At 38.9% G+C, this 144179-nt stretch overlaps 2 protein-coding genes and 3 pseudogenes across 2 annotated transcripts; 3 read left to right on the forward strand and 2 right to left on the reverse strand.

Moving 5' to 3' along the window:
• The first annotated feature begins 9590 nt into the window (after positions 1-9590).
• FCER1A (Fc epsilon receptor Ia) lies at positions 9591-20522 on the forward strand. Its single transcript, XM_060088310.1, has 5 exons — positions 9591-9645; positions 10061-10081; positions 16842-17096; positions 18606-18863; positions 20335-20522. The coding sequence occupies exons 1-5, from the start codon at positions 9591-9593 to the stop codon at positions 20520-20522; spliced, it is 777 nt and encodes a 258-aa protein (XP_059944293.1).
• A 4710-nt stretch (positions 20523-25232) lies between these two features.
• Positions 25233-43697, reverse strand: LOC132503751 (olfactory receptor 10J3-like). Its single transcript, XM_060120512.1, is given in 2 exon segments — positions 25233-26247; positions 43567-43697. Coding segments are annotated over 2 exon segments (1146 nt in total).
• A 7779-nt stretch (positions 43698-51476) lies between these two features.
• On the forward strand, positions 51477-84929 carry LOC132483067 (olfactory receptor 10J1-like; annotated as a pseudogene).
• Positions 84930-110520: 25591 nt separating this feature from the next.
• LOC132503757 (olfactory receptor 10J3-like) lies at positions 110521-112118 on the reverse strand (annotated as a pseudogene).
• A 25105-nt stretch (positions 112119-137223) lies between these two features.
• On the forward strand, positions 137224-138158 carry LOC132483072 (olfactory receptor 10J1-like; annotated as a pseudogene).
• Positions 138159-144179: the final 6021 nt, after the last annotated feature.

The raw sequence follows: 144179 nt of genomic DNA on the forward strand, positions 1-144179 counted from the left end.
TTTTCTCTTAAATATAAGATTAGCACTCCGACATTACTGAAAATATATAGTAAATTGGTATAAATCCAAGTTAGAAATTGGAAATATTAAAATTATTTATTTCATATTTACCATTATACTTTCCTTCTAATTAACTGTTGCCCCATGTGTCTTATGAAGAGAGGATTTTCTTCATGTGTATTTCTGTGATGTGACTATGGTATTAGCTGTGATAAAGAGGACTGTTTTGTGTTCTGCAGCCTATTCTGTTGTGGGCCTTATGTTGATTCACTCTTCTCTCCACTTTTCTCTAATTGAACCCATTTTCATGGGTACAGCATGAATTAATTTGAGAGTCACTTGATGTAGTTTTAAATTGTAAAAAAAAAAAATAGTGTAAACGTAGGTCCTGAAATCAAGTAACAATTTCTGGTTATGAAACGGTCATGTGGATGATCCATAACATAGTTATATTAATTTGATTAGATTGTCAGTAATGAAAAATGTACATATTTTCTTGTTTAAAAAAATTTCAAATCTCTGATTGTGAGAAACACTGGCCTATAGGAATGGTCACTAGAAGGTACTAAATTTTCTGACATTGCACCTATTTCCAGTATTTAGTCCAATGTTCACATCACATGTTAGACTATACATTTTAATTTTTGGTCAGACACTCAATGTTCATATGTTTTCTTGAACTTCTATGATAATCTTGCTTGTTTTGAAGGAAAGGAGAAGCTCACTGGGAACTGTCTATGTTTAAGTCCCCTATTTCACCTTCTGGCCCTTTTCTCTTCTTCAAAATCTAGACCAGTGGTATTCAAATCCTACCAGACCCCATTTTATGGTCTATATTTTCTAACACTTTCTTTGCTATGCTGATAAGAAATTATGAACTCACCTAGCAGAGTTGGAGTTATGGTGAAGCTAACGAAAGTTAAACTTCATGACCCCTCTTTTGCATGGGCCCCTCCAAGATCCTGGAAGAGGTCATATATTTTTATAAAATTTGCAAAAGTAAGATATTTTAGCCACGTTTGGATAAGACCACTGTCTTTTCCCCATCAGACTTCCCTCTGTCATGCTTCCTTTTTAACTGGCAGCATGAGAGTAGCTGCAGAAAGATTTTGGGATCCAGCCAAGATGAACTTGAGTTAAGGATTTGTTTAGTTCTGGTTTAGTGTAATAGATGTACAGGTTCACAGTCACTTCCAGGTATGGGAAGGTATTGCAAGTCACCCTGGTGTAGAAATGGCTTCCAAGAAAATGCCACCAAGAGCCAGCTTTCCTGACTTTAGGACACAAAGATGGAGGGGCAAAGGTCACACTGAAGCATGAATGTATCCCCCAGTACTCAGCACTGGAAATTTGTGGGCAGTGAAGGAAGACAAGGTTGAAATATCTGGAGTCAGTTCTCCTGGGTTCTTCCCATGTATACACGATATTAAACTTTTATCTGATTTTCTCCTGTTAATTTGTCTCATGTCAATTTAATTCTTACACCAGCCTGAAGAATCTAGAAAGGTAGAGGAAAGTTTTTTCCTTCCCAACATTCTATAAAAAGTGATATTACAATATAACTGTCTAATGAAGAAGAGATCAGTGTATGTAGTAAAGATATATAGGAAAAGAAAATTATTTCTGGATTTTATACTGTTCATGTCATTTTCCAGCTTTTACATTTTACAGTTTGTTGTAGTTTGTTTTCTTTTTCTAAATAAGTCGTCATTCTAATACCTAATATTGTATTCATAATTTTCTATTCAACTTTTTAAGGAAGACACCCCAAATTGCGGAATTTTCAGGCACCTGAAACTGGATTCATCACTCCTAACTACACACACGTATAGATTTTAAAATCAGTATAGGGGCTTCCCTGGTGGTGCAGTGTTGAGAGTCCACCTGCCGATGCAGGGGACACGGGTTCGTGCCCTGGTCTGGGAGGATCCCACATACCACAGAGCAGCTGGGCCCATGAGCCATGGCTGCTGAGCCTGCGCATCCAGAGCCTGTGCTCTACAATGGGAGAGGCTGCAGCAGTGAGAGGCCCGCGTACCGAAAAAAAAAAAAATCAATATAATTCCTAGTCTTAATATAAAAAAGAAATAAAATGAATTGACTTTATAGTAAGAAAATATATCCATGATGAATATGACAGCTATAAATGTAGCCTAACATGATAGTGAGCTATTGATACTGATACCAAGGCTCTTACCCCAGAGTCATACCCCTGTCCCTCCCTCCAAGAAACCAATTACTCTTATCTAAGTTTCAGGAGGAAGCTGTAAAGAGAAAAACAAGAACTGGTTAGAACTAACTAGGCCCAAGATGGCAGAAGATTTGACTTCTAGTAGTCCTTAAGCCTCATTATATGCTCATATTAGTACATTAGCATATGCTAAATGATACACCCACAGGGGCCATGACAGTTGACAAATGCCATGACAGTTGACAATTGCCATGACAACAACTGGAAAAGCCCATACAAGGACTGAACAGGAGTGTTGCATCAGTTCCAGGTCCCAACCAAACCCCTGTGCTTGTATAACTCATGAATATTCCTCTCACTCTTTCCAATTTCCCCCCCTTTACCTCGACCCTCCTATATATTTGGTGTCTCTGCCAGAACTGGCTTGAAAAGTTGATTTGCAAAAAGTTCCTGCTTCTTCATTCTTTGGCCATTGAATAAAGTTTGTGTTGTTCCAGCCTCAGCATCAGTTTTCTTGTTGGCTGCACAAGTCCAAGCAGAAAAAGAACTTCCCTGGCTGAGACAAGGGGTCTTGGCCCAGACCAGGACCCTGCTGGGGTCTAGCTGACTAATTTGGTAACAATACAATGATCAGGAACAGTGTAGCTATTGGTGATCTGATTTTGGCAAACAGTGAAAAATTCAAGGATGCTGTTCCAGTAAAAGCAAATGTGAGCAGATAGGGTAGGGGTTCCCCAGAGAAAGAGAACTGGGCATGGCTTTCTTGACACAAGAGAAGCCATTTTTGGCCTTAGTCATCTTGTGAACTAAGCTTGGCCACAATGCTTGCCCATGAACAGATCTCAGTAATCAGGAAGTGAGGGAATGAAGAAACAAAGGAAACACAGTCAAGAAACAATAGTACAGCTATAAAACAGAGTCCTAGCTCCTCCTCAAGGGATATACATGACACTCTGATACAGTCTTTGAGTTCTGCAGGAACTAATGTCCCCACCAAGGTGGAGGATGGAATGATGATGTTGACCCTTGTGACTTCAATCAACTAAAGCTTGGACTTGACCTTGACCCCAATTCTATGCTGATTCTCCTCTGCTCGAGCCCCTTCATGAATATGCATGTACCCTTAGCTTATAACTTCCCAATTTTTGCTGTTCCGGGAGACACTGCTTTGGGAAATATCCACCGTGTTCTCCGTTTTGCTGCAAGTAATAATAAATCCTTCCTTCTCCCAATCTTTTGGCTTGGTTGTATCTTTTGGCTCAACATCCACCAAGAGGCAAACCCAGTTTTCAAGTAACACAAAGAATAATCTTCCACCAGTGTACACAATAGTTTCTTTCCTGTAAAATCCAGTATATATGAAAAAATGTAAAAATAATTTGCATTATTTGTCAGTCAGTCAGATGCAAGGCTCAAATAATTATAAAATATCTGGCTGGACATTCAAAAGCATTGCAAAGGCAGAACAAGTTCTTTATTATGCAAGCCTGTCCTGGGTATTACAGGACACTGGGCTGCCTTCTAAATGCTAAAAATGTATCCTGCACACCCATCACTGAGACAAGCAACAAGCAACTCCTCCCAGGTTCCAAAAGCTACTTACTAAAATGCAAATATCCTTGGCTGAGCTAAGACCTCTTGTCCTTATCTGCTAACAGCCTAAAAGGGATTCCTTTAAGAATCCCTTTAAGAGAAAGTTGTTTCAATTTTTAACTGTGTAATTTTGTAAGGAAGCATAAAATAAATCTAGCCTGCACCGCACATGGTTTGAGGGCTGACTCGGCAAGACTGGGGTTTCTCTGTCTAGAACCACACATGGGAATGATCTCAGGACCCCCACAGAGCAACTCGTCCCCTCCAGCCCCCCAGCCTGTGAGTGCAGATAGGGTCTGCTTGAAGCACAATTGCTCCTGTGTGATCTGGGCTGCACCCTCTGAGGACAGTTTTTGCCTTCTGGACCAGTAGCCTTTCCAATTATTTTTCCTATGGACAGGAGTCTCTTTCTCTGCTGCTCTCAAGTCCAAAGGCTGCTAACAAAATGATCATAATAACAGTAATAACAATCATATACAGCATTTACTATCTGCCAGCCTCTCTTCTAAATCTTTCACTATATTAACTCATTTAATACTCTCAACAAGTGCTGTTACTATCTCCATTTTACCAGAGAGGATGCTGAGTCACAGAAAGACTGAGTAACTTGATGAGAGCCACAAAGCCGATACGTGATCTTAGCTGAGAATCAAACTCCAACGCCCGCTCAGAGCCTGGACGTCTAATCAGTCTTACACTTAATCTCTTTAAAATATACCTGGATAATATTTTTTTTCTTTTAATTTTTAAAATTTAATATAATAGTCCAGCATTAAAAAAACAAAAAAATTTTAAACGCCATCATTTTCCCTAGGAATCTTCCTCAGCAGGCTTATAATTCTGTTCTCTCTAATCTGAAGGAAAGATCAGCTCACTTAACATCTGTTATCTGTTGGAAGGCAGGAAGGCAAGCCAGAGGCCCTCTGGGTCCCTTGGCTGGAACATAGTATTTATAAGGCAAAGGTCCCGGTCAATCTGCCTGAGTGCACCTTATGGTTCAGACTGTTTCCTAACTACAAGGCGCTGCAGAGAAGGTGAATAGCTGGTTTCACATCTCAAAGACAGGCAGCTTGATACCCCAGCTGCCCACAATATATTCTATAAAACAGTAGGAATTAGGCTCAGTCAGTGGTCCAGCCGGGAGGAATTTTATTTAGGAGACCTACTCAAGGATTTTCTCTGTATTTTATAGGTTTAGGGGATACCTCAGAATTGTATCACTAGTTAGGAAATCTTCTCCCAGTCTATTGTATTTTTATGTTCACTCAGTGCATGACCATGAACCTGACCCAGGCCATTTGACCTCTAGTCTTCCACTGACGACCTTTAATTGGTTATCTCGTAGACCTGTCTATAACCAATCTGTAGAATATTGTCTATAAGTAGTCTGTAAGATATTAGCTCTATCTATATCAATTTGTAATATCCAAATAGTATGATCACTTTTGAATTTGAGCTATAGCATATTTTGTTATTAAAAATCAGGTGTCAGGGGATTTCCCTGGTGGTCCAGTGGTTATGAATCTGCCTTCCAATGCAGGGGACGTGGGTTCGATCCGTGGTCGGGGAACTGAGATACCACATACCGCGGGGAAACTAAGGCCACATGCCACAACTAGAGAGAAGCCCACGTGCCACATCGAAAGGTCCTACGTGCCACAACTAAGACCCGAAGCAGCCAAAAATAAATAAATAAATATTTAAAAAAATAAAAATATAAAATAAAATAAAATCAGGTGTCAGAAGTATATTTTACAACTAGTCTACATTCAAATCCTTATTTCTGTGGAAAATTCCACCGATTCTCCCTTCCATGATAGATAGAAGTTAGTCTCTAAAAATAGAAGGGAAAGTATCAACCTTGGGATTATTTCCTGAAGTCTCATTTTTCTTTTTCTGGGGGAAGAAACTCTGTCCACACCTAAAGTTTTAGCTTGCATAACCCCTGTCTCCATCTCTTCCTGAGTGAATTTACTTTGGGAGTCCTAGGAGCTTCTATTTATTTCTTGATGACCCACCCAAAGCAGGTAACTATTCAAATCAAGACATTTTAAAAGTATTAAAGCCACTGACGTTATTGTGAAAATTCACCAGGCAGTCAGCACCAGCTATTCAGAGCTCTTTCCTGAGCAGACTCCTGTTCAAGGTGGTAGGAGCTGGTGTCCTCCTTGCCCTAAGAATCTAGAGTAAAAAGGCAAGAATCTGTCTCTCTTCTCTCTTCTTTTTTAGGTACATCAATGAAATATACATAACTAGTATGTCAACAGTGCTCATAGCATTGTGGCTGTGGATTGAAATGTCATTTCCAAAAACAAGAAAAAATCGTAGGACTGCATTTTCTACAATTTCTAGAGGTGGGATTAGATCAATGATTTTCCATTTGTGGGTAGGTTATGGATCCTTGGAATCCATGAAATTTTTGCATGGGGACTATGAACCCATGTCGACTTTAAGGACAATGTGTAGATTGGATGAATAAGGATACATATTATATAGAAGCGGTCATGAGTGTAGACTCTTCAGCCAGATTCCCATTGTAACTTTTCGACTTAGCAGTTGCATGTTCTTGGACAAGTCACTTAACCTCTCTGTGGTTTAGTTTCCTCATTCTTTAACCACATAACGTTGGTGGGAGGAGCCAAGTAGATAAGGCATGTTCCGTACTTAGCCTTGTACCCAGTCCTCTGAAAGAAATCAGTATTTATCGGGTACATACACACCGTGAGCAGAGAGCTGTTTTGCTGTTTCATCATTTCATATCCAATTTTATATCGACCTTGCCTGATATTGGAAAACACAGAGAGAAAAAAGCCAGTAGATTAGCTTTTCTTCTGCTTCCCAGTTTTGGAAGGCACAAAGGCTCAGACACACTATGGACTGATCCCTCCTTTGCCATCATGTCCCAAATCATCAAAGTTTCTGGCAAAAGCCTTTTACTCTGGACACCTCACAGTGGATAGGCCCTATAGTTCATGCATGTCCAACTGAGTTTCATTTCCCCACTGCTACAAGGTGAAGAATAGATTAAGGTTTCTGAGAACCAGTAACAGGTCAAAATTTGGGGATAGAGATGCTGTTTACGAGTGTTGAACACATGAGTACCCGGGTTCAAAGCTTGTAGTAAGAAGTGAGGTTAAGACACAATCTATTGATCCCAGTGAGCACATGTTCCTGACATTGACAGGCAGGATACAAGAATCAACAGCACATTCCACCCAGAGAGTGGATATAAAATTTGGAGAACTTTTTCTTTTTTTTTTTTTAATAAGATAAAGGATGTGTGGAATTCAACTGGTACATCAACCAGTTATGGCAGAGTGGAGTAGAACTATGGTTTAATCTTAAGTGTTGTCCTTTCTGAATTCTCATTTTGTTCCTTTGGGTACCTGGGCTTGTACACTATGGGAATTATGGTATAGTTTATTTTTTCTGAGGTTGATGTTGTTGATTTTGTTGTTGTTGTTGTTGTTGTTGTAGAGGTTGATGAATGCATGGCTTGTTTTGTTTTTTGAGCTTTAATGAACTACTTTTGTTGAATCTGCTGATGTTTGCCATTACTGATACCAAAATACTACCTTCATTTCACTGCTGGACACTGAAGCAAAAAAGTCTTTAGGATGGTGGAGGAAATGAAAGTAGTGTCTCAACTCTAAAGTTTATACTCTCCAAACTAGGAAATAGTATGTCTTAATGAATTTCAGTCTACCTCCCATTCAAGCAGGGAATAAATGAAGGAGGAAGGTTTAAAATAGATTATTTGAGTCACAGTAAAGTGATCATCTCTGAAGGACAATTTTATTGTAGAATTGCTGTCCTAGGGAAAAAGAATATCTGATAACTCCCCTGGACAAACTCAACAAAGTGGTGAAATAGCTTCTGTATTTTTCTCTTCCAGGATCTTGATATATTCAAATACGTATTGCCCTCTGACAGGGCCTCAAAAATTGCATATTCCCTATTTCTTTCTCCTCCCCCCTCCCCCCCCCACACCGGCAAACAACTTTTTCCATTCTCTTCTCTCTTATCATGCTCCCTTCTTCGTGACTATGGAGAGGAGTGAGATTGCTTACATAAATTATACTGGCGTTAAGATATTGGTTATCAAGTCAAGCATCCTGTGTTTTTGTTGATTGCCTTAACCCTGTTGAAATGCATATTTCTCCTGAGTCTTTAATAAATAATAGTAATAAAGGAGGGCAAGGTAGATTTACTGAGCAACTTTTACATACCAGATGCTGTGTAATGTACTTTACACATTTATTATCTTATTAAACCTCATAATAAAGACATGACCTGGATACCATTATTGTCCTTATTTTACAGGTAAACCTTAATCACATAAATACTAGGAGTATTTGAATTCAGATCTTTAAATACTTATACTTTCTAAAATAAATTGCTGCTTTTTTTAAAGATCTGTCACTAAAACATCGCATGACCTGGGAGCAGTCACAATCTTTCTTATATGAAACTTTCTATTTATGAATCTGTAGCCCCATATTTTCTAATTTCATAGAAGCTGGAAGCTTTGGTTAGATCTTTACATGCAGTGACTTTATGTTTAATTCATTAGACTTAATTCAAGAGTCTGTGAGGAAAAGCATGGCATGATAGAATGGGACCTTGCTTACTTTGTACTGCCTCTGCCTACTTCAGAGTTTTGACAAGGATCAAATAATAATACGCCATATGAAAAAGCTTTGTAAAGGGCAAACCATTGTAGATATTTATGAGGTTATTATCTCCAGTATCACTATCAATACCAAATCCTGGAAGAATGTGACCAACTCTGACCTAGATCTAAAAAAGAGAAGAATTAGGCAAAGGGGTCCTGGAGGGAGGAGAACAGTTGCGGATTTCTAGGAGAAAGGGTGATCTTGATGGAGATTAGAAAGATAAAAAGGGAAAAATGGTGGGAAATAAAATAAAATAAATTATATGACCAAGATCCCTGTAAGTTAAGGCTTAACATCTGCTTTCCTGTGTTGTGAGCCCCATCAGGACCCCATGGGAGAGAAGGAATCTCTGAAAATATCTCTAATTTGGCTGGTTGGATAGTGATCATCAGGGAAGCAGATGAAAATTTGTGGCTTTGTGAACTAATGGATCAGCAGAAAATTAGGTAACAAGAGGGTTGGTAGCTCTGCAGAACCACAACAGAATTTCAGCAACTGCTGGCCATACTTGGAGACATGCATAAACAACATATCATCATGATTAAGAGTTTTACTCTGGGGTTAGATTTTTAAAATATTGAGTCCCAAATTAGCCATTTACTAGGGAATACACTAAGACAAGCTACTTCACCTCTCTAAATTCCAATTTTCTTATCTATAAAATGTCGATAACGATGGTACCTCCTTCATAGGGTTATTGTGAGAAATGAATGAAACACAAGATGTATTTATCATACTGCTGGCATATATTAGGTGCTGAATAGTTACCTGTTGTTTTATTCTGCTCTCCCTGGCACCCCACTTTGCTAAGTTGCAAATGACATAGCTGTACATTGACAGACAGTTTAAGAAAGCTCTGTGCCTGTGTGCCTAGCTCTATGCCTCTTTACCACTAGATTCCAGACGTGTACACGGAGGTGGGATGGAGAGTGCAGTATGGGGGTAAATACAAAATTGCCCTATTAGGCACCACCCTGAATATTATCTCCACAGAAGGAAGCAAACCTAGGTGCAGCTGATGAGTTAATGAGATATGAAACAGAGAACATTTCCTTCTCCTTTTAAGTTTCAAGCTTACTCTAAGGCCCTAGGTCACTCCAGGCCAGTTGGCACTGGCAGCCACAGAGGAAATGCCTACTGCCATGGGAACCCTTGCCCTGCTGTGGATAGCTCTGCTGCTCTTCTGTAAGTAGAGATCAGTTACTGGCCCCTTCAGGGGCCAAAATGGATTGGGGAAGCAGCTGGAGTGGGAAAGTTGATCATTTTACTGGTGACTTTTTCTAGGCTATGTGCAAACCGTGGGGAATTTCCCAGGGATTCTGTAGGGAAGGCAAGCTGGATAGCAGAGGAAGTGGGGCTGAACACCACCTAAGGGGGAAGCTGGACTGAAAGTCTCATCCTTGCTATCATGCTGGCAGCTTCCAGAGGGCAAGGGAGGAAAGACAGAAGCTCCTTCCTTCCCTGAGTCAAATTCCTGGAAAGATGGTTGGCCCTTAAAACTTCGTGGATGTAAACCTCATCACCATTTCCAGATCCCAGTCTTTAGGTGTCCAGAAGGCTGGGGATAGACACTAACATATCCTCTCTGGACGTTTTGCAGCTCCAGATGGCACATCAGCAGGTGAGTCCTCTGTCCTTGTTCCCTCAGCATTTCAATGTGTCTGGGACTTGCCCTCCCTTCACTCTTTCCCTTCATCCCATCATCTATTTTCTAATGATTATTAATCTGCTCTTCCCTGTCCAACCCGCTTCCACCTTGCATAATCTTCCTTTTTTCCCCCATTCAAAAGTTTCCCACATGCCACTTCATTCTCTCAAGTCACCCTTTCCTCTTTAATGCCAACAATCATGTCTGTTGAGCATCTAAGTGTCTCAGTGACTCCTCCAGCCACTATCAGGTAAACTCGTTCTTTTTTTTTAATTTATTTTTTTATACAGCAGTTTCTTATTAGTTACCTATTTTATACATATTAGTGTATATATGTCAATCCCAATCTCTCAATTCATCCTACAACCCCCCACCCCCGCTTTCCCCCCTTTGTGTCCATACGTTTGTTCTCTACATCTGTGATTCTATTTCTGCCTTGCAAACTAGTTCATCTGTACCAATTTTCTAGATTCCATATATATGCGTTAATATACGATATTTGTTTTTCTCTTTCTGACTTACTCTGTATGACAGTCTCTAGGTCCATCCGCATCTCTACAAATGGCCCAACTTCACTCCTTTTTATGGCTGAGTAATATTCCATTGTATATGTGTACCACATCTTCATTATCCATTCATCTGTCGATGGGCATTTAGGCTGCTTCCATGACCTGGCTATTGCAAATAGTGCTGCAATGAACATTGGGGTGCATGTGTTTTTTGTTTGTTTGTTTGTTTTTGTGGTACACGGGCATTTCACTGTTGTGGCCTCTCCCGTTGTGGAGCACAGGCTCCAGATGTGCAGGCTCTGGATGCACAGGCTCAGTAGTCATGGCTCACGGGCCTAGCCACTCAGCGGCATGTGGGATCTTCCTGGACCAGGGCATGAACCCATGTCCCCTGCATCGGCAGGCAGACTCTCAACCACTGTGCCACCAGGGAAGCCCCCATGTGTCTTTTTGAATTATGGTTTTCTCTGGGTATATGCCCAGTAGTGGGATTGCTGTGTCATATGGTAATTCTATTTTTAGTTTATTAAGGAACCTCCATACTGTTCCCTATAGTGGCTGTATCAATTTACATTCCCACCAACAGTGCAAGAGGGTTCCCTTTATTCCGCACCCATTCCAGCATTTGTTGTTTGTAGATTTTCTGATGATGCTCCTTCTAACTGGGGTGAGTTGATACCTCATTGTAGTTTTGATTTGCATTTCTCTAATAATTAGTGATGTTGATCAGCTTTTCATGTGCCTCTTGGCCATCTGTATGTCTTCTTTGGAGAAATGTCTATTTAGGTCTTCTGCCCATTTTTTGATTGTTTTTTTTTTATTATTATTCAGATGCATGAGCTGTTTGTATATATTGGAGATTAATCCTTTGTCCGTTGATTCATTGGCAAATATTTACTCCCATTCTGAGGGTTGTCTTTTTGTCTTGTTTATAGTTTCCTTTGCTGTGCAAAAGCTTTTAAGTTTAATTAGGTCCCATTTATTCATTTTTGTTTTTATTTCCATTACTCTAGGATGTGGATAAAAAAGATCTTACTATGATTTATGTCGAAGAGTGTCCTTCCTATGCTTTCCTCTAAGAGTTTTATGGTGTCCGGTCTTACATGTAGGTCTTTAATCCACTTTGAATTTATTTTTCTGTATGGTGTTAGGGAGTGTTCTAATTTCATTCTTTTACATTTAGCTGTCCAGTTCTCCCAACACCACTTATTGAAGAGACTGTCTTTTCACCATTGTATATTCTTGCCTCCTTTGTCATAGATTAGTTGACCATAGGTGCGTGGGTTTATCTCAGGACTTTCTATCCTGTTCCATTGATCTATATTTCTGTTTGGTGCCAGTACCATATTGTCTCAATTACTGTAGTTTTGTAGTATAGTCCGAAGTCAGGGAGCCTGATTCCTCCAGCTCTGTTTTTATTTCTCAAGATTGCTTTGGCTATTCAGGGTCTTTTGTGTCTCCATACAAATTTTAAGACTTTCTTGGTTTAGTTCTGTAAAAAATGCCATTGGTAATTTGATACGGATTGCATTGGATCTGTAGATTGCTTTGGGTAGTATAGTCATGTTCACAATATTTATTCTTCCAATCCAAGAACATAGTATATCTCTCCATCTGTTTTTATCATCTATGATTTCTTTCATCTGTGTCTTATAGTTTTCTGCATACAGGTATTTTGTCTCCTTAGGAAGGTTTATTCCTAGGTATTTTATTCTTTTTGTTGTAATGGTGAATGGGATTTTTTCCTTAATTTCTCTTTCTGATCCTTCATTGTTATTGTATAGGACTGTAAGAGATTTCTGCCCATTAATTTTGTATTCTGCAACTTTACCAAATTCATTGATTAGTTCTAGTTGTTTTCTGGTGGCATCTTTAGGGTTATCTATGTATAGTATCATGTTATCCACAAACAATGACAGCTTTACTTCTTTTCCAATTTGGATTCCTTTTACTTCTTCTTCTTCTCTGATTGCCATGGCTAGGACTTCCAAAACTATGTTGAATAAGAGTGGCGAGAGTGGATATCCTTGTCTCATTCCTGATCTTAGAGGAAATGCTGTCACTTTTTTCAACATTGAGAATGATGTTTGCTGTGAGTTTGTTGTATATGGCCTTTATTATGTTGAGGTTGTTTCCCCCTATCCCACTTTCTGGAGAGTTTTTATCATACTTCGGTGTTGAATTATGTCAAAAGCTTTTTCTGCATCTATTGAGATGATCATATGTTTTTTATTCTTCAATTTGTTAATATGGTGTATCACGTTGATTGATTTGCATATATTGAAGAATCCTTGCATCCCTGGGGTAAGTCCCACTTGATCATGGTGTATGATCTTTTTAATGTGTTGTTGGATTCTGTTACTAGTATTTTGTTGAGGATTTTTGCATCTATATTCATCAGTGATATGAGTCTGTAATTTTCTTTATTTGTAGTATCTTGTCTGGTTTTGGTATCAGGGTGATGGTGGCCTCATAAAATGAGTTTGGGAGTGTTCCTTCCTCTGCAATGTTTTGGAAGAGTTTGAGGAGGATGGGAGTTAGCTCTTCTCTAAACGTTTGATCAAATTCATCTGTGAGTCCATCTGGTCCTGGACTTTTGTTTGTTGGAAGATTTATTTTATTTATTTATTTATTTTCGGTACGCGGGCCTCTCACTGTTGTGGCCTCTCCCATTGCGGAGCACAGGCTCTGGACACGCAGGCTCAGTGGCCATGGCTCATAGGCCCAGCCACTCTGCGGCATGTGGGATCTTCCTGGACTGGGGCATGAACCCGTGTCCCCTGCAACGGCAGGCAGACTCTCAACCACTGCGCCACCAGGGAAGCCTTGTTGGAAGATTTTAAATCACAGTTTCAATTTTATTACTTGTGATTGGTCTGTTCATATTTTCTATTTCTTCCTGGTTCAACCTTGGAAGGTTATAGCTTTCTAAGAATTGTCCATTTCTTCTAGGTTGTCCATTTTTTTGGCATAGAGTTTCTTGTAGTAGTATCTTATGATGCTTCATATTTCTGCAGTGTCTGTTGTAACTTCTCCTTTTCATTTCTAATTTTATTGATTTGATTCCTCTCCCTCTTTTATTTGATGAGTCTGGCTAAAGGTTTATCAATTTTGTTTGTCTTCTCAAAGAATCAGCTTTTAGTTTTATTGATCTTTGCTATTGTTTTCTTTCCATTCCATTTATTTCTGCTCTGATATTTATGATTTCTTTCCTTCTGCTGACTTTGGGGTTTTGTTTTTTCTTTCCTTAGATCCTTTAGGTGTAAGGTTAGATTGTTTATTTGAGATTTTTCTTGTTTCTTGAGGTAGGATTGTATTGCTATAAACTTCCCACTTAGAACTGCTTTTGCTGCATCCCATAGGTTTTGGATCATCATGTTTTCATTTTCATTTCTCTCTAGGTATTTTTTGATTTCCTCTTTCATTTCTTCAGTGATCTCTTGGTTATTTAGTAACATATTGTTTAGCCTCCATGTGTTTGTGTTTTTTACGTTTTTTCCCCTGTAATTCATTTCTAATCTCATAGCATTGTGGTTGGAAAAGATGCTTGATATGATTCCAGCTTTCTTAAGGTTACCAAGGCTTGATTTGTTACCCAAGAGGTGATCTATCCTGGAGAATGTGTTGTGTGAACTTGAGAAGAAAGTGTAATCTGCTCTTTTAGGATGGAGTGTCCTATAAATGTCAATTAAATCTATCTGGCCTATTGTGTCATTTTAAGCTTGTGTTTCCTTATTACATTTCTGTTTGGATAATCTGTTCATTGGTGTGAGGTGTTAAAATCCTCCACTATTTCTGTGTTACTGTTGATTTCCTCTTTTATAGCTGTTAGAATTTGCCTTATTTATTGAGGTGCTCCTATGTTGGGTGCATATGTAATTGTTATATCTTCTTCTTGGATTGATCCCTTGATCATTATTTAGTGTCCTTCCTTGTCTCTTGTAATATTCTTTATGTTAAAGTCTACTTTATCTGATATGAATATTGCTACTCCAGCTTTCTTATGACTTCCATTTGCTTGGAGTATCTTTTTCCATCTCCTCACTTTCAGTCTGTATGTGTCCCTAGGTCTGAAGTGGGTCTCTTTTAGACAGCATATATATGTATCTTGTTTTTGTATCCATTCAGCAAGCCTGTGTCTTTTGGTTGGAGCATTTAATCCATTCACATTTAAGGTAATTATTGATATGTATGCTCCTATGACCATTTTCTTATTTGTTTTGGGTTTGTTTTTGTAAGTCCTTTTCTTCTCTTGTGTTTCCCACTTAGAGAACTTCCCTTAGCATTTTTATAAAGCTGGTTTGGTGGTGCTGAATGATCTTAGCTTTTGCTTGTCTGAAAAGCTTTTGATTTCTCCATCGGATCTGAATGAGATCCTTGCCAGGTAGAGTAATCTTGGTTATAGATTCTTCCCTTTCATCACTTTAAATATATCATGCCACTCGCTTCTGGCTTGTAGAGTTTCTGCTGAGAAATCAGCTGTTAACCTTATGAGAGTTCTCTTGTATTTTTTTTCCCTTGTTGCTTTTAATAATTTTTCCTTTTCTTAATTTTTGTCAATTTGATTACTATATGTCTTGGTGTGTTTCTCCTTGGCTTTATCCTGCCTGGGACTCTCTGCACTTCCTGGACTTAGGTGACTATTTCCTTTCCCATGTTAGGGAATTTTTCAACTATAATCTCTTCAAATATTTTCTCGGGTCTTTTTCTCCCTCTTCGCCTTCTGGGACCCCTATAGTGAGGATGTTGGTGCATTTAATGTTGTCACAGAAGTCTCTTAAGCTGTCTTCACTTCTTTTCATTCTTTTTTCTTTATTCTGTTCCAAAGCAGTGAATTCCACCATTCTGTCTTCAGGTCACTTATCCGTTCTTCTGCCTCAGTTATTCTGCTATTGATTCTTTCTAGTGCATTTTTCATTTCAGTTATTATATTGTTGATCTCTGTTTGGTTGTTCTTTCATTCTTCTAGGTCTTTGTTAAACATTTCTTGTATGTTCTCGATCTTTGCCTCCATTCTTTTTCTGAGGTCCTGGATCATCTTCACCATCATAATTCTGAATTCTTTTTCTGGAAGGTTGCCTACCTCCACTTCATTTAGTTGTTTTTCTGGGGTTTTATCTTGTTCCTTCATCTAGTAAATAGTCCTCTGCCTTTTCATTTTGTCTATCTTTCTGTGAATGTGGTTTTTGTTCCACAGGCTTCAGTATTGTAGTTCTTCTTGCTTCTGCTCTGCTTGTGTTGGAGGGTCTCCTGCAGGGGGCTTGGTGGCGGTGGGGTGGATGGTGGCTGTGGCTTACCACAGGGACAAGGACACTAGCAGCAGAAGTTCTGGGATGCACTCCTTAGCGTGAGCCCTCCCAGCCTCCACTATTAACCCCACCAAAGAGCCTGTAGTCCTCGTTCAATTCTTACACCAACATCACTATTATTATTATTGCCATTTTATAATTGAGGATGCTGAAACTCATATTAAGTCATTTGCTGGAGGTTACACAGCTAACAAAGGACTGGATTGTAACATAAGTCCCTTGAATCCAAGTCTTTCAGCAGCATGATCTCTTCCTCATCACCACCTGGCTGCTTCCGAAGTTTCTGTTCAAATTTGTACCACATCTCTTTGTCCCTGAAAGCCTTTTAAGACTGATCCTCTTGGTGCTTCTCACTACCATCCAGAATTGACATATATTTTTAATTCCATATTCACTCACAATTAAATAGTCATAAAAATTTAGAGCTGAGAGAGATCATGTATTTCATCTAGTCCAATACCTTAATTCATCCATTATTCACTCATTCATCAACTCAATAAATATTTAATGAACACTTACTCTGTAATAGTCACTGTGCTGAGTTATGGTTGAACATCACAGACATAATCTCTGCCTGAAGAGACTGCAGTCCTCATTTACAGATATTGGAACTGAAATTTAGAGAATTAGAGGGAGCTATCCTACAGCACATAGTAAATTTGTTTGTTTTTGAATATCCTGCATTTGTGTCTTATGTTTCTCCCTATGTTGGGAGCTCTGTGAGGCCACAACACCCTTTTCTCCTTCCTTTAATCCTAGGAATCAGGACAGTTTCTTATCACCAACGGTATAAGTAAGGGTAGACTGACCATTGATTGTCTTACTATTGGTATGTCTGTACTTTGGAGGCTATACAGTTTTCAATGATATTTTTCCCCCTTCTATATCTCTTTCCACAATCTGCTCTTCTCAAAGCCATCTGGAAACCTAAGATATCCTTGAATCCCCCATGGAACAGAATATTTAGAGGAGAGAATGTGACTCTTACATGTAGAGGGAACAATGCCCTTGAAGATAACTCCACTTTGTGGACCCACAACAATAACTCTTTGGAAGTAAAAACTTCACGTTTCAACATCATGAATGCAAGCATCCAGGACAGTGGGGAATATAGATGTCAAAGCAAAGGAGTTTTCATGAGTGAACCTGTGTACCTAGATGTCATCAGTGGTAAGTTCCAGGGTTATGGAAATATCAGTTCTCTCATGTGAGGAATGGCCCATCTGAGGATGGGGAGAAAGTTATTCCAAGGCTTAGGGCACCAAGCTGGGACTCAGGGTCTCTAACCAGACCTGTCCATCTCTCTTCTTCTACCTCTACTCCTTCTGTCAGCCATTCTGTCTTCTTTCAAGATTCTGGCAATCTCCCAGTGTTACTCCTCTACTCAATTTCACTTCTGACTCTCTTTTCTACATAGGTGCACATGCATGTTTTATGGTCAAATGGCACGTTGGATATGTGAACATTGCAAAGAGATGTATATGTTAAATAGGATCAAAAGATTGATTTAAAGATTTGCTCTGCAATTTCCATGTATCACAACCTCAGTATTAAGTGGCACTCTTCATTTTGAAAGATATCTCTGTACATTCCTCATGTCCTCTGCTTTTACTTAAGAACAAATCTTATGTTTGCTTCATCTTTATCACTCTCCTACTGTCAACAATTAGTTCAGCATGCCCAGGCACATGTGGGTTAGTCCGTAAATGTTGAATGAACAAAGCAATGATTTCATTTGCATGGCTAGCTCATTGCTATATTTTGCTTTATATTTTTAAATAAAAAATATTTTAAAGCATAAACATACTTTGAATTTTTCTCGAGTAAAAAGAGATGTTTCAACAGTTGTGTACAAATTCCAAATAGAAACTAAAGCAGTGTAAAATATCTTCTTTATTTCTTTGGAGTAGATTCTAGAAAAGTCCTCAAGGATTGCTCCTAAATAAAATATGCTTGTGCAACCTAACCACATTTCCATTGAAAAGTCTCCCTTGGTGAATGCTTTTCAATTCTTAAAATGACATTAGCCATGCAATCTGACTCTTATATTTTACTGAATCATTATTGACCAACGATTGTTAAGAACCTACCAACTCCTAGGTATTATGTTAGGCACTGGAAATATGATGTAAGGAACAGACATGCCTCAGACCTCTGAAGTATAGAGCCCAATGAGGAAAAGGACATCCATTCAGTAATTACACAAATAACTAATTAAAAGTGTGATACATGTTCTGAAGAAGTCAGGGGCTAACTGTGACTAATAGAACTGAGAAGCACCTATAAGGTTAGAGAGGACAAAACAGACACTCTCCTAGGCTAAGACTCCCCAGGCAGAGTGGGTTTATTTCCCCCTTAGTGACTAAATGCAACAATGGAGCTGAGTGGGATAATGGGTTTCAGACCTTCTATGTGTGGGCTCATTAGAAAGGTCAGCGATGTTGTGGTCCCAGAATTACTTTTCAGGAGGAGAGAGGATTTATCAATAGAGGAGACAGTCTGTAAGCATTATTTTGTGTTTCCTTTTTATTGACCTTATGAGCCAAGAAATGGGTTAATGATAAAGGTTTCTGACACACACTCTCTGCATGACCTCTTTTATCTATTTTTATTTTATTTTTATTTATTATTAATTTTATCTATCATTGTTGAATAAATGACATAACAAATGCTCTTCAGACTGGCTGCTCCTTCAGGCCTCTGCTGAGATGGTGTTGGAGGGTGAGCCCCTCTTCCTCAGGTGCCATGGCTGGAGGAATCTGAATGTCTACAAGGTGACTTACTTCAAGAATGACAAAGCCCTTAAGTACTGGTATGAGAACCACAACATCTCCATTACCAACGCCACAACAGGGGACAATGGCACATATTACTGCGTGGGCACAATTCAGCAGATATACTATACTTCTAATCACCTCAGCATTAAAATAATAAAAGGTAAGTTGGTGAAGGAAAAGGAAGGAGTCCATAGCAGGGGAAAGGAGAAAGAACATTTGAGCCTAAAGTGATAGCAGCTGTAGAATGGGGGCAGCTGTGATTCCTTGGAAAGTCTATTAGACTTGCAATGAGGGGACCAGGGGTAGAGTGTATCCCTCAGTCTGTCTTAGATTCCTTACTTGTTCAATGGCAACAGTGATACCTGCTTACATGGAATTTTTATAAATATTAAATGTAATATTTGTGAAATGAATTGTTAAATACTAGCCAAGCAAAGTCATCTGTTGCTCCTGGGGAGAAACTTATATTCATCAAATTGAAAGAGAGTTTCAAAGTTGAAGGAACAAAAGCTATAAAGAGCTTGAAGAGTTTATTCTAGCCTAGGAGGGATGGGAAAGGAAACCAACAAGTCAAGAGGCTGTGTGCCTGTGAATTAGGAGATGAGAGAGAGGGCTTGATGAGGAAAGAATAGGCAAGTGGGCTGCCTCTCTAGCCAATGAAAAAGGCTGCTCTTTCCAAACTTCATATGAAAAAGTGAGCCTTTGAAATATTTACCTTGCAATGAAGAAATCAGACTTTTGCTTGGTGGAATTTGCTCATGCTAATATCTTAAAAAGCATGAGACCAGAAGCCAGAATTAAGCTCTAATGGTTGCTCTCTGTAAACTAATTTGAGACCTGTTATTTTATTGTTGCTGGGCTTCTAGTACCCTTATCTGTAAAATAAAGGATTTGGACTAGACTCCACTAGAATCACTTGGGGAATTAAAAAAAAATGGTGTCTGTATATCATCCCTTGAGATTCTGATTTAATTGGTTTGGAATGAGGCCTGGGCACCAGTATTTAAAATCTCTTTCAGGTAATGGTAATATGCAGCCAGTGTTGAGAGCCATCAGTATAAGTGATTTGTAAGTAATTTCTGGCTGTAATATTCTAGGGTTCTATAATTCTAGAGCAATCACAAAAAATCAGTACTTTGCAAATAGAGTAATGGAATCACAAAACAGTGGAATTGGAAGGCAACTTAAATATGATCTAGTCCAATATTTTCATTTCACCCAACAGACATGCAATAAATGCTGACTGATTGATTGATTGAGAAATAAGGCACTGGTGACCCGCTGCCCTCATTCTGTCTCCTTTCCACCTCTGAATCATATGTGGATGTTGGTCTTGTCAGCTCCAAGGAAGTGGCCATCTTTCCTATGACCTTTCCCCTTGGGCATACTGGCTAGACAAACCATTAGAGAGGGGCTGTGGGGGAAATACTCAGGACTCCCTAGGGTTCCAGGGAGCATAGACTGAGGAACCCAAACTCATGAGTGTTTTCTCTTTGCTCCTGGATGGCATATCATGCTAGAAAATGGAAGACCATGTTGGGTCCTTCTCTTAGGGAGGATGACACCCTTAAACTCATTTTTCAGTTTCTAATATGAGTTATGTTTCTTGTTGCATCTCGATTCCACTCCAGCTCCCCAAAGCAAATATTTCTGGCTACAATTTCTTATCCCATTGTTGGTGAAGATTCTGTTTGTTGTGGACACAGGGTTGTTTATCTCGACCCAGCAGCAGTTCACATTTCTCTTGAAGATTAAGAGAACCAGGAAACGCAACAAACTTATGGACCCACAGCCCAGACCAGAACCCCCAAATAACTGATGTTACTGCTCAAGAAACATCTGCAATAGCAATTTCTTTCTGGCATTAGCAATTGCTTCTTAATTGTTAAACACAGCTCACAAGGTACCAAGTGCTCAAAGCTTTACAGAACTGCTTCATTAAGCCAATCAAAACTGGTCAAGTGGCATGTAATAGTAAGTGCTCAATAAACATCATTTAAATAAGTAAAAGAATGAATAGATTCATTTATTAGTATTAAAAGAGATGTACAACTTGAATAAAAGAAGTATGAAACCACGTAACATGACGTTCATAAGTATTTGAGGCTTGCTAATTTCTTTTCTGTTTCTAGAGGCAAGAACCATGAAGTTCTAGATTAGAAATGTTCTCTTTTCTAATGTTTTCTCCATTGTAAGTCTGAGCTAGAAATGAGAAGACATGGTAGGATGCTGATGAAGTTGATCATTTTTATGCTCTCTCTTCAACTTACTATCATATGAACTTCTAGTTCTTGGCAGAACCTGGGGCAGGCTTGAGCCATAGGTCTCTGGGGATGGGGCTCAGTCTAAGATTTCCCTGTGATTGTTTCACTCCTCTAATATCTCCCCAATTTAAATCTTCTATACCCTCTTACAGCACCTGTTAAACATCTTAGCGAAATTCTAGCAAATAATAATCATAACTCTCACTCTGAAAACAGTCCAGGACTGAATAAGATCTCAGTCAAAGACACAATCTTTGCTCTCCCACCCACACCCCACCTCTGCTTATGGAGACAGTTATAGTGGGGGCCTGGGGTAAGCATTAGGGAGGAGAGGCAAGTGCTGACCAAGAGTTCACAACAGGCAACAGAGGATCAGAGCACCTTTAGTTTACCTGTGTTTTCGAACAATTAATAACATAACATAAGGAAGAAGTGAATTAGGGGGAAAATTTGTAAATATCCATGAGACTGACAAGGCCCATTTTCTCTGAAGGATGTTTGGGGCCATAAAGCAGAGAATAATTATTAAAGCTTTTAAAAATATATATATAGGTATTTGATGTTGAGGTGGGGGAAATTTTCCCCTTGACCTCTCTTGAGTTTTTGTGGCTGAACTAATAATAAAATTTACACAAGACAAATTAGCAAGAGAAAAATAAATACTTTTTAATTAATGTCTCATAGAAATGGGATCTAAAAAGTCGTCAAAGCAGGCAGCTTTTATACTTTTTAGATAAAGAAGTGATACATTTGAGAGGAATTGACAGGACAAAGAAGGTTAGGATTGGTGTGCTCAATTCGTGAAGAATCTAAACAGAGTTTGGGCTGGAGGTGGTAAATAAAATAAGTAACAAGTTTGTTTATATAGGCTTCTAAGCCCCGAATTCCCTCTCTCTGGCAATAAGGGCGTCCTTCTACCTCCAGATGCAAGGAGTATACCTCTTATGTGTGAGATTTATTTCCTACTTTCAGGAAGACAGAAATATACATGGAAAAGAATATGAAAAAATATGAGGATATATCCTTTTTCATATGCTTTTCCATTATGGTTTATCACAGGATATTGAATATAGTTCCCTGTGCTACACAGCAGGACCTCCATTCTATATATGAGTTTGCATCTGCTAATGCCAAACTCCCAATCCATCCATCCCTGATTCTTAAGTAACTTTAACTCAAAATAATCAATATGTCATTGTGGCATATTTAGGGGCAGCCCACCCTGAGCCCCAAGACTGGTATGAAACTCCTTAACACTGTGCCTTTTTAAAAAATCATTTCAGAGAGATAGGAAATGACCAGATTCTCAGGGAAAGGCCTTGGCACTTGGCTTTGTGTAAAGAAGCCTGGTGAGTGTAGAAGAGATTTTTCCTGCAACCATAGGCCAGGAAAAGTCCCTACAGGAAGCTCCTTGGTGTTGTTCCTGGACACTTCCCTACCTTTAAAGAAAGACAGGAGGTCTGTTAGAAGTTATAGCCTTGAGACCACAGTCTTACAGAACATTCATTAACAACATCTTGTCTCAAAGTGTTTAACACACAGCTATGCATCAGGCTAGAGAGCAAGTTACTTCCTCCTTTATTTGGGCTGAGGCCAAGTGACCCAGAGTTAAGAATTGAGAGAGACTGAACATGGATAGAAAGTCGAGGCTTTATAAGCTTCAGATACATCTTCTGAGGGATTTTCTGAGTCTCTGAGTGACTTTTACCTCTATTTTCACTTTTTCACTTTACCTCCAATTCACTTTCACCTCCATTTTCATCCTCACTCCCAGCTTGCAAGGGCTATGGACAGAGCACAAACCTGGAAATTCAAGCTGTTGTTAACCAGCTGTGTGACTGGGGCAAGTTCTTTCCAGTCTCTGAGATTCCATTTCTTCTTTGTAACAAGGGGCGTTTGGACTAGGTGGTCTCTAAGCTCCCTTTGAGCCCATTTTGTCCTTCATTATGTGGGAACCCAGTTCTACGTGGTGACTCTCCAGCACAAAGGCTCAGAACACATTCCCAAAAAAGCTCCGGTGTGAATTTCTCCTTCATCCTCTACACACTGGTCTCTCCCTTCATTGTGCTCTCCCATGTATCTAAATTTCAGGTTCATATCAGACTTATGTCTACCATTTATTTCCACATATTTTCTTCCTGATATTCATACATCTGTTCCATAAGGAATATGGAACACACAGTGAGGTCTTGAGTATTTTGTGGACCCCCAAAATATGGCATTTATAAAGGTGCTTTTCATTTTAATATACATAAAGTCTGTCTGTACCAGAGAGGAAGTATGGATGTTATACAAATGATTAGAATAGAAATAATTCACCCCAGCTCCACCCTTGGGGCTTCCTCTGTTACCTCCAATATCTTACCAGATTGGTCTAGGCCAGTCCATAGAGCAAATTTCTTTCCCATGATTGCTGTTCCAAATTGTCTGCTACAAAATGTCACAAACTCCCAATAATTAGGATTGGTTTTTGAAAATCAAGTTGGTAGCTCCCTACTAATGGCCAATGGAAGACAAATTTCCTTGGCTACCTCAAGAGTGGAAACTCAGACAAAAGATACACCTTGTATTTTGGGAAATTGAGTACCTGAAGAAAAGCTCTGTTCTTTCTCTCTTCTCATTAAATGGGAAATGGGACAACAAGAGCATCTCCTTGAAGTCAGAGATGGGAGATTTATGATGAGAATGGCAGAGGTACTCGCCAGCCTGGGTGCCCAGAGAAACTCAGAGAGTAGTATTGTCTCCTTGCCTTAAGTTGTCTACCCAGCCCTGGACAGTTAGTTACCAAGCCCAAGTCCCTATCTTGTGCCTTATCAGAAACTGACACTGGTCATCAGACCTTTACCTAACAGTTTTATCTAGACTAAGCAGAACACAACGCAAAAAAAAATTTTTTTTTAACTGTTTTTTGGCTATCCTAACAGAAATAAACTGACCTATCATTTCTAGAAATCTGGTCACAAAGGCAAAGATATCTTTTATCTCTGGTCAGATAGCACATGCCAGTGTTTCTTGGCAAAGCAAGACATGTTAACTTGACTTAGAAGATTTGTTAATTTCCACTGGCTTATCCTATCTTCAGCACCCAGCTAACTTCATGACACTCTTACAAGTGATATCTTGCCTCTGCAGCATCATCCCATGGGATCAGCTGTATTCTGAAGACTTCAAGAACTGGGTTTGAAATTCAGGTTATACCTGCTCTTCAGTATAGAAGGCCAGAGTGAAGTGGAAGGATGAGGGAGAGAGGACCAGGGCATATACCTTCACCTTCTGTGATGCTCAAACATGAAATGCTGTTTTTTACCTCAGGTTTTAAGTTGGGAGTATCTAAGAAGAAATTTCTGAAGATTAACTTCTGACAGCTTAGGAACTTACTGGAAATTTTTTTCATTAAGTCAAGCTTCAGATTTCTGCTCATTAATAAATAATTTCAGAAGTTGTAGTTAAAGTGCTTACATTTATAACACTATTTCAAAGATTTAGGTCTACCCTGCAAAAGGAACTATGATTTTGCTTGGCTTCCTCCAGCCTCCATCCTCTTTCACTCCTGCATTGGAGATGTGAAAAGCACTGAACTGTTCAGCATGCTCTCCTTTCCAAATTGGAGTTTTCTCACCTAGGCATCTTGGGACTATGGACAACCCACCTCTGTGTTCTAGTAGCTGATGATTTTTTGCTTTCCCACATTTGTACTCCTCATTTCCAGGAATGGTCAGTTAGGGCAGTTCTATCCACTTGGAGAGTGGTTTTGTGTTTTTTTTTGGCCTTCTGAAGAGTCCTCAGCTGTGATGAGATATTAGTAAACAGCAAAAGCAGATTACAAGAAAGCCTTCAACATCCACAGAAAATGACATGCATGTGTTTCCACACATTTTTGTTAAAATTTTTCATAAATTACTCATACACCCTTAACAACAACAACAGAGGTTTTTCTGAGGTGGTTTCCAAACACTTTGTTCATTAGCCTTCTAGAACCTTGCTGGATTTTGTGCTTTACTGGAGTTGTATAACCCAATATATTCTCAGGGCATATGTGGATGTGTTCATGGGTGTGTAACAGAACATAGGTATGAGTGACCCAGGCAGGTAAATCTTTCCCCTATATTCTTAAGTGTATGCCAAGTCATTTTCTATCCTCTCTAAAGGAGGGCACAGAGAACCATGACTAGCTCAAATGGAAGTCTCCAGTTTTAGCACCCAATTCAATTTAGTCTATTCTTCTTGATCCCATACTTAAAGGTGTTATTGATACAGCATTAAAATTAATACATATTTACAAAATGAAAGACAAGGCCTTCAACGACCTCCTCACTGAAAGGAGAGGGGCTTTTGCCCCTGGCTCTGCACAGAGCATCTTTGAACTCCTTGTTCCTCAGGCTGTACACGATGGGGTTCAGCAGAGGAGTGATGACAGTGTACGTCACTGAGATGAGTCTGTCCTGCCCCAGGAAACTCTGGGACTTAGGCTTCAGGTAAATGATGGAGGCACAGCCACAGTGGATGATGACCACTGTGAGGTGGGAGGCACAGGTGGCAAAGGCCTTCTTCTGACCCTCAGCTGAAGCAATCTTGAGGATGGTGGAGATGATAAGGACACAGGAGATGAAGACCAGGCCCATGGGTAGAACAAGGACAAAAACACGGACAACAAAGTTGATGATCTTGTTGACAGTGGTGTCTGTGCAGACCAGCTTCAGCAGGGGTCTGATGTCACAGAAGAAGTGAGAGATGACAAGGCCATCACAGAAGGGCAGGCCAAAAACAGATGTTACCTGTACAATGGCCATACCCAGGCCAATTCCCAGGGACCCAGATGCCAACTGGATACAGGATTCTTTACCCATGGTGACTGAATACTATAGTGGGTTGCAGATGTCCACATAGCAATCATACCCCATGGATGTGAGCAGGAAGCAGTTATTGATACTAAACATGAGACAGAAGAAGAGCTGAGTGGCACAGCCTTGGATAGAAATGGGCTGATGAGGACTCAGGAGTCTAGAAAGCATACAGGGAATGATGGCCACAGTGTAGCAGGTCTCAGAGATGGACAGCATGCTCAGGAAAAAGTACATAGGAGTATAGAGGGGATGGTCCAGGTGAATAACAGTCACAATAATGACATTGCCAAAGAGAGTCAGCAGGTACAAAGTTAGAAAGACAACAAAGAAACCAAGCCTGTGCTGTCACCCAAAGCTCGGGAAACCTTCAAAAAGGAACTCAGTCACAGCAGTGGAGTTTGGCTTTAGCACTGAGGGAGGTCTAGGTCTAACATAGCTGGACAAAGGAAAGAAAGGTGTGATGAGTTAAGCATGAAAGACAGTAGGCTGGACCAAGGCCTTCAGTAAAGGGTATGTCCATCCTCTGAGCAATGCCCAAGACCTCAAGGGTCATCAGTGTTCAGCAGTTGGTCACTTGCTCAGAGCCATCACCTTCCCCCTACCCTCTTCTTTGTTACTATGGAAGTGTTATCCCAGGACCCTGGGGTTGATGGCAGAGATAGCTCTGAGAAGGAAAGTACAGACACATAAAAAGGCAGATTTGTAGAAATAATTACCTAGCCATTGAAGAGGTGAGTCCAGGTCCAGGAAGAAGCCCAGCTCTATAGTTCCTCCTCCAACACTCTTGATTTAACCCTCTAAGCATCCAGTGAGGAACAGTGAACTAAGTGAAAGACAAACGATACCTGAGGCTGATAACCTTTCAACACTGTCTCAATGCACTGCCAATATCAAGTGTCCCATGAAGGTCCTAGAGTGGCTTCTCCCCCCCAGAACCCTAGGTCCTAGGCTTCACTTCCCTAAGCCCTGCACTAAAGTTTACTATGATCATGAAAGACTCAAAAAGGCAGCACTTCTAGATATTCTAAGGCCATGCAGGTATTTAGCTTATTTCCTTGAATTCTAGGCAAAGGCAGAAGAGAGGCTGAAATAAATCTGAGGATATCCCTTCAAGTCGCTTCAAGTAGGGAATGATTTTCCTAGTGTGAGAGCAAAGATAAAGCTCATTTAATCAGTGAAGGGCCAGATGTTCTATTTTTCACTTTAATTGTGCATATTCCAAGTTGTGATGAGGATAGAATTGAGCCTATTCCACGTGAGCTCAGAATTGGAGACTATACTGGAATAGAGTTAATCTTGTCCTTAAACCCATATCTACTCCTGATTACCCACCATGTTTAACCATTACCTCCATTCAGGAAGCTGAGAACCATTCTAACTATCTCCCTTCCCTTTTCCATCCTGAAGACAGTGCCTCCTGAAATTCTCTCCACTCTGTCCCCTCCTCTCCATGCTTTCTACCAACACCCAACTTTCGACCACCATCATCATTCTCTATGATGACTGCAATGGTCTCCTAAGTAATCCCCCCCCATTTCAGTTGACCTTAGTCCAAGTCTTCCCTCCGAATGTTGTCATAACATTTTTTTTCTTTTTTCCTTTAACATCTTTATTGGACTATAATTGCTTTACAATGCTCTGTTAGTTTCTGCTGTATAACAAAGTGAATCAGCTATATTCATACGTATATCCCCATATCCCCTCCCTCTTGCGTCTCCCTCCCACCCTCCTTGGTGGTTGCAAAGCACTGAGTTGATCTCCCTGTGCTATGCAGCTGCTTCCCACTAGCTATCTATTTTACATTTGGTCAATGTTACTCTCTCACTTTGTCCCAGCTTCCCCTTCCCCTTCCCTGTGTCCTCAAGTCCATTCTCTACATCTGTGTCTTTATTCCTGTCCTGCCCCTAGGTCCATCAGTCAGAAAGAGAAAAACAAATACCGTATGCTAACATAAGATTCTTTAAAAAAACAAAAAGTCTGCTAATGAGACTTCTTGCATAAATTCCTTCAGTAGCCCCTCTAAATTTTAAGCATAATATTTAAACTCATTTATAAATTGAATATAGTAATACTCCACAGAGTTGCCATAAGTATTACATGGGTTAATGTATTTGAAGAGTTTGACAGGCACTTGATACATAGGAAGCCCTTAATAAATAGTAGTTTTATTTGTTGTTGTTGTTGTTGTTCTTCTTCTTCTTCTTCTTTTGGTCACGCTGCACAGATCTTAGTTCCCCAACCAGGGATTGAACCTGGGCCCCTGGCAGTGAAAGTGCTGAGTCCTAACCACTGGACCACCAGGGAATTCCCTAGTACTTCTTTTTGTTTTCCACATATGAACTAGTTTAAATATTTAAGAGAAGCAGGAGGAGATAGACAGGCTTTAGCCTAGCATTCTAGGATGTGTAAAGAAGCCTGTGATTATCCTAGCCTTGATCTTATAAATTTTATCATTTCCCTTCCAATTGTTCATATGAACTTTTTCATACATACTCTAAAAATCTTTCCTAAGGTACATTGATCAGAACAATGCACTGCTATATGTACTATATCAACACGGGTATGAATCAGGTAAAATAAGACTTTCATTTTTACTTCTAATCCCCTTCTCGAAGATGCCCAACATTTTACTTCTCCCTTAGATCACAGTGGCCCACCCAGCTAACATATCTAAGACTAATCTTCAGTGACTTCTACATTGCATTTCTAGATTATAAGTAATAGTTTGGAATCCACCACTATAAAATCATAGTTTCCATTATACTTGCACACTTGATTTGAAAGTCATCCAGGTTATTATTTTTTCTTTTTTTAAATGGAGTTAGAATAATCTCCTCAGTCCCTTCTAGTCCTATGACTGATTTTTTTTCTTTTTTTAACTTATTTATTTTCGGCTGTGTTGGGCCTTTGTCGCTGCATGCAGGCTCTCTCTAGTGTCAAGTGGGGGCCACTCTTCGTTGTGGTGCACGGGCTTGTCATTGCAGTGGCTTCTCTTGTTGTGGAGCACGGGCACTAGGCACGTGGGTTTCAGCAGTTGTGGCACGCGGTCTCAGTAGCTGTGGCACGTGGGCCCTAGAGCGCAGTCTCAATAGTTGTGGTGCATGTGTTTAGTTGCTCCGCAGCATGTGGGATCTTCTCGGACCAGAGCTTGAACCCGTGTCCCCTGCATTGGTAGGCGGATCCTCAACCACTGCGCCACCAGAGAAGCCCCCATCCAAGTTATTCTTATAACTTAATTCCATTTTCTTGACCAGAAGATCTTGCTCATGCTGGTAGCCTACAATATTTCTGTTTCCCTCCTCCTCCAGAACATTAATCAGCTCTAACTGTTGACACCTTAAAAAACTGTACCCCAGCACCATCATGTGGAGACTCTAACAAATAGGACAATCAGTAAAGGGGTGCAGAGTGGGATGGGGAAATGAAAAACATTGGCAAGGTTAGGATTACTCATCTAGAGTGTACGAAGGAAACATGAGAGACCAAAAAATGGGGAGAGTACAAGTGGACAGAAACCTCAAAATTCAGATAATGTCTGACTTTGGAATTTTTACTACCTTTTATTTCTTTCAAATAAATGACTAGCTCCCCCACCCCCAAAAAAGTGAAACAAAGCCTGCCCCTGACTTAATCATGGATGAATATACTATTTACATTTTTCCCACAGTGAAGAGAGCTTATTTATCTCATCATTCTCCGGGTTTTTGTTTGTTTGTTTATTTGTTTCCTGTGAATAGTAAAATTTTGCTTCAAATCCAAACAAAACCATTTTTTCAATAGTTCAATGTGTTGAATAGTCACAAAGTATAGTACTGTGCTAATACTAGGACAACAAAGATGACCAAGGAATGGTCCTTGTTCTCATGGAGATTAGATTTTTGAACAGCCTTTTGTAAAGGACCCAATTACACTCTTTGAAGTCTTATGTCCCTCTTTTCTACGTTAGTTTACGCATCCGCATTTCCAAAATCATAGAAATCACAATATTCTCTAGGAGATATCATTTTCCTCCTTGTATAGACTTATCACTGGCTGTGTGATAACTGAATATATACTATAATAAACATTCTGGCATATCAGGAAGTGAAACTCACCAAGTGGTCTATTTCTTGGGTCTTCTGGAGAGTTGTATTCATTCCTGAGAGTCATACCCCCCACTCTGGGAATTTGACTGCCTGCAAATTAGATATAGATTTTTACAAATAGTTATAAAATGTTTCCCAGATCATTATCAGTGTCTTTCCTGATAATTATTTAAAACCTATCAGTTATTTAAATTTAGACCACATTGTAAAAATTTGCTATTTTAGCAAACAGTCTACTTTTTTTTTTACATCTTTATTGGAGTATAATTGCTTTACAATGGTGTGTTACTTTCTGCTTTAGAACAAAGTGAATCATTTATACATATACATATGTTCCCATATCTCTTCCCTCTTGTGTCTCCCTCCCTCCCACCCCTTTTTTTTAAATATGAAGGTCATTAATGTCTAACTGATCAGAGCTATGGTTTAATAGGAATTTCCCCTTCACTGGCAAATCTTTAGATACCTCTTGGGTGCAATATATAAAAGAACTGGACAGGAAGGAAAGAATGCCTATCCCAGTCTTCTAGTGTCTGAGATTAGAAGTGAAGGACAAAGTCACATTAATTTCCTCTAGATTCTCACAGCCCCTCCTCCTGGAAGAAGGTCCTCATTGAGTCACAAAGCAGTAACTCCAGCTTGAGGTTTCTTTATAATGTGCGAATTGTCTGTTCCAGACTCCTGGGTCTCTTTCCCAAAACAGCACAGACTGCTCCCAAGTGATCAATATCAGAAGACACAATCCAAACAGCAGAATACTTGGAGACCTTATTACTCAGGCAGCTCACTTCCTAATCCTGAGATTAATGTTTTGGAGGGAAGAGTTGCCCTGACCATTACCAGGGCTCCTTCCACCCTGCTACCCTTCCTATTCCTATAAAGTTGAAGGAAAGAACTAGTTCTCCTCCATCCCTAGAATGATGTTATAAAGACTGTAAGATGTAGATACAGCTTCTAAGTAAGAGAAGAGTTGAAGGGCAAAGATTCCAGAAAGAAAGAAAGAAAAGATATGTGGAAATGCTAGCCTGACACCCAATTCTTTGTAGTTTCCTTGAGGAACTGTAACTTGTTTTCTGTATTCTTTGGTCAAAAGACTGAAAAAATGGCAGTCCTCATGTGCTTAAGGGCTATACCCTAGGCAAAAGGGTAAAGTGGAAATAAGTTAACCCTCACAAAGACTGAATCCAGCTCAATTTTACTTAATACCTATTTGTATTAATTTGCTCTTGCCTTTAGACTAACTACCCAACAGAAGATAAAATAAAACCTTCTCTAGAGGAAGATAATATAATGTACAGCCTCAATTTATTTTTACAATTTACTTTTTTTTTCATTTCTAACAGAGGTAGGCAAACTACAGCTTACTGGCCCATGAGCCCACCAGTGGTTTTTGCACAGCCTGCAAGCTGTATAATGGTTTTTACATCTATAAATGATATAGAGTGTCCAGGATGTGATAAAAATACAACAAACATACCAGGAGAAAAGACCAAAAGGCTAAAGATCAAGAAGAAGAAGAAGAAGAAAAAAGGCACTCAACAGAAACAGACCCATAAAAAAATCACTGTATTAAAATTATCAGATACAACTTTAAGATAAATAGATGTAGCAAATGCATCTAAGGTGACCCTCAATGAATCACACCTATGTATAATACAATCCTCTCCTCTGGACTGTGGGCAGAACTGTGACTTGCCTCTACTCAAGAGAATAAAGCAAAGGTGATGGAAGTCACACCCATGCTTATAATACATCTATAAAAATTCACCTCAGCAAACAGGAACAAGAGATAGTTCCTTGCTGGCTCTGAAGAAATAAGCTACCAAGTTTTGAGAGGGCTTATAAGAAGGCCATTTGGCAAAGAATGTGGACAGCCTCTAAGAACAGAGCAATCTCAGTTGGCAGCTGGTAAGAAAACACAACCTCTGTCCTATAACCACAAGGAACTAATTCTGCCAACAACCGTGTAAGCTTGGAAGAATACCTGAGGCATATGAAACCCAGTTAAAAGGTCTAGTATATGTGTAATTGGAGTTGCACATAGATAGGAGAGAGATAATATATCAGACGCAATATATGAAGAAATCATAGCCATATGTTTTCCAAACCTGAGGAAAACATCAGATACAGATTCGAGAATCACTCTGAATTACACACAGTATATATACACATACACCTACACACAAAAGGCATGTAGGCATATCATGTAAAATAACTAAAAAAATAAAGATAAAAAGTCTTTACAGTAGCTAGAGGAAAAAAGATACATTATTTTCAAGGAATAACAATAAGACTATTAAATGACTTCTTGTTAGCAATAATGGAAAACACAGGTCAGTGGAATGGCATCTTCAGGGTGCTGAAAGAAAATAACTGCCAAACTAGAATTCTATATTCAGGGAAAGTCTCCCTCACTAAAAAAGAAAAACAAAGACATTTTTAGAAATGGAAAAAAATGAGAGAATTCACCATCAGACCTGCATTAAGGAAATATCAAAAGGAGTTCTTCAGGTAGAAGGAAAATCCATCCTAGATGGAAACAAAAATCTAAAAAAATGAATTTAAAAATAACAGAAAAGATAAATGCATGGGCAAGTATAAATTAGTATTATACTTAATATTATACAATAATAAATTAATGTATTATGAATTTTTAAATATTTATAGAGTTAAAATATACAATAACATGAAAATGGTAGTAAATTAAATTAAGGCTTCCTATAGTCTTTGCATTGTCCTTGAAATGTAATTCTAAAATAACCATTAAAATGATGTAAAGGGGGGCTTCTGTGGTGGCGCAGTGGTTGAGAGTCCATCTGCCAATGCAGGGGACACGTGTTCATGCCCCAGTCCGGGAAGATCCCACATGCCGTGGAGCAGCTAGGCCCGTGAGCCATGGCCACTGAGCTTGTGTGTCCGGAGCCTGTGCTCCACAACGGGAGAGGCCACAAAAGTGGGAGGCCCACATACCACACACACACACACACACACACACACACACACACACAAAGATGTAAAGGTAACAAGTGAAAAAGGCAAGAAATAATAAAAATGCTTGATTACTCCAAAATAAACAAAAAGATGAGAGGAAAGGTAGTCACAAAAAAACTGGGAAAAAAGAATATGAATCCTAACATGGTATATTTAAACCCAAATATATCAGTAATTTCATTAAATTTAAAATGTAAATTTCATTAAATGTAAAGTAATAATCCAATAGTTAGACATAGATTGTCAGATGCATAAGAAAACAGTTTTGTTAAAAAGAGGTATACCTTAATTATCAGGATACAGAACGATTGAAAACAAAAGAATAAAAAAAGTACGATATAAACAACTAAAAGAAAGTAATTGTTTTATGTTAATATCAGTCAAAGGAGATTTCAATTTTAAAAAAATTTTTGAGGTCTTTTGTGGCCTGATATACAGTCTAGTCTGGAGAATGTTCTATATACTCTTGAAAAGAAGATGTATTCTGATCTTTTTTTAGGGAGTTTTACATAAATGTCTGTTAGGTCAAGCTGGTTAATGACTGTTGTTCAAGTATTCTATATCTTTACAGATCCTCTGTCTAGTTGTTCTATAAAGTACTGAAATTGAATTATTGAGTTCTCCAACTATAATTGTTGAATTACCTATCTCTCCTTTTCATTCTGTCATTTTTCTTCATGGATTTTGGGGCTCTGTTGTCAGGTATACATTTATAATTTCATATCTTCCCAACACATTGACCTTTTATCATAATTAAATATATTTCTCTGTCACTTGCAATATTCCTTATCTGAAAGTGTATGTTGTTTGAAATCAACAAAGCCACTTTAGCTCTCTTATGGCTACTGTTTGCATGACAGGTCCATTTACAAGCTTTTACTTTCAAGTATTTGTGTCTTTGATTCTAAAGTGTATCTCCTATAGACAGCACATAGTTGGATCTTGCTTTTTTAAATACAATATGACAATTTTCCCCTTTAATCAGAGGATTTAATGCATTCACTTTTTTTTTTTTTTTTTTTTTTTTTTTTTTTTTTTTTTTGCGGTACGCAGGCCTCTCACTGTTGTGGCCTCTCCCGTTGCGGAGCACAGGCTCCGGACACGCAGGCTCAGCAGCCATGGCTCATGGGCCCAGCCGCTCTGCAGCATGTGGGATCTTCCTGGACTGGGGCACGAACCCATGTCCCCTACATCGGCAGGCAGACTCTCAAACACTGAATCACCAGGGAAGCCCTGCCTTCACTTTTAATGTAATTAATGATATGACTGAATTAATATCTTCCATTTTGCTATTGGTTTTCTATGTTTCATGTCTTTTTCATTCTTGTTTCCTTTTACTGCCTTTTCAGTTAAAATATTTTTATTGTACAATATTAATCCTCTGTTGATGTTATAGTTAAATATTTTAGCGACTGTTCTATGCATATTTAAATTATCACAATCTAGTTCAGGTTAATACTGATTTGATTTCAGAGACATATAGCAATTTAACTTCAGTATGACTCCATTTCCTCCTCTCTCTCCTTTGTGCTATTATTGTCATATGCATTGCATCTGTTTTTTATTTTTTACTTTTTTTTTTTTGCTTTATAACAAATTTAATCAGTTATACATATACATATGTTTCCATATACCCTCCCTTTTGTGTCTCCCTCCCAACCTCCCGATCCCACCCCTCCAGGTGGTCACAAAGCACTGAACTGATCTCCCTGTGCTATGCGGCTGCTTCCCACTAGCTATCTACCTTACGTTTGGTAGTGTACATATGTCCATGCCGTTCTTTCACTTTGTCACAGCTTACCCTTCCCCCTCCCCATATCCTCAAGTCCATTCTCTAGTAGGTCTGTGTCTTTATTCCTGTCTTAACCCTATGTTCTTCATGACATTTTTTTCTTAAATTCCATACATATGTGTCAGCATACAGTATTTGTCTTTCTCTTTCTGACTTACTTCACTCTGTATGACAGACTCTAGGTCTATCCACCTCATTACAAATAGCTCAATTTCATTTCTTTTTATGGCTGAGTAATATTCCATTGTATATATGTGTCACATCTTCTTTATCCATTCATCCGATGATGGACACTTAGGTTGTTTCCATCTCCGGGCTATTGTAAATAGGGCTTCTATGAACATTTTGGTACATGTCTCTTTTTGAATTATGGTTTTCTCAGGGTATATGCCCAGTAGTGCGATTGCTGGGTCATATGGTAGTTCTATTTGTAGTTTTTTAAGGAACCTCCATACCGTTCTCCATAGCGGCTGTACCAATTCACATTCCCACCAGCAGTGCAAGAGTGTTCCCTTTTTTCCGCACCCTCTCCAGCATTTATTGTTTCTAGATTTTTTGATGATGGTCATTCTGACTGGTGTGAGATGATATCTCATTGTAGTTTTGATTTGCATTTCTCTAATGAGTAAAGATGTTGAGCATCCTTTCATGTGTTTGTTGGCAGTCTGTATTTCTTCTGTGGAGAAATGTCTATTTAGGTCTTCTGCCCATTTTTGGATTGGGTTGTTTGTTTTTTTGTTATTGAGCTGCATGAGCTGCTTATAAATTTTGGAGATTAATCCTTTGTCAGTTGCTTCATTTGCAAATATTTTCTCCCATTCTGAGGGTTGTTTCTTGGTCTTGTTTATGGTTTCCTTTGCTGTGCAAAAGCTTTGAAGTTTCATTAGGTCCCATGTGTTTATTTTTGTCTTTATTTCCATTTCTCTAGGAGGTGGGTCAAAAAGGATCTTGCTGTGATTTATGTCATAGAGTGTTCTGCCTATGTTTTCCTCTAAGAGTTTGATAGTGTCTGGCCTTACATTTAGGTCTTTAATCCATTTTGAGCTTCTTTTTGTGTATGGTGTTAGGGAGTGATCTAATCTCATACTTTTACATGTCCCTATCCAGTTTTCCCAGCACCACTTATTGAAGAGACTGTCCTTTCTCCACTGTACATTCCTGCCTCCTTTATCAAAGATAAGGTGACCATATGTCCGTGGGTTTAACTCTGGGCTTTCTATCCTGTTCCATTGATCTATCTTTCTGTTTTTGTGCCAGTACCATACTGTCTTGATTACTGTAGCTTTGTAGTATAGTCTGAAGTCAGGGAGCCTGATTCCTCCAGCTCCATTTTTCGTTCTCAAGATTGCTTTGGCTATTTGGGGTCTTTTGTGTTTCCATACAAATTATGAAATGTTTTGTTCTAGTTCTGTGAAAAATGCCAGTGGTAGTTTGATAGGGATTGCATCGAATCTGTAGATTGCTTTGGGTAGTAGAGTCATTTTCACAATGTTGATTCTTCCAATCCAAGAACATGGTACATCTCTCCATCTATTTGTATCATCTTTAATTTCTTTCATCAGTGTCTTATAATTTTCTGCATACAGGTCTTTTGTCTCCTTAGGTAGGTTTATTCCTAGATATTTTATTCTTTTTGTTGCAATGGTAAATGGGAGTGTTTCCTTGATTTCACTTTCAGATTTTTCATCATTAGTGTATAGGAATGCCAGAGATTTCTGTGCATTAATTTTGTATCCGGCAACTTTACCAAATTCATTGATTAACTCTAGTAGTTTTCTGGTAGCATCTTTAGGATTCTCTATGTATAGTATCATGTCATCTGCAAACAGTGACAGCTTTACTTCTTCTTTTCCAATTTGGATTCCATTTATTTCCTTTTCTTCTCTGATTGCTGTGGCTAAAATTTCCAAAACTATGTTGAATAAGAGTGGTGATAGTGGGCAACCTTGTCTTGTTCCTGATCTTAGTGGAAATGGTTTCAGTTTTTCACCATTGAGGACGATGCTGGCTGTGGGTTTGTCATATATGGCCTTTATTATGTTGAGGAAAGTTCCCTCTATGCCTACTTTCTGCAGGGTTTTTATCATAAATGGGTGTTGAATTTTGTCAAAAGCTTTCTCTGCATCTATTGAGATGATCATATGGTTTTTCTCCTTCAGTTTGTTAATATGGTGTATCACGTTGATTGATTTGCGTATATTGAAGAATCCTTGCATTCCTGGAATAAACCCCACTTGATCATGGTGTATGATCCTTTTAATGTGCTGTTGGATTCTGTTTGATAGTATTTTGTTGAGGATTTTTGCATCTATGTTCATCAGTGATATTGGCCTGTAGTTTTCTTTCTTTGTGACATCCTTGTCTGGTTTTGGTATCAAGGTGATGGTGGCCTCGTAGAATGAATTTGGGAGTGTTCCTCCCTCTGATATATTTTGGAAGAGTTTCAGAAGGATAGGTGTTAGCTCTTTTCTAAATGCTTGATAGAATTCACCTGTGAAGCCATCTGGTCCTGGGCTTTTGTTTGTTGGAAGAGTTTTTATCACAGTTTCAATTTCAGTGCTTGTGATTGGTCTGTTCATATTTTCTATTTCTTCCTGATTCAGTCTTGGCAGGTTGTGCATTTCTAAGAATTTGTCCATTTCTTCCAGGTTGTCCATTTTATTCGCATAGAGTTGCTTATAGTAATCTCTCATGATCTTTTGTATTTCTGAAGTGTCAGTTGTTACTTCTCCTTTTTCATTTCTAATTCTATTGATTTGAGTCTTCTCCCTTTTTTTCTTGCTGAGTCTGGCTAATGGTTTATCAATTTTGTTTATCTTCTAAAAGAACCAGCTTTTAGTTTTATTGATATTTGCTATCGTTTCCTTCATTTCTTTTTCATTTATTTCTGATCTGATTTTTATGATTTCTCTCCTTCTGCTAACTTTGGGATGTTTTTGTTCTTCTTTCTCTAATTGCTTTCGGTGCAAGGTTAGGTTGTTTATTCGAGATGTTTCCTGTTTCTTAAGGTGGGATTGTATTGCTATAAACTTCCCTCTTAGAACTGCTTTTGCTGCATCCAATAGGTTTGGGTTGCCGTGTCTCCATTGTCATTTGTTTCTAGGTATTTTTTAATTTCCTCTTTGATTTCCTCAGTGATCACTTGGTTATTAAGTAGTGTATTGTTTAGCCTCCATGTGTTTGTATGTTTTACAGCTCTTTTCCTGTAATTGATATCTAGTCTCATAGCACTGTGGTCGGAAAAGATACTTGATACAATTTCAATTTTCTTAAATTTACCGAGGCTTGATTTGTGACCCAAGATATGATCTATCCTGGAGAATGTTCCATAAGCACTTGAGAAAAATGTGTATTCTGTTGTTTTTGGATGGAATGTCCTATAAATATCAATTAAGTCCATATTGTTTAATGTATCATTTAAAGCTTGTGTTTCCTTATTTATTTTCATTTTGGATGATCTGTCCATTGGTGAAAGTGGGGTGTTAAAGTCCCCTACTATGAGTGTGTTACTGTCGATTTCTCCTTTTATGGCTGTTAGTATTTGCCTTATGTATTGAGGTGCTCCTATGTTTGGTGCATAAATATTTACAATTGTTATATCTTCTTCTTGGATCGATCCCTTGATCATTATGTAGTGTCCTTCTTTGTCTCTTCTAGTAATCTTTATATTATTTATTATTATTTTTTGTGTGTGTGTCGTATGCGGGCCTCTCACTGTTGTGGCCTGTCCCGTTGCGGAGCACAGGCTCCGGACGCGCAGGCTCAGCGGCCATGGCCCCCCGGCCCAGCCTCTCCGCGGCACGTGGGATCTTCCCGGACCAGGGCACGAACCCGTGTCCCCTGCATCTGCAGGCGGACTCTCAACCACTGCAGCCACCAGGGGAGCCCAGTAATCTTATTTTAAAGTCTATTTTGTCTGATATGAGAATCGCTACTCCAGCTTTCTTTTGGTTTCCATTTGCATGGAATATCTTCTTCCATCCCCTTACTTTCAGTCTATATGTGTCTCTAGGTCTGAAGTGGGTCTCTTGTAGACAGCATATATATGGGTCTTGTTTTTGTATCCATTCAGCCAATCTGTATCTTCTGGTGGGAGCATTTAGTCCATTTACATTTAAGGTAATTATCGATATGTATGTTCCTATTCCCATTTTCTTAATTGTTTTGGGTTCGTTATTGTAGGTATTTTCCTTCTGTTGTGTTTCTTGCCTAGAGAAGTTCCTTTAGCATTTGTTGTAAAGCTGGTTTGGTGGTGCTGAACTCTCTCAGCTTTTGCTTGTCTGTAAACGTTTTAATTACTCCATCAAATCTGAATGAGATCCTTGCTGGGTAGAGTAATCTTGGTTGCAGGTTTTTCTCTTTCATCACTTTAATTATGTCCTGCCACTACCTTCTGGCTTGTAGAGTTTCTGCTGAGAGATCAGCTGTTAACTTGACGGGGATTCCCTTGTGTGTTGTTTGTTGTTTTTCCCTTGCTGCTTTTAATATGATTTCTTTGTGTTTAATTTTTGACAGTTTGATTAATATGTGTCGTGGCGTATTTCTCCTTGGATTTATTCTGTATGGGACTCTCTGTGCCTCCTGGACTTGATTAACTATTTCCTTTCCCATATTAGGGAAGTTTTCAACTATAATCTCTTCAAATATTTTCTCAGTCCCTTTCTTTTTCTCTTCTTCTTCTGGAACCCCTATAATTCGAATGTTGGTGCGTTTAATGTTGTCCCAGAGGTCTCTGAGACTGTCCTCTGTTCTTTCCATTCTTTTTTCTTTATTTTGCTCTGCAGCAGTTATTTCCACTATTTTATCTTCCACCTCACTTATCCGTTCTTCTGCCTCAGTTATTCTGCTATTGATCCCATCTAGAGTATTTTTCATTTCATGTATTGTGTTTTTAATCGATGCTTGATTCATCTTTAGTTCTTCTAGGTCCTTGTTAACTGTTTCTTGCATTTTGTCTATTCTATTTCCAAGATTTTGGATCTGGGAAATAGAATCTTGGATCATGTTTACCATCATTATTCTGAATTCTTTTTCAGGTAGACTGCCTATTACCTCTTCATTTGTTAGATCTGGTGGGTTTTTATCTTGCTCCTTCTCCTGCTGTGTGTTTTTCTGTCTTCTCATTTTGCTTATGTTACTGTGTTTGTGGTCTCCTTTTTGCAGGCTGCAGGTTCGTAGTTCCCGTTGTTTTTGGTGTCTGTTCCCATTGGCTAAGGTTGGTTTAGTGGGTTGTGTAGGCTTCTTGGTGGAGGGGACTAGTGCCTGTGTTCTGGTGGATGAGGCTGGATCTTGTCTTTCTGGTGGGCAGGTCCACGTCTGGTGGTGTGTTTTGGGGTGTCTGTGGACTTTTTATGATTTTAGGCCACCTCTCTGCTAATGGGTGGCGTTGTGTTCCTGTCTTGCTAGTTGTTTGGCATAGGGTGTCCAGCACTGTAGCTTGCTGGTCGTTGAGTGAAGCTGGGTGCTGGTGTTGAGATGGAGATGTCTGGAAGATTTTTGCCGTTTGATATTATGTGGAGCTGGGAGGTCTCTTGTGGACCAGTGTCCTGAAGTTGGCTCTCCCACCTCAGAGGCACAGCACTGACTCCTGGCTCCTCAATTTGGGATGATTTGTTGTCTATTCCTGTATTCCAGAGATGCAGGGTACATCAAGTTGATTGTGGAGCTTTAATCCACTGCTTCTGAGGCTGCTGGGAGAGATTTCCCTTTCTCTTCTTTGTTCTCACAGCTCCTGGGTCTCAGCTTTGGATTTGGCCCCGCCTCTGCGTGTAGGTCGCCGGAGGGCGTCTGTTCTTCGCTCAGACAGGACAGGGTTAAAGGAGCAGCCTCTTTGGGGACTCTGGCTCACTCAGGCTGGGCGGGAGGGAGGGGCACGGAGTGCGGGGTGAGCCTGCAGCGGCAGAGGTCGGTGTGACGTTGCACCAGCCCGAGGCACGCCGTGCGTTCTCCCAGCTAAGCCGCCCCTGGATCCCGGGACACCGGCAGTGGCGGGCTGCACAGGCTCCCCGAAGGGCGGTGTGGGCAGTGACCTGCGCTCACACACAGGCTTCTTGGCGGCGGCAGCAGCAGCCCCAGCGTCCCACGCCCGTCACTGGGCTCCGCGCTTTCAGTCGCGACTCGCGCCCGTCTGTGGAGCCCCTTTAAGCAGCGCTCTTAATCCCCTCTCCTCGCGCACCAGGAAACCAAGAGGGAAGAAAAAGTCTCTTGCCTCTTCGGCAGCTCCAGAGTTTTCCCGGACTCCCTCCCGGCTAGCTGTGGCACATTAGCCCCCTTCAGGCTGAGTTCTCGCCGCCAGCCCCAGTCCTCTCCCTGCGCTCTGACCGAACCCCGAGCCTCAGCTTCCAGCGCTGCGCGCCCCGGCGGTTGAGCAGACAAGCCTCTCGGGCTGGTGAGTGCCGCTCGGCACCGATCCTCTGTGTGGGGATCTCTCCGCTTTGCCCTACCCAGGTATGTGGGGAGTTTCTTGCCTTTTGGGAGGTCTGGGGTCTTCTGCCAGCTTTCAGTAGGTGTTCTGTAGGAGTTGTTCCACGTGTAGCTCTATTTCTTGCATTACATCTTTATTTTTTATAAATCCAAAAATACAGTATTATAATTATATAACTATTTTAAACAATGTTATGTTTTTTAAAAAGAAACTAAAAGAAGAAAATAGAAATGCAGATATATAAACAGACACACACATATATACCGTCCTTTATAATTACCTACATATGTTACATAGGTAGCATTTCCAGTTTTCTTCATTCTTCCCTGTGGATATGAGTTATTGTCAATTGTCATTTCCTTTCAGCTTGAAGAACTTCCTCTTGTATTTCTTGTATAATAAGTCTGCTAGCAACAAATAATGTCAATCTTTGTTTACCTGAGTTCACCTTTATTTTGCCTTCATTTTTTTTTTTTTTTTTTTTTTTTTGCGGTATGTGGGCCTCTCACTGTTGTGGCCTCTCCCGTTGCGGAGCACAGGCTCCGGATGCGCAGGCCCAGCGGCCATGGCTCACGGGCCCAGCCGCTCCGCGGCATATGGGATCCTCCCAGACCGGGGCACGAACCCGTATCCCCTGCATCGGCAGGCGGACTCTTAACCACTTGCGCCACCAGGGAGGCCCTGCCTTCATTTTTGAAGGATATTGTTGCTAGATAGAATTTTTTGTTAAAAATGTGTATGATGAGTCACTTTTCTTTGGTTGTTTTCAAGATTTTATTTTTGTATTTGGCTTTCAGCAGTTTGAAGTGTCTACATATAATTCTCTTTGCATTTACCTTAAGATTTCTTGAGATTACTGAGTCTATTAAGTTAACATTTTTAATAAAATTTGAGTTTTTAGTCTTACATTCAAATTTTTTCTGCTCTTTTACTCCTCTTTTTCTGAGAATCCTACTACACCTGTGTTGAAATGTTTATTTTTTTTAACAGGTCTCTGATGTTCTTCAATTTTCTTCATTCTTCTGTTTTTCTGTTCTTCAGATTGGATAATTTCTATTGATTGATTTTCAAGTTCACTGATCCTGCTTCTGCCATCTCAAATCTGCTGTTTATATCACCATTTCAGTTATTATAGTCTTCATCTCTCAAATTTGCAGTTGCTTCTTTTCAATGGCTTCTACTTCCTTTTTGAGATTTACTACTTGTGGACTCACTACCATATTTTTCTTTTAATTCTTTGAACATAGTTTCCTTTAATTCTTTGAATGTATTTTAAAATAAGTTTTCATCACTCTGTAGCCTTCCCTAAAGGAACCTGTATCTATTTGCCAGGATGACTGAATATAAGGGATATATTTTGGGGAGAATACTGGCCACTATCTCTGAACTGATGTTATCCCCTCGATAGCAAACACAGTTTAGCATGGAAAGTCATGAAGGTCAAGTAAAAAATGGACTTCAGGCCTGAATTCATTTCACAGTAGGGCCATTGATTCCCAAACACAATCTGGTTTATTTCCCCATTTCCAAATATATTATTAAATAGACAGGCTTGGCAAAATATTGCACATCTGCTACTTCAACCCATTTTCTGAGTAAGCCATGATGCTGTCAATTTTGAGCGGGCCTAGAACAAGAGAAGTTTCCAAAGGTGGTCCAAGATATAGTGCAAGCAACTCTATCACTAAAGCATTATGACCCCAAGGATACAATGTACTCAAAGAGAGTCAATGTTTTTTTTTTTTTTTTTTTGCAGTACACGGGCCTCTCACTGTTGTGGCCTATCCCGTTGTGGAGCACAGGCTCCAGGCGTGCAGGCTCAGTGGCCATGGCTCACGGGCCCAGCCGCTCCGCGGCATGTGGGATCTTCCCGGACTGGGGCACAAACCCGTGTCCCCTGCCTCGGCAGGCGGACTCTCAACCACTGCGCCACCAGGGAAGCCCCTGAGAGTCAATTTTTTATAGAGATTGAGATATATGTGTTTACAATATTTATTTGTGGCAGTACCACAGGGTCTGTCCTCAAGGGGACATGGCTACACCTTCATTCAAGGGTTCTAGTTAGAGAACCAGATGAGAGGCTGTGATGATTCTCCATGATGGTGAACTAAGTCAAGATTCTGTCAGACTCCAACAGGAGGATCACAGTTCAGATTCCTCAGACTTCTATAAAAAGCCATACTTTTTTTTCTCTAGATTAGCATTCTTCTGCGAAATGACTCCTGAATCACTTCTGAGTCCTGGTAAAGGAAGGTCACTGGACCATGGGACCTAGGATGCCTATCATGAATTGGTCTTGTGTGTCTCAGCAAGCTAAAGCATCTCCACATCTGCCTCCCAAGTTCTAGCTCCTATGTTTCCACTAGAAAACCTCAGCAGCCTCCTAATTGACCTTTTCACTTCCAAACTTACTCTTCTCTAATTTATTTTCTATATTTCAACCAGACATTTGGAAATGCACACCTGAGGTGTGCATTTAAGGAGGTGCTATTCACCTCCTTAAAAGCGTTGCCTGGCTCCACATCAGCCTCACAATAAGCTTGAAGTGGTACAAAACCCTGCACAATCTCCTCCCCGTTACCTTCTAACTTCATCTCTCCCTCAGATTCTCTGTGCACAATTTGTCTTTCTTTCAGTTCTTTGAATGAGTTATTATCATGAATCTATCAAGTCCTTCACTCATGTTTTTCTCTCTGCCTTAAATTATCTTCCTTAACTTCACCTAGTTGACCCATACTCATCTTAAAGATTCCAGCTCAAACATCAGTCCTCTGAAAAATACTGCAAGACTCCCCAGACTAGCAAAACTTGCCCTTCTTTATTATATGCTTTCATAAGACCACACATTTTTCCTTATAGCATTGAGTTTTTTTATAATAATGTATTTATTCTGAGACTATTTGTTTGAAACCTGCCTAGTATGGCTTCAAACTAAGCACTGCACAGGGATACCTAATCAAGAAGGAGAGTGAAGGATAAAATGCAGCCCACAGTCCACTTGACAAGTCATATATCCTGGTATGGAGCTCCATCCATCCATTGAAGAGATGCTCTTTTACAAATTACAAAAATATACTGTCTACTCACCAAGTAGTGTGCACATGGGCTGCATCTTCCCAAAAGAGGCTTTTTTTTTTTCTAATTTGCACAAAGATACCCAATGGATTAGCTACAGCTCTATATGCCTCCCTCCTTGATAAGCTCCATGAGAGCAAACACCATGACTGTTTTTGTCATGCTTCTACCTCCAATATTCAGCATACTACATGGAACACAAGTAGATGTTCATTAATATTTGCTGCTTCATTAAAAGAAGGAATAATCCTCAGGCACAGAATAATTGACATGTATTTTATTTTGCATGTTCCTTCTGAGTTCAATGGTTTTTTAACAAAACATATTTCAGTTTCTACAATGCAAGCTGCTCTTGTGAGTCAGTAACCAAAGGCAGAATTTTGTTCTACTAGTTGCCCAAGTTCCTAATCAGGCCCCTGGGATAGAGTCTCAAACTCTTTTTCTGCTGTCCCTTGTGCCCTGGACTGATTCTCAAGGGGGAAGTCCCTAGAGTCCTAGATCAGATGGATCTGGTCCTCTTTTGGGAATAAACAGAGTTCCTGGATGTGGGGTTTCAAGAGGCTTCAAATCTGTAGGAAGATCCTCTCAGGCCAGAGGATGCAATGCTCTGGACTTTAAGTTGGTCCCCACACCCTGAGCTTCCTTCTGACACTCAGGAAGTGCTGTACTTCTAAGGCTTTGGGTTTTCAATTTCTCCCTTATAAGCCTCTTGGAGAGAGTCCTACCTTTGTTCTTTTTTTTTTTTTTTTTTTTTGTAAGTTCAGATGCACAGCAATTACAAGAACTTCTCTCATCTCCTTTGCCAACTTTGCAAGAAGTGGTTGATGGTAGAAAAAAAAGGAGAGAAGAGCTGTTTTAAAATTTTCTAAGTTTCTTCCTTTTCTCCTCCTGGTTTTCTGATGATTTTCTTGAACGTTAGAGTTTCATATTTTTCCTGTGTTTTGCATGATGACTTTTTGAGACCCGGTGCCTATAAAGTGAATAAGAATATCCTCACAAATTTCATTTTAATTAATGGAAGAATCTGTTTAAAATCATGGAGGAAAGATACTAAATTAAAAAACCTTTACAATCCCAGAGTTTTCATCTACCAGTGAGGTCCCTGTTATCTTTTCAGTGAATAAGGCTGAGGGTCAGGCATTTTTCATACAGCTGTTGTCTTCTTCCCCTCTAACCGGAACCTCATTCATGAATATTCATTCAGTAGAGTTTTGACTCAACGAAAGCATGTAGAATTTGGAGTCATACATACTGTGTTTCACAGCTGGTCTTGTCAATTACTAGATATGTGAGTCTGACAAGTAGTTTATCCTTCCCAACTTCAAATTATCCATCTATAAAATGGGAGTATGTATTTTATTTCCTTGTAGGGTAATTCTAAATTGTAAGTTATGCAGAGTGTCTTAATAGGGCAGCATATAGTATATTTTAATCAAATGTTCATTAGTAAATGTAAATGCAAAAACTAACTCAGACATTCAGAGTGTAAAGACCAACTTTATTGTTCCATCAGTTTTTGAGGTCTATATGTTGCTTTGACTCCCCTTACTTATTATGCTCAATCCTGGGTAAGATTCTTTGCCCAGCTCTCATCCAGCAATGTTACATGGGGGCATCCAGATCACTACTTCCAGAGAAATATGCTTGACATAATCTGTGTGTGTGTGTGTTTGTGGGATGTGGGATGTGGATATGAATGGGGCTGACGTTGGAGTTTCTAGACAGATAGATGCTAGCCTTGCAGAAGAAGAAAACAAATAAAGGAAGTACTGTGTTTTTCTGAACTTTGCTCTTCCACCAGACAGTAGTAACGATGTGAAGAACTAAAAGGAAATTAGGTAATACGTATCAAACCCATGCCCCTGTCTCTTCACAGACACATCAAAACAACCCAGAACAAGATAAAGTGATTTCCTTTTTTTTTTTTTTTTTTTTTTTTTTTTTGCAGTACGCATGCCTCTCACTGTTGTGGCCTCTCCCGTTTAGGAGCACAGGCTCTGGACACACAGGCTCAGCGGCCATGGCTCATGGGCCCAGCCACTCCCTGGCATGTGGGATCTTCCTGGACCGGGGCACGAACCCGGTCCCCTGCATCGGCAGGTGGACTCTCAACCACTGTGCCACCAGGGAAGCCCCGATTTCCTCTTTTTTAAAATGTCTTCCTAGAGAAGGCTCATCAAATTCTGTGTATCAGTGTTACATGTATCAGTATCTCATCTGAGACAAAAAAGACATCTTCCCTCCAGTATTGAGATCTTTCAAGAGCAGAGGACTCAGAGTACAAGGTAAAGAGAGCTAGGTTCCCAAATTCTCTCTGCCATGAACTAAATATGTGATATTAGGCAACATTTTCATTCTTTTTGGAATTAAGCATCCTCACATTTCTACCACATAGTTATTTTTGGGTAGTAGATGTATTATTACTTTGAAGAATAAAGGAAACTGTAAAATGCCAAAATTTTGTATAATTTTCTACCATCTTTTTGGAGAAAAGAGCTGTTCACCAAAAGTCAGATTAAGGATTGGAAAACTACTCCAGATGCATTATCTATGTCCTTTCTTAATGATAATCGTTTTTCATGTTTTCCTATATTGTTCTTTCATATCTTTTTTCTCTAGAAGTCTCTCAATTTCTGCAACTTAATGAGGTTAAGTCAAGATTCTGACTTCAATACTTTGTCCTGGTTTCCATGTGCCCAAGGCAGCACTGCTGTACATACCTGGCAGAGGTATTGGTCTCCTCCTCCAGACTAGAAGTACCTCGAGAGTATTACTTCATTTATTGGTGCACATAGTTATCAAAAGCTTAAGAAATGGCAAATACTGGGCTAGGTTCTGGGTATGTGGAAAGGACTAAGTATGATCTCTGTCATCAAAAAGCTTACAATGTAGTTGAAAAGTTAGATAATAAATAATTTCAACTGAATATGATGTGCCATCATATGAGAATGAAAAATGCCAATAGAACCAAAACTGGAGGGATACTTAGATAGAAAGAAGGTGATAAGAATGACCTCAAGGGAGGCTTAAAAAAATTAAACCTATCCTCCACCCCACTGCCTAAGTAGTACATATTCATCATGGACACTTTGAAAAAAATCAGGAGATAGTAGACATTCACCCAGAGTTATACCATGCAGAATCATGCACTACTAATATTTTGATGATTTCTATTTAGCTTTCTCTGTATTCATACTTTCAATTCGTTTAGATATTCTCTGCATATACCATACCATATCCTGCTTTTTAACCTATTATTTTCCATTGTTAAAAATTTTTCATATGCATCATTTAAAAGCTGAACAATATATTAAAAAATATTACATTAGTATTAGTCTCTGTTTACAAATGGTACATATATTCATTTCTATATTCTTAGTCTTTTTCCTGTACATACATATCCACATTTATGTGGGTATATATCTTTGCTTTTCATTACAATATTGGGATCATATGACCTTTACTATTTTGCAACATTTCTTCCATTTAACAATATCATGAACAATTTTCTTGATTATAACACTAAAATGTTTATTGTAAAATATGGTGTGCAGTTAAATGTGCATTAAAACAAATGCACATTTTAAGAAAAATAACAAAACAAATACCTAGGTACCCTCTGCTGAAGCTAAGAAACAGAACATCACCATAAAGCTAGAAGCCTCACATATGCTTTCAAATACTTTCAAGTACTTCAAATATATGCCAAATAGTCACTATCGTGAATTTTAGGTTACAGAATTTCCATGTTTTAAATTTCCCATGTTTTTAAAGAATATACTGCTTTACAGAACATATTTTTTCTTTTCTTGTGACTTATTTTGAAAAATAGAAGTTAATTTTCATGGAATAAAATTTATCATTATTTTCTTTTATGTTTTGTATCTTCTACTATCCCGAATTTTAAAAATATTCTCATATATTATCTTCTAGACATTTCATAGGATGTTTTGTTCATTTCCTTTTAATACATTTGAAACTGATTTTTTAAAATGGTGTAAGCTAATCTAATTTCATTTTTTCCCATATGGATAAACCAACTATTCTAAGACCATTAATTGATGACTCTGTGCTTTCCACCAATCTGCAATGCCAGCTCTGGTGCAAAGAGTTTCCATATACCAGAACTCCATTTTTTCCCCATTGGTGTGACCACTTATCCCTGTGACAATACCATACCTTCTTAATTCCTATAGCCTTATAATAAGTAATGGTATTTGAAAGGCAACCCTCTCTTCTTCTTCTCCTTTAATAGTGTTTTGGCTTCTCTTGGATCTTTGTACTTCCACATAAATTTTAGGATCAGTTGTTAATCTAACAAACAAACAACCAAAAACAATCCATTTGGAATTCTGATTGAATTGCACAGAATTCATAGAGTATGAATTCATGGATTTTTGATTAGTTGGAATCTTCATAATATTAGATCTTCCAATTCATAAGCATTGTGTATTGCACCATTCATTTCAGTCTTCTTTAGTGTTCATTATTAAGGTTTTGTAATTTTCTTAATAAAGGTCTTCATTCCTAGGTATTTTATATCTTTAAGCTATTATAAGTGATGGCCCTTTTAAATTTAATTTGCTATCAATTTTTTTATGTACAGAAATGTGATGAATTTTTATATATAAATTTTATACCAGAAAGCTTGTTAAACTCTCTTAATAATTCTAATAAGTTATCAGTAGCTTCTCTTAGATTTGCTATGTTCACAACCATATCATCTATAAAGAATTTCTTCCTTCTCAATCCTTGTATTTTTAATTCCTTTTTTCTTGCCTTACTGGGCAAGAAATTAGAATATTCTAGAATATTCAATATTCAATGCTGAAAAGAAGTGGATAAAGCAGTCACCCTTATCTTGTTCTTAATCTTAAAGAGAATCCTTCAGTATCTCACCTCTAGGTATATGTTGGCTGAAGAATTGCTGTACACGTTTTATCAGCTTAAAGAAAATCTTTTATTGTTTGCTTACTAAGGGCTCTTATAAGTAGACACTGAATTTTAAAAATGCTTTTTGGCAGCTATTGAAATAATCATGTCTCTTTTCCTTTAAACAATTCATGTGAAATATATAACTGGACTGCTTTAATGTTAAACAAACTTGGCATCCTAAAATAAAACCAACTTGGTCACATATCCATCTTATACATTGTTGGATGTGGTCTGGTGACATTTTGCTTAAGAATTTTGCATCTATTTCTGTGCATGAGATTGGCCTGATAAATTTGGTGTCAAGATAATTCCAGCTGCAAAAAATGAGGTAAGAAGTATTCCCTAGTCAGGAAGGAAGAATGTTTCCTCTACTCTTCAAGGTTCTTCTGGCTGGTCTAAGAATTAAATTGACCTGAGACATAGTAGTGAGAAAAAAACAAACAAAAGTTTAATAACATGTATACATGGGAGAGATTCAGGAAAACTGATTAACTCAGCAAAATGGCTAAAACCCTCATCTTAAATACCATCTGCAGCCAAAGAATGAAGACAATGTTGGGAGTATTGGTTTGGGACTTCAAAGGAGAGAAAGGCAATTCACAAGGAGATGGAAAAGCAAATGTTTGGTAAACAAATGCTTGCTGGGCCAGGCAGAAACAATGGGACTCAGAAATTTTAACAAGCAGACTTTTCTAGTTTCCTCCCTGTCTACGATACCTGGTTCATACCATAGTTATCTATTGTGCTATCCCCCTTCCTGGAACAAGTCCTCCATCTACATTCTTTTAGTCAGTTAGAGGAAAGGTCAAAGATTCTTCCTGAGTCATTGGACCTTAAAAATAATCAACCTAGGGCTTCCCTAGTGGCACAGTAGTTAAGAATCCACCTGCCAATGCAGGGGACACGGGTTCAATCCCTGGTCCAGGAAGATCCAACATGCCACGGAGCAACTAAGCTCGTGCGCCACAACTAGCGAGCCTGCACTCTAGAGCCCATGAACAACAACTATTGAGGCCATGTGCCACAACTACTGAAGCCCACACACCTAGAGCCCATGCTCTGTAACAAGAGAAGCCACTGCAATGAGAAACCCATGCACTGCAATGAAGAGTAGCCCCTGCTCACAGCAACTAGAGAAAGCCCATGGGCAGCAATGAAGAAATGCACCCAAAAATAAATAAATAAAATAAATTTATTAAAAAAAATAATCAGCCTAAATTAATCCTCATGCTAAAGAGACACATTTTGGTCTCTTTTGCTCCCTTATACCATCTTTTTTCTATTACCAAACATAGTTTGTGTAAGACTGAAATTAATTTATCCTTGAATGTTTTATAGCATTTATTCGTAAATTGTTCTTGGCCTGGAGGTTTATTTGTAGATTTTTTTATTACTGTCTTTATTTCCAGTAGTTTTCAAATATCTTCTTCTTCATTCAATATTGGTAAGTAATTATTTTTCTAGAAATGCATCCATTTCATTGAAGTTTAAAAATGTATTGATATTAAGTTGTTCATAATATTGCTCTTCATCTTTTTGTGTCTGAAACTTCTTTTATTGTGTCCCTTTATTAATTCATACTGGAGTTTATGTCCTCTTTTTTTTTTCTTCATCAGTTTCACTAGCAGTTTACCTAAAGTTTATAAACTTTTACCCTTGTGGACCTTGTCTGTTTTATCTTTCTTTTATATATTAGTAACATTGTGTCATTATTTTTTCCTTCTACTGTCTTTTTTTATCTTATTTTTATAACTTCTTAGGATGGATGCTCTACTCATTAATTTTCAGCCTTTAAAAAAATTGTAACAAACAAGCATTTTAAACTACGAACTTTCCTCTAATTATGTTCCAAATGCATTGTACATGTGTTGGTACATAATTCTTTTATTATTCTTTAATTCTAAATATTTTCTAACTTCCATTATTAGTTCCTCTTTGAACCATTGGTTAGATTATCAACTATTTGTAATTTTTCAAGTTCCTTTTTGTGACAATTTCTAGCTTAATTACACTCTGGTCTGAGACTGTGGTCTACATTTTAAGAAAATCCAGTTTTAAGAAAAAATTGAGACCAATTTCATGAGCCATACATAGGTTGTCATTTTTTACATGACCCAAGAGTACTTGAAAAGAATGCTTTACCTCAAACTTTTAAATAGTGTTGCTCAAATTCTCTGTATCTTTAATTCCAGTTCTAGGCCTAGTCTGCCATGTCCCTGGAAAAGGCAGCTGATTCATGAAGTTTTGAACTGGGTCTTTGTGGTGTTGAATCTTTGCTCTGGCCAGTGTGTTCACCAGAGGGCAGGGCAGTGTCTGGTCCAAAGAGGTGGTACTGACTTTGTCTTTCAGACCTGAGATCTTCAATGAGGACAGCCAACCACACAGAGGTAAGAGAGTTTGTTTTCCAAGTTTTCTCCCACTTCCAAGAACATCAGCTCACACTCTTTGTGGCGTTTCTCACCGTGTATATTCTAACTCTGGCTGGCAATGTCATCATTGTGACTGTAATCCGCATTGACCATCACCTCCACACCCCCATGTACTTATTTCTAAGTGTCCTCTCCTATCAGAGACTTTCTACTCCCTGGTCATCATCCCTCGCTTGCTTTCCAGCCTTGTAGGTCTGAGCCAATCCACTTCCCTGGAGGGCTGTGGGACTCAGCTTTTTTTCTTCCTTGGCTTTGTCATCACCAACTGCTTCCTATTGGCAGTAAAGGGGTATGCTTGCTATGCGGCCATCTGCCACTTTATTACTCGATCATCATGAACTGGAGGGTCTGTGCCAGGCTGGCATCCTCAGTCTGTGCCACGGGGTTCTCACTCTCACTGGTTCAGGCTGTGGCCATTTTCAGACTGCCCTTTTGCAAGTCACTGATTGAGCATTTTTTCTGCCATGTTCAACCTGTGTTGGACCTGGCCTGTGCTACCGCAATCATCAATGATATCCTGACCTTAATTATCAGCCTCTTGGTCATTACAGGCCCTGCAACCTTCCTCTTCATCTCCTACATCCTCATTATTTCCACCATTCTCAAGATCACCTCAGCTGAGGGCCGGAAGAAGACCTTTGCCATCTGTGCCTCCTACCTCACTGTGGTCATTGTCCACTATGGCTGTGCCTCCACTCCCTACCCCAAGCCCAAGTCAGAGAACACCAAGGATGATCTCAGTGACCTACACTGTCATCACACCTTTACTAAACCCTGTTGCATATAGTCTAAGAAACAAAGAAGTCCAGGATGCTCTGTGGTAGGAAATCCCTTTCCTAAGATGAAATCCCTACCCAAATAGGTGTGCATGCCTTCCAGGAGGAAGCCTATATAGGTAAAGTTACAGAACCAAGATTTCAGATGATTAGTGAAGTCTCACACATCATGGCCAGGGAGCTGGGGTCTAGCCTCTAATAATTGATTTTCACTTCCTCAACCTTTTGTTAACATAAATAAAAGCAAAAGTCACTCAAAGACACCCATTGTCTGTATTCCAGTAGAAAATTACAGGGTCAGAATGTGACCTAGTGTTTATCTCAAGCTTAAATTTAAAGTGACCAATCCACTTTTTAATATGGTATAAACCACATTAAAATAGCCACTCCACTGAATCCTCTTTTAACATAAATTGGATGCTTGAACAAGTGGTCACTAGGGAGGATATTGTGTAGAAATCTAAGTGTCTTTTGATTTAATAAGATAAGCAAAGCAAAAATATAGATATCTTTTAGGAAATGGGTTTGGAGTGAACTAAAATCCTTCTAGAGAGAATATTTTCAAACATGTGGGACTTCAAAGGAAAGGGAACCATGGAATGGGAAGTGAGGGAGTTAAGTGGAGAGAACTCCTAACTGCATATGATGGGCATGCAGTGCACATGACTTGGCCTGATGCTTCGCTTCTTCTGGCTAGAGATGAGCCACATAAGGAAGTCCCTGCGGGGCTGAAAGAAGGGTTTTCCTCATGGGCAGGATGCACAGCAGGCTCAGAGGAAGAGAAGACTAACAGCTCAGGGAGCAAATTGCTGAAAGAATGCTGTGAAATTGGCTGAAAAGAAAGAAAAGTTAGAAGCAGATCCAAATTGGAGCTTCCTGTGGTAGGAGAGCAAGAGAAGCCAGAAGTACAAGGGGAGGGTCAGGAGGAGCCAAAGAGAGTTTAGAAAAGGTCCTTCAGGTTGGGTCCTCTCCTGCCCTTTTTAAGCTAAGTCACAAAGATAAAGAAAGAGAAGTAAACGGAAATATGAAAAGAGTCAGCATAACACCTTTCTGATAAATTAGGTAATTTCATTAGTCCTGAAAACCTGAAAAGAGTCAACAGTAAAGGATTTTGACATGAAAACTTCCATAAAATTAAAGCAACTGAATTAGAAATGGAATAATAAAAGGCGATTTACTGCTCCTCACCTTAAAAATATAAAAAAGAATCAGGGTGAAATTTAGAATCAATTTGTGACACAAGATATGTGTTGAATCAAACTATAATGATCAAAATGGATAATTACTGAGCAAATAAAAATTATTATACTGATCTATTTATTAAAAGATACATAAGATACACATGAGTACACAGTGTTCTCATTATAAAATATTTTTGAAATACAAAAATATCAACATCTCTAAAATCATTGCGCATTTTATAGGCTATGCATGCAAGCACATAAAAATCTAACTTTAAAACAATTCTGCAGTTCAGTCTACTTTGTAATTCTGAGTTCCCAATCTGCCTGACAGAAAAAAGTCATCTAGTCTTTTTCATGTAAACTGGGGCAATTTAGTAATTAAGTCATTTTATGAGTAAACAATGAAATTCAAGGTCTTGCTCCTGCCCTTTCTTTCCCATTATCCTCTGGGTGAATCAAGTTCTGGTGCAGGTGAGACAGGCTGGACCTGGGACCTGGGACCCTTTGTTACAGTGCTTGAACCTGTACAAAACTCTCCTCCAGCAACAGAATACAAAGAAACTATAAGGGTCTAAAAATAACTGCACACATGGCAGTCAGGCAATTAGGAACAATAAGATACAAAACGACTGGGACTTCCCTGGTGGCGCAGTGGTTAAGAATCCACCTGCCAATTCAGGAGACATGTGTTCAAATCCTGGTCTGGGAAGATCCCACATGCCTTGGAGCAAATAAGCCCATGCGCCACAACTACGGAGCCTGCGCTCTAGAGCCCGCGAGCCACAACTACTGAGCCCATGTGCCACAACTACTGAAGCCCATGCACCTAGAGCCCATGCTTTGAAACAAGAGAAGCCACCAAAATGAGAAGCTAGCACACCGCAATGAAGAGTTGCCCCCGCTTGCCGCAACTAGAGAAAGTCCATGAGCAGCAACGAAGACCCAACGCAGCCAAAAATAAATAATACAAATAAAAATAAATTCATTAAAAAAAGATACAAGGGCCTCCCTGGTGGTGCAGTGGTTGGGAGTCCGCCTGCCGATGCAGGGGATACGGGTTCGTGCCCCGGTCTGGGAGGATCCCATATGCCGCGGAGCGGCTGGGCCCGTGAGCCATGGCCGCTGGGCCTGTGCATCCGGAGCCTGTGCTCCACAACGGGAGAGGCCACAACAGTGAGAGGCCCGCATACCACAAAAAGAAAAAAAAAAAAAAAAAAAAAAGATACAAAATGACCAAAAACCCAACTTCCACTTCTGAGGTGTCAAGCAAAAGCAGAGTCCTGCACATGATCCCTGCACAAAGCACCACCAAGTAGGTGCACAGACCACCTAAGCCACCCCTCTGGCTTGACCCAAGGGTCCACCCCTACCCTCACCCCATTTAAGGGACCAGCTCACCCCCACTCAGGAACGAGCAAGGGGACCTGTTATTTGCTTTCCCTCCCTTGTGCCACAACACAAGTCCCAGTAAAGCCTTGCGTGAATTTCTAGTTTGACCTCTTATCAATTTCTATTGATTAAGGAGTCCAAGAACCCTGGGTTGGTAACAAAGCCTTCTAGTTTTCTTAGCATGGAGGAAGAGGAACCTGATCCATGGTCACTTCCACCTGTCCATGTTGGATTTCTATGTGAATACATGAACTCCCGTGGTCATCCTTGTTATCTATTGTGATGACTCTGGTCTTATCATGCTCTTTAATCAATGTGGTTCCTGCACTTCATCTTCCTTGTGACTACTCTAGGTCCACTGGCCCTTTCTCAACCACTGCTTGAGGGAAATTGGACATTCAGTTGCACCCTTGACCCTATAATGGAGTAAATAAGACACAGTGGGATGTCACCAAGACATCCACTTGGATGTATCACTTAACTTTTTCTGCTCCACCAGGATTCACGTGTTTTCTGAGGCTGGGAAGTGAGTGACATATCTCTTCTGCTTTATCAGTTGCCACCCGTCCTTCCTTACAGCAGGGTAAACCTGGTATCTGCTGGTAGATCGAAGAGTGGGCCTTCCCCAGTATCCAACTAACTCCAGTGTTATCTTCTCCACAAAGCTGGACACCTTTATTTTATTTTGGCAGAAAAACCTAAATTCTTCCTAACTCTGTAGTAGTTTACATTATACATTTCACATACAAAGTACTTTCAGTGCTTAGACTTTTGATATTCAAAATTCTTTGTAAACTAAATGTAGCTTTCCTCTCTAGAAAGTTAAAAACTATTAAAAAGTTAAAAACTATTTCAGCTTTTAAGACAAATATTTTAGTTATGAGTTTAAAAAAATATTTTTGGAATTCAATTGACCTTTTTTTTCTGGATTATTTTGGGCTTACCCTTCCCTGGGGCAAACGAAAGTCCTCTGAAACAATGTGAAATATGGAAATACTGTAGACTTTTTATTCTGTTGCATTTATATATTTATTTAATGTGTCAACAACATTAATTATCATAGATTTTTAAAAATGTTTTATTATCTAATAGCGATAGTTACCTGCCATTATTCTTCTTCAGAATATTTTTAGGTGTTTTGCCTGTTTAAATTTTTCATATAAATTTTAGAAGCAGCTTGTTTAACTTACACCCCTCCCCAATGCACACACATACTCAGCACAGTTACATACATACAAGCGAACCAATCTCTGGTATTATTTTATTGAAATCCTATTGCATTTATTAACTAATTTATGAAAAACTAATATTTTAATGATCTTGAGCCTCCATATTAAAAACATAGTATTATTTTCCATTGGTTTAAGTCTCCTTTTGTTTTTTACTTTTTACATTTCAAAGTGATCAACCATGATAACCTAGCTATGATGTCACCATACAAAGATGTACATAGTTATGTCCATAACCATGACTCATTTATTTTTCAAAATGGAAGTTTGTACCTCAATATCCCTCACCTATTTCTTTCCTCCTCCTATCCCTTTCCCCTCTGGCAACCACCTGTTTGTTCTCTATGACTCTGTTTCTGTTTTGTTATGTCTGTTCATTTGTTTTGCTTTCTAGATTCCACATATAAGTGAAATCATACAGTATGTGCTTAACTTCTTTCACTTAGCATAATACCCTCTCAGTCCATCAATGTTGTCACAAATGGCAAGATTTCATTTTTTTATGGCTGAATAATATTCCGTTGTAAATATTTACCACATCTTCTTTATCTATTCATCTATTGATGGACACTTAGGTTGCTTCCATATCTTGGCTATTGTAAATAATGCTGTAATGAACACTGGGGGGCATGCAACTTTTCTAATTAGTGTTTTTGTTTTCTTCTGATAAATACTCAGGAGTGGAATTTCTGGATCAAATGGTAATTCTATTTTTAATTTTTTCAGGAATCTCCATACTGTTTTCCATAGTGGCTCTACCAATTTACACTTCCATTAACAGTGTATGAGGGTTCCCTTTCCTCCACATTCTCACCACCACTTGTTATTTGTTATCTTTTTGATAATAGCCATTCTGACAGGTGTGAGGTAATGTCTCATTGTGGTTTTGATTTGCATTTCCCTGAGGATTAGTGATGTTGAGCATCTTTTCATGTGCCTGTTGGCCATTTGTATGTCTTCTTTGGAAAAAAATGTCTATTCAGGTCTTCTGTCCATTTTCAATTGGGTTGTTTGGGTTTTTTTTGATGTTGAATTGTATGAGCTTTTTAAAAAATCCCTTATTGGATCTATCATTTGTGAATATCTTCTCTTATTCACCAGGTGGCTTTTTCATTTTGCTGATAGTTTCCTTCACTGTGCAAAAGCTTTTAAGCTTGATGTGGTCCCATTTATTTATTTTTGCTTTTGTTGCCCTTGCCTGAGGAGACATATCCAAAACAATATCACTAAGATAAATATCAAAGGGTTTGCTACCTATGTTTTCCTCTAAAAAGTTTTATGGTTTCAGGTCTTACATTTAAGTCTTTAATCCATTTTGAATTTATTTTTGTGCATGGTATGAGAGAGTAGTCTAGTTTGATTCATTTGTGTGTAGCTGTCCTGTTTTCACAAAACCATTTATTGAAGAGGTTGCCCTCTCCCCATTGTATATTGTATATTGTTTTGTTTGTCATAGATTAATTGCCCATATAAGAGTGGGTTGATTTCTGGGCTCTCTATTCTGTTCCACTGATCTATATGTCTGTCTTGGTGTCAGTACCATACTGTTTTGATTATTGTAGATTTGTAATATAATTCAAAATCAGGGAGTATGATACCTCAGCTTTACTCTTCTTTCTCAAGATTGTCTTGGCTATTTGGGGTCTTTTTTGTTTCCATATTTTACACATTTTTCTGTAATTTTTCTCTAGAAGTTTTAAAGTTTTATTTTTTACATCTAAGTCAATGATCCATTGTGAGATTTTTGGTAATAAGCTGTGAGATTTAGATCAAGGTTAAATTTTTGCCTACAGATATCCAATTGCTTCAGTTCAATTTTTTTTAAGGGCTACTATCCTCCATTTTGCACATTTGTCAAAAATCAGTTGAGTGTATTTCTGTGCATCAATTTCTGAATTTTCCACTCTGTTCTAGTGATCTATGTATCTACTGCTCCACCAATACCACAGTATCTTGATTAAGGTAGCTGTATAGTAAATCTTAATTTTGGGTAGAGTGATTCCTCTCACGTTATTCTTCTTTATCAGGATTATTTTAGTTTAGGTCTTTAGTCTAAGGCCTGTGCAACTCCATATCAATTTTAGAATAAGCTTGTCTATGTCTACAAAAATGCTTGCCAGGATTTTTATAGGAATTGCATTAAATCTATAGATCAATTTAAGGAAAATGACAACTTTATAGTGTTGAGTCTTCCAGTTCATGTCCAAAGTATGCTTCTCCATTTAAGTCTCCTTTGATTTCTTTCACCAGCATTTAGTAATTTTTCAGCATACAAATCTTATACATGTTTTGTTAAGCATATACCTAAGTGTTTAATTTTCTTTGGAGAAACTGTAAATCAGTGGTCTCCAACCTTTTTGGCACCAGGGAATGGTTTTGTGGAAGACAATCTTTCCACAGACTGGTGTGTGTGAGGGGATGGTTTTGGGATGATTCAAGTGCATTACATTTATTGTGTACTTTATTTCTATTATTATTACATTGTAATATATAATGAAAGAATTATACAACTCACCATAATGCAGAATCAGTGGGAGCCCTGAGATTGTTTTCACTTGCCACTCACTGATCGGGCTTTGATATGAGCCTGGAAGCAGTTGATTTATTATGGTCTCTGCACAGTCAAACCTCTCTGCTGATGATAATCTGTATTTGCAGCTGCTCCCCAGCACTAGCATCACTGCCTCAGCTCCACTTCAGATCATCAGGCATTAGATTCTCATAAGGAGCACTCAAACTAGATCCCTTGCATGCACAGTTCATAGTAGAGTTTGTGCTCCTATGAGATACTAAGGCCACTGCTGATCTGACAGAGGGTGGAGCTCAGGCAGTAATGTGAGCCATGGGGAGCAGCTGTAAATACAGATGAAGTTTTGCTCGCTCCCCCGCTTCTCACCTCCTGCTGAGCAGCCTGGTTCCTAAAAGGCCATGGAGCGGTAGTGGTCCATGGCCCAGGGGTTGGGGACCCCTGCTGTAAATGATATTGTGCTTTTAATCTTGGTTCACTCATTTTCACTGTTAGTATATAGAAATGTGATTGATTTTCATATGTTGATACTGTATGTTGTAACCTTACCTAACTCACTAGTTCTAGGAAGTTTTTTTGTTTTATTTTGTTTTTGCAAGTACCTTGGGTCTTTCTACATAGATAATAATGTCACCCACATAAATAGGGGCAGTTTTACATCTTCCTTTCTGACCTATATGCCTTTTATTTCCTCTTTGTGTCTTATTGCAGTGGGCAGAACTTTTATTACCATGTTAAATAAGAGTGGTGAGAGCAGATATCCTTGCCTTGTCCCTGATTTTAGGGAGGAAGCATTCAGTCTTTCACCATTAAGTATGATCCTATTGATTTTTTTTTGTTATGCTCTTTATCAAATTGAGATAATTCCCTTCGATTCTTAACTTACTAAGAGTTTTTGTCATATATGGGTGCTGGATTTTGTCGAATGTTTCTCTCTGTAAAGTTGATATAATTATACAATATTTCACAGGAGTGGCATATTTATTTTTAAAAAAAGAGGAACAGGAAACATCTAAATGACTACATAACAACAGGAGCTTCTTAGTTGAAAGATCCTTGTTAGAAGAGGGAGCTTCAAGAACTCAGCAGCTAGTATCAACCTATTCTTCCACTGTCAGCTCTTTGCCAAATTACTGAAAGGGGAGAGAAAATTAGCCTTTGAGGCCATGTCGAGTAGTATCTCCTGACAAGTTTTGTCAGTTCTACCTACAAAACAAATTTATCCATTTTGTTCCATCTCCGCTGAAACTGCTCCTATACAGAAACAATCTTCTCTCATTATCTACTCTCCTTGTTTATTCTTATTCTTTTCCAATCAATTCTTTACACAAAAGAAAAGTTATATTTTAAAGATGAAAATCAGATCATGCTCTTACCCTAATTAAAAATACCCAATGGAGAGGACTTCCGGGTAAGATGGCAGAAGAGTAAGACGTGGAGATCACCTTCCTCCCCACGGATACACCAGAAATAAGCTACACGTGGAACAACTCCTACAGAACACCTACTGAATGCTGGCAGAAGACCCTAGACCTCCCAAAAGGCAAGAAACTCCCCACATACCTGGGTAGGGCAAAGCGGAGAGATTCCCGCACAGGGGATCGGTGCCGAGCGGCACTCACCAGCCCGAGAGGCTTGTCTGCTCACCCGCCAGGGCGGGCGGCGCTGGAAGCTGAGGCTCGGGCTTCGGTCAGAGCGCAGGGAGAGGACTGGGGCTGGCGGCGAGAACTCAGCCTGAAGGGGGCTAATGTGCCACAGCTAGCCGGGAGGGAGTCCGGGAAAACTCTGGAGCTGCCGAAGAGGCAAGAGACTTTTTCTTCCCTCTTGGTTTCCTGGTGCGCGAGGAGAGGGGATTAAGAGCGCTGCTTAAAGGGGCTCCACAGACCGGCACGAGTCTCGACGGAAAGCGCGGAGCCCAGTGACGGGCGTGGGACGCTGGGGCTGCTGCTGCCGCTGCCAAGAAGCCTGTGTGTGAGCGCAGGTCAGTGTCCACACCGCCCTTCGGGGAGCCTGTGCAGCCCGCCACTGCCGGTGTACCGGGATCCAGGGGCGGCTTCCCTGGGAGAACACACGGCGCGCCTCGGGCTGGTGCAACGTCACGCCGACCTCTGCCACTGCAGGCTCGCCCTGCACTCCGTGCCCCTCCCTCCCGCCCAGCCTGAGTGAGCCAGAGTCCCCAAAGAGGCTGCACCTTTAACCCTGTCCTATCTGAGCGAAGAACAGACGTCCTCCGGTGACCTACACGCAGAGGGGGAGCCAAATCGAAAGCTGAGACCCAGGAGCTGTGAGAAAAAAGAAGAGAAAGGGAAATCTCTCCCAGCAGCCTCAGAAGCAGTGGATTAAAGCTCCACAATCAACTTGATGTACCCTGCATCTCTGGAATACAGGAATAGACAACAAATCATCCCAAATTGAGGAGCCAGGAGTCAGTGCTGTGCCTCTGAGGTGGGAGAGCCAACTTCAGGACACTGGTCCACAAGAGACCTCCCAGCTCCACATAATATCAAACGGCAAAAATCTTCCAGACATCTCCATCTCAACACCAGCACCCAGCTTCACTCAACGACCAGCAAGCTACAGTGCTGGACACCCTATGCCAAACAACTAGCAAGACAGGAACACAATGCCACCCATTAGCAGAGAGGTGGCCTAAAATCATAAAAAGTCCGCAGACACCCCAAAACACACCACCAGACGTGGACCTGCCCAACAGAAAGACAAGATCCAGCCTCATCCACCAGAACACAGGCACTAGTCCCCTCCACCAGGAAGCCTACACAACCCACTAAACCAACCTTAGCCACTGGGGACAGACACCAAAAACAACGGGAACTACGAACCTGCAGCCTGCAAAAAGGAGACCCCAAACACAGTAACATAAGCAAAATGAGAAGACAGAAAAACACACAGCAGGAGAAGGAGCAAGATAAAAACCCACCAGATCTAACAAATGAAGAGGTAATAGGCAGTCTACGTGAAAAAGAATTCAGAATAATGATGGTAAACATGATCTAAGATTCTATTTCCCAGATCCAAAATCTTGGAAATAGAATAGACAAAATGCAAGAAACAGTTAACAAGGACCTAGAAGAACTAAAGATGAATCAAGCATCGATTAAAAACACAATACATGAAATAAAAAATACTCTAGATGGGATCAATAGCAGAATAACTGAGGCAGAAGAACGGATAAGTGAGGTGGAAGATAAAATAGTGGAAATAACTGCTGCAGAGCAAAATAAAGAAAAAAGAATGAAAAGAACAGAGGACAGTCTCAGAGACCTCTGGGACAACATTAAACGCACCAACATTCGAATTATAGGGGTTCCAGAAGAAGAAGAGAAAAAGAAAGGGACTGAGAAAATATTTGAAGAGATTATAGTTGAAAACTTCCCTAATATGGAAAAGGAAATAGTTAATCAAGTCCAGGAGGCACAGAGAGTCCCATACAGAATAAATCCAAAGAGAAATGTGCCAAGACACATATTAATCAAACTGTCAAAAATTAAACACAAAGAAATCATATTAAAAGCAGCAAGGCAAAAACAACAAATAACACACAAGGGAATCCCCATCAGGATAACAGCTGATCTCTCAGCAAAAACTCTACAAGCCAGAAGGGACTGGCAGTACATAATTAAAGTGATGAAAGAGAAAAACCTGCAACCAAGATTACTCTACCCAGCAAGGATCTCATTCAGATTTGATGGAGAAATGAAAACATTTACAGACAAGCAAAAGCTGAGAGAGTTCAGCACCACCAAACCAGCTTTACAACAAATGCTAAAGGAACTTCTCTAGGCAAGAAACACAACAGAAGGAAAAGACCTACAATAACGAACCCAAAACAATTAAGAAAATGGGAATAGGAACATACATATCGATAATTACCTTAAATGTAAATGGACTAAATGCTCCCACCAAAAGACACAGATTGGCTGAATGGATACAAAAACAAGACCCATATATATGCTGTCTACAAGAGACCCATTTCAGACCTAGAGACACATACAGACTGAAAGTAAGGGGATGGAAAAAGATATTCCATGCAAATGGAAACCAAAAGAAAGCTGGAGTAGCAATTCTCATATCAGACAAAATAGACTTTAAAATAAAGACTACTAGAAGAGACAAAGAAGGACACTACATAATGATCAAGGGATCGATCCAAGAAGAAGATAGAACAATTGTAAATATTTATGCACCAAACATAGGAGAACCTCAATACATAAGGCAAATACTAACAGTCATAAAAGGAGAAATTAACAGTAACACAATCATAGTAGGGGACTTTAACACCCTACTTTCACCAATGGAGAGATCATCCAAAATGAAAATAAATAAGGAAACACAAGCTTTAAATGATACATTAAACAAGATGGACTTAATTGATATTTATAGGACATTCCATCCAAAAACAACAGAATACACATTTTTCTCAAGTGCTCATGGAACATTCTCTAGGATAGATCATATCTTGGGTCACAAATCAAGCCTCGGTAAATTTAAGAAAATTGAAATTGTATCAAGTATCTTTTCCGACCACAATGCTATGAGACTAGACATCAATTACAGGAAAAGATCTGTAAAAAATACAAACACATGGAGGCTAAGCAATACACTACTTAATAACGAAGTGATCACTGAAGAAATCAAAGAGGAAATTAAAAAATACCTAGAAACAAATGACAATGGAGACACGGCAACCCAAAACCTATGGGATGCAGCAAAAGCAGTTCTAAGAGGGAAGTTTATAGCAATACAATCCCACCTTAAGAAACAGGAAACATCTCGAATAAACAACCTAACCTTGCACCTAAAGCAATTAGAGAAAGAAGAACAAAAACATCCCAAAGTTAGCAGAAGGAGAGAAATCATAAAAATCAGATCAGAAATAAATGAAAAAGAAATGAAGGAAACGATAGCAAAGATCAATAAAACTAAAAGCTGGTTCTTTGAGAAGATAAACAAAATTGATAAACCATTAGCCAGACTCAGCAAGAAAAAAAGGGAGAAGACTCAAATCAATAGAATTAGAAATGAAAAAGGAGAAGTAACAACTGACACTGCAGAAATACAAAAGATCATGAGAGATTACTACAAGCAACTCTATGCCAATAAAATGGACAACCTGGAAGAAATGGACAAATTCTTAGAAATGCACAACCTACCAAGAATGAATCAGGAAGAAATAGAAAATATGAACAGACCAATCACAAGCACTGAAATTGAAACTGTGATAAAAACTCTTCCAACAAACAAAAGCCCAGGACCAGATGGCTTCACAGGTGAATAATATCAAGCATTTAGAGAAGAGCTAACCCCTATCCTTCTGAAACTCTTCGAAAATATAGCAGAGGGAGGAACACTCCCAAACTCATTGTACGAGGCCACCATCACCTTGATACCAAAACCAGACAAGGATGTCACAAAGAAAGAAAACTACAGGCCAATATCACTGATGAACATAGATGCAAAAATCCTCAACAAAATACTATCAAACAGAATCCAACAGCACATTAAAAGGATCATACACCATGATCAAGTGGGGTTTATTCCAGGAATGCAAGGATTCTTCAATATATGCAAATCAATCAACGTGATACACCATATTAACAAATTGAAGGAGAAAAACCATATGATCATCTCAATAGATGCAGAGAAAGCTTTCGACAAAATTTAACACCCATTTATGATAAAAACCCTGCAGAAAGTAGGCATAGAGGGAACTTTCCTCAACATAATAAAGGCCATATATGACAAACCCACAGCCAGCATCGTCCTCAATGGTGAAAAACTGAAACCTTTTCCACTAAGATCAGGAACAAGACAAGGTTGCCCACTATCACCACTCTTATTCAACCTAGTTTTGGAAGTTTTAGCCACAGCAATCAGAGAAGAAAAGGAAATAAAAGGAATCCAAATCAGAAAAGAAGAAGTAAAGCTGTCACTGTTTGCAGATGACATGATACTATACATAGAGAATCCTAAAGATGCTACCAGAAAACTACTAGAGTTAATCAATGAATTTGGTAAAGTTGCCAGATACAAAATTAATGCACAGAAATCTCTGGCATTCCTATATACTAATGATGAAAAATCTGAAATTGAAATCAAGGAAACACTCCCATTTACCATTGCAACAAAAAGAATAAAATATCTAGGAATAAACCCACCTAAGGAGACAAAAGACCTGTATGCAGAAAATTATAAGACACTGATGAAAGAAACTAAGATGATACAAATAGATGGAGAGATGTACCATGTTCTTGGATTGGAAGAATCAACATTGTGAAAATGACTCTACTACCCAAAGCAATCTACCGATTCAATGCAATCCCTATCAAACTACCATTGGCATTTTTCACAGAACTAGAGCAAAAAATTTCACAATTTGTATGGAAACACAAAAGACCCCAAATAGCCAAAGCAATCTTGAGAACGAAAAATGGAGCTGGAGGAATCAGGCTCCCTGACTTCAGACTATACTACAAAGCTACAGTAATCAAGACAGTATGGTACTGGCACAAAAACAGAAAGATAGATCAATGGAAAAGGATAGAAAGCCCACAGATAAACCCACGCACATATGGTCACCTTATCTTTGATAAAGGAGGCAGGAATGTACAGTGGAGAAAGGACAGTCTCTTCAATAAGTGGTGCTGGGAAAACTGGATAGGGACATGTAAAAGTATGAGATTAGATCACTCCCTAACACCATACACAAAAATAAGCTCAAAATGGATTAAAGACCTAAATGTAAGGCCAGAAACTATCAAACTCTTAGAGGAAAACATAGGCAGAACACTCTATGACATAAATCACAGCAAGATCCTTTTTGACCCACCTCCTAGAGAAATGGAAATAAAGACAAAAATAAACACATGGGACCTAATGAAACTTAAAAGCTTTTGCACAACAAAGGAAACCATAAACAAGACCAAAAGACAACCCTCAGAATGGGAGAAAATATTTGCAAATGAAGCAACTGACAAAGGATTAATCTCCAAAATTTATAAGCAGCTCAGGCAGCTCAATAACAAAAAACCAAACAACCCAATCCAAAAATGGGCAGAAGACCTAAATAGACATTTCTCCACAGAAGATATACAGACTGCCAACAAACACATGAAAGGATGCTCAACATCTTTACTCATTAGAGAAATGCAAATCAAAACTACAATGAGATTTCATCTCACACCAGTCAGAATGACCATCATCAAAAAATCTAGAAACAATAAATGCTGGAGAGGGTGTGGAAAAAAGGGAACACTCTTGCACTGCTGGTGGGAATCTGAATTGGTACAGCCACTATGGAGAACGGTATGGAGGTTCCTTAAAAAACTACAAATAGAACTACCATATGACCCAGCAATCCCACTACTGGGCATATACCCTGAGAAAACCATAATTCAAAAAGAGACATGTACCAAAATGTTCATAGCAGCCCTATTTACAATAGCCCGGAGATGGAAACAACCTAAGTGTCCATCATCGGATGAATGGATAAAGAAGATGTGGCACATATATACAATGGAATATTACTCAGCCATAAAAAGAAATGAAATTGAGCTATTTGTAATGAGGTGGATGGACCTAGAGTCTGTCATACAGAGTGAAGTAAGTCAGAAAGAGAAAGACAAATACTGTATGCTGACACATATATATGGAATTTAAGGAAAAAAAAGTCATGAAGAACATAGGGGTAAGACAGGAATAAAGACACAGACCTACTAGAGAATGGACTTGAGGATATGGGGAGGGGGAAGGGTAAGCCGTGACAAAGTGAAAGAGCGGCATGGACATATATACACTACCGAACGTAAGTTAGATAGCTAGTGGGAAGCAGCCGCATAGCACAGGGAGATCAGCTCGGTGCTTTGTGACCGCCTGGAGGGGTGGGATAGGGAGGGTGGGAGGGGGACGCAAAAGGGAGGGGATATGGGAACATATGTATATGTATAACTGATTTAATTTGTTATAAAGCAAAAAAAAAATACCGATTGGATTCCCATTGTATTTGGAATATAATTTACTCTCCTCATGATGACCTATAGGCCTTACCTGTCCTTGTCACTCCATGTCATTAAGAATGACCTCATCTCTTATGTCTAACCTCTTACCTACTAGTCCGGTAACTATCAACATAGGTTTATTCCCACTTAGGAACTTTATACTTGTTATTCCTTCAGTCTAGAGTGCACTTTTTCTCCAGATTCCCATTCATTCATTTATGCATGTTCATTCTCTATCATTCAAGCCTCAACTAAAATGAGAAGTAATCTTTAAGGATTCCTTCCTTGATCACTTCATCTATTGTAATGCCCACCAATGTGGGCACTCTATTAGGTGTTTTATGGGTTTTTTTGGTTTTTGGGGTTATTTTAGCACTTATCACTACCTAAAACAAAACAAGAAGGTTGAAAATAAGGGATGGAAAACTGTATTCCATGCAAAATACCAAACAGAGGAGAGCAAAAATCACTAACAAAAACAAACAAGCAGTGAACGAAGCAAAGTTCCTGCTGTCACAGAACTTATTTTCCAAGAGAAACATAGGTGATTTTAAAAGTATATAAGTTATATGAAATGTTATTTTGGGAAGTGATGTTTTTTGGAGAAAAAGCAAAAGGAAAAAAGGACAAAAGGATAGTCATTCCTGGCAGCATGAAACAGTAGCGCATTTAGATCAGGTGGTCAGGAAAGGTGATGTTTGAGCAGAAGAATGAATGAAGGAGTGAGTGAGCCACATAGAATGTGGGGAAGAGTGCTCCAATCTAAGATAAGATCTAGGGAGAGGTTAACCTTGGCATGTGTGAGGAACAAAAAATAGGCCAGTGTGGCTGGAAGGTAATGACCAAGGCAATTAAGGGGAAGATTGAAATTGTGGTCTTATAAGCTATGGTAAGGACTTTGAATTTTATTCTAAGAGGGTTAAAAATTCATTGTAGAGACATCTGAGCAAAGGGGCTACCTGATTTGATTTAGACATTAAAATCTTTACTCTGACTGCTACTGTAATCAACCCCCAGACCCAAAGGAGAAGCAGGGAGAGGCCAGTCGGGACCTTGCTGCTGTGGTCCAAGTTAGAGGTGATGGCAGCTTGGAACAAAGTGTCCCTTTGAGTGAAGAGTTTATCTGTTCAGTTGGGGACATGTTCTATTTGAGATGCTGAGGAGATATTCAAGAAGAGAAAACGGGATGACTGTTGAACATACAACTTTGGATTTTGGAAAGAAATATGGAGTGGAAATTTAAGTTTGGGAATTTTTTAAAGCCAGAAGAGGAAGTGATCAGTAGGTTGCAACTGTAAATACAGAAGTGGTTTGTGGCTGAAACTTGAGGTAGTCCAACATCATGAGATTGAGGAGAAAAGAGAAATGACATTGGAAGGGGAAAATATGAAAACTAAAAAAGTGTGTGTCCTGGAAACGACATGAAAAGAGATTTCTGAGTAAGAGAAATGAGTCAATTGGGTCCAATGCTGCCAATATGCCAAGTACTTTGTGTTAGAATTGATTGTTAGATTTGGCAATATGAGGTTTTCGGTCTCATTGAAAAAAAATCTGTATGAGAGATGGTGATAAAATCCTGTTTCGTGTGAATTCAAGAGAACAAAGGAGAGAAACTGAAGACAATGCAATTCCTTCAAAGAGTTTTGATGTAAAAGGGAGCAAATAAATGAGCCCGTAGCTGGGGAAGGATATGGGATCACAGGGAGGTTGTTTTTATTGGCCTTTATGTTTGTTCTTTTAGGATGAGGAAAATTACAAGCAAATACGTTTGTAAATGAAAGTGATCTAATGTAAATTTGATGATTCAAAAGACATAGAGGAAAACTGCTAAAGCAAAGTCCTGAGTAAGGGAAAGGGGATTGGGGTGCAGTGCACAAGTGCATAGATGGTCTTGTTAGAAGTACATGGAGTGCTCCGCACAGTGAGAGTACACAAGGATTGGTACTGAGCACAGATGCACATGGTTGGGTTGATGTGTTGGTGGGACTACATGGAAGATCTCTCCTAACTGCTTTAATTGTTCTTAATGAAATAGAAACTAAAGTCATGTGCTTAAAAAAGGATAAGGAAGAATCTTTGGAAGTTAGAGAATAGAAAAGAATGTGTGAAAAGATGCAAAGAGGGTGAGAGAAAAAATGGTAGGCAGGAACACAGAGGGGTTCCCCCGTAACATCAAGACCCCACTTAGTGTTAAATGTCATGACTTCTAAGTAAGACCAGTTATCATAAGAATATATTTTCCACCAGTGAAATTCAGCTGCATGGGTGCTCTGCACAAGAGGAAAATTTGATTTAACCAAAATTGGTATTATGCCAGGTAAGATAGGGGCATGTGAATTAAAGGTGAATGCAATGAAATGATAGTCTGTGGAATTTTAACAGGGTAGGGAGGACAGAAGGGGGAAGTAACATGGAACTTTGAAAATGACAGAAATATACATAGATATAAAATGTAGAGCTTTATAAATTGAGGAATTATTTAGATTAAGATACCAGTGAAAATGAACTGGAAAGATAAGTGATGAAAATAATAGTTCTTTAGAAAATATAAGGGAAGAAGATATCTCATTCCTAAATGAAACAAAACAGATCAAATACATGGAAATAGAAAATACTCATTTTCTACATGAAGAATATTTTAAAACCCTACTGAAACACACAAAAGAAGACAAACATTACCATTTAAATCTTGCTTTGGGTAGAAAGCCTCAGTATTATAGACTAAAGATGCTTATTAAATTTCTGTGAATACAATGAGAATTCAATCAAAATACCATTAATTGTTAAATATGAGAATAACTGGGGAAATTCCAAAGAAGAATAATTGAGGGGGGAGGGGCAGATTTAGCATACGGTAGCATAATGTAGTAAAAATATGAGACGTTTTTATTATTTGATATATGATGTTGAGACAATGGCCTAGTTATGGGTAATAATAAAAGGTGCATCTGATTTCATTTTAAGAAGTACATCTTTGTTTCTTACAGCCAGTTTGATTCCAGATGAATCAAACACTGAAACATAAAAAGTATAGAAGACATGGGTACTTAAAAAAAATAATGTTGGAGTTAGGAAGGCCTTGATAAACACATAAATAAAATGCTAATAAAATTTCAAACTCACAAACTCAGTAATAATGGTAAACAGAAGAAAAATACTGCAACATGTATAATAAAAGGCATATTTCCTTATTATAGAACTCTTACAAGAAAATGATGACAGAATATGAAAAATGAGCAAGATATGTAAATGGACATTCACAGCAAATTAAGTACAAATGATTAATAAGTATATGAAAAGTGTGTAAATTAATACATCTTATTTTGGTTTCAGTTTGGTAATAGTTATCAAGTTTTTGAATGCACATATCACTAGCTAAGAAGTATTACTTTCAGGAATGTATCCTATAGATGTGCTCTCAGAAGTGTACAATTATATATGAACTTAATATATAAAGTGATTTTCTTTATAATACCCTTTAAAAATGCCAAAAACTTCAAACAGCCTAAATATCCATGGATATTTAGAATAGGGTAAATAAATTATGTTATAATCTTACTATATGCAATTGTTCAAATGAATGATAAAAACCTTCATGTATTGTTTTGTAAAGATATCTCAAATGTATTGTTATGTGAAAAAGCAAGTCATATAACAGTACACAGAATACAGTCCATTTGGATTACAAAAAAGGGGACACACACACACACACACACAGGTATATGCAGACAACAGTCCTAAATTCTATTTAGTAGGTTTAGTTTTATTTTATTTTATTATTTTATTATTTTTTTCTATATTAAACTAAAGCCTGTTTGACTGTTTTGCATACAACTCCATCTGCTTTATTTGTTCAAGACAGGATGTTGCTCAACTGTTTGATAGCTTTGTCCAAAAGGAAGAGTGCACCATGCTTACATGGTCAGAGAAACAAAGCAGCTACAGATGTATGTGTATGTTGTTGTGAATGTGTTTGCTTGTGTGTGTGTATTTATGTGTGTGTTTAAAGTTGGAGAACCACGTCAACCAAAATTGGTGTTTCCAAAAAGTGATAGAATGTAATGAAAAGTTCATCCCCTTTACAATATTTTCAATATTAATTTCAACACCTAATTACAATTTTCAGAGCTTTTCTAAAGTGAATTAGTCTATCTTTTTGAATTTTATTTTATTTATTTTTTTATACAGCAAGTTCTTATTAGTCATCCATTTTATACACATCAGTGTATACATGTCAAACTCAATCTCCTAATTCATCCCACCACCACCCCCAACCCCCGCCACTTTCCCTCCTTGGTGTCCATACATTTGTTCTCTACATCTGTGTCTCAATTTCTGCCCTGCAAACTAGTTCATCTGTACCATTTTTCTAGGTTCCACATACATGCGTTAATATACGATATTTGTTTTTCCCTTTCTGACTTCCTTCACTCTGTATGACAGTCTCTAGATGCATCCACGTCCCTACAAGTGACCCAATTTCATTCTTTTATATGGCTGAGTAATATTCCATTGTATATATGTACGACATCTTCTTTATCCGTTCATCTGTCAATGGACATTTAGGTTGCTTCCGTGACCTGGCTATTGTAAATAGTGCTGCAATGAACACTGGGGTGCATGTGCCTTTCTGAATTATGGTTTTCTCCAGGTATATGCCCAGTAGTGGGATTGCTGGGTCATATGGTAATTCTATTTTTAGTTCTTTAAGGAACCTCCATACTGTTCTCCATAGTGGCTGTATCAATTTACATTCCCACCAACACTGCAAGAGGGCTCCCTTTTCTCCACACCCTCTCCAGCATTTGTTGTTTGTAGATTTTCTGATGATGCCCATTCTAACTGGTGTGAGGTGATACCTCATTGTAGTTTTGATTTGCATTTCTCTAATAATTACTGATGTTGAACATCCTTTCATGTGCTTCCTGGCCATCTGTATGTCTTCTGTGGAGAAATGTCTATTTAGGTCTTCTGCCCATTTTTCGATTGAGTTGTTTGTTTTTTTTTAATATTGAGTTGCATGCATGAGCTGTTTATATATTTTGGAGATTAATCCTTTGTCCGTTGCTCCATTTGCAAATATTTTCTCCCATTCTGAGGGTTGTCTTTTCGTCTTGTTTATGGTTTCCTTTGCTGTGCAAAAGCTTTGAAGTTTCATTAGGTCTCATTTGTTCATTTTTGTTTTTATTTCCATTACTCTAGGACGTGGATCAAAAAAGATCTTGCTGTGATTTATGTCAAAGAGTGTTCTTCCTATGTTTTCCTCTAAGAGTTTTATAGTGTCCCATCTTACATTTAGGTCTCTAATCAATTTTGAGTTTATTTTTGTGTATGGTGTTAAAGAGTGTTCTAATTTCATTCTTTCACATGTAGCTGTCCAGTTTCCCCAGCACCACTTATTGAAGAGACTGTCTTTACTCCACTGTATATCCTTGCCTCCTCTGTCAGAGATTAGTTGACCAAAGGTGCGTGGATATATCTTTGGGCTTTCTATGTTGTTCCATTGATCTATATTTCTGTTTTTGTGTCAGTACCATATTGTCTTGATTCCTGTAGCTTTGTAGTAGTCTGAAGTCAGGGAGTCTGACTCTTCTAGCTCCGTTTTTTTTCCCTCAAGACTGCTTTGGCTATTCTGGGTCTTATTTGTCTCCACAAATTTTAAGATTTTTTTTTCTAGTTCCATAAAAAAGGCCATTGGTAATCTGATAGGGATTACATTGAATCTGTAGATTGCTTTGGGTAGTAGAGTCATTTTCACAATATTGATTTTTCCAATCCAAGAACATGGTATATCTCTCCATCTCTTGGTATCATCTTTAATTTATTTCACCAGTGTCTTATAGTTTTCTGCATACAGGTCTTTTGTCTCCATAGATAGGTTTATTCCTAGGTATGTTATTCTTTTTGTTGTAGTGGTAAATGGGAGTGTTTCCTTAATTTCTCTTTCAGATTTCTCATCATTATTGTATAGGAATGCAAGAGATTTCTGTGCATTAATTTTGTATCCTGCTACTCTACCAAATCATTGATTAGCTCTAGTAGATTTCTGGTGGCATCTGTAGGATTCTCTATGTATAGTATCATGTCATCTGCAAAGAGTAACAGCTTTACTTCTTCTTTTCCAATTTGGATTCTTCTTATTTCTTTTTCTTCTCTGACTGCCATGGCTAGGACTTCCAAAACTATGTTGAATAATAGTGGTGAGAGTGTGCAACCTTGTTTTGTTCCTGATCTTAGAGGAAATGGTTTCAGTTTTTCACCACTGAGAATCATGTTTGCTGTGGGTTTGTCATATATGGCCTTTATTATGTTGAGGTAGGTTCCCTCTATGACTACTTCCTGGAGAGTTTTTATCATAAATGAGTGTTGAATTTTGTCAAAAGCTTTTTCTGCATCTATTGAGATGATTATATAGTTTTTCTCCTTCAATTTGTTAATATGGTGTATCACATTGTTTGGTTTGCATGTACTGAAAAATCCTTGCATCCCTGGGACAAATCCCACTTGATCATGGCGTATGATCCTTTTAATGTGTTGTTGGATTTGTTTGCTATTATTTTGTTGAGGATTTTTGTATCTGTATTCATCAGTGATATCGGTCTGTAATTTTCTTTTTTTGTAGTATCCTTTTCTGGTTTTGGCATCAGGGTGATGGTGGCCTCATAGAATGAGTTAGTGAGTGTTCCTTCCTCTACAATTTTTTGGAAGAGTTTGAGAAGGATGGGTATTAGCTCTTCTCTAAATGTTTGATAGAATTCACCTGTGAAGCCATCTGGTCCTGGACTTTTCTTTGTTGGAAGATTTTTAATCACAGTTTCAATATCATTATGTGTGATTGGTCTGTTCATATTTTCTATTTCTTCCTGGTTTAGTCTTGGAAGGTTATACCTTTCTATGAATTTGTCCATTTCTTCCAGGTTGTCCATTTTATTGGCATAGAGTTGCTTGTAGTAGTCAGGTTTCGTTTTAGATATGGCAAGGATTAGTAATTTATATTAAAAAATTCTGTGTATTTTAGACTTGAACAAATATGCAAATATACTGAGAATAATAGGTTTCTTATCATTGGGAAAAGAAGTGAGAAATGGGGAACACTAGAACACACTCTGAGATATTAGTTTAGAATTGGTGGTATCATTATAAAATCATGGTCATTAAGATATAAATATTAATACACCCCCCATTTTCTAGCTTTAGAGTCTAAAATTAAATATATAGCAGGGCCAATAAGTACACCTAGCACCCAGATCTTGGTTTCTAAATACAATTCTCCACTAAAAGATACCATAGCTTCTCAGATAAATGGCTGATTCCAGGGACAGTGCAGGGAAAGTACAAGATGAGCCTGGAACGTCTCTATCTTGAGGTTAAAGAAGTGCTCAAAGAAGAGACTGGTGGTTGCCAGAGATGGGGGCTAGGGGAAGGGTGGATGAAATGGGTGAATGGGGTCAAAAGGTATAAACTTCCAGTTATAAAATAAGTCAGCCATGAGGATGTAATGTACAGCATGGTGACTATAATTAATAATACTGTATTGCATATTTGAAAGTTATGAAGAGATTAAGTCTTAAAAGTTCTCATCACAAGAAAAAAAGAATTTATAATTAGGTATGGTGATGGATTTTAACTAGACTTATCATGGTGAACATTTCATAACATATACAAATACTAAATTATTATACTGTACACCTGAAACTAATATAATGTTATGTATCAATTATATCTCAATTGAAAATAAAACTACTCAAAGAATAATGGAGACATGTCAAAAGAACAAAGGAGCCAAACTAATGCAGTTCCCACTTGCCAATTCTGTGATGATTTGAACATCAACATAAATAATGTTAACAGTAATTAACATTATCTCATAGTACCTATATTATCTAAGTCTACTAGTATCTAAATAGTACCTCTTTCTTACAGAATATCAGTCTATAGGAGAAATGATGGAGTTAGGAAATCATCAATGGATCCTAAAGCTAGAGCGTGAAAGTTTGATGAGGAACAGGATATTAATCTCAATATATCACTCTACAAATTATATATATAAAAAGGTAAAATAATAACTTTACAATGGAGAAACCTAGTGGACACCACCTTAAACAAGTTAACATCACTAATATTAGGACAAATTGACATCACGTGGTTCCTGGTATGATGCACTGAGAATGACACAATATCACTTTCATGATATTCTTACTAAAAATTCAAAATTTAAATCTAGTCATGAAGGATATTAAATCAAAGTAAGTACAAAGAAGGGAAAGAAGTGAAACAGAATCAAAGATAAGTTCAAGGAGAAAATTATGAACTCTTCAGATAAATTCAAACTGAGACATTCCATAAAATACCTGGCCTGTACTTTTCAGAAGTATCAAGGAAGAGAATGACAAAGAAATGTAAGGTACTGTTTCAGATAAAAAGGCACTAGAGAAACAGGAAAACAAATATGCAAAGAGTAATCTTGGATTGGATACTAAACTACAAAAAAAATTTAGCTATAAAGGACATTATGAGATAATGGGTAATTTAAATATTATTTGTGGATTAGGTAATAGTATTGTATTTGATATTAATATATATGTGTATGTGGCTCTCTCTGTATATATATACATATACACTGATTTTTAATAATTATACTGTGATTACCTAAGATAATGAGCTTCTTCCTAGGGAATACACACCAAAATATTTAGGAGTAAAGTGACACAATGGCTTCAACTTACTCTCAAGTGATTTGGAAAAATGTTAGATAGATAGATATAGATAGATTATAGATGAAAGAAAGAGAATGACACAGTAAGTGGGACAAAATGTGAATAATTGGGGTACTGGACGAAGACATTTAGGAGTTTTTATAGTACTCTTGCAACTTTTCTATAAGTCTGAAATTGTATATTTGAAAAGTTTCAAAAAAGTGAAAAAAATATTAAAATTTCTTTATAGATATTTGTGCAGGAAAGGGTTAAATCAGCAGGCCTGGGCTGCTCAAACCCTGCACATTCCCAAGAAAGGCTTGTGTTTAGGACTGGACCTCGGCCAGCTAATGGGAGAGGAGCTCTGAGCTCTTGAATTAATTCTGCTTGATAAGTGTTTTGATATGTCAGAGGCCTTGAACCACAGATATTTGTTTGATCAGATCATTTATGCTAAAAGTGTAATTTATGGTGAACATCTGTTTTTGTTCTAAAGGGCTGGAGTCTGAGTACCTGAGGTCAGTAATGCAGGTTATTACATGCCTAACGTGACTGACTCCCAATAAAAAGCCTGACACCAAGGCTCAGGTGAGCTTCCCTGGTCAAAAACACTTTGAACCTAGGGTCACTTGGCATTGTTGCTGAGAAAGTTACTCATGTCCATGTGACTCCCCTGGGGGAGGACACTTGGAAGTTTATGCGTGTTTCCTCCTAGACTTTGTCCCCATGGGCCTTTTTTCCCTTTGTTAATTTTAATGTGTACCCTTTTGCTGTAATAAACTATAACCATGACTGTAACAGTTTTTCTGTACCCTGTGAATCCTTCTAAGAGAATCACTTAGCTGGATAGTGATCTTGAGGACTGACAACAAAAATTAAAGCATTTAAATAAATAGAGAGAGAGCCTATATCAGTTCATCCCTAATGATTTTTTAGTTTAATGCAATTTCAAAAACCTGATCTAAAATTTGTATGGAAAGGTAAAGATCCAGCTACATAAAAATAAAAGAAGATAAGAAGGGTTGATCTCCCTGATAACTAAGATTTATTATAAAGTTATAGTTGTTAAGATAGTGTAATCTGGGTACATGGAATAAAACTGACCAATGGAGCAGAATGAAGTGGCTAAACTGACCAATGCTTATAAAGATTTATAATGTATGACAGAGATAAAATTGTAGACCAGTGGGGAAAGGAAGGACTTTTCAAACAGCTGATAGAACTGGTTATCCAGTTGAAAAAAGAAAAATGAATTTGGACATCTATCTTACCTCATACACAAAAATCAAATCCAAATGGATTTAAATATGAAAAGTATATTAATAGGCTTAGAAGAAAATAAAAGAGACTATTCTGACACTGAGGTAGACATTTCTTTTTCCAAGCAAGATGCAAAAGTGCTAACAAAAAAGACAAGAATGATAAATTTGACTCCATTAAAATAACTTTTGTTCAATAAAAAGCACCATAAAGAAGTGAAAAGACAAGCCACAAAGTGGTAGAAAATATTTGTATAACATATTAAGGACATGAACAAGTATTTTGCAGAAGACAAAACAGTCATGGCCAATAAACTTTGAAAAGATGTTCAACCTCTTGTTATTCAGGAAAATGTAAATTAAAACCACAACCATGTCACACCTACTAGTTTGACAGAAATTAGCAAGTCTAATAACAAGGATAAAAGGGTGTAGATCAACTGGAACTTCTCTTATTCTTCACTTGTCACAGTGTAAATTGGTACAACCACTACAAAATTCGATTTCATATTATCTTGTAAAGTTGAAACTTTTTATGTCCCATGAGCAAGTAATTTATCAAAAGGATATAAACCTTAGAGGAACTAGTGCACATTTAATCAAGAAAGTATGCAGTAAAATATTTGAAACATTACAATTTATAATAACAAAAATCTGGAAACAACCCCATTATCCCTCACCAGGACAATGGACAAAAAACACTGCGGTATATTCACATGATGGAATAGTGTAAGGCAGTTAAATTAATAAACTATAGCTCCATTCTGGATCTTAGAAAAGGAACACTGAATTTTTTAAAAAACAAGTCTCAAAAAACTGTATACAGTATATCATTTTTATAAAGCTCAAGAACAGAACTAAAAAATGTATTGTTTAAACACACATACACATATAATAAAGGTATAAAATAAGTAAGATGAAAATAAACATAAAAATCAGGATAGTAGTAACTGTTGCAGGTGAGGGTGAGGGTAGGGGGGTGCAGTGAAAAGAGATAAGGAAGTGGGAAAAATGAGAATTACCTAAGTGATTCCTGAATCGAGTAGTTCTTGAGTCGAGTGATGGGATTCCAAATGTTTTATTGTTATGTATCTCGACATATTTTAAACATAGTGTTTTGTAAGTATGTTATATTAAATATGATAAATATTTTTTAAAGAAAGATCATAACATACACCAAACATAACATATACAAAAACCTATAGGCAAATTGCAACCAGTAGCTTCAAAATCTTCTTTTCAGCCTAGGCAGAGTTTTGTTAATTTTGAAATTGTTTAGAACTTTTCTTGCTTTTCCAGTTATCATGTAATGCACTAAATATATACCTATTTTACTTTCTAATCATTAATGTCATCTCAAGTATCTAACGTTAGATTAGCAGAAGATCTAGATTCTTCCTTTGTTTTTGGTGGTGGTGGTGGGGGAGGAGTTGTTCACATTTCCCCTTCATTTTTCCAAGAATCCCCGGAACTTAAGCATTTCAAAAAGAGTGGTCAGGAAGGAACACAATTGGGTCATTTGTAGGACATGGATGGACCTAGAGACTGTCATACAGAGTGAAGTAAGTCAGAAAGAGAAAAACAAATATTGTATATTAATGCATATATGTGGAAGCTAGAAAAATGGTACAGATGAACCGGTTTGCAAGGCAGAAATAGAGATACAGATGTATAGAACAAACATATGGACACCAAGTGGGGAAAGAGGGTGAGTGGGATGAATTGGGAGATTGGGATTGACATATATACACTAATATGTATAAAATAGATAACTAATGAGAACCTGCTGTATAGCACAAGGAACTCCGCTTTGGGGTACAGTAGAAACTAACAACATTGTAAAACAACTATACTCCAATTAAAAAAAAAAAACTTATCATTGAGTGGCAAATGAAAACAAACTCAGAGCTCCCACTGTTTATGCATTATGGTGAGTTGTATAATTATTTCATTATATATTACAATGTAATAATAATAGAAATAAAGTGCACAATAAATGTAAAAAAATATTTAATATTCCTCAGAACTAAAAAAAAAAAAAAAAAAAGAGTGGTCAGGTTTACAGAAACATCTAAGTAGGGAGAGCCTGGAGTTTGGTTAGTCTAATTTTTATTTTGTTTCCTGTTTCCCTTTGAGGACAGTGAGCCTAAACTGTTCAAGAGAAGATCCTGGTCATTTGCTAATTCACTCTAGTAAATAGACTGTATTTTCAAAAACTGGATGCAGTATCTCCCATTCCATATGCTCTCCTATTAGTGTGCTGCACCCCCATTGCAAAGCAAAGTCTGTACCCCTCCCCTTGAGACTGGGCATGTCTCTGTGACTGACTGGACAATTATGGTGATGTGAAAGTCATGCTGTGACATCCTGACTTTTGAGACCAGGACATAAAGGATCATACAGCTTCTGTCGGGCTCTTTGTCTTGGGGTGCTTGCTTTTGGAATCCAGAGCACAGGCTGTGAGGAAGCTCAGGCTACTTCGAGAGGCTAGGTGTAGGTATTTCAGTCAACAGCTAGCATTGACTGACGACATGAGTGAGTAAACCCCCGCTGCCTCCTGACCACAGCTACATGGGAGACCAGATGTGAGAAGAGCCTCACTGAGACCAGTCTCCCAGAGATGGATGATGAAGGACTGTTGTTGCTTTATGACACTAAGTTCAAGTAGTTTGTTATGTCGCTAACTGGAACATCCAAGTTTCAATACAAGCAAGCACGGATGTGGATAACTACAGTCATGCATGCGGACAAGCCTACCCACACAACGCTAGGCTGAGGTTAAGTCACCCAGGGACACAGTGCCCAGGAATACAGCACTTCCCTTAGCTCAGCACTTCAGCTGTTCTCACAGCCATACCCAGAGAGACCTGCTAACCAGGAGTCAGGTTGTTTGGCCATCAACCTCCTAACAGAACCCTAACCACTGTCCTTCCTCTCCTGATTATTCATAAACCTAGGATTCTGCTAGATTTCCTTTTCAGCTCTTAAAACAAAAAGATACCTCCTCAGGAAAAATAAGGTCACTAATGCATCCTCTAACAGCATGGTCTCCTAATTTTTCACAGAGAGCTCAGATTGTAAGAGTACAAAGTTCTTCCTACTCTGGTTGTGTGTTGCTAGAGCTGTCTTGATTGTCTCCTATGAAAGAGGCTTTCTACCTGCTTCCCACTGGGGGCAGGGAGCCTCTTTATGCCTCAATGCTGATTTGTGTTTACAGTGATATCTAGAGTGACAAATTGGCTCTTCTCTCACTAGAGCAGAGAAAAAAAAAAAAACAAGTTTAATCACAGGGGTGGCCCCAAAATGGAAGACTATCCAATCATACTTTGACCCCAAAACATTGAAGGCTATAATGGCTATGAAGATACTACTCAGCTGCAAACAGCCAGGAAAAGAAGTTGAGATGCTAACTTCATTAATGATAATTTAATGAAAAGTTTTGAGTTTTCTAAGAAAACCTGATTTGGCTAGCATTTCCTCTTATGTCTCTGAAACTGATATGGATAAGAGCAAATATTATAAACTTCTTCATGTTTGCTATAAACACTTCTTTCTATAGTCTTCTAAATTTAAAAGCTACCACAAATTCAGTAGAGAAGGAGAAGCAGGAATACAAAAAAACAACCCAAAAAAACCACCCCCCCCACTTAACCAAAAAACAAACCAAAACCAAGTACAAGGGGCACTTTTTAAGTTTATCAAGGTATGAATGCAGGCACTTCATTTTTTTGCCATGTGTGGAAAAATTAACTTGGAGAATTGTCAGGATCTGGCCATAAGATAGATAAGGTACATGTTGTTAAATTAACTAAACAAGAAGGCCATCAAACTGAGGGGCCTCTAATGTCATGGCAGCCTATGTAAACAAACTAAAATCTAAGGCTGGAAATGCCTCCAGGTTATAAAATCAAAGCCTCAGGACAACCAATCACAAAAAGCCAACCAGACTTTAAACTACAGCCAGTCATTACTCTCCTTAATTTGCTTCTCCTTTTTCTTTATAGAAGTCTCTCCCTGAGTTCCTGGTCCTGGGACACCCCTAACAACTTCTGTTTTGGCACTGCCCAATTTGCATTGATTTTTGTTTAAAAAAAAAACTTAAAAATTTTAATATGCCTCAGTTTGTCTTTTACCAATATAAAAGAGGAAAATAGTGAGAATAAGATGCTCCTAGGGGGAGAAAAAATGCCTGGACTTGGGGCCAAGAAACCAGTGTGGAGGTAACCCCAGACTGGGCTTGTGAAGCCCTGTGCATTTAACTATTTTCTTGGACAGGCCTGGGGTATGAAATTCTGGCTCAGGTTTCTTTAGACACAGACAGTGGTCTCCTGGCCTTCTGGAGAGGTCTCTACTGTCTATTGAGCCTTGGTCTACCATTTCTGAGTCCCACAATAGGACAGAAACGATCATCAGATTGACTGTTTTAGTTCCAGAAAAGAAGAAGAAGAAAAAAAAAGATATTAAGCAGGGTTCTTGACTACAGGAAGAGCTGCATAGTTTCCTGGAATCCAAGACAGAAGATCTTAGCTAGAGCTCACTTGGGCTTTGTAACCATGGTTTTCCAAGACCCAACTAGATAAAAATAGGATATTTTTTTAAAAAACAAAACCCGACAAATAAGCCACTGCTGTTTCTACTTGCAGTGCAAAGTGCCATGAGAGTCCTAAAGCACAAACCCATATAATCTGGTAAATGTGCCCTCTACATAACAAGGTCCCTGGGCACTGACCGTCTGCTTGCTTCTAGCCCCAGTGTGACTCTCGAGGGTGCTCAGGGAATGACACACAGAAACCTTGAGAGGTGATCCCCAGAGAGCCTTTCTTGGGTGTCAAAAACTCCTCCCCTAGCTGGAGAGAATATCTAGTATCTGAGGAGCCCCCTGTAACTTTCCTTTTACCTCCAGCCCTACACTGGCCCTAAAGCAGGTAGAAGGACCACATCCATGTGCCTTTGTTTCATGACCTTGATTTGTGAATACTTGTGACCAATGGGCCACATTTCTGATCTCTACCTCCATTTTTCTGTTGAGCCACAGATTTGCAGGAAGAAAAGTAAGTGAGATTTGGGAAAAGACTTCAATCATTTACAGAGGTAGCCACATAAGGAATAAAATACATGTATGTGTTTTATTGTTGTTAAAGGTCAAATTATATTAAGCTGGAAAGGGTCCAGGTGTATATGAATTTTTGTTCTTCTTTAGCCTTAATTTACCACTTTCAAAGATCCTCTGCTAATCCTAAGGAATAATGACTTCCAGAATTAAACACTATCTTGACTAATATGGTAATAAAGAATGTGACTCTGCTACTTAGCAGCTGTTTCCTTGTCTATATTCTTGTCTTCACACAAATCATAATCCACAGAGACACTGTTTATAAAGTGTTTATAGTTTATAGTATACATTTACAGTTACTTATCATGGTACACACATCAAGGCCAAACAACTTTCCCTGTTAAGAAATGGTCCCTGACATCTAACATAAAATTTTTTTTCAACCTCATTCCACTTCTTTTCATATCATGCTCGGAGGAGTTGAAGCGTAACTGTGCAGCAATACCTTATAAATACCTTTTTGTAGATTTCCTTTGTTTAAAATGTTATATTTCTGAAAAATAGATTAATCTTAAAAGCACTAAAGAAGTTTGCCTTTGAAATTTACCCAATAGTAAGTCATTTTTCAATGCGGCTAATTTGCTTTACTTCCAGCAAAATGCACTTTTTAGGCCACTCCGTGTATTCTATTATTAAATTTATATTTATAGCTAACCCATTACATAATTATATGTTGTTCAGTTATAGGGTAAAGGCTACTAGAAAAATTACACTACCAGTATATTTTCCAATTAGATGTTTATAGTGTTAGCTTTCTTCTAGAGTTATAATTCCAATGTTAAAATTCAGCCCAGTTCTTTAGTTGTTTGTTGCTATCACAGGCATAGACAGAGGGAAAGGAGACAGAGGTTAAAAAACATTGAAAACTCCTCTTTTTTTTTTTTGTGGTACGTGGGCCTCTCACCACTCTGGCCTCTCCCACTGTGGAGCACAGGCTCCGGACGCGCAGGCTCAGCGCCCATGACTCATGGGCCCAGCCGCTCCGTGGCATGTGAGATCCTCCCGGACTGGAGCATGAACCCGTGTCCCCTGCACCGGCAGGTGGACTCCCAACCATTGCACCACCAGGAAAGCCCTAAAAACTCCTCTTCTTTGAAGAAGAGCTCACTGTGGTGCCCCAGCACTCTGCCTTCTAACAGGCAATTTGTTTGATGGACCAGTTACCCGCAACGATTCCATCAGCAGACATTGTGCCCTACATTGCAGTGGTCATAGGGTTATAAAGAGTTGAAATACATGGTCCCTACTCTCAAAGACTATATAATCTAGCCATGATGGGGACAGTTCTATGATGCAGTTTTGTGTAATGGGAGGAACAATAGACACAGGATCAGAAGACATGAATTCAAGTCTTGATTTTCATCCTTTGACACCCGTGTGTCCACGGGCAATTTCCTAAAAGGAGCTGATCCTCAGTCTCTGCTTCTGAAGAGAAACAATAATCCTCGCCCTCCCTGTTCCATTGGATGGTGATGAAGTTAAATAATGTATGTGAACATATTTTGTAATCACAAATGCACTATGGTGCTTTTAACACAAAAGAGCTAGTATGCTACCTCCGTGTTCAAGGACACGTGTTTGGGGCTGGGGGGAGGGAGGGAGCAGGGTGAGAGAGAGAGAATAGAAAAGGATTTTACAGAGGTTATGGACTTTGTGTAGCTCTGAAAAATGAGTAGTGTCTAAGGAAGAGGACTGTAGCACAGAAGTTGAGAGGAGTAGTGCCATCAGAATTGAAAGACTGAAATGAGAATGCAGTGTGTGTAAACCATAGTGACAAGAGCTCTACCTACCTTAAATCCTAGAAGCTTGGGAATTAGTAGGTAGCTACAGAGCCTGGAGCTCTGCACGACATTATACCACTGAACTTGAATGGATTCAATAATTGTTTGAATTCTAATATAAGTTGATACTTAACAGTTTAAAATGTTTCTACCAACAATTCTATGATGTTATCACAATTGCATCCATATAAAGGTGAGGAAACTAGACTTAGAGATGTAAATTCCTTTCCCAAGGTAACTTAGCCCATGATAGGACTAAAATATGAGTTTATACCACCTGACTCTAAAAACCATGTACTTTTTCCTTAGTGAGAAAAGAACATTACTCAACTGTTCATTCCCAAAAGAAATGAGCATGGGTATGAATATAAATAAGCAGAGACCTGAAGTAGATGAACCAAAAGAATCTGCCCAGCCTACTATTGACAGAAATCAACAATCTAGGTTCCTTATATAATTTTTTTACTTTCTTAGATGCCATATATGATTTAATGAAGAAAGAGAATCACACTTTGGTGAGTGAGTTTACTTTCCAGGTTTTCTCCAGCTTCCATGAGCACCAGCTCACCCTCTTTATTATGTTCTTTGCACTGTATATGTTAACCTTGGCAGGCAGTATCATCATTATAACCATCATTAGCCTTGATCGTCACCTCCTCACCCCCATGTACTTCTTCCTCAGCATGCTGTCAGCTTCAGAGACCATGTACACACTCATCATTATACCCAAGATGCTCTGTAACCTCACAGGACTGAGTCAGCCCATTTCTTTGGCAGGTTGTGCCACTCAGATGTTCTTCATCATTTTGGCCATCAACAACTGCTTCCTGCTCACAGCAATGGTGCACGACTGCTTTGTGGCCATTTGCAACCCCTTGAGGTACTCTGTCATCATGAACAAGAGGGCATGCATCCAGCTGGTGTGGGAGGCCTGAAGCATTGGGCTGATTGTAACCATGACACAGGTTACATCTGTATTCAGGTTACCTTTCTGTGTTACAAAGGTGGCCCACTTCATCTGTGACATCTGACCTGTGAGTAAGCTCTCCTGCACTGACATAACTGTCAATGAGATCCTGACTTTAATCATCAGTATCCTGGTGATCCTGGTTCCCATGGGATTGGTTTTCATTTCCTACATCCTCATCATCTCCACCATCCTTAAAATTGCCTCTGCTAAGGTCCAGAAGAAGGCCTTTGCCACATGTACTTCCCACCTCACTGTGGTCATGGTCCACTATAGCTGTGCCTCCACTGCCTACCCCAAGCCCAAGTCGGAGAACACCAAGGATCAGAATCAGCTGATCTCAGTGACCTACACCATCGTCACCCCCCTACTGAACCCTGTGGTGTATGCTCTGAGGAACAAAGAGGTCACGGATGCTCTGCTCTGGGCCACTGGCAGGAAGCTATCCTGAGAAGATGGGCCTGTTTCACAGAAGGTCTTAGAAGATTCTATAGAGAAGAAAAAGTAAAGCAGTGCCCACAGCACCTACAGTGAAAATTCTGCAGCCTACTAAGCAGTGGTTAGGTAGAAGAGAAAAAAGGACTACAAACCCAGCCTCTGGAGAAAGGGAGAAGGTTCTCCAAAGCACAAGCAAGCCTGCATCTGACAAGAGAGCATAGATGGTATGGAGCAAAAAATATAGGAGAAAGAACTTGATTTGGACACCAGAAATACAGCTACACGTGGAACAACTCCTAGAGAACACCTACTGAACGCTGGCAGAAGACCCCAGACCTCCCAAAAGGCAAGAAACTCCCCACATACCTGGGTAGGGCAAAGCGGAGAGATCCCCACAAAGAGGATCGGTGCCGAGCGGCACTCACCAGCCCGAGAGGCTTGTCTGCTCGCCTGCCGGTGCGGGCGGCGCTGGAAGCTGAGGCTCGGGCTTCGGTCAGAGAGCAGGGAGAGGACTGGGGCTGGCGGCGAGAACTCAGCCTGAAGGGGGCTAATGTGCCACAGCTAGCCGGGAGGGAGTCCGGGAAAACTCTGGAGCTGCCGAAGAGGCAAGAGACTTTTTCTTCCCTCTTAGTTTCCTGGTGCGCGAGGAGAGGGGATTAAGAGCGCTGCTTAAAGGGGCTCCACAGACGGGCGCGAGTCGCGACTGAAAGCGCGGAGCCCAGTGATGGGCGTGGGACGCTGGGGCTGCTGCTGCCGCCGCCAAGAAGCCTGTGTGTGAGCGTAGGTCACTGCCCACACCGCCCTTCCAGGAGCCTGTGCAGCCAACCACTGCCGGTGTCCCGGGATCCAGGGGCAGCTTCCCTGGGAGAACGCATGGTGCACCTCGGGCTGGTGCAACGTCACGCCGACCTCTGCCACTGCAGGCTCGCCCCGCACTCCGTGCCCCTCCCTCTCGCCCAGCCTGAGTGAGCCAGAGTCCCCAAAGAGGCTGAACCTTTAACCCTGTCCTGTCTGAGCGAAGAACAGACGCCCTCCGGCGACCTACACGCAGAGGCGGGGCCAAATCCAAAGCTGAGACCCAGGAGCTGTGAGAACAAAGAAGAGAAAGGGAAATCTCTCCCAGCAGCCTCAGAAGCAGCGGATTAAAGCTCCACAATCAACTTGATGTACCCTGCATCTGTGGAATACAGGAATAGACAACAAATCATCCCAAATTGAGGAGCCAGGAGTCAGTGCTGTGCCTTTGAGGTGGGAGAGCCAACTTCAGGACACTGGTCCACAAGAGACCTCTCAGCTCCACATAATATCAAACGGCGAAAATCTTCCAGACATCTCCATCTCAACACCAGCACCCAGCTTCACTCAACGACCAGCAAGCTACAGTGCTGGACACCCTATGCCAAACAACTAGCAAGACAGGAACACAACGCCACCCACTAGCAGAGAGGTGGCCTAAAATCATAAAAAATCCACAGACACCCCAAACCACACCACCAGACGTGGACCTGCCCACCAGAAAGACAAGATCCAGTCTCATCCACCAGAACACAGGCACTAGTCCCCTCCACCAGGAAGCCTACACAACCCACTAAACCAACCTTAGCCACTGGGGACAGACACCAAAAACAATGGGAACTATGAACCTGCAGCCTGCAAAAAGGAGACCCCAAACACAGTAACATAAGCAAAATGAGAAGACAGAAAAACACACAGCAGGAGAAGGAGCAAGATAAAAACCCACCAGACCTAACAAATGAAGAGGTAATAGGCAGTCTACGTGGAAAAGAATTCAGAATAATGATGGTAAACATGATCTAAGATTCTATTTCCAAGATCCGAAATCTTGGAAATAGAATAGACAAAATGCAAGAAACAGTTAACAAGGACCTAGAAAAAATAAAGATGAATCAAGCATCGATTAAAAACACAATAAATGAAATGAAAAATACTTTAGATGGGATCAATAGCAGAATAACTGAGGCAGAAGAACGGATAAGTGAGGTGGAAGATAAAATAGTGGAAATAAGTGATGCAGAGCAAAATAAAGAAAAAAGAATGAAAAGAAAAGAGGACAGTATCAGAGACCTCTGGGACAACATTAAACACACCAACATTCGAATTATTGGGGTTCCAGAAAAAGAAGAGAAAAAGAAAGGGACTGAGAAAATATTTGAAGAGATTATAGTTGAAAACTTCCCTAATATGGGAAAGGAAATAGTTAATCAAGTCCAGGAGGCACAGAGAGTCCCATACAGAATAAATCCAAGGAGAAATACGCCAAGACACATATTAATCAAACTGTCAAAAATTAAACACAAAAAAATCATATTAAAAGCAGCAAGGCAAAAACAACAAATAACACACAAGGGAATCCCCATCAGGATAACAGCTGATCTCTCAGCAGAAACTCTACAAGCCAGAAGGGAGTGGCAGGACATAATTAAAGTGATGAAGGAGAAAAACCTGCAACCAAGATTACTCTACCCAGCAAGGATCTCATTCAGATTTGATGGAGAAATGAAAACATTTACAGACAAGCAAAAGCTGAGAGAGTTCAGCACCACCAAACCAGCTTTACAAAAAATGCTAAAGGAACTTCTCTAGGCAAGAAACACAACAGAAGGAAAATACCTACAATAACGAACCCAAAACAATTAAGAAAATGGGAATAGGAACATACATATCGATAATTACCTTAAATGTAAATGGACTAAATGCTCCCACCAAAAAACACAGATTGTCTGAATGGATACAAAAACAAGACCCATATATATGCTGTCTACAAGAGACCCATTTCAGACCTAGAGACACATACAGACTGAAAATAAGGGGATGGAAAAAGATATTCCATGCAAATGGAAACCAAAAGAAAGCTGGAGTAGCAATTCTCACATCAGACAAAATAGACTTTAAAATAAAGACTACTAGAAGAGACAAAGAAGGACACTACGTAATGATAAAGGGATCGATCCAAGAAGAAGATATAACAATTGTAAATATTTATGCACCAAACATAGGAGCACCTCAATACATAAGGTAAATACTAACAGCCATAAAAGGAGAAATCGACAGTAATACAATCATAGTAGGGGATTTTAAACCCCACTTTCACCAATGGACAGATTATACAAAATGAAAATAAATAAGGAAACGCAAGCTTTAAATGATACATTAAACAAGATGGACTTAATTGATATTTATAGGACATTCCATCCAAAAACAACAGAATACACATTTTTCTCAAGTGCTCATGGAACATTCTCTAGGATAGATCATATCTTGGGTCACAAATCAAGCCTCGGTAAATTTAAGAAAATTGAAATTGTATCAAGTATCTTTTCCGACCACAATGCTATGAGACTAGATATCAATTACAGGAAAAGAGCTGTAAAAAATACAAACATATGGAGGCTGAACAATACACTACTTAATAACGAAGTGATCACTGAAGAAATCAAAGAGGAAATTAAAAAATACCTAGAAACAAATGACAATGGAGACTCGACGACCCAAAACCTATGGGATGCAGCAAAAGCAGTTCTAAGAGGGAAGTTTATAGCAATACAATCCCACCTTAAGAAATAGGAAACATCTCGAATAAACAACCTAACCTTGCACCTAAAGCAATTAGAGAAAGAAGAACAAAAACATCCCAAAGTTAGCAGAAGGAGAGAAATCATAAAAATCAGATCAGAAATAAATGAAAAAGAAATGAAGGAAACGATAGCAAAGATCAATAAAACTAAAAGCTGGTTCTTTGAGAAGATAAACAAAATTGATAAACCATTAGCCAGACTCAGCAAGAAAAAAAGGGAGAAGATTCAAATCAATAGAATTAGAAATGAAAAAGGAGAAGTAACAACTGACACTGCAGAAATACAAAAGATCATGAGAGATTACTATAAGCAACTCTATGCCAATAAAATCGACAGCCTGGAAGAAATGGACAAAATCTTAGAAATCCACAACCTGCCAAGACTGAATCAGGAAGAAATACAAAATATGAACAGACCAATCACAAGCACTGAAATTGAAACTGTGATAAAAAAATCTTCCAACAAACAAAAGCCCAGGACCAGATGGCTTCACAGGCGAATTCTATCAAGCATTTAGAGAAGAGCTAACACCTATCCTTCTGAAACTCTTCCAAAATATAGCAGAGGGAGGAACACTCCCAAACTCATTCTACGAGACCACCATCACCTTGATACCAAAACCAGACAAGGATGTCACAAAGAAAGAAAACTACAGGCCAATATCACTGATGAACATAGATGCAAAAATCCTCCACAAAATACTAGCAAACAGAATCCAACAGCACATTCAAAGGATCATACACCATGATCAAGTGGGGTTTATTCCAGGAATGCAAGGATTCTTCAATATACACAAATCAATCAATGAGATACACCATATTAACAAATTGATGGAGAAAAACCGTATGATCATCTCAATAGATGCAGAGAAAGCTTTTGACAAAATTCAACACCCATTTATGATAAAAACCCTGCAGAAAGTAGGCATAGAGGGAACTTTCCTCAACATAATAAAGGCCATATATGACAAACCCACAGCCAGCATCATCCTCAATGGTGAAAAACTGAAACCATTTCCACTAAGATCAGGAACAAGACAAGGTTTTCCACTCTCACCACTCTTATTCAACCTAGTTTTGGAAGTTTTAGCCACAGCAATCAGAGAAGAAAAGGAAATAAAAGGAATCCAAATCAGAAAAGAAGAAGTAAAGCTGTCACTGTTTGCAGATGACATGATACTATACATAGCGAATCCTAGAGATGCTACCAGAAAACTACTAGAGCTAATCAATGAATTTGGTAAAATTGCAGGATACAAAATTAATGCACAGAAATCTCTGGCATTCCTATATACTAATGATGAAAAATCTGAAATTGAAATCAAGGAAACACTCCCATTTACCATTGCAACAAAAAGAATAAAATATCTAGGAATAAACCTACCTAAAGAGACAAAAGACCTGTATGCAGAAAATTATAAGACACTGATGAAAGAAATTAAAGATGATACAAATAGATGGAGAGATGTACCATGTTCTTGGATTGGAAGAATCCACATTGTGAAAATGACTCTACTACCCAAGGCAATCTACAGATTCAATGCAATCCCTATCAAATTACCACTGGCATTTTTCACAGAACTAGAACAAAACATTTCACAATTTGTATGGAAACACAAAAGACCCCGAATAGCCAAAGCAATCTTGAGAACGAAAAATGGAGCTGGAGGAATCAGGCTCCCTGACTTCAGACTATACTACAAAGCTACAGTAATCAAGACAGTATGGTACTGGCACAAAAACAAAAAGATAGATCAATGGAACAGGATAGAAAGCCCAGAGATAAACCCACGGACATATGGTCACCTTATCTTTGATAAAGGAGGCAGGAATGTACAGTGGAGAAAGGACAGTCTCTTTAATAAGTGGTGCTGGGAAAACTGGACAGGGACATGTAGAAGTATGAGATTAGATCACTCTCTAACACCATACACAAAAATAAGCTCAAAATGGATTAAAGACCTAAATGTAAGGCCAGACACTATCTAACTCTTAGAGGAAAACATAGGCAGAACACTCTATGACATAAATCACAGCAAGATCCTTTTTGACCCACCTCCTAGAGAAATGGAAATAAAGACAAAAATAAACACATGGGACCTAATGAAACTTCAAAGCTTGTATGCAGCAAAGGAAACCATAAACAAGACCAAAAGACAACCCTCAGAATGGGATAAAATATTTGCAAATGAAGCAACTGACAAAGGATTAATCTCCAAAATTTATAAGCAGCTCATGCAGCTCAATAACAAAAAAACAAACAACCCAATCCAAAAATGGGCAGAAGACCTAAATAGACATTTCTCCACAGAAGATATACAGACTGCCAACAAACACATGAAAGGATGCTCAACATCTTTACTCATTAGAGAAATGCAAATCAAAACTACAATGAGATATCATCTCACACCAGTCAGAATGGCCATCATCAAAAAATCTAGAAACATTAAATGCTGGAGAGGGTGTGGAGAAAAGGGAACACTCTTGCACTGCTGGTGGGAATGTGAATTGGTACAGCCACTATGGAGAACGGTATGGATGTTCCTTAAAAATCTACAAATAGAACTACCATATGACCCAGCAATCCCACTACTGGGCATATACCCTGAGAAAACCATAATTCAAAAAGAGACATGTACCAAAATGTTCATAGCAGCCCTATTTACAATAGCCCGGAGATGGAAACAACCTAACTGTCCATCATTGGATGAATGGATAAAGAAGATGTGGCACATATATACAATGGAATATTACTCAGCCATAAAAAGAAATGAAATTGAGCTATTTGTAATGAGGTGGATGGACCTAGAGTCTGTTATACGGAGTGAAGTAAGTCAGAAAGAGAAAGACAAATACTGTATGCTGACACATATATATGGAATTTAGGGGAAAAAATGTCATGAAGAACATAGGGGTAAGACAGGAATAAAGACACAGACCTACTAGAGAATGGACTTGAGGATATGGGGAGGGGGAAGGGTAAGCTGTGACAAAGTGAAAGAGCGGCATGGACATATATACACTACCGAACGTAAGGTAGATAGCTAGTGGGAAGCAGCCGCATAGCACAGGGAGATCAGCTCGGTGCTTTGTGACTGCCTGGAGGGGTGGGATAGGGAGGGTGGGAGGGAAACGCAAAAGGGAGGGTATATGGGAACATATGTATATGTTTAACTGATTAAATTTGTTATAAAGCAAAAAATAAAAAATAAAATAATAAATTAAAAAAAATAATCAGAGGAAAAAAAAAAGAACTTGATTTGGGGAAGTAGATGGGTTGTCTGCACACCTGGGACAGAATAAGATCAAGATAGTAGAACGAATTAATGAGGGCAAGCTACTCCAAGGCAGGACTAAACTTTTAAATATATTCTATAACACTCTTTTTGGACATGGGATTCCCTTTTATGCATTTAAAGTTACAAAGGCTTAACACCCAATTGAAGTCATTCTTTTATGGACAATTCAAGTTCCTTGCATCTTAGACATCATAAATAAATAGCTATCAGGGCTTCCCTGGTGGCGCAGTGGTTAAGAATCCACCTGCTAATGCAGGGGTCATAAGTTCGAGTCCTGGTCTGGGAAGATCCCACATGCTGTGGAGCAACTAAGCCCTTGCGCCACAACTACTGAAGCCCACGCGTCTAGAGCCCATGCTCCACAACAAGAGAAGCCACCGCTTTAAGAAGCCTGTGCACCTCAACGAAGAGTAGACCCTGCTTGCAGCAACCAGAGAAAAACCTGCGTGCAACAACGAAAACCCAGTGCAGCCAAAAATAAAGTAAATAAATAAATTTATTACAAATAAATAAATAAATAAATGGCTATCAGAGATAATAAACATCTACACAATTAATCAGTCCTTGAAGTCTGGATCTTTTTCACGTAAGTCTGCATTTTCCCATATGGCCAACCTGGAACTTAAGTTTTCAGGACCATGTAATAGAAACTTTTTTGGAAAGTGATTAAAATTCCTTGGCAATTTAATTAAAGAAACAGGTAGCACCAAGTAATCATATTGGCACTTATATTATGAGAATGTACAAAGGTTGTTGGTGATAATATATGTGAATGGTTCACCCAGTTAAAAAAAAATTAGTATTGCCTTTGGAGATGCTTGGAGAATGAAAAGAAGTGTCTAGTGGGTGGGAATACAAGAGAGAATCTATATCAAGGATTAGTCAGGTGAGAACTTTGGGAAGGTTTGGATGGGTAAGGAAATAGCTATATGGTAACTTAGTGACTCAACAAAAGAAAAAGACTCAAACCATCAACACTATCATTTCAGACCCCCTAGGACCTGAATTAATATGCCATCTTTCACTAATCACCTCCACTTCCAGCACCCCTCCGCCAGCCTGTCATCCAGTCCCACACAGAACACCTGGTGACTTGTGGCTTCCCACTTCCCATTTCATATTCTCATGTTTTTCTACAGCTTATTGCTACTTAATAGAAATCCCTTACTGCCACCCTCACTGCCCACTCAACCAGGGTGTTCTTTTAAAACACCAAACTGAAGCATCTCTCTTTTATTAACTTTCTAATGAAGAAGAAATCACTCCCTCACACTCCTACCTCTAAACTCATACATGCATTATATTATTATAGTGAGCATTTCCCATGATGTCTTCATGGATCAAAGTCTGAAATGGGCAGTGAGTGATGTTGTAACCAGATGAAGACTTCGTTAAGTGGACAGTTTAATGTCTTACTTGTACCAAGTGACCTGTTTTTCACAGGCTGCGTTCTCCTTCATGTTAATTTCAAAACTTAGTGTTATGTCCAAATATTGTAACTTCATAAATAGCCCATTATGGTTCAGTCTTACATAAATTTGAGCATTTTTTAAAAAATTTGTGGTGGAATCCAAGACAACCCCAAAATAAATGTACCCTAGGTTTGCCAATGGTCACTTTTAAAGATGTGATAAAAAGACTTTTTAAATTTTAGACTGCAGCCTCAAAAATGCTGCCCTGTTCACTCAACTTTATTAATAATAATCTATATCGGCAAAGTTAGCCACTGAAAATGTTAGGTAGCAGTTTTTGGAAGCCAGCAGAGTGAAGTGGATATAACATAAGCACTGTAAGTAAAAGACTGCATTTTGAGTCCTGGCTCTGCTTCTTATTCACCACATATACTTGAATGATTAGTTAACTTCTCTAAGACGCTGTTTCCTCACTTACAAAACGTCAGTTTCTCACGACAAACACATGAGTCAAGAAGTGTGAAAATCCTTTGTAAATGACAAAACAGGGGCAAATATTCTTTATTTTTATTAGAGTAAGAAAAGCGCTATAATCTCTGTAAACTTCTAATTATATCAACGAAACCCAGAGGGTTCAATCTCATCCATCTGAGGAGGGTACTGCCACAGAGATTTCTGATTCTGTGTTTTTGTCTGCCTGCTATCACTTTTATTTCTATTCCTGGTGCAAGGTCGAGTCTCTTTCCTTAGACACCCTGGAGAATGATGAGGGGAATTCTGCTTCTGGATGATTAATCCTCCAGACACATCCCAGTCATTTAGCCTGATACAGAGCTTCAGTGATCTCATGAGCACAGAAAGTGATTGTTTTACTTAGTTTCCCCAGACATATTGGTTCCACCCTTCATTTCTCAACTGGGTTCTTTTGTTGGGAAGAACACAAAATCATAAGAAGACCTGAATTTAAGACACACCTTTATTCCTTCCCAACTGTGTATTCCTAAGGAAGTAACGGAATCTTTCCTTACCTACAATATGGGGTTACCAATGCTGACTCTGGGGCCTCCCTGGTGGCGCAAGTGGTTGAGAGTCCGCCTGCCGATGCAGGGGATACGGGTTCGTGCCCCGGTCTGGGAGGATCCCATATGCCGCGGAGCGGCTGGGCCCATGAGCCATGGCCACTGAGCCTGCGCGTCCGGAGCCTGCGCGTCCGGAGCCTGCGCGTCCGGAGCCTGTGCTCCGCAACGGGGGAGGCCACAACAGTGAGAGGCCCGCATACGGCAAAAAAAAAAAAAAAAAATACATCAGCTGAAATAAAAAATTAAGTATGAGGGTGGCAAGAGAAATTTGATGAAATGTCTTGAATAGCAGAACAAAAAGACAAATAGGAGTGAAATAAGGGGACAATATATGAATACTGAAGATAAATCAATACAGTGACTCACATATTGAATTACTACATTGAACATCTGATACTAATATAATATTGTAAAGCAACTATACCTTAATAAAAAAATAATAAAAATAAAAATTAGGTCTTGAAAATAAAAAGTTTTGGTGCATACGATCAAGAGCAAATTAGAAAAGCACTAGCTAAATAAAACCACAAATAAAATAAGGACATTTACATAACTAGGGATACAAGTAAAATTGTTAAAATTGTAAGATAATAGCAGGAAAAACTTTAGATCAATAAATTTAAAAATGTAGATTAAATACACAATTTTAATAAAAATATAAATTAATAGTGGCCTGAGAATAATTAGAAAAATGAATAGACCAATAATCAAGAAAAATTAAAATTTAATCAAAATACACTTTCTACCCCTATTCAAGAAAAAGACATGAGACCAGACATTTAAGAGAAAATATGCACATTCTTTCAGGTCTTAAAAGAAGAGGACAATCTCCCCAACTCAAATCATGAGAACATCAGTTTCAAAAACCTTATATCAAACCAGAAATAGTCAGTCAAAATACACAATTAAACACCAATGTCACCTACAGATAGGAGCAAATATTCTAAATAAAATTTTAACAAAAGGAATCCATAGGTTAAAAAAACCCCAGCATGTCCAATTTGAGTTTAGACTAAGAATATTAAGAAGATTCAACATTAAAGGAATCTATCAGAATAATAAAAGTTAAGGGAAAAAATTCATATGACTATCTCAAAAGATGAAAAACTAAAACCTTAGATATAAATCCAACATTCAGTTAATCATAAACATTCTTACCAAACTAAGACTAAAAAGAAATTTCCTTTACCTATGAGCATCTATCAGAAGTCTGGACCAAACAGCATATATCATGACAAAACATTTGAGCATTCCAACTAAAGCCAGGAAAAAGACAAAAATGTATACACACAGGTAAGTATAAAACACAATATAGATCTATTTCATTTGCACTCTTCTCCTATCTGACTTAAAATACAACCATAAAGCAATCAAAACAAAATTATGTTGATGGACTTGTATAAAACTGTATAAAGATATTACATATATATATATAACAATAATAGCATAAGAGAGGTGAGGGAATGAAGCTATATTGGAGCAAAGTCCTTGTATGCTTTGCAAATTAAGTTGGTATTAATAAGAACTAGAATTTTTTTAAAGTAAAAATTAATTGTAATCTTCCTCAGGGAAACCACTAAGAAAATAATTCAAAAAAATCTAGAGAAGAAAAATCAAGGTAATTAAAATGTTACAAAAGAAAATGTCTACTTAACAAAGGAAGGCAGTAATAGGTTGACAAAAGAAAAAAATATAAAGAATAACAGAAAGAAAACCAATAATAAGGGACTTCTCTGGTGGTCCAGCGGTTAAGACTCTGTGTTCCCAAAGCAGGGGGTCCAGGGTTCAATCCCTGCTCAGGGAACTAAGATCCCACATACTGCAACTAAGCCCACATGCCACAACTACTGAGCCTGCATGCTCTAGAGCCTGCATGCTGCAACTAGAAAAGCCTGCACGCCACAACTAGAGAAGCCCATGCACCACAATGAGGAGCCCATGCCTGCAACAAAGACTCAGTGCAGCCAAAATAAATAAAGATTTTTTTTAAATTGAATTTCACATAAAAAACTCAAATACTTAAAAATAAAAAGAAAGAAAACCAATAGTAAAACGGGAGATGTAGGTCCTACCTGGCCAGCAATATGAAACAGAAATAAGTTAAATAATCCAATCAAGACGGAGAGATTGGCAGAGTTAATTAAAACTATACAGTCCCACAATATGGTGTTCACAAGAGACAAGCTATAGATTCAAAGCCATGCAAAGACAAATTACATTAAAAATAAAAAGATGAAATAAGATATGCCATGCAAAAAGTAATAAAAAATAGAATGGATACATTAATATCAGACTAAATTGACTGTAAGACCAAAATTGTTACAAGAGAAAAGAAGTACACTTTATAGTGATAAAAATTAAATCCATCAGGAAAACATAATAATTATAAATTGTACATGTTGCTAACAACAAAGCCCCAAAATACATGGAGCAAAAACTGACAGATTGAACAAAGAGATAGACTATTCAATAATAATAGTTGGAGACCTTAATACTCCATCTTCAATAATGGATAAAACAACTAGGCATAAGATCAACATGGAAACAGAAGACTTGAACAACTCTATGAACCAACTAGAACAGACATCCAAGGAACATTCCACCTTATCAAAACACACATTCTTCTCAACAAGGGACATTCTTCAGGACAGAACATATGTTAGACCCTTAAGTAAGCCTCAGTAAATTTAAAAGGATTGATTTCAAACAAAGTATATTTCCTGAATGCAATGAAACTAATTAGGAATCACTTATAAAAGGAAATTTAGGACTTCCCTGGTGGCGCAGTGCTTAAGAATCCGCCTGCCAATGCAGGGGACACAGGTTCGAGCCCTGGTCCAGGAAGATCCCACATGTTGCACAGCAACTAAGCCCGTGTGCCACAACTACTGAAGCCCGCATGCCTAGAGCCTGTGAACCACAACTACTGAGCCCTGGCACCACAGCTACTGAAGCCCACACGCCTAGAGCCCTGTGCTTTGCAACAAGAGAAGCCACCGCAATGAGAAGCCCGTGCACCACAACACTAACCCCCGCTCACCGCAACTAGAGAAGGCCCATGTGCAGCAACAAAGACCCAAAGCAGCCAAAATTAAATATATATATATATATATATATATATATATATATATATATATAAAGGAAATTTGGAAAATTCACTAATATGTGACTACTAACACACTTAAATAATAACCGATGTGTCAAAGAAGAAACCATAAAGAAAATTAGAAAGTACTTTAAGATGAATGAAAATGAAACACATCCCAATATTTACGGAATACAGAAAGAGCAGTGCATAGAGAGAAATTTATAAATGTAAATGTGTATATTAAAAAAGAAGAAAATTCCCAAGTCATTAACCTAAGATTTCACCTTAAAAACCTAGAAAAAGAAGAGCAAACTAAATCTAAAGCAAACAAAAGGAAAAAAAAAAGATTGGGGGGGAAATAAATGATGTTAGAAAATAGAAAACATAGAATAATTAAGAAAACCAGAAGTTGGTTCTTTAAGACAATCAACAAAGTTGACAAACATTTATGCTAAGCTGACCAAGAGAAAAAGAGAGGGGACGCAATTTCTGCCAAAATCAGAAATTAAAGAGAAGATATTACCAATGACCTTCCAGAAATTTTAAAAGATAAGAGAATTACATGAACAACTGTATGCCAACAAATTACACAGCCTATATAAAATGGAAAATTCCCAGAAAGACACAAGTTCTCAAAATCCACTTAAGAAGGAATAGAAAATCTAAATAGACCTATAACAAGAACAAACCTCCCATAAAGAATAGCCCAGGACCAGACGGTCTCCCTGGTAAAGTCAATGAAACATTAAGAATTAATACTAATACTTTACAAATTCTTCCAAAAAACAGAAGAGGAGGAAATACTTTTCAACTCATTCTATGAGAATAGTATTATCTTAATATTAAAACCAGACAATGACATAAAAAGAAAAAAAAAACTATAGACCAATATTCCTTATGAATATAGATGCAAAAATCCTCAACAAAATGGAATCCAGCAACAATTCATTCCTAGGCATATATCTAAAAGAAATAAAAACACATGTCCACACAAAAACTTGTAGATTAACGTCCATAGCAACATTATATTCATAACACTTAAAATGTGGAATCAACCCAAATTTCAACCAACTGGGGAATGGATAAATAGAGTTTATCAATATATTAGAATATTATTTAGCCATAAAAATGAATGAAATATTTTTTATTAGTTTCTGCTTTATCACAAAGTGAAACAGTCATACATATACATCTGTTCCCACATCCCTTCCCTCTTGCATCTCCCTCCCTCCCACCCTCCCTATCCCACCCCTCCAGGCGGTCACAAAGCACCGAGCTGATCTCCCTGTGCTCTGCGGCTGCTTCCCACTATCTATCTACCTTACGTTTCGTAGTGTATATATGTTCATGCCTCTCCATCGCTTTGTCACAGCTTACCCTTCCCCCTCCCCATATCCTCAAGTCCATTTTCAAGTAGGTCTGTGTCTTTATTCCTGTTTTACCCCTAGATTCTTCATGATATTTTTTTTCTTATATTCCATATATATGTGTTAGCATACGGTATTTGTCTTTCTCTTTCTGACTTACTTCACTCTGTATGACAGACTCTAGGTTTATCCACCTCATTACAAATAGCTCAATTTCGTTTCTTTTTATGGCCGAGTAATATTCCTTTGTATATATGTGCCACATCTTCTTTATCCATTCATCCGATGATGGACACTTAGGTTGTTTCGAGCTCCGGGCTATTGTGAATAGAGCTGCAATGAACATTTTGGTACATGTCTCTTTTTGAATTATGGTTTTCTCAGGGTATATGCCTAGTAGTGGGATTGCTAGGTCATATGGTAGTTCTATTTTTAGTTTATTAAGGAACCTCTATACTGTTCTCCATAGTGGCTGTACCAATTCACATTCCCACCAGCAGTGCAAGAGTATTCCCTTTTCTCCACACCCTCTCCAGCATTTATTGTTTCTAGATTTCTTGATGATGTCCATTCTGACTGGTGTGAGATGATATCTCATTGTACTTTTGATTTGCATTTCTCTAATGATTAATGATGTTGAGCATTCTTTCATGTGTTTGTTGGCAGTCTGTATATCTTCTTTGGAGAAATGCCTATTTAAGTCTTCTGCACATTTTTGGATTGGCTTGTTTTTTTTGCTATTGAGCTGCATGAGCTGCTTATAAAATTTGGAGATTAATCCTTTGTCAGTTGCTTCATTTGCAAATATTTTCTCCCATTCTGAGGGTTGTCTTTTGGTCTTGTTTATGGTTTCCTTTGCTGTGCAAAAGCTTTGAAGTTTCATTAGGTCCCATTTGTTTATCTTTGTTTTTATTTCCATTTCTCTAGGAGGTGGATCCAAAAGGATCTTGCTGTGATTTATGTCATAGAGTGTTCTGCCTATGTTTTCCTCTAAGAGTTTGATAGTTTCTGGCCTTACATTTAGGTCTTTAATCCACTATGAGCTTATTTTTGTGTATAGTGTTAGGGAATGATCTAATCTCATACTTTTACATGTACCTGTCCAGTTTTCCCAGCACCACTTACTGAAGAGGCTGTCCTTTCTCCACTGTACATTCCTGCCTCCTTTATCAAAGATAAGTTGACCATATGTGCGTGGGTTTATCTCTGGGATTTTTATCCTGTTCCATTGATCTATCTTTCTGTTTTTGTGCCAGTACCACACTGTCTTGATTACTGTAGCTTTGTAGTATAGTCTGAAGTCAGGGAGCCTGATTCCTCCAGCTCCATTTTTCGTTCTCAAGATTGCTTTGGCTATTTGGGGTCATTTTTTTTTCCAAACAAATTTTGAAATGTTTTGTTCTAGTTCTGTGAAAAATGCCAGTGGTAGTTTGATAGGCATTGCATTGAATCTGTAGATTGCTTTGGGTAGTAGAGTCATTTTCACAATATTGACGCTTCCAATCCAGGTGCATGGTATATGTCTCCATCTATTTGTATCATCTTTAATTGCTTTCATCAGTGTCTTATAATTTTCTGCATACAGGTCTTTTGTCTCCTTAGGTAGGTTTATTCCTAGATATTTTATTCTTTTTGTTGCAATGGTAAATGGGAGTGTTTTCTTGATTTCACTTTCAGATTTTTCATCATCAGTGTACAGGAATGCCAGAGATTTCTGTGCATTAATTTTGTATCCTGCCACTTTACCAAATTCATTGATTACATCTAGTAGTTTTCTGGTAGCATCTCTAGGATTCTCTATGTATAGTATCATGTCATCTGCAAACAGTGACAGCTTTACTTCTTCTTTTCTGATTTGGATTCCTTTTATTTCCTTTTCTTCTCTGCTTGCTGTAGCTAAAACTTCCAAAACTAGGTTGAATAAGAGTGGTGCGAGTGGGCAGCCTTGTCTTGTTCCTGATCTTAGTGGAAATGGTTCCACTTTTTCACCATTGAGGATGATGTTGGCTGTGGGTTTGTCATATATGGCGTTTATTATGTTGAGGAAAGTTCCCTCTATGCCTACTTTCTGCAGGGTTTTATCATAAACGGGTGTTGAATTTTGTCAGAAGCTTTCTCTGCATCTATTGAGATGATCATATGGTTTTTCTCCTTCAGTTTGTTAATATGGTGTATCACATTGATTGATTTGTGTATATTGAAGAATCCTTGCATTCCTGGAATAAACCCCACTGGATCATGGTGTATGATCCTTTTAATGTGCTGTTGGATTCTGTTTGCTAGTATTTTGTGGAGGATTTTTGCATCTATGTTCATCAGTGATATTGGCCTGTAGTTTTCTTTCTTTGTGACATCCTTGTCTGGTTTTGTTATCAAGGTGATGGTGGCCTCGTAGAATGAGTTTGGGAGTGCTCCTCCCTCTGATATATTTTGGAAGAGTTTGAGAAGGATAGGTGTTAGCTCTTCTCTAAATGTTTGATAGAATTCGCCTGTGAAACCATCTGATCCTGGGCTTTTGTTTGTTGGAAGATTTTTAATCACAGTTTCAATTTCAGTGCTTGTGATTGGTCTATTCATATTTTCTATTTCTTCCTGAGTCAGTCTTGGCAGGTTGTGCATTTCTAAGAATTTGTCCATTTCTTCCAGGTTGTCCATTTTATTGGCATAGAGTTGCTTGTAGTAATCTCTCATGATCTTTTGTATTTCTGCAGTGTCAGTTGTTACTTCTCCTTTTTCATTTCTAATTCTATTAATTTGAGTCTTCTGCCTTTTTTTCTTGATGAGTCTGGCTAATGGTTTACCAATTTTGTTTATCCTCTCAAAGAACCAGCTTTTAGTTTTATTGATCTTTACTATCATTTCCTTCATTTCTTTTTCATTTATTTCTGATCTGACCTTTATGATTTCTTTCCTTCTGCTAACTTTGGGGGTTTTTTGTTCTTCTTTCTCTAATTGCTTTAGGTACAGGGTCAGGTTGTTTACTTGAGATGTTTCCTGTTTCTTAAGGTGGGATTGTATTGCTATAAACTTCCCCCTTAGAACTGCTTTTGCTGCGTCCCATAGGTTTTGGGTCATCGTGTCTCCATTGTCATTTGTTTCTAGGTATTTTTTTATTTCCTCTTTGATTTCTTCAGTGATCACTTCGTTATTGAGTAGTGTATTGTTTAGCCTCCATGTGTTTGTATTTTTTACAGATCTTTTCCTGTAATTGATGTCTAGTCTCATTGCATTGTGGTCGGAAAAGATACTTGATACAATTTCAATTTTCTTTAATTTACCAAGGCTTGATTTGTGACCCAAGATATGATCTATCCTGGAGAATGTTCCATGAGCACTTGAGAAAAATGTGTATTCTGTTGTTTTTGGATGGAATGTCCTATAAATATCAATTAAGTCCATCTTGTTTAATGTATCATTTAAAGCTTGTGTTTCCTTATTTATTTTCATTTTGGATGATCTGTCCATGGGTGAAAGTGGGGTGTTAATGTCCCCTACTATGAGTGTGTTACTGTCGATTTCCCCTTTTATGGCTGTTAGTATTTGCCTTATGTATTGAGGTTCTCCTATGTTGGGTGCCTAAATATTTACAATTGTTCTATCTTCTTCTTGGATCGATCCCTTGATCATTATGTAGTGTCCTTCTTTGTCTCTGCTAATAGTCTTTATTTTAAAGTCTATTTTTTCTGATATGAGTATTGCTACTTCAGCTTTCTTTTGACTTCCATTTGCATGGAATATCTTTTTCCATCCCCTTACTTTCAATCTGTATGTGTCTTTAGGTCTGAAGTGGTTCTCTTGTAGACAGCATATATATGGGTCTTGTTTTTGTATCCATTCAGCCAATCTGTGTCTTTTGGTGGGAGCATTTAGTCCATTTACATTTAAGGTAATTATCGATATGTATGTTCCTATTCCCATTTCCTTAATTGTTTGGGTTTCGTTATTGTAGGTATATTCCTTCTGTTGTGTTTCTTGCCTAGAGAAGTTCCTTTAGCACTTGTTGTAAAGCTGGTTTGGTGGTGCTGTACTCTCTTGGCTTTTGCTTGTCTGCAAAGGTTTTAATTTCTCCATCAAATCTGAATGAGATCCTTGCTGGGTAGAGTAATCTTGGTTGCAGGTTTTTCTCCGTCCTCACTTTAAATATGTCCTGCCACTCCCTTCTGGCTTGTAGAGTTTCTGCTGAGAGATCAGCTGTTAACCTGATGAGGATTCCCTTGTATGTTATTTGTTGTTTTTCCCTTGCTGCTTTTAATATGTTTTATTTGTGTTTAATTTTTGACAGTTTGATTAACATGTTTCTTGGCATATTTCTCCTTGGATTTATTCTATATGGGACTCTCTGTGCCTCCTGGTCTTGATTAACTATTTCCTTTCCTATATTAGGGAAGTTTTCAACTATAATCTCTTCAAATATTTTCTCAGTCCCTTCCTTTTTCTCTTCTTCTTCTGGAACCCCTATAATTTGAATGTTGGTGTGTTTAATGTTGTCCCAGAGGTCTCTGAGAGTGTCCTCTGTTCTTTTCATTCTTTTTTCTTTATTTTGCTCTGCATCACTTATTTCCACTATTTTATCTTCCACCTCACTTATCCGTTCTTCTGCCTCAGTTATTCTGCTATTGATCCCATCTAAAGTATTTTTCATTTCATTTATTGTGTTTTTAATCGATGATTGATTTATCTTTAGTCCTTCTAGGTCCTTGTTCACTGTTTCTTGCATTTTGTCTATTCTATTTCCAAGATTTTGGATCTTGGAAATAGAATCTTGGATCATCTTTACTATCATTATTCTGAATTCTTTTTCAGGTAGACTGCCTATTTCCTCTTCATTTTTTAGGTCTGGTGGGTTTTTATCTTGCTCCTTCACCTGCTGTGTGTTTTTCTCTCTTCTCATTTTGCTTATGTTACTGTGTTTGGGGTCTCCTTTTTGCAGGCTGCAGATTCGTAGTTCCCGTTGTTTTTGGTGTCTGTCCCCAGTGGCTAAGGTTGTTTCAGTAGGTTGTGTAGGCTTCCTGGTGGGGGGGACTAGTGCCTGTGTTCTGGTGGTTGAGGCTCGATCTTGTCTTTCTGGTGGACAGGTCCACATCTGGTGGTGTGTTTTGGGGTGCATGTGGCCTTATTATGTTTTTAGGCAGCCTCTCTGCTAATGGGTGGGGTTGTGTTCCTGTCTTGCTAGTTGCTTGGCATAGGGTCACCAGCACTGTAGCTTGCTGGTCGTTGACTGAAGCTGGGTGCTGGTGTTGAGATGGAGATGTCTGGGAGATTTTCGCCGCTTGATATTATGTGGAGCTGGGAGGTCTCTTGTGGACCCGTGTCCTGAAGTTGTCTCTCCCACTTCAGAGGCACAGCACTGACTCCTGGCTGCAGCACCAACAGCCTTTCATCTACCCGGCTCAGAATAATAGGGAGAAAATGTAGAAAGAAAGAATTACAGAAGAAAGAAAGAGAGAGAGAGAGAAAGGAAGAAGGAAAGAAAGGAAGGAAGGATGGAAGGAAGAAGGAACGAAAGAAAAGAGGGAGGGAGGGAGGGAGGATGGAAAGAGAGAAAGAAAGAAAGGAGGGAGGGAGGGAGGAAGGAAAGAAAAAGAAAGAGTGACAGGAAGAAGGGAGGGAGGGAGCAAGGAAAGAAAGAACAAAATAAAGAAAGGGGTGGAGGGAGGGAGGGAGGAAGGGAAGGTAGGAAAAAAGAAAGAGAGACAATAAAGTAAAATAGAATAAAGTATAAAATATAGTGGCATTATTAAAAATACAAACGTAATTATTAAATAAAAAAACGGACGGATAGAACCCTGGGACATATGGTGGAAGCAAAGCTATACACAGAAAATCTCACACAGAAGCATACTCATACACATTCACAAAAAGAGAATGGGGGAAAAAATCAAAAATCTTGCTCTCAAAGTCCACCTCCTCAATTTGCGATAATTCGTTGTAAAAAGAGGAAAAGGGGGAAAAGTCTGAAATCTTGCTCTCAAAGTCCACCTACTTAATTTGGGATAATTCATTGTAAAAAGAGGAAAAGGGGAAAAAATCTTAAATCTTGTCCTCAACGTCCACCTCCTCAATTTGGGATGATTCGCTGTCCATTCATGCACTCCACAGACAAAGGGCACATCAAGCGCACCGTGGAGCTTTAATCCGCTGCCTCCGAGGCTGCACAGAGAGATTTCCCTCTCTTCTCTGCTCTCACAGCTCCCGGTTCTCAGCCTTGGACCTGGCCCCGCCTCTGCACGTAGGTCACCGGAGGGCGTCCGTTCTTCGCTCAGACAGGACGGGTTTAAAGGAGCCGCTGATTCGGGGGCTCTGGCTCACTCAGGCCGAGGGGAGGGAGGGGCATGCAGTGCGGGGTGGGCCTGCAGCAGCAGAGGCCAGTGTGAAGTTGCACCAGCCCGAGGCACTACGTGCGCTTTCCCGGGGAAGCCGTCCCTGGGTCCCAGGACCCCCACAGTGGCGGGCTGCACAGGCTCCCCGGAAGGGCGCTGGACAGTGACCTGCACTCGCATACAGGTCTTGTGGCGGTGGCAGCAGCAGCCTCAGCATCCCACACACATCTCCGGGGTCCGCGCCTTTAGCCACGGCTCGCGCCCGTGTCTGGAGCTTCTTTAAGCAGCGCTCTTTATGCCCTCTCCTCACGCACCAGGAAACAAAAGGGAAGAAAAAGTCTCTTGCCTCTTTGGCAGGTCCAGACTTTTTCCCTGGACTCCCTCCGGGCTAGCCGCAGAGCAACAACCCCTCCAGGCTCTCTTCCGGCCGCCAGCCCCAGTCCTCTCCCTGCACTCCGACTGAAACCCGATACCCGAGCCTCAGCTCCCAGCCCCGCCCACCCCGGCGGCCGAGCAGACAAGCCTCTCGGGCTGGTGTGTGCCTGAGGGCGCCGATCCTCTGTGCGGGAATCTCTCCGCTTTGCCCTCCGCACCCCTGTTGCTGTGTTCTCCTCCGCTACTCCGAAGCTTTCCCCCTCCGCCACCCACAGTCTCCACCCGCGAAGGGGCTTCTAGTGTGTGGAAACCTTTCCTCCTTCACGGCTCCCTCCCACTGGTGCAGGTCCCGTCCTTATCCTTTTGTCTCTGTTTATTCTTTTTTCTTTTGCCCTACCCAGGTATGTGGGGAGTTTCTTGCCTTTTGGGGGGGTCTGAGGTCTTCTGTCAGCGTTTAGTAGGTGTTCTGTAGGAGTTGTTCCACGTGTAGATGAATTTCTGATGTATCTGTGGGGAGGAAGGTGATCTCCACGTCTTACTCTTCTGCCATCTTCCTCCGGACCTGAAATATTGATACATGCTACAATATGGATGAACCTTGGAGACATTATGCTAAGCAAAAAAAGCTAATCACAAAAGATAACATATTGTATGATTCCATTTATATAAAATGTTCAGAATGAGCAAATCCATACAGACAGAAAGTAGATTAGTGTTTGTGAGTGGCTGAGGAAAGGGGAGAAATGGAGAGTGGCTGCTAATGCAGGGTATCTTTTAGCATGATGAAAATGTTCTGGAATTAGACAGTGGTGATAGTTGCACAACTCTGAATTTAACAAAGACCACTAAATTGTGCACTTTCAAAGGGTGAACTTTATGTTCTCTGAGTTATAGCTCAATAGAGCTGTTATATAAAAATATCCATTTACAGCAATAACAAAACACCTGAGCACCTTATAAAAATACAGAAAAAAATTGACAAGATCCTCCTGGAGAATATTATGTCACTTTACTGAAGGACCTAAAGAAAGAACTGCATAAATGGAGCCATATCCATTGGTGGGAAGATTTAAGGATGCAAAGATGTCCATTCTTCCAAAGTCAATCTTCAAATTCAGTGCCATCCTATGAACAATCCCAGTAAGATGCTGCATGTACACTGAAAAACTAATTCTAAAATTAGTTCATTCGTTTATTTAACAAATATTTATTGAGTGCTTACACTGTGTCACTTTTATTAAAGCTGCTGGGGTGCAGCAATCAAAATGAGAAACAATATCACTGCTTTCATAGGCTTATATTTAATAATATGCTAAAATAGATAAGACTTTTAGAAAAAAATTACAATGGGTTTCTTGATCTAGCAGATATCAAGATAAATCATAAATCTATATTAATTAAAACAGCATAAAATTGGCACAAATATAGTCAAAATTGATCCATACTTAAGAATAGAATTAAAAACAGCTGTGTACACATATACTAATTTGGCATATGATAAAGAAGAAGGGAATATGACTAATAGATGCCACTTAGATATATGCAGTGATGAAGCTCTTTTTCTTTTGGTTTTTTTTAACTGTACTTCTTGGCTCTGAACTCCAGTGTGCTTAGAGCCAACAACGGAGGGAGGGAGGAAGGGAGGGAGGGAGGGAGGAAAAAGAGTCTTACTCGATTCTCAGAAACTGATGCTATGAATCACAGCATAGGCTCCAATTTGCTGGTTGGGATCCAGGAATAAGAGAAAATCAAAAGGAAAACACATTTTGTAAAGCCCATCCCTTACCCATATACCAAACACTAATGGGTGATGAGACCCATTTAGAACCTCCTGACCCCAGCTCTACATCTCATTTCCTCCCCTCACTCACTCAGACATTTTCTGATGCCCCTTCCAATGGACCATAGAAATGCCCAAAGATGAGAGAGACCTGTGACCTCTCATTGGTTCCTTTACTCACTACTTCTAAGAAGTGATGCTTCCCTACTTCTAGCTCCCTTTTAAATTCTAAAGTCAGTGTAGTCAGTGAAGGGAGGGGAAACATTAGCAAATACAGCTCACAACAGACAGACAAGGTCTTATACTCTAGCTCAGACATGCTTAAAGAGTGGTCAGGGGATTCCTTTCAGATGGTCTGTCAGGTCAAAACTGTTTTCATGATAATACGGAGATTAATTATCTTTTTCACTCATTCTCTCCTGTGAGAGGAGTTTTCCAGAGGCTACATAATATGTGATATGGCATCAGTTTATAAACAGAAGCACACAAAAGAATCCAGATATCTTCTATTAAAGCTAGATGTTAAAAAGATTTGCAAAAATGTAAATCAGTGCCATTCTTCTAAATATTTTTTTTGTTTTGGTTATAATTGTTTTTCATAACAACATGTTATTTATGTCAGCATCCAATATGTTTATTGTTGTTATCTTTAAATGAATTAATAAAAATACTTATTTTTTTTTAGTTTTAATTGTTACTATAGTAAAATCATTTAAACAAAAGCTGTTAAGGTCTTCAATAATTTTTAAGAGTTTAAAGGGTTCCTTGACTAAGGGGGGAAGGGATGGTGGGATGAACTGGGAGATTGGGATTGACATATATATACTACTATGTATGAAATAGATAACTAATGAGAACCTACTGTATAGTACAAGGAACTCAGTGTTCTGTGGTGATGTAAGTGGGGAGGAAATCCAAAAAAGAGGGGATATATGTATATGTATAGCTGATTCACTTTGCTGTACAGCAGAAACTAACACAACATTGTAAAGCAACTATACTCCAATAAAAATTTTAAAAGAAAAAGAAAAAAATAAAATAAAGGGTTCCTTGATCAAAAAGTTTGGGATGATACCAGCCTTCTAAGAACCAGCTTCATTACATCAGCATGAACAGGTAATGAAGCCCTCAGTAAATATCACTTGAATAAATGAGTGAAATAAAGAATTGATATATTAGGTTTTAAAGAATACAAGTATAATTAGGTACTGACTATATAATTTCTTCTTTTTTAATTATTTTTTAACATCTTTATTGGAGTATAATTGCTTTACAGTGTTGTATTAGTTTCTGCTTTATAACAAAGTGAACCAGCTATACGTATACATATATCCCCATATCCCCTCCCTCTTGCATCTCCCTCCCACCCTCCCTATCCCACCCCTCTAGGTGGTCACAAAGCACCGAGCTGATCTCCCTGTGCTATGTGGCCGCTTCCCTCTAGTTATCTATTTTACATTTGGTAGTGTATACATGTCCATGCCACTCTCTCACTTTGTCCCAGCTTACCCATCCCCTCTCCCCATGTCTTCAAGTCCATTCTCTACATCTGCATCTTTATTCCTGTCCTGGCCCTAGGTTCTTCAGAACTTTTTTTTTTTTTTAGATTCCATATATATGTGTTATTATTTTTATTTTTGGCTGCGTTGGGTTTCATTGCTTTCTTTAGCTGTGGTGAGTGGGGGCACTCTTTGTTGCAGTGCATGGGCTTCTCATTGTGTTGGCTTCTCTTGCTGGGGAGCATGGGCTTTAGGTGCGTAGGTTTTAGTAGTTGTGGTGTGCAAGCTCTAGAGCGCAGGCTCAGTAGTTGTGGCACACGGGCTTAGGTGCTCTGCAGCATGTGGGATCTTCCTGGACCAGGGCTCGAACCCATGTCCCCTGCATTGACAGGGGGATTCTTAACCACTCTGCCACCAGGGAAGCCCTATAATTTCTAACACAGTGCTTACTATACAGTAAATACTTAAAGCATGCATGTTTTCTTCTTTGGTAGCAGAACAAGACCCACCAGGCTCAGAACTGGGAATTTAACATCATAGCGCCTGTATGTGTGAGCTCTGTTTAGGAAGATATCCTAGGATGTTGGCAGGGTGAGTAACCATGGCATTTAACTCAATGTATGTAAATTTGTACCACTAGCTCTTGCTAGATTTGGGGATGGCTCTGGTTTACAGGACCCAGAGAGTGTAGTCCTGTCTAGGATCCCAGTGTTGGGTCTCACCTTTGTAATAACTCCAGAACTTATAAGTTTTAAACATTCTCTTGACCAGACTTGATTTAGAGAAACTCGAGGTATTCTAGTGGATAATAGCAGTCAGTGACTTCAGCCTTTCAGACAATCCAGGACTAAATAAAGACTCTGGGAAAGAAACTGGCACTTATTTGTTTCTAGGCCCCTTTTTCATCTGTACAGTCATAATCACAGCGTAGGATTCTGCAGGTTGTACAGTACGTGACAGTGTCACATCTAAGGGAGTGCCATTCACATTTTAGGCATCATAGATTTATGATAATTTCCCGGAAGAGGCAGTAAAATAACTATGGCAACTTCTGACAGCAGTGTCTAGAGGAGGTGATGGAATGTTTTTTTCCCTCAAATACACACAATCACCCTATAGACCAGCAGCTGTCCTCCCTATGCTATTCACTTAAGGCCCTAACTTTGCTCAAGAAGTTTCTGCTTCTTGTAAACTGATTAATTAGAAAGAGCAAGAAACAATGGTAGAAGAACTAGATCTAAATCCTGACTCTGCAGCTGCCTAGTTTTATATGCCTGGGCAAATCAATCCTATCTTTATATGTGTTACTTTCTTCATTTACAAAATAGGGATGATAACTGTTGTCCTACCTACCTTACAGGCTTCACTGAGGATCAAGTAAAATCCTGTATGTGCAAATTTCCTGTAAAGTATTTGCAAAGATAAAGAATTTTATCATCAGTGTGATATTAAGTCCCAGTCTTTACACCCCATGTTAATGGTGGGCAGGGCATGAGGTATTAGTAGGGAGGAGAAACAGCATACAGGCAAGGCTCAGCCAGCTTTTACAGGGTGGGGGTGAAAGAGAGACCAGTGCACTTGTACCAAAGTTTGTAAACAAAAACATGATGGGAAATTGTATAACAGACAGCTAAATTGACAAATGTCATCTTCTCTTCTGAAGGTTCCCTGGCCTCAAAGCAGAATAAAATTCCTCGAGCTTTTTCCAAGGTGTCTAACACGAATCTTCCCTTTTTTGTATTATTCAGCAAAAATAAGAACTGACCAGACTCAGGGCCTTGTACCTGGTGTCATGGGAATGTGACTGGCAGTCTGAGAGGAGCTGTCTCCTGAGATGCCATTGCAGGAGCAGACCCCACGGAGGCACCTGGTGTAGTGGAGGGTATTCCTGACTGTAAACACTTTGGAAGAGTGAGTACACGAAGGGAAGCTGTCATAGTCTGGATGCACTGAGGGTTGAGTAGTATCTTTAAAAAAAAAAAAAAAGATTTATTATTTATTTCTGGCTGTGTCAGGTCTTAGTTGCAGCACACAGGATCTTCATTGAGGAATATGGGATCTTTCTTTGTGGCGCACAGGCTTCTCTCTAGTTGTGGCATAAGGGTTTTCTCTCTCTAGTTGCAGTGCGCAGGGTCCAGAGCACGTGGGCTCTGTAGTTTGTGGCACACGGGCTTAGTTGCCCTGCCACATGTGGGACCTTAGTTCTCTGACCAGGGATCAAACCCACGTCCCCTGCATTGTAAGGCGGGTTCTTTACCACTGGACCACCAGGGAAGTCCCTGAGTAGTATCTTAACTGTGGCTGTGTGAAGAGCACCTTTGACCTCCTTGTTCCTTAGGTTGAACATGACAAGGTCCACCAGGGAGTGAGGATGGTGTAGGTCACTGAGATGGGTCTGTCCTACCCCAGGGAACTCTGGGACTTAGGCTTCAGGTAAATGATGGAGGCACAGACATAGTGGACGATGATCACTGTGAGGTGGGAGGCACAGGTGGCAAAGGCCTTCTTCTGACTCTTAAAGGCAAAGGCCTTAAGATTCCAAGGTAATCTTAAGATTATGAAGCAATCTTAAATATGGTGCAGAAGATGAGGACATAGGAGATGGAGACCAGGCCCACGGGTAAAACAAAGCCACAGACACTGATGACAAATTGATGATGTCACTGACAGTGATGTCTGTCTGTGCAGGCCAGCTCCCACAGGTACCTCACATCACAAAAGAAGCGAGAGATGACCAAGGTATCACAGAAGGGCAGGCCAAACACAGATGTTACCTGTACAGTGTCATATCCAGGCCAGTTCCCAGTGACCCAGATGTCAACTGGCATAGGCCTCTTACCTAGGGTGACTGCGATGGTGAATTTTATGTGTCAACTTAACTGGACTAAGGATGTCTCGAGATTTAGTTGGTAAAATATTGATTCTGGGTATGTCTGTGAAGGTGTCTCCAGAAGAGATTAGCATTTAAATCAGTAGACTGAGTAAAGAAGATCACCCTCACCAATGTGGGCAGGCATTATCCAATCTGTTGAGAGCCTGAATAGAATCAGAAGGGCAAATTGTCTCTGCTTGATCTGAGACATCCATCTTCTCCTGCCCTCAGACATCAGCGTTCCTGGTTCTCAGGCTTTCAGACTGAGACTGGGATTTATACCATTTGCCCCCTGATCCTCAGGCCCTCAGACTCAGACTAAATGATACCACCAGCCTTCCTGGCTGTTCACCTTTCAGAGGGCACACTGTGGGACTTCTTGGCCTCTATAACCACACAAGCCAATCCCTATAATAAATCTCTTACATATATCAATATATATTCTCTTGGTTCTGTTTCTCTGGAAAACTCTAATACAATGACTGAATCCCATAGTGGGGCTGCAGATGGCCACATGGTGTTCATACTGCATGGCCATGAACAGGAAACAGTTGTTGGTTGCATACATGAAATAGCTCATGCATTCAAGAGCTAGATGGCATAGTCTTGAATGGCAGTGGGCTCAGGAGGCCAGACAGAATGTAGGGACCAGAGTGTAGCAGCTCTCAGAGATGAACAGCATGCTCAGGAAGAAGTACAACAGAGCATGGAGGTGACAACCCAAGCAAATGATAGTCACAATGATGACACTGCCAGAGAGAGTCAGCAGGTACAAAGTCAAAAGGACAAAAAAAGAGAACAAGGCTATGCTACCACACCCAAAGCTGGAGAAATCTTTAAAGAGGATCTCAGTAACAGCAGTAGAGTTTGGCTTAAACTCTAAGGAAGATCTGGATCTGAATGAACTGGACAAAGGAAAGGGAGAGGTGAGATTCTAACTATACAACAGATTACACAGTACTCTGAGCAGCACTATTAAATAATGTCCGAGGCTCAGGGGAACATCAGTGCTCTTCCACTGGCCAAAAGCTCACCATCCTTGAGAACAAATTAAGAAGTTTTTCATGATTTACTATTTAGGACAGGGTTTGAAGGGAGGGAAAGTTTCAACATAAGATGAACAGCAGAATTATGAAAACAGCTACCTTACTTGACCATTAAAGAGGCGGGTTCAGGTCAAAGATGCAGGTGTTCAGTGAGCCTGACACTTCAACACCTTCTGTACTCATCCTTGATCTGGGCCTTTGATGACACAATGAGGAGGCAGCAACACAGGGAAGGATGATGAATATCTGGGATTGATCCATTCGTCTCTGTCAATGTGACTGCCAACACAAAGTCTGTGCCCTGGGAGCATGCCAGAACAGTATCCTCAGTCCTGGGCTCTCCTTTCCTGCTTCTTTGTGTAGAGAAGATGACTAGTACTTGGCCAGGCTTTGGGAGGGCCATTCAGGCTACCCTACTAGCCATGTTTCCAGACATAGAGGTCAATGCTCTTTTTTTGAAGTAAATTTTGACATGTCTCTTTCTTGATCTATAGAGTATACTCCCTAGAGAAAAAGAACAAGTACCTGGTGTTAATAAATAATGTTGACTTTCTCTAAATGTCTTCCTAATGTGAAATTTTTCAATGAAATGGTATACATAGAGGTGAGTGAGTTATTTTTCAAGAATGTTTTTTTCTACCTCTAAGCCTATACTTCATAACAGTGGCTGATAATGTCATCATTGGGACTATAATCTTTACTAGCTATCACTTTCACATTCTCCCTGTGTTTCTTTTTTAGTGTCCTGTTTCCTTCAAAGATGTTCAGCACGGGTATTATCTCATTTTGCTTTCAAGTCTTGTAGGCAAGAATCAGTATCTGATTCTTGGAGAACTGTGAGACACAGATCATCATCTTCTTTGCTTTCTTATCACCAACCCATAGCATTAATGGGGTAATACCTTTTCGCTGGCACCTGCAACCCACTCTTACTCAGTTCAAGAACTGGAGGACCTGTGTCAGGCTGGCATCCTCAGTGTGTGCAACAGCATTGCTTCTATCACTGGTTCAGGCTGTGGCCACTCTCTAGCTAACCTTTTGTGATCCACTCACTGATCATTTTCTCTGTTATGTCTAAGTCATGTTGGACCTGGTTTCTGCTAGTCCAATCACTGATCCTGTCACTGACAGTCTTCTGACTACTACCTTTGCAATTGTCCTTTTGACTCTTATATCTTCATTATTTCTACCATTTTCAGGATAGCATTAGCCAGAAGAAGACATTGCCTCTGTGTTTCTCATCTCACCATGGTAAGCATCTGGTAAAGCTATGCCTTTAGAGCTTAATTCAAACATGATAGTGAGATCAGCAAATGTTAAAATTAGTTGATCTCAATGACCAACTCTAATGAGAGTCTGTAACACTTAAAAGTAAAGATGTCAAGAATTCCTTGACATAATTGTAGATAATAAAGCTCTTTTCCAGGATTATTAGAAGGATATTAAAATCTCTTCTTAAGTAGTTTTGCAAATTTTCCAGACAGAAATATTGTAAATAAAGTCACTGGTGTCAAGGTTTCATGTGACTGGTGATGTGTCATGTGACACAACTAGGGCCAGCATAAAAGTGAGCTTCAAGTACAAACTTCAAAAAAACTTTTCTTATAACCTCAGCCTATTGTTAATATTATAAGTATATAGCCCTCTAAATTGATGCCCACTGATTCTAGTTCTTGAGATTTCTATGAGGTCAAAATATGGTCTACAGCATAAAATTCAAACTTAAAATGTTCAGTGTACACCATAAACTGAAATAAACTATAATAACACATACAGTTAACTAAATCTAGAATTAATTCAACTTGGATGCTTGAAAGGAGATTTATTCGAAAGGATATTTTTGACAAAAAGAAATCTGATTGGGAATTCTGGTTCCTGGTTCCACGTGTAAGGAGCATGGAACACACCATTCTATCCTAATGAAAGAAAGTGAAAGCCTGAACAGGCTGAAAAATCAACAGTTCTTGAATCCATAAGAAAGGTGAGGACACAGGGAAAACTACTGCCCCTAAGATTGCAGAGACAGGCAAATATAAGGAGTCATAGTTTACTGCAAAGAGATTCATGCATGAAACCACCATGGGTGTCAGTGCTGGGGTAGGAAGGGAAAGGTATATGATCACTTTTGATATCAAAATTTAATCTAAATAAGAGCATACATTTATGCTTTATGTAATTACTATAATTGGTACTATTTATATTTTTTGTATGGGCTCCAATTGTTGTCAAGTGTTACTTCCTTTCAGCCTATAAAACTTCCTCTTGCACTCTTGTAAGGCAGGTCTGCTATCAACAAATACTCTCAAGTCTTTGATTACCTGGAAATGTCTTTATTTCACCTTCATTTTTGAATGATAGTTTTGCTAAATATAGAATTCTTGATCTTAAGACCTTGGGCATTATGCTTTGAAAGCTTCAGATTGTATTTAAGAGGAAGCTATAGATCATTCCCTACAGACATTCTTCAGATCCACAGTTACTTGCATTTCTTTTCCTGAAGTCACTTTTTAAGGTTGGGTACTTTAAACATTTCCTTTAAAAGAAAACGTGGGGAAAAAGAAAAGAATTATTGATGAACAGGATTTTCCCCCCAGCAATTTAGATGTGTTTTATTGACTCTGGACTCTATTATCTGAAGAAAAGTCAGCTGTTCATCTTTTTTTGGAGCCCTTGTTTGTGATGAGTTGTTTATCTCTTCTTGATTTCATGATTTCGTCTTTGGCATTTAACAATTTGACTATAATGTTTCCAGATGTGGCTTTCTTTGTGTCTTGTCTTTCTTGGATGGATAGATTAATGTTTCTCATCAAATTTGGAAGGGGGGTTGGCCACTGAACCCACAGTGGAAACTGAAGAAGGAAGATACAAGCAAACGTCTTTTCTTAGAAGAAAGCAGTCTGTGCTGGATCTCCAACTTCAATTCCAGCTCTTTTCTCCTTCTTTACAGCACTTTCTCTCCAGACAGGACCCAGGCCACTGGATTTATTGAGGAAGAAATGGCATGCCAGTGTGGCAAGTTAACTCTACTCTCTGTCTTGCTTACCTGAATTGGTGCAGCTGGAATCTTTCCTCCCCTCCAAAGAATGACTTGGTGTCATTCCCTTGCCCCTTGTGTCTAAGGTGTTCTAGAATTCATGAAATTTAATCACAACCACAAACATAAATTATGGTTTTCCTCTCTCCCTTTCTTCTACAAATGACCCTGCTTCAATCTAAGAATTTTAAAGCATTCGGAAGTTTTTTTTTTTTTTTTTTTTTTTAGCTCAGTCGTATCATAGATGCTGTTTCTCTGTTGGTTGCTCCTACTTTGCCTCTACATATTGAAATGACAAAGGACTGAGGTCTGGGATTTTTCATTTATATTCTCTCTTGAAGTGTTCCCATCCAATATTTTAGTTTCTTTCTTTCATTCTTTCCTCCTTCCTTTTTTCCAATTCTTTTGTTGAATAAGTAATACACAGACATTGCACAGAAATCCAAAAGTAAAACAGGTTTATAGTTAAATATTATTCTTCTTTCAGTTTCCTTCCTGTTGCTTTTAGGATGCTGGTTCCTTGAAAATACTACCCCAATAACCTACTGATAAACAAGCCTGAGATTATTCTTACTTTGATAAGGGAGAATACCACCTTGGCAAAGTATTAGTGCAAAGTTAGAAGGAAGTGCAAAGTGAGGCTATTTACAAAGTTTTGGAGTATGGTGTATGCCAGTCTTTCAATTCATGGACTTGATTAGGATTGGGTAAGGATCATGATTTAATAATTTAGGACTGATAGACTCAACAGAGTAATACTTTTGAGATTAGAGTTTCAATTTCCTTAGAGCATTAACAGTCATTTGATGCTATGTATTAAAAATCCAAACAAGGGCCTCCCTGGTGGCGCAAGTGGTTGAGAGTCCGCCTGCCGATGCAGGGGATACGGGTTCGTGCCCCGGTCTGGGAGGATCCCATATGCCGCGGAGCGGCTGGGCCCGTGAGCCATGGCCGCTGAGCCTGCGCGTCCGGAGCCTGCGCGTCCGGAGCCTGTGCTCCGCAGCGGGGGAGGCCACAACAGTGAGGGGCCCGCATACCGAAAAAAAAAAAAAAAAACAAACAAAACAAAAATCCAAACAATTTGATGGTCATTGACATAAGTTTTTGGTAGAGATTCCCAAGAAGAACAATAAAGTTATATACAACTTTTGTCTTCCTGGGCAAGAATGTTTTGGAATAGTAATGCCATGTTGATGAAGGTAATGGAAAAGTAAAGTTGTATTATGAAAACAACTAAATAGCAAAGTCACGTTAATATAGTCAGTAAGCACACTTCCTCCCTTCACCCCTCCACCCTATATTCCTTCCAGGCAATATACAGTATATAAATACAGAGATGCCTTGCATATACTAGCTAATATAAAAGCACATATGTGTTCACATACACATTAATACTTTCCCCACTATATTTAACAATATCTGGGATGTCCTTCTGTAGAGCACTTAAATAATTATCTGTTTTTTTCAATGGTGGTGTAACTTTCTACTTTATAGATATGTCATTTTTGTTAACCAAGTTTATTACTGATGGATGTTTTGGTCCTTTTTTTTTTTCTAGCTGTTGCCATTGTAAACAATTCTGAAATAGAAAACTCTATAAACATGCCATTTCACACATAAGTGAACACCAGGAAGTGAAAATGCAAAGTTAAAGACCATGAGCATCCTAAATTTTAAAGAGTATTTAATAGAGTATTGTTCTTCTCTACAAAATTTTTACCAAATGATCTCTCACAAACAATGTGTCAAAATGCAATTTCCCATCATTGTGGCTCTAGAGGAAATAGAGAGTAATGAGAGGCAATAGGGCCCAGTGATTAAAAGCATGGACTCTAGATTCACACTGCCCAGGACTGAATCCTCTTTTCTCTAATTCCTAACAATGTAACCATAGGCAAGTTACTTAACTTCTTTGTGTCTCGGTTTCTTTATCTCTAAAATGGCTTAATGAGGGCATGGTCTTCAGAGAGTTGCTGTGAGGACTAACTTGTTGATTTATGCAAAGTGGTTAGAAAAGTGTCTGGCACCTAGTAAATGTTATATAAGTCAACTCTAAGTATATACAAGATTTGAGGCTTCCCACCAGCAGAGATCCTTAAGCATGAAGTGCTTAACCAGGAAGACTTGCAGTGATCAGTTCAGAGTGGGAATTGGAAGCTAAAGATAAAAGGCAATAATTACAGGAAGCTTGCATGAATTTAATTAGCTTTATATTTTATTCAATGTGGTTATGCAATTAACTCCTATATTTTTCTGTGAGATTAGTGAAGAAAAAATCCACAATTGATCTTAAGGGGAGAGGGATCCCAAAGAAGAGTATTGATTAATTTATTTGTCCATCAAATATTTCTGACTCCTCTACTATGTACTAAGATCTATGGATTCAATGGCTACTACATACTTGTTTCTCAATAAATATTTATTGACTGAATAATGAATTGGAAAGAATCCCTGATGTTAAGGAATTCAGAACTTCATTAGAGGAGAAGGGTAAATGGGAATGACAGTACAGAGTAATGAGTGCTATGATGGAGATTAGTATAAGATGGTATGGAAACATAAAGGAGGGGCATCTAACTCAGCAGTAGGGCCAGAGTATACTATCAAGGAGGTATTATCCAAGACAATAAGGAAAAGGTGAATGATGCATGTGTCACTGCGGACATCTAGTTAGAGGGACCAGCATTTATAAAGATACAGATGAAGCAGCAAGAGAGTCACTACAGTTAAGTACAGAGGCTCTGAAGTCATAGGTTCCTACGATTGAATCTTATTTCACCTTAGGCAAGGTCTGATCCTCTCTGTAACATACTTTCCTTATCTATACAATACTAGTTCTTAACTCAGAAGAATATTGTGAGGCTCAAATAGGTTAATGCATAAAGCATTGAGCAAAATGACAGACACAAAGTAAGATCTCAGAAAATGTTGGCCATGATTTTTATCATTATTAGAGACAATCATGTCACTTTTAGGAAACAAGTGTGATTCTGAATGGGTCTAGGCTCTGTGGTTCATAGCAGCTTTAAAAAGCCTGAGTCCTTGGGGCCTCCTGTGAGGAAGAAAGAGAAACCCAGCTGAGACCCTGAAGCTGAAGAGTGCCTTGGTGTGTGGGATTTTCCAAAATACAAAGGTTGAATTTGATTGAACTAAATACATCATTGTGTACTTCCTAATATTGTGTCAGTTGAATGAACCTGTATTAGCTCTGTTCATACCATTCATAATTCATTGAAGTAAAATCACATCCATTCTCTGCTTCTACCACTGCAGACTTCAGAGTCTCTGTCTTATCAGGCTACTTGCACACGGGAGAACTTGCCACTCTCACAAGGGCATTTACCAGCTCTTCTCTGAACCTTCTCAAGTAGCATGGATGGGGAGTCACCTGAACTGCATGAAGGTGAACCAAGGATTTGTGTGAGGGTTCTTGCTTTTGTTTTTAATTCTCCCTAATTAAATCCATCTTAAAAAAAATAATTTAGCCCTGCATACTGAGGAATAGCCCACAGTAACTTCAAATTATACTTTCTTTTTAATTAATAACTCAGAGAACTTTGTGCTTTAATCATACTCTATGCTCTCCTTTTCTAATGCATTATTTTTCATTTTCTCACTGAAATTTACCTGCCTCTTCCTGACAGCTGCAAAGAAATTCCTGCCATTTATTTTCATTTGACTTTATATCTTCACACCTTTGAGGAGTATATACATTTTTATGAAGATAAATAACCATTAATCTTGACCTTTATTACCCACCTCTAATATAACCATAATAAATCTTCTTCATTTTAATGGCTCAAATGTTAGAGAGCCCTTCCAATTTTTGAACTAAAAGTATATTATTTCTCTTATTTATACAGCAAATGGTTCATCTAGCCTCTTAAAGGATACATTCCCCTTATAAAAGCTACACTGCTTTTCCTCCATAGGTGATGCTCAATATTTCTACACTTTATTATAGAAGCCAACATTTACGGCCACCCACTGTCACACACAACACGTCGTCCTTCCCTTTTAGACTTTGCTGTACATATTTGAACTCTGACAGTTCTCCTTGGGTCTCTTGCATTTCTACATGTCTTGTGAGCAGACACACTGACTGCCTTTGTCCCAGATTATTATTTCAAGGGTACTTTTATAGTGCACAGCCTTGGAAGATAGAGTGTCTCTCTCTGGAGCATAGAGTAGGCAGGTTTACTTATATTATCTCAGATTCAGGTTCTCTAAGCTTAGAATCCCACTTTTCTAACGCAACTCACTGCATGCTCAGGTAATTCCTGGCTCTCTTTGTGTTCCTCTGTAAGAATTGGGGCTTGGAGAACTGGTGCAAATGTCAATACTATTACTGTGAGTAATAATGTCTTTTGCTTCAGTCCAAGTGGTCTTGCATCTTTTACCTGAATCCATGGAACTATGACAGGCTCACTTGTAAGCTTGGAAGGAAGGTAAATCTCAGATCCTTCAGAGTTCTCGACAATGACTTCATTCCAACTTTCTTAATTCTGTAAATGTGGCTCTTCCAGAATATGTAAAATAGGGGTTCCTTCTCCACTCTGCATAGCAATGTCAGTACCCCTCCCACATTCAGGTAAAGTACTGGAAATTCACACTTTCCAGAGATATTTGCAGAGCTAAAGAAAAATGTTGTGTAGAAAATAGGGGAAGAAGAAAACATCCATATAGCAAGCAGAAAGACTTCCCCTCAGGCTCCTTCTCCCCCGTGGTCTGCCAGAATTCTGGCAACAAGGTGTGTAGCCACCAGAAAGAACATTACAGTAATCCTCCCTGGGGAAACAGAGAATCCCAAGAGAATACATCTACAGATAGTGACATGGGTACTTCCCAGTGAAAAATTATTTGTCACTTTATTGTCCTATATACACAGACATATACACGGAACTTCCAACTGGTTTATTAGAGCTTCTCTCCTTGATACAGATGAAAAATCAAGGTGGTTTCTAACATGAAAGACCATGATGGAACAAACAGAAAAAAACATGAATACTGGGAAAAAGAGAGACAATGCACAGAGAAGAGAAAAAAATTTAAATATAGATGCATGTGTATTTATATATATTTAATATTCTCAAATAAATGAGAGAATAGAGTGCATTCATGAATCAAAAAAGGTTTCTATAACAAAAAAGTTTGTTAAAGACAATTTATTCTATTAGTAAATTTAAAAATAGGATGTTGAAAAAGTCTTCCAGAAAGTGTATTAAAAAGAAGAAAAAAGTTAGGTAATGAAAGAGAAAGAAAACAAAATGTGAGGATCAATAGAAGAGGTTTAATATCCAACAAATGCCAGTTTCAGAACAAGTAAATAGAGAAAATAGAAGAGAGACAACATCAATGAAAAGAATATTTCAAAATATTAAAGATCATCAACTTCCAGGTTGAGTGACTAGTATAGTGGAAAAACAAATAAGAGTATATATGTCAAAGAGTATCATCTTGTAATACCAAAACTCTAGGGGTAAAAGAGTGCTAAAATTTTCCAAAAAGAGAAAGAGAGGGAAAAAAATCATATTATAAAGACTGATAATTCAAATGAAATTACACTTTTTAACAACCACACTAGAAGTTAGAAAACAATGAAGCAATGTCTTCAATATTGTAAAGGATAATTATTTCTAAGCTATGTTAATATATTAAATAAATGATTCACAATATATGTGAATATAATAAATATATTTCCAAAGAAGTAATATTTCAAGAAATGTATATCCCATATTGTTGTTCTCAGGAAGTTATTGAAGAGGTACTCCAGGAAACAGGGAAACTAACATAGGCAAGAGATCAGGGAATCTCAGGATGCTGGTGGTCAAGTGTATGGAAAGGTGCTCAACACCTAATCATCAGGGAAATGCAAATTAAAGCCACAATGAGTTATCATCTCACATCTATTGGAATAGCTATTATCAAAAATACAAGAAATAACTAAAGCTGGCAAGGATGGAATAAAAGGGAACCTTTGTGCACTGTTGGTGGGAATGTAAATTGTCACTGTGAAAAGTCACTGTGAAAAGCAGTATGGAGGTTCCTTAAAAAATTGGAAATAGAACTACCTTATGATCCAGCAATCCTACTTCTGGACATGTATCCAAAGGAAGTGAAATCAGTATGTCAAAGAGATATCTGCACTCCTATGTTCATTGCAGCATTATTCATAATAGTCAAGACATGGAAACAATCTAAGCATCCATTAACTGATGAATGAATAAAGAAAATGTGGGAGATTTTATATACATATGTATACACACATTCATATATATACACTCAATGGAATATTATTTAGCCATACAAAAGGAGGAAATTCTGGTACTTACAACAACATGAATGAACCTGGAGGATATTATATTACATGAAATAAGCCAAACACAGAAATATAAATACTGTTTGATCTCACTTAGATGTGGAATCCAAAAAAAGTTGAACTCCCAAAAGCAGAGAGTAGAATGACAGTTGCCAGGGGCTGGGAGAAAATGGGGAGATGTTGGTCACAGGGTCCAAACTTTCAGTTATAAGATAAATAAGTTCTGGAGACCTAATGTATAGTATGGTGACTATAGATAATAATGCTGTATTGAATACTTGAAATTTGTTAAGATATTAGATCTTGTGTTCTTACCACATACACACAAAAAAAGGTAGCTATATGAGATTATGGATGTGTTAATGCACTTGATTGTGGTAATCATTAACAATGTAAATGTGTATCAAATCATCACACAGTAACACTTTAAATATATACAGTTTTTGTCAATTATACTTTAATAAATCTGGGAGGAATTATTAAAGTGGGAGGAATACTGGTGAAGGAAAGCTCCAGGATTATAGCCCTGCAGCTGTCCTACAAAGCAACTCAAGAGTTGGATTGGAGAAGATGGAAAGAGATGTTCCTAAGACAAAAAGAAACTAACTAGGAGGCCAACTAACTAGATAGATAGACAGACAGACAGACAGTCAGATAAAAGTGACTTGGGAATATTACCTGATATGTTTGACTGTATCTAACTATGGAAGAAGGTTTTACTGTTCTGGTGGAAAATTTGAGGCTGGATTAATTACAGCTACTTGAAAACTAAACAAATAAATGGACCTGTCAACTGAAAAAAGTGCACAACCTAAAAATTGAGAATTATGTTTTATCTGGAAGACAATACTGAGAACTTAAGACTGGGACACAGCCTCTCAGAAAGCTCTGAGGGACTATTCCAAAGAGGTAAGGGAGGAGCCAGATATACAGGAGTTTTTGCAACAAAGACCAGGTAGTCAGCACTTCAAAAGATTACTGTTAACTAAAGAAAACCAGATAGCTCAAGTTAAGGAATTTAGCACCTTACTATGTATGGGAAGATGCAAGAGTCTGGGCTCACTGAAATCATTTCTTTGATATGCACCCTAGCCATATAGGGCCAGGATCCTGTTCTTTCCTATCCTGAGTTCCCTCAGGGTGCACAGTCAGGTTGGTGGGGAAGGGGGAAGGGGAGGTGTGTGTGGCTACAGTGGCTGAGGTCTTGGCAGTGGGCATCCTGTTTCCATTCTAGGTTCCCTCAGGGATCATCCTTGGGGGTAGCTGTAATGTGATATCTTGATGGCTGCAACACCCTTTGTTTACTGATATGGCAGGCAACATTTTTCATTCACAGACTCAATTACTAAAACTTAGCGAGAAAAACAAAAACTGCACTGGAAGAGATGTACACTTAGAGTATGCTGCATGGCTCAGTTGTGAGTAATAGTTGCATATTATCATAATGTATATTTTGAAAATAGACTTAATTTTTACTGGGAGGATGACAAGAGGAGAAGTATGTGCATAGGCTTGTGTTCATGTGTACAAATTATGGTGTTATAAATGAGCTAGGAAGAGATAATGCCTAAAATTTAGGAATTAGATACCATTATATACATTTTATATATAATATAGCAGAAATATGGAGGTAAATAAGATGAGACACAGGTAAAAAAGTTGAAAGTAGGTGCTTCTAAGAAGCAAGAATCATGGGTGGATAGAGAAAATGTTTTAATAATGTAGTACTCTTTTGTATTTTTAATTCTACCTTTTAATTCTGCATTTACTTCTACAAAAATAAAATTAAATTGTAAAAATTAAGGTTAACAATTGGATAAATAGAAAATATATAGATATAACTTTCTAACCAGAAAAAATGGAACAAAGAAATTAATCAAACAAAAAGTTTTGTTAAGAAACAAATAGAGATTAAGAAATCTTAGCACATGGAAAATATAAAATAAGATGGCAGTAATATTTAACAACTACTCTAATTATAATAAATGTGAATGAATTAAGCTAATCAATAGAAACACAGAGGCTCTCAGACTGAATTTTAATAATCTACACTATACTATTAAAATAATATGTCACAGGGACTTACCTGGTGGCACAATGGTTAAGAATCCGCCTGCCGATGCAGGGGAACACGGGTTCAAGTCCTGATCTGGGAGGATCTCACATGCCGCGGAGCAACTAAGCCCATGCACCACAACTACTGAAGCCTGCGTGCCTAGAGCCTGTGCTCTGCAACAAGAGAAGACACCACGATGAGAAGCCTGTGTAGCGCAATGAAGAGTAGACCCCACTCGCCGCAACTAGAGAAAGTCTGCATGCAGCAACGAAGACCCAATACAGACAAAAATAAATAAATAACATTAAAAAATAAATTGGAATAAAAGGAAGGATCCACTTTCCCCTTTAAAAAAAATATGTCACAGGTTGAAAATGAAGGGGTTGAAATGTTATCCAGGAAAATGTTGACAAAAAGAAAGTTGATGTAACATTATGAATATCAGACAAAATATCTTTCTAAGTGAAAACCGCTAAGAGACTTATAATATTGGTAAACAAAACAGTTCACCAGGAAGGTATTCCATTCGTGAATTTGTAAGATCCTAACAGCATAGCTTCAAAATATATTGTGCAAAAACCAATAAAACTACCGAGAGAAACTGACAAACACCCAGTCATAGTGGGAGATACTAACACATTTCTTTTGGACTAATAAAATAATCAATGGGTTAATAGGACTAAAAAGGTTATGACAAGCAACAAGCCTAACCTAAAAGTTTAACCTTCATACAGAGAAAGTTTTGACCTCAAAGGATGCCTCAACAAATTCAGAAACAATGATATACAAATAATATTCATGGACCATAATGCAATAAAGAAATCAATCCAAAAAAGTAGCCAAACGTTCCATTACCCCTACTCATAGTACTGAAGATTTATTTTATAAACACTTAATGGCACTTACTATATGCCAGCCATTACTCTGAGAACTTTCAAATATTTACTCATTCAATTTTCACAACAATTGTTTAAGGTCAACACTATTATTCTTCACATTTTACAAATAAGGAAATTGAGGCACGGAGGGGATGAGCAACTTGCCCAAGGTCACATATAGCAAGTGGCAGATGGGACACAAACTCAGGCACCCCAACTCCAGGATCTGAGCTCTTTTGTATTAAGTGTATTATCTTAACATAAACATCTAAATTAACTGTGAATTAAAGAAAAAGTAAAATTGAAAATTTATATAATACAACTTACAACAGCAGTACACATCAAACTGAACAAGGTAAATCTGAAGCAGTTCTCAGAAAGAAATTTATAGCCTTATAAGATTTACTGTAAAGCAAGAGGAAAAATAAATATTTTAATTCAAAAAGCTTAAAAAAGAATAACAAAATAAACCCAAAGAAAGTAGAAACAAATAATAATGAAATAAAATTAATTAAAATACTAAAGCAAATATAAAATACTAGAAACTTTCTAAAAATTTTGGATCTTTGGAAAGATTAATTTAAAAATATAACCTCTAACAACTATGATAAATCAGAGAGATATAATAAACAAAATCAAGTAGGAAAAAAGATAAAAGGGCAGATACAGATGAGCAAAATAATTATAAAAGCATACCTTGAAAAACTTTACATTGATCTATTTGAAAAAGAATGTAAAATGGGCAAATTCAGAAGAAGATATAAATTACCATAATTATACCAAGAAGAAATGGGAAATTTACTAGACTAATAACTCTAAAAAGTGGAAATGATTGTAGTGAAAACCTATTCTCTCAAAAAGCAAGCAAGCAACAACACAAAAAGATACCAGGCTCAGAGGATAGAAAATGGGTGAAAGTTCCCCAGCATTTAAAGAGATTGCTAATTGCAAACCTTTGGTACAAAAAATAGATAAAGTAGGAAATGATAATTATTGACTAATAATGAATGAATGAAAAAATAGCAACTTGAATTCAATAGTGTATAAAAAGGCCAAGCAGGGTTTTCCTTTAAAACATATGAATGGGCTTCCCTGGTGGCGCAGTGGTTGAGAGTCCACTTGCTGATTCAGGGGACGCGGGTTCATGCCCAGGTCCAGGAAGTTCCCACATGCCACGGAGCGGCTGGGCCCATGAGCCATGGCCGCTGAGCCTGGACGTCCGGAGCCTGTGCTCCACAATGGGAGAGGCCACGACAGTGAGAGGCCCACGTACTGCAAAAAAAAAAAAAAAAAATTATGAATGAGTCAACATCAGAAAAATCTATTAATGTAATTCACCACCCTAACCAATTAAAGAATAAAAATCATATAATTATATCAATGGATACAGAAAAGGAACTAGACCATTGAAAAGACTGTTAGTGACAAACTTGCAAACAAACCAGGAATAGAAGGGAACTTCCTGAATGTGATAAAGGGTATCTGAGATCTGCAGCAAGCATCACATTTAATGGTGACCAAAACATGAGAAGCATTTAAATTTGGAAAAAGACAAAAATGCCCCTGTAACTGCCTGTATTCAATCCTGTATTGTAGTTCATAACTAAATGCAATATGCCAAAAGAAGAGATATAAAAAAATCAGAATGGAAAAGACAAAACTTCCCAAACATACCGATGATGCACTCACTCCTTTTTCAGAAAAAAAAAAACCTCCGAACCTCCATCCACTCCAGATTTCTTTCAGTCTTTTTCAGATAAATGTACAATAAGAATCATATATATATATTTTAAAGTCATTTCTCAGTTCATAATTTCAATATCAGGGTTTCCTTTCCTTCCTCATGGGTTTAGACTCCGTTACATTTCTAATTTCAGAGCTAAATATTTAAACAGAGCTACCAGAAAAACTGTGAAGAATGGACATTGACTAATAAACCCAAGATTTAATGATTATTTTAAGGTCTTGCTAAGACCTGCTGCCCAGCTTTAAGCCTTCCTTTAGCTGTTCTGTAAAGGATTTTAAACAGTTCAAATGAGGCTATGCACTGGCCATTCCCAAGCAGTGATAAATATACTACATATCTATTTCTTAGCTGTTAAGTCTCTGGATCTTAGTGGCTTATGAGCCTAAGTATTTGCAGTTGCTCTTGGGTAAATGTTTGAGGGCCTTTAAAGAGACTATGTGGAACTGAACCAAATGTCTAGCAACTACTTCATGCTTATCAGTCTCTCTAAGTTTACTTAGCTTATCAAAGACACCACAATAAACTGCCTGGCTTTCAAGTATTCATTTCTCAGTTCACTGGTTTTTAGGAAAGGAACCTTTCCTACTTTTGGGGTCTCTAAGAGAAAGGCATAAACTGGGTACCAGAACTAGGGATTACTGAAGAGCCCAAGTCCCAGTGGAACCTGGTAGATTTGATGTGATTCTCCTTCAACCTTTGGAAAGGCCCATCTTGGGTTTGCATTATGAAAGGCAGACAAGGCTGGGCCTGCTCAACGCCTAAATGCTGGGAAAGAGAAAGAGGGCAGGCACAGGAAGGACTCCAATGTGGGCCTTCCTTCTCATCTTCCTCAAGGAGAAGGTTCTCAGCTTTTCCTATGCAATATGCAGTGATGCCTTGGAGTCTGATGGGCAAAACCAGCAGGACTGGTATATAGTACAGAAGCCATGTCCCCATTCTGCTATATTCCATGTACCTTCCATGTGAGAATCACACAATGAGTATTTGTTGAAGGAATCAGTGAATGAATGAGTCACAGTTCCCAGAATATTCAAATTGGAAGGGACCTCAGAGACAGATCCTTCGGCCCTTAGGGTACAGAGGCCCTAGTGTGTGAGTGGCTTGTCTAATGAAGCTGCACCCTTAAACATGGTTGGGTTCCACAAGGTTGTAGACACTTTCTACAATGATGGTCATGAGGCAAGAGCTCCTCTTCATCCTCCATCCACCAAGCAGAGCAGGACCATGTCCTGATGAAACAGCTTTGTTCCTGTGGAAACCCTAGATCATCTATGTAGGGGAGCAAAACTTGCCACCCCAAAATGTCTCTTTAGCATGCAGATTATTTTGAGCTGAAACAATTAAGTCCCAAAAGACTCAGGAAGAACCTTTGACCTTCCCCCTAACTGACTGAAAGGACACAGGTGGAGGACTTGTTCCAGGAAAGGAGCCATCACCATAGATAACTATAATATGAAGTAGGTGTGGTAGACAGTGAGGAACCTAGGAAAGTCTGTTTATTAAAATTCCTTTCTGTGTCCCATTGTCTTTGCAGGCCAAGCAAACATTTATTTACTAAACTTTTGCTTTTCTCTCTGCATGTAAATTGCCTTTCTCCCCTTTGAATCCCCAAATCACTACCGGCAACATCCTCTTTTGTTAGTTGAAGATGGTGTTTAAAGTGAGGTCTTTGGACACTTTGGCAAGTTACTCAGTTTTCCTGGCCCTCTCCCATGTACACATGTCATTAAACTTTTGTTTGATTTTCTCATGTTAATCTGTCTCATGTCAATTTAATTCTTAGACCAGCCAGAAGAACCTGAAAGGGCAGAGGAAAATTTCTTTCTCCCTGACACCTACATACTACCTATGTGAGTAGGTTGATGAGCCCCTTTTCTAATGAGATTCCCAGCATCATGGTTTTTGGATCTTGCTACTGCTGCTTTGGGGACAGTCACTGTGGCTTTGGGGAGAGGGACCCCAGAGTCCTGGGGCACAGGAGAATGGTTCTCTCTGACAGACTGAAATCCAGATTAAAGGAACAGGGCTTTGGGGAGGCATAGGAGAACGCAGTGTTGCTTTCTGTCTGTTTGTTACTCCCAGATCTGGCCAATCAGAGAGAGAAATTAATTAACAGACCTTGGTGGGCTCTAAGTTTTTCTTCTAGTCCTCCCTTCCAGAAGATTCTCTGGGGGCCGTGTCTGCCACACACAGCAAGAGTCCTGGCAGTCCTAGTTCTACACTCTCAAGCCTTTGCTCTCCTGAAGCCTGAGAGAGCCTCAGCCCTGCCTGGTGAGATGTAAGTCACATTCTGTGACTCAATGAAGCATGATTCTTGTCTGACTGGATGTGGCTTTATGACCCTTGACTCATGGAATATCACCTTTTCTTTTTCTTTTCTTTCCTAGGAATATTGCCAAGTGGAAAGATGAATGTACGGCTGTGTCACAAAACCTGGGGAATAAAAAGCATATAAATACTGAAAAATCACTCAGGAAGTGGTATCTGAGCATTAGTCTCAGAAAATCTCAGGCATAACTTTCAAAAGGCTTAATTGGTGAATTTAGCTCAAAATATAGTCTTCACACTGAATGAGCCAGAGGGATTGGGGACATGCAGTCCCATCCCCACACCGTCTATCACAATCCTGGCTGGTGGGGCTTGGAGGAGAGAAATGGAACATCTGAATCTGGTTGAGTGAACCTAATTATCCCCCTCTGTACTAGAAAAAGTATATTCCCTGAACACAGAAGTGCCCACCTTACTGCCCCAGATATCAAGCAGAGGGCAGAAAGGTGAGGTCAGTAAACAGCTGGTGGCTGGCTGAAATATTGTGTTCATGAGTGTAGGAGTTCAAGGCAGAGGTCCTGGACAAAGGCACGCTTGCAGAATTGCTGCGCTGGGAGTGGCTTTTCCATTCCAACACACATGCAGATCCTCCTCCTGGTCCTTGGGATTCTCTCCTCTGCTTGAATATTGTGTTTCATTCCCCCGCTACCTCCTTCTCCTCACATCTCCAAAAGACAGAAAATCATCTTCTAATCTGCAAGCTGCTCCACAGTGTTAGTTAGATGGAGACCAGCCACCTTCTAGCCTTGATGTCAGGCCGGGGGAAAGAGAAGTGAAGATAAAACAATGACCAGCAAAACTCATATTTTGAAATCTATGCTCATCTTTATCAACAGTTACCACTTATTGATGGCACACTCTATACCAGGCCCTCTGCTAAATGTCTTACTGGCATCTTCCCATGCAACCCTTCCCATGCATCAGTCCCCTGAGGTAGATATTAGTACTGTCTTCATCTTACGGGTGAAGAAACTGAAGCCTAAACAGAGGAGGAAGTGTTTGTAAGGTCACATGTGAAGTAAGAAGAGCTGGGGTTTGAAACCAGACCACCTCTACCCCCATCCCCACACATCTGAGCATCTAGAGTTGGAGAGGAGGTAGAAAGTGAGGCCTGGGCTTTCCAATCAACAGAGATTGGAGAACTTAATGACAAGACCCATCCATGAACATGAGAGAGAGAATAAAGGTATGTGTGCTTTGGGGGTGGGCTTAACATACAAGTAGAACCCAGAGTTACGCATAGTGGGGATGGGGAGGACAGACGAAGGGAGGGAAGTAGAAACGTAATGTACTGTTTGCCTATTATGTATCAAGAACTGTGCTTGGCTATTTACATACAGTAACTCATATAATCTCCATAGGAACACTATGAGTAGATATTATCCTCTCTATTTTATAGATGAGCCAATGGAGACAAATGAAGTGAGAAAAACAATTAAGCTTCCCTCCACTTACACTGGGGTTAAAGCCAGAGATTTTTTATAAACTTTAATATTTTGTTGTTTTTATCACTGCTTTCTTACAGTTACAGGTAATTCAAACCCTTAATAAGTTTCATTCTCTTTATTGTGTTTACAGACTAGAAAATAGAAGCAGAAACAACATTCCACACAGAAGGAGGGAGACTCGGGTATTAGAACAAGTGGTATTTGGAGAACATAGGAAGGAAGCAGGGCTGAAAAGAAAGAGCTGGTTCTGGATCATAGAATGTCCTGGGTCCATACACTAGAATCTCCTCAACTAAAATAATAATAATAATAATTAATTTTAAAAAGAAAAGGTGGGACTTCCCTGGTGGTGCAGGGGGTGTGGGTTCGATCCCTGGTCGGGGAGCTAAGATCCCACATGACTTGCAGCCAAAAAACCAAAACATAAAACAGAAGCAATACTGTAACAAATTCAATAAAGACTTTAAAAATAGTCCACATCAAAAACAAAAAAATCTTTAAAAAAAAAAGAGAAAGAAAAGGTGGTGTCTCCTCTCACAGCCTATTCTAGACATTAGCTGTCTTGAATTTAATTTGAACCATGAGACACCTATATCTATCACTCAGGCTCCACTCCCCGAGTGTCCTCTCTGCATCTGTTGCACTTAGAACAGTGCCAGATACATAGTAACTGCTCAATAATTATTAAAACAAAGAAGAAAGGAAGGAAAGAATAAATGAAGACATCTGTGGGCAGCTAAAACACAATTAGAATCAGCAGAGAGTTCTTCTCCCTCTTTTATTTTTATTATTGCATTACTTCCAGGTTGTTTGTCCGCCTTGGTGATGTCCACTTTTGGTACATGTATTGACTACCTTCGGGAGAGCAGGCATGAATTTAAGCACTTTACTCATTTAATCCTCACTGTAAGTCTATGAGGTAAGTATTTTATTAAACTTACTTTACAGATGAGAAACCTGAGACCTGAAAAGATTAAGTAAATTCCTCAAGGTCATACAGCTAGTACGTGGCAAAATCAAGATTTAAAAACAGGCAATTCACCCCAGGGTCTGCAGCTGCATTATAAGCTAATGATGATTATTTGAACCAGCTTTCTCCTTTATAATAATTAAAGACTAGGAGAAAAAAAGGAGTTCTATACATTGCGAATTTACACATATCTCAAATCCTATTTGAATGTCATTGGGTCTTGGAAATTAGTCTGGAAGTTCAGAAATTATGTACTGTAATATGCTTTCTTCTCAAATATCTTAGTGCATCCTTTCTTCACTCAGCACAGTTCCAAAGATAAAAGGAAATCTACAGTGGTCCAAAGGCCACTGGAAAATGTTAGGGCTCAGGACCACTAGATCATTAATGTCTGTACCCATCCTCCTACCCACATTTAGTATTGTCCCTGACCCCCTTCAAACCATTGACAGCCTGATGTAGGAGATGCTTAAACAGTGCGATATTGTAGATGGAGCACAGGCTTTGGGGCCAGAGTAGCATGTGTTCCTATCCTAGGTCCACCATTATAAGCATGTGTCCTAAGGATAGTCACTTAACCTCCCTGGCCTTTGTGTCCTATCTGCACAGCGGAGCTGACAATATCAACCTCCCAAGGTTATTGTGAGGAGTCAAAACTGTTACGGACATGATGTCTCCTGGCAGCAGGAAGCAGGATAGCTATTAGCTCCACCACCCTGTCCCCCACATTGTTTTCTATCTCACTCCGAGGTGACAGTTATAACTGCAGTTTTAACAAGTTCTCATTCATAGAATGAGTTCCCTCTTCCCAGGAGGCCCTGACTTTGAAAATGGGCTTCCCCTATAGTCTTTGATCCCACATTCCAGTAAAAGGAACCTAACTATTCTCCAGGGTCTTCCAAGAATGACTTCCTGGACACATTTGCCATGTGTTAATAAACCTTTCAGCTGCCTCTCTGCATTCCTACCCCAGATTCCCTTCACCTATGCCCTACCCACTTATTGGTCTAACCAACTACTCAGAGCATCATTCCCACTTCTCTCCTTGTTGCCTCAGAGACACTGCAGTGAGTTCCAGGATTCATGTGTGCATCAGCTTTCATATGCAGGGTGTATAAATACTTACAAAGACGTGTGCAGCTATTTTTGAATGTATCATAATTCATTTGAAAGCATGAATTACTAAATTCGTAGTTCTCTTTTCAGGATTTTTTTTCTATCAATTGGTACAAATAGTACAACTATTATTATCCAACCATCATCAAGCTGGAGAGTCATGAAATATTTTGAAATTAAAAAAGGAGTTTTCACATCCAAAAAAATTGGAGACCCCAGCTCCAGGTGACAGGGATAGTATGAGAGTAGATATAACTTCAGTGCTACGGATTGAATTGTGTGTCCACCCACGCAACCCCCCTCCCAACCTGCACAACTCATATGTTGAAGCCCTAAACTCTAATGTGATGGTATTTGGAGATGGAACCTGTGGGAAGTAATTAGGTTTAGATGAGGTCATGAGGGTGGGGTCCTCCTGATAGGATTAGAGCCCTTTAACAAGAGATGTCAGAGGTCTCTCTCTCTCTCACCCCCACCCCACCATAAGAGGACACAGAAAAATGGCAGCCATCTGCAATCCAGAGAGAAAACTCTCACCAGGAACCAAATCTTCCAGCACCTTGATCTTGGATTCCCAGCCTCCAGAAATGAGAAATAAATGTCTGTCGTTTAAGCTACACAGTCTATGATATTTTGTTATAGTGGCCAAAGCTGACCAAGACATTCAGGAACAATGCTGGCCTCAGTTAACCCTGTTGTGAGTCCTATTCATGGCTCTGGAAGAGTCCCATTGATGATCCTAAAGGAGGGTTAGACCCGGGATCCTAAACTACTGTGAATGCCACGAATAAACTAGAATAAATGGTCCCCAAATAAAGCAGTGTATAGCAGGTTCTCTTCACTGTTTCACCAGCTTTGCTTCTATAGTCACTCCATATGTTCATTTCCATCTAGTACCAAATTTCAATAGACTTACTGTTGGTGGAGTAATAAATTCCTCATAATTTCTCATCTGTAAAATGAAAATAGTACCACTGACTTCATAGGGTCATTTGGAGGATTAAGTGAGACAAAAACTTGTGAAAGTGTTCAATAAATATTAGTTGACTCTGGAGCTAAAAAACTCTTTTTCCCCTGGCACCACATTTTTATACCATCTACCCACTGCCCCATTTCCAAAATCTTCTTAATTTGTCCCAAAGCAATGGCATCATAAAGCACTGAGCTATATTGCCCAACTCCACTCCTTTCCTATTGAGATCCCATAGTCACCAATTATATCTAATGATGGGACATTAGTATATAGATCAGTTGTTTGATTTATCTGTTATAACAAGAAGCTATGCATATTTGTGAATAATCGGGGAGTTGGCATGAATGAACCTGATGGGAGTAGTTTATGAAATGATTGGTTCTTTCCTCTCCCTTGATCTACACATTGATTCAGTTACAAGCCCTATTGATTCACCTCATATATCTGTCCCATCTGTCCCTCTTATATGGGCCACTGTCACCCTCTCTAGATCAATCCCAATTATCTCTGGCCTGACTGTTTTGTCAGCAACCACCCTGCCTCTTCTCACCAACCTCAAATCCATCTTCTACTGCTGCCACATCAGTCTATCGAATTCCAGTGTTGAGTATCTTTTTTTACCAGCATGGAAGCAAAATCACCAGATAAACAAGAAGAGGGTGCAGGGTAGCTAGTGGTGAGGGCTGCTGGTCCTTTAGAGGTTAGTTGCTAAGGGACTGTGAAGCCCACTAACAGGAGGGATAAGTGAAATCATTTGAGAGGCCCTTAAAAATGATAATGTCTAAATACTCTAAAACCTTTTGTAACTTGGTCTTATTTACCTACTCCATTTTTTTCTGTAATCAACCTGAGTCTAATCAAGGACCATCTCTTTCCTGTCCCACTTACTCATGACATTTATTTCAGTTTATTTAAGTTGTTTACCACCTGTAACCAAACGGTGAGCTCCTCAAAGGTTGATGAAGCATCTCATTCATTTCTGTATGCCCAGCAATGAGCACGGGGCCTGGCTTATGCTTAGTGCTCGAAGAATGAATGGGCGCAGATAAGCACCACATGTTAAAGGAAGAAAATGCTACAGAAGCAATAAAGTAATGCATGGAAAGTCTTCAGCGGAAAGTAAATTCTGAAGCTGGGTCTTGACAGACTAGTAGAAGTTTGCCAAATGGAGAAGAGGAGGTAATTTTGAGTAAAGAGAACAGTGTCCAGAGGCTCATCTCTGTTTTCTAACCCCCAAGAGAGGATCCTTGGATCTAAAGACCATGTCCTTTCAATTCTGAATGTTACAGGGGTAGAAAGACAGGCAGAGTGAACTGCCTTCTGCAGAACCATGACCATATTTGACTACTTTAATTCCAAAAAGAGAACCAGATTCCTAAACTCTCTGTAAGAGATCCTGCTTGTAGGAAAAAGGGCCTAAACTTCCTGAGATCCAAGATGATATGGTTCCAAGCTTGAGCTGCCTAGATGTGTAAACTATGGATTTCCAAGGCACATATGCAAAAAAACCCACAATGTGCTTATTCATTATTTTATTATTAACCCCACACTCTAACCAACTGAGCTAACTGGCCAGCCACAATGTGTTTATTCAAACAAGTATAGGGAACTAAATAAACCAGCTTCCTCTAATGCTGATTCTACTTGAAGTAAAAACTTCTGCCAGGCTCCCCAAATGCCAACCCTGGGACTGGGTAAATGAGCACTACACATAATGAGCCCCCCAGGTACCTGCTGTCTGTATCCTTCCAGCCCTCAGGATGGCTCTCAGGATGTCTGTCTACAGGGAGACACCTCCAGGAGCCCCACTGGCTGCTCCTGGGGGAGCTCCTTCTCTGGCTTTGAAGACTTCTCCACACAGAGGGGCTGTCAAGGAGGGCTGCAGCTCCCAAGCCTAACCACATTCCCACTAGAGTGTGTTTATCTGCTGCCCCTTCAGCTTCAGCCCGTCATAGGCCCTTTTGGTTACCTCGCTCTTCCCTCCCTGGCCTGCATGCTGTGGCCAAGAGAGCACAACACTTCCATCTTCACTCCTTGGCCTCCTCCAACCCAGCTCTCCTGTTGTGCCTCAGCACTACGCAGTCACAGGTAACTGTTCTTTAGAAAAGGAGCTGAAAAGGGGCTCACTGCTAATGGACTGACTTTAACTTATTGTAGTATAACAGCTCGTCACAGCTGGAGTAGGTCTTCATAAGGTTGTGTTTGCTCTTCCTACCTTTGATTTTCTTGGAAGAAATATAGGCTTCCCAGGGTGGAGAATACTAACCAGGTTATAGCAGCCATTCTTCTACTTCAAGACAGACTTCAACCAGATCAGACAACACTCTAGACCAGGGTTTCTCAGCAGTAGCCCTGCTGGTATTTGGAATAGGACAGTTCTTCCTTGGGCGGGATCGTTACATGTGCTGCAGGACATTTAGCACCATTAATTGCTAGCAGCACCCATGGCCATCACTAGAACAATTAAAAGCTCTAACACACATTTTTTCATTTCACAGTAGACGTGCCATACCACCCATGGCTGGACCGCTGCCTAGTTTATGCCCAGAGCCCTCACAAAAGATAAATGTCTTTAGCCACATATTTTAGTGTCAAATTATTTTTCCTATTGGGAAATATATTCTGTTGCAGCTTTACTCTTTTTAAGCATTCTTCATGTAAATGATTAACAGCTGGTTGCCAACTTCTCTTAAATAATTTTTTTATAAACTTGAAGGAGGTCTCCATGCCTACTAACCTTCCTCACTGATGTGATTTACTTTATGCAAAAAGCCTTTTTCTGAATATGGATAAGGAAATCAGAATATAATTTAAATATACCCTACAGGAGCTTACTGTCTAAAGGGACCAAAATGTGAAATATTACATGAATTGGACTGAGAGCTATCCTTCAACAAAATGATATAACTTTATTGTAACTCTGCTCTTTATATTCAGGGTCTGCTTTTGCTTTAGATGAAGGACACCTGAATTTGCTGCATCTTCCCTGGTATAATTGTTTACCTCTGCAGAGTAGGTGTATGCCTACTCACAAAGTTGAGTAAGGCTGTAAATCTGCCTTCTAGTTTAGGGAAGATGAAGATGTAGCATAGTTTACAATATACATGAGTGAGTGCTGTGAAGTGTCAGCCAACTTCCATCATTCAGACAGCAGTAGAGAGAGGATGGTGCTTGGTTAAGATTCACCTTCTCCTTCTTGAAAACAAGACGAACATTTCTGAGTCTGCTTTGCTTCTGCTTCTTAAAGGATGTGCAAGGGGATGATTCATAGTTTTGAAATAAATGAAATCTCCAGTCAATCCCTAAACAAATTGTTTTCAAGCATCAAATGAAAATTTCAGAATACAATATGCATTGATGGAGGGGAAGACATGCATTAGTCTTTGAAGAATGGGGATGATTTAAATAAGAGGAGGAAAAGAGGAAGGGCATTCCAGATGACAAGGAGGAAGAGTAGGTGAAGTGGGAACATACATGGTTATACAGTGGGGGTGGGGGGGAGGAAAATTAGATGATTCTAGCATGCATAGGAAGTTGTAATAGATGGCCACAGAACAAGAATATTTTAAGCAAAGTTAAGTAAATCCAAAGATCAACTTCAATCCACTGGGAAATGTATCCCCAGGTTTATAGCTGAGAATGAAGTTCAATCAATTTCAGAAATGTGATTAAGCTGCTTTACTAAAATTATGCAACTTTTATTCTTCTACTTTTCCGATTTAGTGACCACCCAATGAAGAGGGAGAACCACACTCTCACCACTGAGTTTGTTTTGCACGAGCACCAGCTCACTCTTTTTGTGGTATTTCTTACACTGTACATCTTAACCCTAGCAGGTAATATAATCATTGTGACCGTTATCCGTATTGATCATCAGCTCCACACCTCCATGTACTTATTCCTCAGCATGCTGTCCACTTCAGAGACTATATATACATTGGTCATTCTCCCAAGGATGCTATCCAGCCTCGTGGGTATAAGCCAGTCTATCTCACTGGTGGTTGTGCCACACAGATGTTCTTTTTTGTAACCTTTGGGATCACTAACTGCTTCCTGCTCACAGCAATGGGATATGACTGATATGTGGCCATCTGCAACCCCCTGAGATATACAGTCATTATGAACAAGAGGGTGTGAAACCAGCTGGTGTGGAGGGCCTGCAGCATTGGGCTGATTGTAGCTATGACACAGGTGACACCTGTATTCAGGTTACTTTTCTGTGCAACAAAGGTGGCCCACTGCTGTGACATCCGACCTGTGATGAAGCTATCCTGCATGGACACGACTGTCAATGAGATTCTGACTTTGATCATCAGTGTTTTGGTGCTCGTTGTGCCTGTGGGTCTGCTCTTCATCTCTTAAATCTGCATTATCTCTACTATCCTCAAGATCGCCTCAGCCGAGGGCAGGAAGAAGGCCTTTGCTACCTGTGCCACGCACCTCACTGTGGTCACCATCCACTATGGCTGTGCCTCCATTGCCTACCCCAAGCCCAAGTCAGAGAACACCAAGGATCAGGATCAGCTGATCTCAGTGACCTACACTGTAATCACCTCCTTACTGACCCCTGTGGTGTACACCCCAAGGAACAAAGAGGTCAAGGATGCTCTGCTCTGGGCCATTGGAAGGAAACTTTCCTGACAATTTGGGAATTGTTCTTCTGAGGCTCTTAGCATCCATTCTAAGCAGAACTATGAGTAGAAGAGCCCCATGTCCTTGGCTCCTAGAGACCTGGCCCATAGGAGGAGGAGAAAAGATGAACAGAAACAGCTTCTAACCGGGAGTCTGAAAGCTTTAAATATAGCCCCTGGACAAAATGCTGGTCCTGTTTTTGTGGATAATTAGACAAACAAGGACAGGATATGCCTGAAGAATAGGTCGAGGAGTAATGTGGACCAAGGATTTTTCATTGGCCTTTTGGTTTTCTTGTGGTTCTCCACTTAATGAAGACAACAGGGAGTCCCTTAGAAAAAAAACAGAATCTAGTACATACATTATTCCTTACAATCCCTTCCTTCCTACTTAAGAGCATGAGAATTGCTCAACTTGGAGTCTCTGTTGCAATCTGCTTGTACATGACATATCAAGTAATAAATCACTGTGTGGACAGGAAAAGTGGCCTCAGAATGAGACAGCCCAGGGGAAACAGATTTCCTCTCCCAGCTGTTTTAATTTATCCCAGTTTCTAGCAAAACTGTTTATTAAAGATGGTGACCACAGACAGTTTTATTAGCGATCCTAACAATTCCAAATCTTGTCAGCCATATTAACAGCGGTTTGAGGGCACATTCCAAGATCCTCCTGGGTCAGTTCAGCTGCTGTTAACTCAGAAAGCATGTAATGGGTAATAAGAATGAACCAGGCTGTGGGCTAGATCCTGGGGAAGTAAAGATGAAAAAAAACCTAATGCCTGGCTTCAGAAAACTCAACTCTAGTGGCAAAGACAAACTTTTTTTTTTTTTTTTTTGCGGTACACGGACCTCTCACTGCCATGGCCTCTCCCGTTGCGGAGCACAGGCTCCGGATGTGCAGACTCAGTGGCCATGGCTCACGGGCCCAGCCGCTCCGCCCCATGTGGGATCTTCCCGGACCGGGACACGAACCCATGTCCCCTGCATTGGCAGGCGGACTCTCAACCACTGCACCACCAGGGAAGCCCCACAAACATTTAAAGATATAGTTTCAATCCTTTATGTCAAGTGATATATACAAAAGATTGAAGGAGAATGGGAGGGAGGGAGGGAGAGAAAGAAAGAGAAACTCTGTTGGAGATGCCAGGGAAGTCTTCAGAGAGGAGGTGATCTGTAATATGGACTGTTTTTAAAACACTTACAGGAGACTGTCTGATGGGCAAATTGTTGAAGGAGAAGAATTCCAAAGCAAAGAAATAATATTTCACCTGTATGAAAGTTAAGAGAAATGTTCAGGAAATGGAACGTGACTCGGCATGCTGACTCCAGGGTACAAGGAAGGAAATGAAGGGAGATAAGACCAGAAGGTTGGTTGGAGTCAGATTGTAAAGGCCTTGTTTGCTGAACTAAGGAATTTGGCTTTAAGTTTTAAACAATAGGAATCATCTAAGACTCAGGAAAACTCGGATTCAGTTTATGGGGCATCTATGTGAATTTTTGGCATCCTTATTGTCCTTACCTAGATCCACTGAGACATCTAAGAAGTTGTATGAATCTATAGACTCTAAGCCAAGAAAATCATGGGGACAGAGAATGAGACTAGAGTATTTAGAGGTCATACACAGAAATAATTATGCACTTATGATGAAGCTGAATCAGGCAATCACAGAGAGCAGGGGAGCAGAGGCTGATCAAGGAGTTTCATGTAGATTTGGGGTTTGGGATCCAAATGAGTACCCAGTAAACAAGAACAAGGAACTAGCTGTCAAGTCAGTGGCTAGGCTAGACCTCAGACTTGGGTCACGATAGCTCCAGGACACAACTTCCACTAGAATTAAAGGGTGGGCTCAAAACTCAGAAAAGCCTTCAAAAGAAGATACAGAGACCCAAATAGCACATGTATCTGCTCTCCAGACCATAACAGAATTACCAGGCCCTCTCTCAGGGTCAATGGAGGCAATGGTATAAATCAAACTATACCTAAAGTTCCCTAAGAATATAAGGTGGCTGAAAGAAATTAAGAGAAGTTGTTAACTGGCAAATAAAATAACTGAATAATTAAAAGCAAAGTATTGCAGGCAAAGTGTTTGACAGTCATTCAATAAACATACATGGAATCTTTACTATATGCCAGATACTGGGCTAGACATGGAAAATATCAAAATAATTCTGCACTAATCCTTGAACAAAGGAGCTTCCAATCTAGCAGGGGAGATGGGCTTATGCAGAACTCACCATAATACAATGTGATAGAGAAATGGACAAAGTGTGCTTAATATTTATGACAAAGACATAAGCCTTGGGATATATTTTTGTGATCTATATAAAGCTAATCTCATCAAGCCAAGAAAGGGCCCTGCATGCTGAGTTTCAGTGAAATAAATGTTTGTTACCTGGGCAATAAGGTTGTCTTGATCTACGTATGGGGCCATCTCCTAAGGCCGAGGGCTATGTGGCTGTGGACAGCATCATGCAGAGTAACTTATCACTATGGACTTCTAGAACATTTATTACCCAGGTTTTCCAGAAAACTAGTTTGAATGGAATAGCTTCACAGTCACACACCATAGAATCATATGTTTTTAATAGCCCTTGTCACACCTCATCAAGGTCCTGGCCACAGAACTTTTTCTGACCTACTAAAGAGTTCCAGCCTCTCACTGAATATTTGGCTGGATTAAACAACCCGAGAAGAATCCTCCCTGTTCCCCAGGATTATTTTGGTCACTACTCATGCTCAGGATCATTTTATGGCAAGCAACTCTTCCATAATGTGGTCCTTAACACAAAATGCTTTCCCAGACATTATCTCACTAGGTCCTCAGAACAATCCTAGGAAGGAGACAGGGATAAGGCTCTCAAATCTACAGATAATAAGGCTAAGACAGAAAAGGGGTGAAAGCAGAATTGAACTTGCACCACTTAGCTGGCGTTTTATGTTTACCCAGAGTATGTCAACACCCAAGGGCAATTCACAGTATGGATAGTAATGTACCAGAGAAATCAAGCTAAGCAAAATTCAAATTCCCCAGGGCCTCAAACTTCCCAAATAAAGCAAAGCCTCATCCCTGAACCTTTTTCAGAAGAGAAGAATCCTCTATAAAATAGCCACCTTGGATCCTCATTCTAGCCAGTGCAGACCTCCAAAGGAAGAGCATTTCCAGCAGCAGTTCAAGCTGTAGAGTCTTACTCACATAGAACCAGTTAAGATTTTAGAGAACGTGAGAATCCACTTTCTCCAGTATTAAATCAAATCAGAGAAAAGCATTTGGAACTTCACAAGCAAACCTGGCCCTTAGTTAAAGACGTTAGGTCCAGTGTTAAGTGCTAGGAGTACAATAGTGAATTATGCTAAATATAATATATGTAATATAAAAAATGCATACAATAATATATAAAATATAATACGTAACATATATTTGGCAGACTGATGACTGCTAAATGAAAATTTTAAACAGGTAATGAGAGCACAGAAGTAAGAAAACTTTAGTTCTAATTAATGTTTTTGAATCAGAAATACAGGAAGACAAATTCAGGTTCTTGGTCAGTTACCCAGTTCACTTCTCCTTCATCATGTATCACACCCTATTAGCAGTAGAGAGTGAGACTATGTAGTAGAGAGATTTGAAGTCTCTACTGTGGCCAATAGCTCTCTTGCTTGTTAGAAAACCTCCAACAGCTTAAGCTTTAAGTCTAGTAAGAAAGTCAATTCCATCTCCAAGAAAAATAAATATTCTTTATCTCTTTACTTTCCCACCCCTATTGAGCAAATCCTATTTGCTTAGCCAAATCTACTTCCCTTTGGAGGAGAGTTCTCTTTTTGTGAATGCTGGGACCCCATGGTGAACTTTGGTTTGGAGCCCGTTTGTACCAGTCACCCACTGCAGCTGCAACATGAGAAACAAGACTTGAAGTCAGTAGACTGATTTCAAGCCCTGGGTCTCTCACTTATTAGCTCTGTATTCTTGGTTGAGTCAACTTAAATTTCCTCTCAATTCCACAAGGTCTTGTGAGTGAATCTTTAACCACCATCTCATTCAGGGAAGTGTGGGGAGATGCAAGCCCTTTAGGATGAAAGTAAAAACGAGATGAGATGGAGGGAATTCAGGAGAGAATACTGAAATAGACTGCTGACTCCTTTCTCTAGCCTTTCACTTGGTTGTTAACTTTTTTTTAATTGAAGTACACTTGACATGTAATATCGGTTTCAGGTGTACAACATAGTGATTCAACATTTATATACATTATGAAATAATCTCCACAATAAGTTTAACAACCATCTGTCATCATATAAAGTTATTACAATATTGTTGACTGTATTCCCTATGCTGTACATAATATCCTGATGACTTATTTATTGTATGACTGGAAGTTTATACCTCTTAATCCACTTCACCTATTTTGTCCATTCCCCTACCTCCATTCCCCTTGGCAACTACCAAGTTTTGTTTTCTGTAATTATGAATCTGTTTCTGTTTTGTTTGTTTACTTGTTTTGTTTTTTAGATTCCATATATAAGTGAAATAGTAAAGTATTTGTTTTTCTTGGCCTGACTTATTTCACTTAACATAATACCCTCTATGCCCATTTATGTTGTTGTAAATGGCAATATTTCATTTTTTTCATGACTAATATTCCGTGTGTGTTTGTGTGTGTGTGTGTGTGTGTGTGCATGTATCACCTCCTCTTTATACTTTTGTCTGTCAATGGGCACTTAGGTTGCTTCCATCTCTTGGTTATTGTAAAATTATGCTGCAATAAAAAAGGGGTGCATATGCCTCCTCAAATTAGTGTTCTCATTTTCTTTAGATAGATACCCAGGAGTGGAATTGCTGGATCATATAATAAATGTATTTTTAATTTTTTAAGGAACTTCCATACCATTTTCCATAGTGGATGGAATTTACATTTCCACCAAGTATATAAGGTTTCCCTTTTCTCAACAACCTCACCAACACTTATTATATTTACTATCTTTTTTTTTATAGTAACCATTCTGACAGGTGTGAGGTGATATCTCATTGTGGTTTTGATTTGCATTTCCTGATGACCAGTGTTACTGAGCATCTTTTCATGTGGTCTGTTGGCTATCTGTGTCTCTTCTTTGGAAAAATGTCTATTCAGGTCCTCTATCCATTTTTTAATCAGACTGCTTGTTTTTTTGTATTGAGTTGAATGAGTTCTTTGTATATTTTGGATATTAACCCCTTATCAGATATATCATTTGCAAATATCTTTACCCATTCAGTACTTTGCCTTAATGTTTTATTTATGGCTTCCATCACTGTGCAAAAGCTTTTTAGTTTGATATAGTCCCAGTTGTTTATTTTTAATTTTGTTGTTCTTGCCTGAGGAGACAGATCCAAAAATATACTGCTAAGACCAACGTCAAAGGGTTTACTGCCTATGTTTTCTTCTAGGAGTTTTATGGTTTCTGGTCTTACATTTAAATCTGTTATCCATTTTGAGTTTATATTTGTATACAGTATAAGAAAGTGATCCAATTTCATTCTTTTGCATGAAGCTGCCCAGTTTTCCCAACACCATTAATGAAGAGGTTGTCTTTTTCTCACTTTATATTCTTACCTCATGTGTCATAGATTAATTGACCACATAAGCATTGGTTTATTTCTGGGCTCTCTATTCTGTTCCATTGATCTATGTGTCTGTTTTTGTGCCAGTACTACACTATTTTGATTACCACAGCTTTATAGTGTAGTTTGAAATTGAGAAGCATGATACCTCCAGGTTTGTTCTTTTTCAAGATTTTTTTGACTATCTGCAATCTTTTGTGTTTCCATACAAATTTTAGGATTATTTGTTATACTTCTGTTAAAAATGCTATTGGTATTTTGCTAGGGATTGCATTGAATCTGTAGAATGCTTTTGGTAGTATGGTACTTTTGACAAAATTATTCTTTCAATCCATAAACACATTATATCTTTCCATTTATTTGTACCATCTTCTATTTCTTTCATCAATGTCCTATAGTTTTCAGAGTACAGGTCTTTAACCTCCTTGGTTAAATTT

This window comes from Mesoplodon densirostris, chromosome 2 (assembly GCF_025265405.1).
Source record: "Mesoplodon densirostris isolate mMesDen1 chromosome 2, mMesDen1 primary haplotype, whole genome shotgun sequence".
NCBI lineage: Eukaryota > Metazoa > Chordata > Mammalia > Artiodactyla > Ziphiidae > Mesoplodon > Mesoplodon densirostris.

Bases quoted from the DNA above. Each gene is read 5' to 3' on its own strand.
- FCER1A (XM_060088310.1), top strand. From the start codon at position 9,591: ATGCCTACTGCCATGGGAACCCTTGCCCTGCTGTGGATAGCTCTGCTG. The intron at 10,082-16,841 runs GTGAGTCCTCTG...CTCTTCTCAAAG, and splicing joins TCCAGATGGCACATCAGCAG to CCATCTGGAAACCTAAGATA. The intron at 17,097-18,605 runs GTAAGTTCCAGG...AATGCTCTTCAG, and splicing joins GTACCTAGATGTCATCAGTG to ACTGGCTGCTCCTTCAGGCC.